The 120,462-nt window shown below is 34.4% G+C and overlaps 8 protein-coding genes and 2 pseudogenes across 13 annotated transcripts; 3 read left to right on the top strand and 7 right to left on the bottom strand.

Moving 5' to 3' along the window:
- Positions 1–12,731: 12,731 nt before the first annotated feature.
- Positions 12,732–16,633, bottom strand: LOC132168075 (receptor-like serine/threonine-protein kinase SD1-6). Its single transcript, XM_059579149.2, has 7 exons — positions 14,975–16,633; positions 14,750–14,845; positions 14,171–14,385; positions 13,859–14,069; positions 13,518–13,755; positions 13,271–13,418; positions 12,732–13,162 (listed from the first exon to the last, which is right to left on the bottom strand). Exons 1-7 carry the CDS (start codon positions 16,284–16,286, stop codon positions 12,854–12,856), a joined length of 2,529 nt encoding a protein of 842 aa, XP_059435132.2. The 5' UTR covers positions 16,287–16,633; the 3' UTR covers positions 12,732–12,853.
- A 1,415-nt stretch (positions 16,634–18,048) lies between these two features.
- Positions 18,049–21,053, bottom strand: LOC132170509 (G-type lectin S-receptor-like serine/threonine-protein kinase B120; annotated as a pseudogene). The gene is made up of 5 exons (XR_015911313.1): positions 20,733–21,053; positions 20,409–20,623; positions 20,082–20,319; positions 19,835–19,982; positions 18,049–19,734 (listed from the first exon to the last, which is right to left on the bottom strand). The product of XR_015911313.1 is annotated as a G-type lectin S-receptor-like serine/threonine-protein kinase B120 (transcript).
- An 11,464-nt stretch (positions 21,054–32,517) lies between these two features.
- LOC132191554 (G-type lectin S-receptor-like serine/threonine-protein kinase B120) lies at positions 32,518–36,028 on the bottom strand. 3 transcript variants are annotated; one of them, XM_088513194.1, is made up of 7 exons: positions 34,556–36,028; positions 34,354–34,461; positions 33,698–33,918; positions 33,375–33,585; positions 33,039–33,276; positions 32,736–32,883; positions 32,518–32,627 (listed from the first exon to the last, which is right to left on the bottom strand). In XM_088513194.1, exons 1-7 carry the CDS (start codon positions 35,877–35,879, stop codon positions 32,601–32,603), a joined length of 2,277 nt encoding a protein of 758 aa, XP_088369320.1. In that variant the 5' UTR covers positions 35,880–36,028; the 3' UTR covers positions 32,518–32,600. The 3 variants fall into 3 exon arrangements, with proteins under 3 accessions (XP_088369320.1, XP_088369321.1, XP_088369322.1); XM_088513195.1 differs by lacking the exon at positions 32,736–32,883 and having other exon boundaries at positions 32,536–32,627; XM_088513196.1 differs by lacking the exons at positions 32,518–32,627; positions 32,736–32,883 and having other exon boundaries at positions 33,038–33,276.
- A 13,482-nt stretch (positions 36,029–49,510) lies between these two features.
- Positions 49,511–53,136, bottom strand: LOC148587426 (receptor-like serine/threonine-protein kinase SD1-6). The gene is made up of 7 exons (XM_088513044.1): positions 51,725–53,136; positions 51,504–51,605; positions 51,138–51,346; positions 50,821–51,031; positions 50,202–50,439; positions 49,958–50,105; positions 49,511–49,819 (listed from the first exon to the last, which is right to left on the bottom strand). Exons 1-7 carry the CDS (start codon positions 53,043–53,045, stop codon positions 49,511–49,513), a joined length of 2,538 nt encoding a protein of 845 aa, XP_088369170.1. The 5' UTR covers positions 53,046–53,136.
- Positions 53,137–62,419: 9,283 nt separating this feature from the next.
- LOC132177990 (protein DETOXIFICATION 46, chloroplastic) lies at positions 62,420–69,320 on the top strand. Of its 3 annotated transcripts, none has more exons than XR_009439805.2 (14): positions 62,420–63,024; positions 63,224–63,318; positions 63,549–63,657; positions 63,734–63,789; positions 64,259–64,314; positions 64,991–65,129; positions 65,273–65,410; positions 65,496–65,564; positions 65,643–65,753; positions 65,979–66,107; positions 66,621–66,698; positions 67,773–68,108; positions 68,598–68,669; positions 68,765–68,782. XR_009439805.2 is itself a non-coding variant. In XM_059590462.2 (14 exons), the coding sequence occupies exons 1-14, from the start codon at positions 62,589–62,591 to the stop codon at positions 69,006–69,008; spliced, it is 1,653 nt and encodes a 550-aa protein (XP_059446445.2). In that variant the 5' UTR covers positions 62,420–62,588; the 3' UTR covers positions 69,009–69,320. The 3 variants fall into 3 exon arrangements, 2 of the variants coding, with proteins under 2 accessions (XP_059446445.2, XP_059446451.2); XM_059590462.2 differs by lacking the exon at positions 67,773–68,108 and adding an exon at positions 68,907–69,320 and having other exon boundaries at positions 68,765–68,827; XM_059590468.2 differs by lacking the exons at positions 66,621–66,698; positions 67,773–68,108 and adding an exon at positions 68,907–69,320 and having other exon boundaries at positions 68,765–68,827.
- Positions 69,321–69,802: 482 nt separating this feature from the next.
- On the top strand, positions 69,803–75,823 carry LOC132184698 (protein DETOXIFICATION 46, chloroplastic-like). Its single transcript, XM_059598426.2, has 14 exons — positions 69,803–70,620; positions 70,811–70,905; positions 71,073–71,181; positions 71,367–71,422; positions 71,928–71,983; positions 72,350–72,488; positions 72,632–72,769; positions 72,855–72,923; positions 73,028–73,138; positions 73,359–73,487; positions 73,992–74,069; positions 75,080–75,151; positions 75,250–75,312; positions 75,397–75,823. The coding sequence occupies exons 1-14, from the start codon at positions 70,185–70,187 to the stop codon at positions 75,496–75,498; spliced, it is 1,653 nt and encodes a 550-aa protein (XP_059454409.1). The 5' UTR covers positions 69,803–70,184; the 3' UTR covers positions 75,499–75,823.
- Positions 75,824–93,859: 18,036 nt separating this feature from the next.
- Positions 93,860–95,858, bottom strand: LOC148587425 (uncharacterized; annotated as a pseudogene).
- LOC132189038 (uncharacterized) lies at positions 95,534–98,441 on the bottom strand. Its single transcript, XM_059603516.2, has 3 exons — positions 97,751–98,441; positions 96,099–96,296; positions 95,534–96,002 (listed from the first exon to the last, which is right to left on the bottom strand). Exons 1-3 carry the CDS (start codon positions 98,357–98,359, stop codon positions 95,925–95,927), a joined length of 885 nt encoding a protein of 294 aa, XP_059459499.1. The 5' UTR covers positions 98,360–98,441; the 3' UTR covers positions 95,534–95,924.
- A 7,830-nt stretch (positions 98,442–106,271) lies between these two features.
- Positions 106,272–110,031, top strand: LOC132170571 (receptor-like serine/threonine-protein kinase SD1-8). Its single transcript, XM_088513057.1, has 8 exons — positions 106,272–106,496; positions 106,624–107,661; positions 107,773–107,875; positions 108,220–108,463; positions 108,570–108,780; positions 108,876–109,113; positions 109,449–109,596; positions 109,705–110,031. The coding sequence occupies exons 1-8, from the start codon at positions 106,319–106,321 to the stop codon at positions 110,011–110,013; spliced, it is 2,469 nt and encodes an 822-aa protein (XP_088369183.1). The 5' UTR covers positions 106,272–106,318; the 3' UTR covers positions 110,014–110,031.
- Positions 110,032–110,740: 709 nt separating this feature from the next.
- LOC148587424 (uncharacterized) lies at positions 110,741–118,560 on the bottom strand. The gene is given in 4 exon segments (XM_088512603.1): positions 110,741–110,839; positions 111,876–111,933; positions 118,104–118,506; positions 118,509–118,560. Coding segments are annotated over 4 exon segments (612 nt in total).
- Positions 118,561–120,462: the final 1,902 nt, after the last annotated feature.

Raw genomic sequence — 120,462 nt, 5'->3', positions numbered from 1 at the left:
AGTCTGCCAGAACCTTATAACCTTTGCTCTGATACCAAAATTATAACATCCCCAGTCCGTTAAGACTGAGTTTGCCACTTTTCTTCTTTTTCAACAAAAATTCTTGCAAAGATCTATAAGGTCTATCAGAGTACTTGATTTTAAAAGATACAATAAATACGTAAATCATTTTCTTCAAGAGATTTTATTACAAGCGGAATTAGAAAACATTAGATTTTAGTTGCGGAATATCATATCATTACAATAACTTATATGAAAAGACTTTGAAAATTAATAATTATTCCCACCCCATTCCGGCCTCCTATTCCAGCATCCTTTCTACCTGAAAACAAGAAATAAAACTGAATGAGCCCAAAGGGGGCCCAGCAAGTAAAATCCACAACCATAAATAGTTTTACTCCTTGTTCTCAGTTTTGAAAATCGTTTTCACAAATAAATATAATTCTAGCCATAATAATATCTGTATGTACGGTTGCATCTCCCGTAACATATACATACTATTACATCTAGTAATAGATCATCGTTGTAAATCATCTTTATAAATCATCATCATAATGCATCATTATAAATAATCTTTTGTAAATCATCATAGCATATCATCGTTGAAAATATAGTATCATTTTCTCATAATAGGGCCCATGTACACTATTACCCCTGTGCACGAGGGTTGCGGGTCCTTGTGACCATGGCACTGAACTGTGGCCACAGCCATGCCCGACCGTCAATTAACTCTTTCTTGGTGCACTCAACGGTCTAGTTGATGGAATACCACCTTCTGGCATAGCCTCCTTCAGTGGTTTCGCCTCCATCCGAGTATCGGTACCGAACTCTCATCTTATCTTATCTTGGGGCCAAAAATACTCTCCTCCATACATGTGCCCTCATTTCATAAACATTTATCTCATCTCTTGTACTTTTCTTTGTACTTCTTTTGATGCATCTTAGGGCAACATGTAGGAGGGTTTATCATCATTTTTCTTTCTTATAATCATCATCATTTCTCAACTTTCTTTTCTTAAAATAGAAACTTTTCCAAATATAAACTTGTTGTGCTTAAAAAGCATTTAAAGAAATATAAACTTTCTAAATAATTCTTTTAGAAATCCTTCATGCATGCAACATATCTCCATGACAGGTAAATAAAATAATCATTTACAATTTGATACAAGAATATATAAATAGCATGACATGAAGTAATTTTAGAAGGGGTAGTGAATTTACTTACCTCTAGACTGAAGCTAAAAGTGGTATGAAGGAATCTAGTTGCTCCAATATGACTAACACCACTAGTATATCTTTTGAAACTAATTTCTAAAGTCCGCTATCTCTTGTGTTCTTTCTTTCTTGTAGCGCTTAGTCTCGCCCTTTCTCTCTCTGTTCTGAGTAAACACTCTTAGAAAGAAGAAAGACCGAGTAAAAAGAGGAAGAAGGAAGAATATATGCAAGAGATGGGAGAGGAGATGAGTGGTGAAAATTGTGAAGGAGAAGAGCTCTATTTATAGGAGAAAATCAAATACTATTCTACCTTCAATTTACAATTATACCCTCATTTTACTATTTCACCAACCCTATACTATTTCACCAACCCTATACTATTCTACCTTCAATTTACAATTATACCCTCATTCTATCTTCAATTTACAATTATACCCTCATTTTACTATTTCACCAACCCTATACTATTTCACCAATCCTATACTATTTCACCAACCCTATACTATTCTACCTTCAATTTACAATTATACCCTCATTCTATCTTCAATTTACAATTATACCCTCATTTTACTATTTCACCAACCCTATACTATTTCACCAACCCTATACTATTCTACCTTCAATTTACAATTATACCCTCATTCTATCTTCAATTTACAATTATACCTTCATTTTACTATTTCACCAACCCTATACTATTTCACCAATTACCATTCTCTAATTACCACTCTCATAAATTTCCCAAGAATTAAAATCCTTAGCTACAATGGATATTAAAATAACATCATTATCAAAATAATCTATTTAAATAGCTTTGAAAATTCTGGGACACTACAACAAGGTTACTTGCTTATTGCTCATAGCTTCTCTATAAATAAAGGCCTCTGTAATACTCTTTATTTAATTAGTCTCAATATAATGTAGTCCATTACATACTTCCGCTCTCTCTCTCTCTCTTCTCTCTCTCCTTCCGCTCAATAATATATATATATATATATATATATATATATATATATATATATATATATATATATATATATATATATATATTTTCATGGTATCAGAGCAACCAGCTTACGCCAATGTTTGATCCAAAGGGTCCTATAGAGTTTCTTTTATTTCTCCCTTTCACAAAAAAAAAAAAAAAAAGTCATCGCATTCTCCGGTGACCTTCCTTCCCATTATCGGCACAGCGTCGGTGTCTATTCCTCTGAGCCTGTAACAACCTCATATAGCGGAAAAACTGTAATTATCAATACAAAAAAATACTATTAAAATACTTTTCTTTATACAAAAATACCCAAAGCTATGTCGTACAAGGCATTTATACAAATCTATCCGACAGTCTAAACTCTAGACAAAACTTAACCAACTTGGAATCTCTGTACATCTCAATATGAATCTCTAATCACAACTGCATAATTACCTTGATTTTCCATTCCTGCAAGCACTACAAAAAACTGTGAAGTAGTGAGTCAATTGATTTCCGACAATATAAATCATTGTTGAATCATATATAGCAAAATGCTAGACAAGTTATAAAACCACAAAAATCCGTATTATTGGATATCAATATCATACTCAGTAAGTAAGAATACTTACAGTGGATTACATGAATGGATCATCAAAGGTAATTACTTGAAATCCGTTCTGCTGCAGTTGGTCCATACCCATAACAATCCCTTCACTGACTTTCTCTCTCTCTCTCTCTCTCTCTCTCTCTCGCTTAAACTCTCTTTCTTCCTCTTCAGCTCTCTGTCTTAAATTTCCCATCTCACTCTCGGTTTCTCTTGTGTTCTTTCTTTCTTGTAGCGCTTGGTCTCGCCCTTTCTCTCTCTGTTCTGAGTAAACACTCTTAGAAAGAAGAAAGACCGAGTAAAAAGCGGAAGAAGGAAGAATATATGCAAGAGATGGGAGAGGAGATGAGTGGTGAAAATTGTGAAGGAGAAGAGCTCTATTTATAGGAGAAAATCAAATACTATTCTACCTTCAATTTACAATTATACCCTCATTTTACTATTTCACCAACCCTATACTATTCCACCAACCCTATACTATTCTACCAACCCTATACTATTTCACCAACCCTATACTATTCTACCTTCTTATTCTACCATCCTTATACCTACCATTTACTATCCTATTATATCACCAATTATTACAATCATACTCCAAATTATACCAATCAATCATCAATTATCATATCTCTTAAATCTCCCAATAAAATAATCAATATAAAATCATCATCATGATATAATAACCTCAAATCAATATTCATTCCAATAATATTCATAAGATCTAATAAGTTCCTCAAGAATAAATATTATTACCTAATATCATCAATAAATATCTCAACCTCAAAGTAAATGCCATTACCTAATATGAATATTGATATAATCATAGCATCAATTTAATATCTCTAAAATAAGACTTTAAAAATCTGGGGTGCTACAGAGCCCACCGTCCGAACAGCCACGCCACCCTTCTGGGCTTCTCCGGCGCCATTCCACTGTCCGACAACACCACGACAGCCAACACAGCTTCTATCTCAGGCCAGATCTGGCCACCGTAGCCAGCAACTCCAAAGCAGCCCCGACCACTTTAGTCGTGCCATTCCATAGCCAGCAGAGAGAGACCCTACTCCTCTTCATTGTGCAGCAAAGCTATTCTGCCTCCCGTGACACCATAGATCCCCACACCAAGCCGCGCCGATCTCCCGCTCACAGCCCAGCGGCGCCAATCTCCCGCTCATAGCCCAGCCGCCACGGCCTAGCCCAGCAGCCACTATCCTCTCCTACTCATCCCTGTCAACCCCGAGTAGGTTTGTCGCATCTCCATCGGACGTTCCCAAACTACCTTGTGCCGGCGTCCTTTCCTCCATCGGAAATTCCCGGACTACCTTGTGCCGGAGTCCTTTCCTCCATCAAACGTTCTCGGAGTTCCTTGTGCTAGCGTTCTTTCCCGGTATCGAAGACCTTCCCTCCACCGGAAGTTCCTGGACTACCTTGTGCCGGCGTTCTTTCCCCGTATCGGGGACCTTCCCTCCACCGGACATTCCCGGACTACCGTGTGCCGGCGTCCTTCCTTCAAGCCATCTCCGTTGTAGCACAATATGCAGAGAGAAACTAGTGGAGAGAGAATTTATTGCAAATTAAGCAAAGATAATGAAATAAATAAAAAATAAAAAGGCCAAGTTGCCCATCAAAAGAGGTCATAGTTGCACATCTCATTTCTCTCTTAGCCCATAGTTGGCTTTCATTGTAAGGCCCATAGTTGGCCCATTCCAGCCAAAACATTGCCGATGTTGAAGAGCCGCCAATGCTTCCAATTCCTGCGCCATCAATCACCTCCTGTAGTGCTGTGATCAAGAAGCAAACTCAAGATTTCACAAATTCTCATCTTGAGTTTGAGGGGGATATTAAGAATATAATAGATATTATTCTAAGGTTATTTACTTTCTTATGAATTCTAGGGTTTCCGTAGCTTACTAGGTTTACCTTTCCTTAGTCTACTACGTTACTTGCCTAATGAGCCTCTCTATAAATAGAGGCCTCTGTAATACTCTTTATTTAATTAGTCTCAATACAATGTAGTCCATTACATACTTCCACTCCCTCTCTCTCTTCCCTCTCTCCTTCTTCTGCTCAATATTATACATATATTTCAAGCTCAAACTCAAGTTTGTTGGGAATGTTATTCGAGTCGAGCCGGGCTCAACTCGAGCTCGAGTTAGGCTATTAAATTCTTTAATGTATAATCCAAGCAGAGTTCAAGTCCGAATTTTAAAACAACCTCTAAACATTTATCTATAGTATAAATATAAATATTAAGTAATTTATATTACATATATTACTTAATTACTAATATACATGCTTAAATTTATATAACTAATTTTTAGTAATATATATATATATATATATATATATATATATATATATATATATATATATATATATATATATATATATATATGAGCGAGCTAATGAGTCGGGCAATTGAACCAGTCGAGCTTCGAATAAGCTGCGCTCGCGAGCCCCTATTGAGTTTTCTCGAGTGAGTCAGGTTTGTATCATTTACTGATCGAGCAGGTTTATACAGTATAGAGCTCGAGTTCGAGTCAAGTTAAACCGAGTGGGTTGTCGAACATACTAGTTTATTTACAGCCCTATCTATCCTTATACTAAGGCTCTGTTTGTTTCGCCGTAAAATGATTTACGGAAAATGTTTTACGTATTTACGGGTGTTTGGCACGACGTAAAATAATAGTTAACGGAAAATATTTTCCTTTGACCAAAAACTCTTATTTAATTTTAGGAAAATGGTTATGGTTTTCAAAACCGTAAACCATTTTCCGACTTTGAACATCTCATTCTAGAATCGATGGACCAAGCCAAAACTCGCACAGGACCCGCACGGGACCTGCCCAGGACTTGACTGGGACCCGCCAGGGACTTGACTGGGACCCACTCGGAACTTGATTGGGACCTGCCCAGGACCTGACCGAGACCTCCTCGGGACCTGACTAGGACCCTCCCGGGACCCGCCCGAGCCCTTCTTGGGAATCGTTCAGGACCTGCCTGGGACTCGCCCGGGACCTGATCGGGACCTCCCCGAGACCTGCTCGAGACCTTGCCAGGACATGACCAGGACTCGCCCGATACCCGCCCGGGACTTGCCCGGGACCTGACCAGGACCCGCCAAGGACTTGCTTGGGACCAGACCGGGATCTGCCCGGGACCTAACCTAGACCTAACCGGGACCTGACCGGGACCCGCCCGAAACTTGCCCTTGACCCGCCCTAGACCTGACCGGGACCTACCCGGTACTTGACTAGAACCCGACTAGACCTGCCAAGAACCCTCCCGGGACCCCGCCGGGACCTGCTCAAGACCCGCCCGGGACTTGCCCGGGACTTGATTGGGACCCCCTGGAACTTGCTCTGGACCTGCTTAGGCGGGACCCCGTCAGGTCCGGGTCAGTTCTTGGCGGGGTCCTGGGTAGGTCCAAGGCGGGTCCCAATCAAGTCCCGGGCAAGTCCTAGTCAAGTACAGGCCGGGTCCTGGTCAAGTCCCGAGTGGGTATTTTTATATTTTATTTTTTAAATTATGTATATTAGTATTTTTATGTTGTGAATATAAAAAATATTTGTGATTTTCCGTGCGCGTACCAAACGCCAAAAAATGTTTTCATCGTAAAATATTTTCTTGTAAAATGACTTCCCTGAAAATATTTTACAAAAGAAAATATTTTACACCGAATCAAACGGAGCCTAAATATAAAAAGGATAGAAAAATTTTCTCCAACTTATTTCAATAAGTGACATCAGTCACATTTGTCATTTCACATCTTTGGGTTTTTCAAAAATTAATGTTTAGGTCCATAGGTTAGTAGAATGACAAGAAATGACTCTTGAAAATATTAAAAAATTATGTGAGAGATGACACTTGTCACCTGTTGAAGTAGCCAAGTAGGTTGAATGAAATTTACTCCAAACTGGTTTGGAGGAAATTCTGTCATATAAAATTGTTATTTTGCATTTTCTCACCATTTTTTCAGCTTGGTCGGCTAATGTAGCATGCTCAATTAATTTTTATTTTATTTTATTTTATTTTTTTTTAATTCAGATTAATCTAAAGACGAATTGAAAAGTTTGCACTTTTTCCAAAATTTATTCTTCTTTTTTTATAAGGATACAGAAGTTACGAGAATTCAAGAGTTACAAGATAGTTTGTATAAATTAATTTTATTGTTGTTAATGTAAAAATAGAAGAGACATATAATGTTCAAACTCTTTTTTTATAAATAGAGTTTTGTATACGATCAAATAAGCTTAGTTATCCCATCGCACCAATTTAGTTTCTATCAACAAAGCTAGAATTCATATGGTATTGTTTGGTGTAAGGCTCCATTTAGCGTGTGGCATTCCAAACTTGGACATCCATCTTCGTCAGTTATGGTTTAAAGTTAGTATTCTTAAAAACTTTCAATTTTCAATTAGAGAAGAAAGAAAAAAAAGTAAAAAATTAACATAAAAAATAGGACAATGCTAAGTACTCTCCTAAATATGATCACTAGTGGCTGGGTCCTACCACACGACAAAGAAATGTCCCACATCGTTTGGGATGGCTGAGTGGTGAATATGGTAGCAAAAAAATTAGAGTTTAATTAGATGTCTTTTTGTCCTCATGATTGTCCCACATCTTTCTAAAAATGAGAGGAAATTTGCACTTCTAAATTAAGATTTTTCCCCCCCTTTAGAATAGGAGTTAGTCATTGTACACCTCTGCTTTAACCCTCCCAACATGTAAATTTAAGAAGTCAAGATTGCCATTCATATAGCTATTTGTCTTTATGAGTACAATCATTTCGCAAGGGCACCATCAAGGGTAGTGGTTCAATAGCTCAAGAAAATTTTCAAGTGGTCAGGGCATATACTAGGGCATGGGTTCGAATCTCTGCAATGTTGAATCAACACATACTAATAATTAGTATTAACCGCCTTGAATTCTCATTGATGCCCTAGTGGGACTGAGTCAATCCCCACATACTAATAATTAGTTTTAGCCGTGGGGCTGAGTCAGGCTATGACTCAGTCAGACTTGAGGGAGCGCATGCGGTTCCCACAGTCTAGGCCCTTCCTATGCGGCTCCCAGCGGATAGGTGCTACTATGGTCACGCCCAGGTAGGATAGCCACAATTGGTCTCCCCAGCCTACTCTTTTGCTCAAAAAAAAAAAAAAAAAAAAAAAATCATTTCACAAGGGCAAGATTAACCTTTGACAACTCATTAACCACAATCCAGGCAATCTGGAACAAAAGTCTCTTGAAAGGCCAATTATCATGCCTTATAAAGTGAGCCGCTTCTAACGTTGTGTTTGAAAGCATTTTCAATATAGATTCATTTATTAGATTTGTAAAACTCATACAAATTCAATAGTGGATTCATCCATTCATTATAGAAATGATTAAAAGATGATTGAAAAAAAAAAATGAATTGTATCATTTCTCTTCCAATATTTCTCCAATTCTCTCTTCCATTAGGAGTAATAGCAAACAAGATCCCATTTGTAACTTTTTCCATGTTTCCTTGTATATTTGCTCATAAAAAAATAAAATAAAATAAAAAAAGAAATCTTTACAAAGGACCCCTAAACTACTGCGCGTTTTGAGAAGACCCTCCGAATTTTAAAAACTCTCAATTTCACCCATCAAACTTTTCAATTTGATGCAATTTACCCTCCTCCATCAATTGTTTTCGTTAATCTCTAACATAAACCCCCAAAAAAGACCCAATTACCCTTCGATTTTCCTTTTTTTAAAAAAAAAAAAAAATGAAAACAAAAGGGTCACAAGATGACCCAGCATGGCTCACTTTTTTTTAATAACTTTATTTTAAAAAAAAAAAAATTGAAATTAAGGGTAAATTTAGAATTAAAAAAATTAGGGGTATAAATGTCATTATATCACTTTTAACCTTTGAAAGATTGACGGAGGGGATACATTGTATCAAATTGAAAGTTCATGAGATGAAATTGAGAGATTTTAAAATTTAGGGATTTTCTCACAACGCGTGATAGTTTAGGGGGTTTTAAGTGAAGTTTCCCCAAAAAAACAATAACTAGCATGTAGCACATCAATATGCATAAAGTGTAGATAAAAACTATGGTTCTACTTCTACAATAGTTCTTTTTTTATTTTTTTAATATAAATAATTTAACTATTTTTTGAACAATTTCCTGCATTATCAACTATTGAATTTGTGTCCATATTTCTGCATATGAAAAATGTTGGTTGCTTAGGTTGGTAGAGGTGCATGTTCATTGCTAATCATTGAGATTACATCAAGCATGCTAGGTCGATCAGTCGGACTTTTTTAGACACAAATAAGGCCAATATTAATGAACCTCAACAAAATAAAAGTGAAAGAAGCATATCCTATTGTTGGCTCCATCAAGCCCAAACTTCGATCATCTCTCCACGACTCCTAAGCCTCGTTTCATTTCAAATTAGACTAAATTTAATTAAAAACTAATAGCATTTTAATTTATAAGATTAACATAAAACACACAGAATTTGGGAGAGCATAAAAGCAACGTACGTAACTATGAAGATTGAGTGACTCGGTGTTAAAGAAGCTAGTGTTCTTCCTGCCAGTCACAATCCCTAGCACCAATACTCCAAAGCAAAACACATCAGACTTTATCGAGTATTGGCCCTTGATAGCATATTCGGGAAACATGTACCCACTGAATTCCAAAATTTGGTACATCACTCTTTTAGTAGCTTGCTAACAGAATTTAATTGGAAATTGCAAATATCATATGTAAAACGAGTTGCATAGTACTTACTAAGTTCCAACAATTCGTTTTGTGTTTGCTTGTGCTTCATCGCCTCCTAGTCCAATTATTCGAGTCATGCCAAAATCTGATATTTTTGGATTCATTTCACTATCCAAGAGAATGTTACTCGGTTTTAGATCTCTGTGTAATGATTCGTAACCTTGAATATTGATGAAGATAAAAAAAGTTCTTGAACGATCCCTTCAATAATGCGTACGCATGTATCCCTCTTTTATTTATTTTATTTTGGAAAAATTTCAGTTTGACCCCTTGAACTTCCAGGCAATTTGACAAAGCACCCCTCAACTTTCAAATCTCTCACTTTGGACCCTTGAATTTTATTTGCTCTCACTTTGGACCCCTCTGTTAATTTTCGACGTTAAACTCAAACGGTTTGACTTTTTATGCCCATTATACCCCCATCCAGTCCACTTGAAATTTCGAAAATGACCAAAACTATAGCACCCACCCCCAGCCCAAAACGACACCGTTTTGGGAATTAAAATTGTTTTTTTTTTTTTCTTAAAAAAAAACAAAGGGGGCAAAATATTACCAAAAAAAAAAAAAAAAAAAGAAGAAGAAGAAGAAGAAAAATAAGAAAAATCGGGGTGGCTGGCCAAAATGGGGTGGCCTACCCGGTATGGGGGTGGTCGGACCACCCTGGCCACCCTCAAAAGGCCATAAGGTCAAAAAAAAAAAAAAAAAAAATCAAAGGTTTTGTGGGTGGCCGGACCAGCCCCAAGGGCCTGAGAGTGGTTTCAGCCACCCTCTACGGCCGGTATGGGGGTGGCCAAAACCACCCCCAGGCCCTTGGGGGTGGTCCGGCTATCCCCAAAAGCCCAACAAAAAAAAAAAAAAAAAACCCTCATTCACGGTTTTGGGCTTTTGGAGGTGGCTGGACCACCCCCCAAGGGCCTGGGGGTGGTTTCGGCAACCCCCATACCAGCCGTAGGGGGTGACCGAAACCACCCCTAGGCCCTTGGGGGTGGTCCGCCCACCCCCAAAGGCCCAAAATTGTGAATGGGTTTTTTTTTTTTTTTCCTTTCTTTTTTTTTTTTGGGCTTTTGGGGGTGGCCGGACCACCCCCTTGGCCAAAGTGATAGAAATTGAAAGTTTAGGGGTTCAAAGTGAGAGATTTGAAAGTTCAGGGGGATTTGTAAAATCGGCTGAAAATTTAAGGAGCCAAAGTGAAGTTTCCCCTTTTATTTTTATTATTATTATTATTATTATTATTTTAAAAAGAAGGTTTTTCTAAGACCCGTTGCCAAACGAGTCGTGAGTCATTATCTTTCTATTTTTCTTCTTTTCTATTTTGCCTAATTGCGGAATTATCTTTATATATATTTTTCTTATTATCGTTATATTTCCAGAGATTGTGGACCATATGCCAAAATATTTGTTTTATTATGAGAAAGACGCGTTATACAATTATCACCACAATATGGTCTAATCTTCGTCGATCACCTTGATTCAATGTTCACTCGAGAATTAGCTAGAGAAGCAATTTCATGGGTGATTGGAGATCTTTTTTGTTTTTGTTTTATTCATCATCAAAAAATATTGAATGTTGAGAGGTTTTGAAAAGTCAAGTCATCAAGTGTTCCTAATGCAGCTGGTCAATGGTGAAAATGGGTAGGAAAATCCCTCACCTCATCAGTAGATTCTTTGACTGTGGAATTTCCCAAAGGAGTGGCTTGGGGCAAAATGGGGTTCAAAATCTTATGTTCACAAGTATAGTTTTTATGTGTAGTTGAATTAGTCATAATTTGGGTTTAAAATATTAAGTAGATGTATGCTTGAATTAGTTGTTAACATTCTGTCTCTTACAAGAATAAACATGAAAAGAAATAAGCCAAGATTTCAGATTTCAACCCTTTTAGGTAGCCACTGAGGGAGGGGAAGAAAATCAATAACCGATGATCTTTTAAAGATACATGAAGTTGTTGGTATTAGAACATAAATACTAAAGGATAAGAAGACTAGACAAAAGTTCAAAGTCTATTACACTTCCGTTAATTTTAAATGTTATGACCAAAGTCCATTCCACTTCATGTTCTAATAGTTACGTACGGAAAATGAATAACCTTAATTAATGTGGTTTTATTTAATTGTTATTTAATACACATGTAAGAATGTCTCTATTTAAATGAATGGAGAAGTCTCCAATGTAATGAAGTGTGAGAGACAATGATAATCAGAGTTTGTTTAAGTTCTATTATGGTACCAAAGCTATAGGGTAGCGCCATTCGATCTTATAGTTTTTCTCTTTAGTGATAGCACCGCCCATGTTGGAGTGCTTGGTGAAGTTCTCCAACAACACTACTGTGTTTTTTTTTTTTTTTTACTCACTTTTGTGGTGTTGTGCTCAAACCCGTCGACCCCACATATTAGCCATTAGTTTATCTTCATTACATATTACTAAATCCAGTCTTAATGGATGTCTCTTTCTCTTTTCTCCATAACTCTTACTTTATGAGTGACTGACTCACTAAAGTTGGTGCTACCGTCGGATCAAACACGTGTTTCACCATCGAAGCAACCCTCATCATCACATTTTAGGCCAAAGTATCCGATGTCCACGTTATGGCCATAGTAGCCGCTGCCAGCCAAAGTAGCTGATCAATGTCCAAGTTACTGCCATCGTAGTTGTTGCTGGCCAAAATCATTGATGTCCATGTTCCAGCCATAATAGCCGATGCCAGCTAGATTCAATGAAGTCAAAGTTTTGGTGATAGAAGATGAGGTTTCAATTTAGGCCATAGAAGCCATTTTTCAGCCCTTTGATGTTCAAGATCAAACCACAACGAACGTGATTTATCGTTGGGTTTGTGGGGGCGTATTAGAACATAAATACTAAAGGATAAGAAGACTACACAAAAGTCCAAAGTCTATTACACTTCCGTCCATTTTAAATGTTACCGAAGTCCATTCCACTTCATGTTCTAATAGTTATGGAAAATGAATAGCCTTAATTAATGTGCTTGTATTTAATTGTTATTTAATAGACATGTAAGAATGTCACTATTTAAATGAATGGAGAAGTCTCCAATGTAATGACGTGTGAGAGACTATGATAATCAGAGTTTGTTTAAGTTCTATTAGTTGGCAACATTTATATCTATAGCCCTTCAAAAAAAAAAAAAAAAAAAAAAATTATATCTATAGTATCATTGGCAGCAAAACTAAAATGAGTGAACTAAGACAACATTTAGTGACAATTATGTAGCATATCAACATGCATACAAATTAGGATGAAAAGATTGCTTCTCCAACATTTCTTTTCTCTCACATAGGAATCAATCATCGGGCTTCCATTGCTGAAATAGTTACACTATTTTTGGAGCAATTTCCTGTACTGTCAACTATTGAATTTGTGTCCATTATATTTCTTCCTGTGAAAATCGCTGGTCGCTTAGGTGTAGGTAGAGGTGCATGTTCATTGCTAATCATTGAGATTACATCAGACATGGTAGGTCGATCAGTTGGGCTTTCTTGGACACAAAGAAGGCCAATGTTAATGAACCTCAACATAATAGAAGTGAAAGAAGCATATCCTATTGTTGGTTCCATCAAGTCCAAACTTCGATCATCTCTCCACAACTCCCAAGCCTAGTTTCATTTCAAATAAGAAAAAATTTAAGTAAAAATTAATAGCATTTTAATTGAAAAGATTATTGTAAAACATGCGGAATTTGGGAGAGTATAGAGGATGCATACATATCTAAGAAGATTGAGTAACTCGTTGTTATAGAAGCTAGTGTTCTTCCTGCCGCTCACAATCTCTAACACCAATACTCCAAAGCTAAACACATCAGACTTTATTGAGTACAAACCATCCATTGCATATTCGGGAGACATATAGCCACTACATACCAAAATTTAATAAATGAACCTATCAATAGCTTGCTCAATGAATTTAGCTCGGAATTGAAAATATCAAATGTAAAACAAGTTGCATACTTACTAAGTTCCAACAACTCGGTTTGTGTTTGCCTGTGTTTCATTGCCTCCAACTATTCGAGCCAAGCCAAAATCTGATATTTTTGGATTCATTTCACCATCCAGGAGAATGTTACTTGGTTTTAGATCTCTATGTATGATTCGTAACCTTGAATATTGATGAAGATAAAGAAGCCCTTGAGCGATCCCTTCAATAATGCGTATGCGTGCCTCCCAACCTAACATTTCTTTCTTGGTTGGATCTATTTAAATAGTACAACCAAGGAAATTAGTGCTTAAGAACCTAGAAACACATGAGAAAAAATACACACACAAACAAATATATATACATAAACGTTTACTCACTAAAAAGGTAGTAGTCCAAACTTTTATTGGGCATGTACTCATATATTAATATCTTTTCATCTCGCTCGATACAACAACCCAAGATTCTAACAAGATTTTTATGCTGGAGTTTTGCAATTAGTATTGTCTCATTTCTGAACTCCTCAATTCCCTGTCCAGATCTTTTTGAAAGCATCTTCACTGCAATTTCTTGTCCTCTAAGTAATTTTCCCTAAGAAGGAGAACCATAAACTCTTTAAACTGAAGGTGTACCATTAATGTAGGTTTTATTAATATTGTTCAAAGCACATTCATCGGGAAAATGTAACGTACCTTGTAGACAGGTCCAAAACCTCCTTCTCCAAGTTTATTCATAGCTGAGAAATTATTTGTTGCAGCTAATACACTCTTATAACTGAATAGTGGTAACTCAGCAACCTTCTTCTCTCGTTTCTTCATATGATTTTTGGTGTTCATTCCATCATTGATTGCATGGAGTTCAGTATCAAAATCAAATAATAGTAGATTATTACTTGAAGGGCTCTGTCCTGTTTGATAAGAATTGGTCACTATACATGGAAATGTAGTGTTTGGTAAGAGAAAATCAATTAATGAGCAATGCCAGTATCTAAAGGTAAGTAAGTTTATTTATTCATTTCCGCAAGTAAGTACCAATTTGTAATTCATTCCCATTTTAGTGAAATGACCAAATAACTGCAAAGCTCCTTCCGGAAGACATGGTGAAGCTTGTGGGGATCCATCACCAACTAATGGCACTAATTAGAACAAGGACTTTCCTAAGAACAAGGACTTGGGACAATTTTCTTATCTTAATCTGATTAAGGTAGACTTCCTTGTAATTTTTTTTTAAAGTGATTTCTATGTACGGTTAGAACATTTACATGCACTTACCTTTGTGTTTGCATGAAAAGAAAATTGAGAGGCATAAGATAAGCCCTGCTGCAGGGATCAGCACAGCTACCCACACTCTCCATTTTTGGCCTGATTCTGATGACAATAATCACTATTAGCTCAACCATAATATATAGATAATTAAGTACTACTTCAAAACAAAAGATAACACATATATATAATTAAGTATTAGCTCAACCATACTTCTCATTTCACTCATCCTACCTTTGGTATGTTGATCTGGATACTCATGAGCAGAAACTCTGAGATAGATATCTTGTCCAATCTTGCCACCATTTGGGAGTTGCAGTAAGTTTAAAAGAGGTCCTTCCCAAATCATACACCCACTCCTATTATAAGCATAAGCTGCGCAAGAACAATTTTTCATGCAACCCAATTCACATCTGCTAGCATTCTCGGCCAAATATGCTTTCGAATAAACAGGCAATCGCATGATTGATATTTTCATGAACCAATCTTTTTTGCCATTAGCATACGTATTATTCTCACATTGCAAAGGAGATTTCCTCACACAGCCGCCTGACCAATCATTTAGTCTGGTCTCTTCCATCGAAAATGGTTTGAAACCTTTTAGACACTCACAAGGGTTTGAGAAATTGTCAGGGTATTGTACCACGCCAAATGCACCACACACAGCATAGACATCAGATAGGTTCGTCGGTGCAGACCCAAATATACTCCAAATGGAAACGCCAGACAGCCACACCAGTGACCTAGCCTGTCCTGTTTGGTAAATTCGATATCTAGCAAAGGTAGAAGAAGGATTACGAAGAGAGTAAGAAAAATATCTCTCACTTTCATTTTTACTTGACACAAAAGTGTAGTTGAATAGAGGGCTCATTTCAGAAAATTTGCTGGGAGACATTCCATCCCAAATTTCCGAACTCCAATAGATTTGGGATCTGTTCCACTCTAAGAAAAACTGACTGCTTCCATTTGGGTTTAACCCCAAGGAGAACACACCAGGTGCTGGATCTTCTGAATTTTTCCAAGAAATGACCTTCTTGATCCCAAGCTTCGCACCTGGCAGCAATGTATCGGTTGGATGGTCGAAACTCTCCCAAAATATAGAAGACGTGTTCGATCTACCTCTCAAAACAAAATTTCCATCATCACCAAGTACTGCTTCAGTTATATTTGACTGGGGAAATGTGAAATTTGTTGACCAAACTGGGATCTCGGAGGAACCTTCAAAAAGAAGTAGATTGCCATTTTCTGAAAGGTAAAGTCTTGAGGAAGATGGGTCAGACAAAGAGTTTTCTCTGTTTGCTACCCAAACAATTTCCTCATGAAACCTTTTATACCATATGCCCAGGTAGATTTTTGATGAAGTGCCTGGTTTGAAGAAACCCAGCTCAAATTTGCTACCTTTAGATACTATTGTCTCTCTCTTTGAATGAGAAAGAGAGTGACCTGGTGAAAGTGTATCACCAACTATGGAGAAGCATGCTCTGTAATAAGACATGATTAGAAGCAGAGCAAATAAGAGCCATGGCTTCCTCGACATGCTACTCATATATCCCTCTGTATAACTTGCTGTAACGCAGTTAATAATTACAGAAAAATGCTAGAAGAAAACTTGGTCCCTTTTTTTTCTAAGCAATACAGAAAGAAGGGGAAGGAGCAACAAACAAGAATTTAAGAAAAGAATACAAATGAGAGCTACAGAAAGCATATTCATAAGAATTGTGAGCCACATCCCATTTTGGAGCTAGATGAGCTCTCTGATTGGCTTGCCTTTGGACTTTTGAGGCTTCCCAAGGAACGCAGACAAAAAAGTCTTGGGACTTTTGTTGCGACAAAGATCACATCCAAAAGATGCTGGGCATTCCTTACTATTAGCTCATTTTTCCTTTGGATTGGTTTTTTTTTTTTTATTATTATTTTAATTTTTATTTTTATTTTTTATTTTTTTTAATAAAGTACATCAACTAAGAAATTACAACAAAAAACAACAAATTGCTAGGCAACCCAACAAAAAGCTCCAAAACAACCACATCACTACAGGTAAACAAAAATTAAAAAGAAGAGAAATACTAGGGATATTAACTCTTTTACTAATAGAGGCTTGCTAAATTGATGTGTAACTTATTCATTAATATTCGTTACATTTATCTTAATTAATTTGTTTATTTTTCTCTAATGAATAAACTACACATCAGTTTAGTAAGCATCTGTTAGTAAAAGAGTTAGTACTCCTAGCATCAAATGAATTACGCAACTTCATAAATTTTTGGCACGAACACCAAAAAACTTGGTCACTGCACCAGTTATATACCTTTATATTTTTCTTCTTTTCTATTTTGCTTGATTACGGACTTAACTTTATATATATTCTTATTATCTTTATATTTCCAAAGATTGTGGACCATATGCCACGATATTTGTTTTATTATGAGAATTATACAATTATCACCACAATATGGTCTAATCTTCTTTGATCACCTTTATTCAATGTTCACTCCAGAATTAGCTAGAGACGCAATTTCATGGGTGGTTGGACATCTTTTTCGTTTTGGTTTTATTCATCATCAAAATAAACCATAAATGTACTCTCCACTTGCTCTAATCTCAGCCTGCATTACAAGTCTTCCATATCCAATTTCCAAGTCAACTACTATATATACCGAGTTAAACTCATCAGAAACTATAAATGTTATGTAGTGAAGAAAGAAGGAAACAAGTTATTCAAACACGAACGGCTTTGTTTGGGAAAGCCTTTTTCTTAGACTAGTTGATGTAGATTGATGTAAATTTGGAGGAAATTTCCTCCAAAATCTCGGAAACGGATCATCTCAATTTCATTTGAAATTGTGTATCCATTTAGTACATTTAGGAGGGTAAACTTGTCCAAAAAATTTGCCCTTAAAAAGATAATGACAATATTGCCCTCCTAAATCAAGTAAATGAATACTCTCTATTTCATTTGAAATTGAAAATATCATTTTCTACCTCAATAAGTGACATCACTTACATGTGAGAGATGACACTTGTATTTATTAAAGTATCCAAGTAGGTTGAAAGAAATTTCCTCCAAACTGGTTTGGAGGAAATTTCTGTCCATATAAAAATGTTATTTTGCATTTTCTCATCATTTTTTCAGTATGGTTTAGCTAATGTGACATGCTTAATTAATTTTGATTTTTTTTTTAATTAAGATTAATCTAAAGATAAATTGAAAAGTTTGCACCATTTCCAAAATTTATTCTTCTTTTTTTTATAAGGACACAGAAGTTACAAGAATTCAAGAGTTACAATATAGTTTGTATATATTAATTTTATTGTTAATGTAAAAATATAAGAGACATATAATATTCAAACTCTTTTTCAATAAATAGAGTTCTGTATACGATGAAATAAGCTTGGTTGCCCCATCGCATCAATATAGTTTCTATCAACAAAGCTAGAATTCATACGGCATTGTTTGGTGTAAGCCTCCATTTAGCGTGTTGCATTCCAAACTTGGGCATCCATCTTCGTCAGTTGTGCTTTAAAGTTAGTATTCTTAAAAATTTTCAAAGCTTTTCAATTAGGAAAAAAATAAAAAATAATTAACTTCAAAAATAATACTAGAAAAATTCTTCGGTGGAGTTAATTGCTAGAGAAAAAATCGTGTTTTTAAGTCTTTAAACATGATCACTAGTGGCTGGGTCCTACCACACCGCGAAGAAATGTCCCACATCGTTTGGGATGGCAGAGTGGTGAATATGGTAGCAAAAAAATTAGAGCTTAATTAGATGTCTTTTTGGCCGCATCTTTCTAAAAAATGAGAGGAAATTAACACTTCTAAATTAAGATTTTTTTTTTTTTTTCCTTATAATAGGAGTTAGTCATTCACACCTCTGCTTTAGCACTCCCATCATGCAAATTTAAGAAGTCAAAGATTGCCCTTCATATAGCTATGAGTACAATCATTTCGCAAGGGCAAGATTAACCTTTCACCACTCATTAACCACAATCCAGGCAATCCGCAGCAAAAGTCTCTTGTAGGGCCAATTTTGTGATTTGCGAAGTAAACCCCTTTTAACATTGTGTTTGAAAGCATTCTTAATATAGATTCATCAATTAGATTTGTAAACTCATGTGGACCACATACAAATTTAATAGTGGATTCATCCATTCACTATGGAAATGATTAAAAGGTGATTGAAAAAAAAAAAAAAATGAATTGTATCATTTCTCTTCCCAATATTTCTTCAATTCTCTCTTCCATTAGGATTAACAGCGAACAAGACCCCATTTGTAACTTTTTCCAAGTTTCCCTTGTATATTTGCTCATAAAATTAAAAAAATAAATAAATAAATAAATAAAATAAAAAAAAAAAGAAAAACTTCACAAAGGACCCCTGAACTATTGCACATTTTGAGAAAACCCCCCAAATTTCAAAAACTCTCAATTTCACCTCTCAAACTTTTCAATTTGATGTAATTTACCCTCCTCCATCAATTCCTTTTGTTAAACCCTAACAAAAACACCAAAAAAGAAAAATTACCTTTGATTTTCCTTAAAAAAAAAAAAAATTGAAACAAAATGGTCACAAGGTGACCCATGGTAAATTGAGAGTTTTAAAATTTGAAATTAAGGGTAAATTTGAAATTTTAAAATTTGAAATTAAGGATAAATTTGAAATTTTAAAATTTGAACTTAAGGGTAAATTTGAATTTTAAAGCTATCGGGCTTCCACTATTGAAACAATCATATTGTTTCTAGAGCAATTCTCTACATTGGCAACTATTGTATTTCGGTCTATGCTAAAAGCTAGAGGCTTTGGTATAGGTAGAGGTGCATATTCATTGCTAATAAATGAGACTACATCAACCATGGTAGGTCGATCAATGGAGCTTTCTTGTACACAAAGAAGCCCGATGTTAATGAATCTTGATAGAATAGAAGTAGAGGAAGGATTTCCTGTTGTTCAATCCGTCAACTCCAAACTTTGACCATTCCTCCACAACTCCCAAACCTGTTTTTGTTAGAAAATATTTGCTTAAATAAGATGCATTTCAATTTGTAAGACTAAGGTAAAACATAAAGAAATTGAAAGGGTATAAAAAGCTACTCACATAACTAAGAAAATTGAGTGAATCACTGTTAGAGAAGTCAGTATTCTTCCAGCCACTCACAATCTCTAGTAGCAATACTCCAAAGCTAAACACATCAGATTTTATTAAGTATAGACCCTTGAAAGTATATTTAGGAGACATGTACCCACTGGATTCCAAAATTTAGTACATCACTCTTTTAGTAGCTTGCTAGAAGAATTTAATTGGCAATTGCAAATATCATATTTAAAACAGGTTGCTTACTTACTAAGGTCCAACAATTCGTTTTGTGTTTGCTTGTGTTTCATCGCCGCCAACTATTCGAGCCATGCCAAAATCTAATATTTTTGGATTCATTTCACTATCCTGGAGAATGTTACTTGGTTTTAAATCTTTATGTATCATTCATAACCTTGAATATTGATGAAGATATAGAAGCACTTGAGCGATCCCTTCAATAATGCATATGCGTGTCTCCCAACCTAACATCTTTTTCTTGGTTGGATCTATTTAAAGAGTACAATCAAGGAAATTAGTGCTTAAGAACCTAGAAACGTATTGAGAGAAAAATATATACGCATAAACATGCACTCACTAAAAAGGTAGAAGTCCAAACTTTTATTGGACATGTGCTCATATATATATTAATATCTTTTCATCTTGCTCGATATAACAATCTAAGAGTCTAACAAGATTTCTATGCTGGAGTTTTGCAATTAGTATTGTCTCATTTCTAAACTCTTCAATTCCCTGTCCAGATCTTTTTGAAAGCATCTTCACTTCAATTTCCTGCCCTCTAAGTAATTTTCCCTATGAAAAAGAACCATAAGCTCTTTAAACTTTCATGAAGGTTTACCATGCATTAAGGCAATTTTCTTAATAGTTTTCAAAGCACATACATTAGGAAAAGGTAACGTACTTTATAAAAAAGTCCAAACCCTCCTTCTCCAAGCTTATTCACAGCTTAAAAATTATTAGTTGCAGCTAAGACACTCTCGTAACTGAATAATGGTAACTCAGAGTCCTTCTCTCTTTTCTTCAAATTACTGTCAGTATTACTTCCATCATTGATCACATAAAGTTCAATATTGAAATTAAATAATAGTAAATTGTCAAGGTATTGTACCACCCCAAATGCACCACACAAAGCATACACTACAGAATAATTCGTCGGTGCAGAACGAAGTGTAGTCCAAATGGAGACGCCAGACTGCCACACATGTGCCTTGATTTGTCCCATTTGGTCAACCCTATATTTAGCAAGATTAGAAGGATTATAAAGAGAGTAAGTAAAATATCTCTCACTTTCATATTCACTTGACACAAAAGTGTAGTTGAAGATAAAGCTCTTGTCATGAACTACGCTGAAAGATGTTTCATTCCAAACATCAGAACTCCAATAAATTTGGGATTTGTTCCACTCTAAGAAAAATTGATTGCTTCCATTTGGGTTTAACCCCAAGGAGAACACACCAGGTGCTAGATCTAGAGAATTATAGGGGTAATTTTGTCATTTTTCTAGCATTGAGGCACATTGTCATTGTTTTAGTAGTTTGAGGGGTAAATTGTATAATTAATAGTTAAGGGGGAGATTGACATTGGATTGGTAGTTTGAGAGGGTTAAGAGGACTTTACCCTTTAAAATTCTATTCCCCCCAAGAACTAACAATTATTCTTATGACGAAACTGAGAAAAGGACACTATGTCCCTCCTACTATCATGCCTCATATACTGAGAGAGGAAAACTAAAATAGAAAATTTCTTAATTTTTTAAAAAGTGGCAAGTATCCCTTGTGTGGATTGACATCTCCATCAATTCTAAATGAAAATTGATGATGGGCTTTGAAAAAAAAAAAAAACAACTAAAAGGAGCACTTAAGGTCAAATGGGTGGTCGAACCACCCTTTAACTTGTTTTAGGTGGTCAGTCACTCCTATATTAATAGGCTAGATGTAAATTGGAAATTATAATTTATACCTTAAGTTACAAATAATCACAATTAATCCGATTATCATAGATAAAATCACCATAATCACAATAAGCAAAAAATTAAATGAACACATGAATTTAATGATGAAGTGGAAACATTTTTGAAGAACTCTTTTAAAAGTAAAACCACTCAAGGAGTTAGCTAACACCAAAGACATTCACATTTGAAAAATTATGTTACATATTGTTCTACTTACAAAATGGCGTAACCTCGGTAAATGATACGTTCACCTCCCACTACAGTGACTTCAGAAGTTTAATTTGGCTTTCTTCTATATAAGTTACCTTCACGAACGAACCTTATCCACTTCAAATCAAAAATATGATTGGTCTTTTACTTTTTTCATGTAGAGTTGCCCACCCAAATTTTTTTAAAGAAATCGAGGCACTCAAACTTTCACAATAATTTATTTTCTCAATTTAATCTTAAGTAATCAAATTATACTTCTAAACTTTAATATTTGAATTGTACGTTCTTTTAAGTTAATGTGTTGATGAATATATATAGACATTCTTTACATATTTTAACTTTACAAAATATATACTTCTAGTTAATGTGTTGATGATTATTTTTATTTATTTATTTACATTATTTATTATTTTTGACGATAATTATGTTTCAGTTATTTCTTTTAATTTTTTTTTTTTTTTTTTATAAGTATTTCTTTTGGCTCAGTCACTGTATATACTAAGGGAAAATTTCAAATAGGGGGAACATAGCCCTTAGCCTAGGTAGATTTTTGATGAAGTCCCTGGTTTGAAGAAACCGAGCTCAAATTTGCTACCTTTAGATACTATGGTGTCGCTCTCTGAAAGAGAGTGACCTGGTGAAAGGGTATCACCAGCTGTGGAGAAGCATGCTCTGTAATAAGACATGATTAGAAGCAGAGCAAATAAGAGCCATGGCTTCCTCGTCATGCTACTCATATATCCCTCTGTATAACTTGTTGTAACGCAGTTAATAATTACAGAAAAATGCTAGAAGAAAACTTGGTCCCTTTTTTTTCTAAGCAATACAGAAAGAAGGGGAAGGAGCAACAAACAAGAATTTAAGAAAAGAATACAAATGACAGCTACAGAAAGCATATTCATAAGAATTGTGAGCCACATCCCATTTTGGAGATAGATGAGCTCTCTGATGGGCTTGCCTTGGACTTTTGAGGCTTCCCAAGGAACGCAGACAAAAAAGACTTGGGACTTTTTTTGTGACAAAGATCACCTCCAAAAGATGCTGGCCATTCCTTACAGATAACAATTGGAAAACGCTGAGCTCTTTTTGTTGTAATTGTGTATTTCCAACACTTAAGTGTCAATATCAACTTGAGTCAAACTTTTATTTCTGTGTGATCGTAATTTCTGGCAGAATAGAAGTAGCCTCCCAGTGGCCTTGATTTTCCATAGATCGAAAGAATTTTGAGAAGGAAAGTTTGAAATATATTTGAAAAATCTAATTGTCTCCGATCTACATCTAGATGGAGGTTGAATAGGTATTTACCAACAATAAACAGAATTAAAAATCTTAAGCATGCAACAACACCAAATATATATAATAAAAAAATGTTGTAAATCAAGAGACACATATATTTGGTTATGAAGAGAATTCTTTAAAAGTAAAACCTTTCTGAGGCAGCCAAACTTAAAAAATCACAAGTATGAGAAGTCTTAAAAAGTAAAATCACTCAAGGATTTAGCCAACTCTAATGCTTCGTTTGGTTTGCGGAATGTCTAGTCCATTGGAAAATGATTAGCTACTACTTGGAATAGAAGAGTGTGGAATAAATTAGGTATTCATATTCCTTTGTTTGGTTGTAAAGCTGGAATAGACCAGCTAATCATATTCCTTCGTTTGGTATAATGTAATATGTTGGTGAATGGAATCATATTGTGATCAAATTTCGCTAAAATACCCTAATAATACAAATACAATTTATATTATTAAGGACTTTCATTCTTTTCTTTTCTTTTTTTTTAAACATAAACAACTTTACTATAATTTCTTTTTCTTTCTTGTTTTTAATTATGTCAGGTATGTGGCCTTTTTTTTTTCTTTTTTTCTTTTTTTTTTTTTGCAATTATGCTACAAAATTATTTATATAAAAAAAATATAGTTGGAGAAAACATAATCAAACTCAATCTTGAAATAAAAAAAATATAGTTGGAGAATGTACAGAGAATCAAAAGAAATCAAAAAACAGATTAAAATATATTTGTATTTTATAAAACCTTGCAGATTTTGTTTCTCCGTCAAACAAAAAAAAAATGAGAAAAAAGAGATATGGAGAAACAGAATTAAAATAAAAGGTACATAAATAAAAAAAATAAATAAAAAAATAAAGAGAAATTGAGAGAAGAAAATCAAAGAGAAACGGTACTAAGAATCAAAAGAAATAAAAAGGCAGAATTTAAAAAAAAAAAAAAAAAAAAAAAAAAAAAAAAAAAACTGAGAAACGGTAGAGAGAAGAAGGGAGTCGGCATAGAGAAAAAAAAATTTCGTTTGCACTTGCAGAAAAACTGTACTAGAAGAATCAGAGAGAAAATAGAAAGAGAAATAGAAAAAGAGATAACGAAATATAGAGACTGAGAAAAAAGAAACGGAAATATATATATATATTTGTCGTCGTTGCTAAAGGTCTTTACACCGTCGATAGTGCTAAGTATGCACTTAATGACATCCCCACCATCGAAGTTGAAGTTAATCATATAGTCATTGGTATATGAATTTTTTTTTTTTTTTTTGGTAACAAGCCTTCCTTCATTCAAACAAAGAGATTAAAGATATAACAGAAAAGAAAAAATCAAATACAAGCTTACTAAAAATCCCAACCGGATAGATCTCAAAAAACGCGAATGAGATCATTAAGGAAAGGAGTGATGTGAATACTGCCCGAGAAAACTCTTCCCGCGGCGCATACTGGTAATGTATATAACAATCGGGATTATGAATACTCTTATGAAACATCTAAACAAGCTTCCTAGAAAGCCATGGAGATTTAGATGAAAGGTAACTTCAACGATAAATTATATAAAATAATCATAATAATTTTTAGGGAAAACTTCACTTTGGCCACCTGAACTTCCATCCAATTTTACAAACCCCCCTAAACTTTCAAATCTCTTATTTTTTACTCCTAAACTTTCAATTATTCCCAATTAGAACCATTCCGTTAATTTTAACAGTTAAAAATACAAAAAAAATGACCAAAATGTCATTGATTTTCATTTAAAAAAAAAAAAAACGTTTTGGAAGTTGGAATTTTATACAAAATTCAGAGGTATAAACGTCATGTAACGTTTAAAATCTGACGGAGGGGTCCACATGGAGAGTAATTGAAAGTTCAGGGGTCCAAAATGAGAGATTTGAAAGTTCAGGGGTTTGTAAAATCGAGTGGAAGTTTAAGGGGCCAAAGTGAAGTTTCTCCTAATTTTTATACTTATTTTTCATCACAAATGAAAAAGAAAGAGGAAAAAAGAAAAAGAAAAGTTGGGCCTCAAGGGAAGAGTAAGAGACGCGTATCAATTAAGCTTGACAATGAAAACAAAGAAAATGAAATGGGCAAGAAATTGACGTCTTATTTCTTTCTTCCCCTTCTTAATTATCATAGAAACGTGGTCATGCATTCACACAGCACAGGTCCTTCAATCAACAAGTTGTAATTAGGAGAATGACATATACATGGCTATAAAGAAAGAGGAAAAAACTTTTCAAAAAAAAAAAAAAGAAAGAGGAAAAAAGAAAAAGAAAAGTCAGGCCTCTTGGGGACACTAAGAGACGCTTATCAATTAAGCTTGACAATGAAAACAAAGAAAATGAAAAGGGCAAGAAATTGACGTCTTATTTCTTTCTTCCCCTTCTTAATTATCATAGAAACGTGGTCATGCATTCACACAGCACAAGTCCTTCAACAAGTTGTCATTAGGAGAATGACATATACATGGCTATATATATATGAAGCAAAAATTGTATATTAAAATTAGAGAAAAGTTTTTCTTAGTCTCGTTTGGTTCGCGGAATGTCTAGTCCATTGAAAAATGATTAGCTAAGGAATAGAAGAGTGTAGAATAGATTAGCTATTCATATTCCTTTGTTTGGTTGTAAAGCTGGAATAGATCAGCTAATCATATTCCTTCGTTTGGTATAATGTAATATGTTGGTGAATGGAATCATATTGTGATCAAATTTCGCTAAAATACCCTAATAATACAAATACAATTTATATTATTAAGGACTTTCATTCTTTTCTTTTCTTTTTTTTTTAAACATAAACAACTTTACTATAATTTCTTTTTCTTTCTTGTTTTTAATTATGTCAGGTATGTGGCCTTTTTTTTTTTCTTTTTTTCTTTTTTTTTTTTTGCAATTATGCTACAAAATTATTTATATAAAAAAAATATAGTTGGAGAAAACATAATCAAACTCAATCTTGAAATAAAAAAAATATAGTTGGAGAATGTACAGAGAATCAAAAGAAATCAAAAAACAGATTAAAATATATTTGTATTTTATAAAACCTTGCAGATTTTGTTTCTCCGTAAAACAAAAAAAAAATGAGAAAAAAGAGATATGGAGAAACAGAATTAAAATAAAAGGTACATAAATAAAAAAAATAAATAAAAAAATAAAGAGAAATTGAGAGAAGAAAATCAAAGAGAAACGGTACTAAGAATCAAAAGAAATAAAAAGGCAAAATTTAAAAAAAAAAAAAAAAAAAAAAAAACTGAGAAACGGTAGAGAGAAGAAGGGAGACGGCATAGAGAAAAAAAAATTTCGTTTGCACTTGCAGAAAAACTGTACTAGAAGAATCAGAGAGAAAATAGAAAGAGAAATAGAAAAAGAGATAACGAAATATAGAGACTGAGAAAAAAGAAACGGAAATATATATATATATTTGTCGTCGTTGCTAAAGGTCTTTACACCGTCGATAGTGCTAAGTATGCACTTAATGACATCCCCACCATCGAAGTTGAAGTTAATCATATAGTCATTGGTATATGAATTTTTTTTTTTTTTTTTTGGTAACAAGCCTTCCTTCATTCAAACAAAGAGATTAAAGATATAACAGAAAAGAAAAAATCAAATACAAGCTTACTAAAAATCCCAACCGGATAGATCTCAAAAAACGCGAATGAGATCATTAAGGAAAGGAGTGATGTGAATACTGCCCGAGAAAACTCTTCCCGCGGCGCATACTGGTAATGTATATAACAATCGGGATTATGAATACTCTTATGAAACATCTAAACAAGCTTCCTAGAAAGCCATGGAGATTTAGATGAAAGGTAACTTCAACGATAAATTATATAAAATAATCATAATAATTTTTAGGGAAAACTTCACTTTGGCCACCTGAACTTCCATACAATTTTACAAACCCCCCTAAACTTTCAAATCTCTTATTTTTTACTCCTAAACTTTCAATTATTCCCAATTAGAACCATTCCGTTAATTTTAACAGTTAAAAATACAAAAAAAATGACCAAAATGTCATTGATTTTCATTTAAAAAAAAAAAAAAAAAAAAAACGTTTTGGAAGTTGGAATTTTATACAAAATTCAGAGGTATAAACGTCATGTAACGTTTAAAATCTGACGGAGGGGTCCACATGGAGAGTAATTGAAAGTTCAGGGGTCCAAAATGAGAGATTTGAAAGTTCAGGGGTTTGTAAAATCGAGTGGAGGTTTAAGGGGCCAAAGTGAAGTTTCTCCTAATTTTTATACTTATTTTTCATCACAAATGAAAAAGAAAGAGGAAAAAAGAAAAAGAAAAGTTGGGCCTCAAGGGAAGAGTAAGAGACGCGTATCAATTAAGCTTGACAATGAAAACAAAGAAAATGAAATGGGCAAGAAATTGACGTCTTATTTCTTTCTTCCCCTTCTTAATTATCATAGAAACGTGGTCATGCATTCACACAGCACAGGTCCTTCAATCAACAAGTTGTAATTAGGAGAATGACATATACATGGCTATAAAGAAAGAGGAAAAAACTTTTCAAAAAAAAAAAAAAGAAAGAGGAAAAAAGAAAAAGAAAAGTCAGGCCTCTTGGGGACACTAAGAGACGCTTATCAATTAAGCTTGACAATGAAAACAAAGAAAATGAAAAGGGCAAGAAATTGACGTCTTATTTCTTTCTTTCCCTTCTTAATTATCATAGAAACGTGGTCATGCATTCACACAGCACAAGTCCTTCAACAAGTTGTCATTAGGAGAATGACATATACATGGCTATATATATATGAAGCAAAAATTGTATATTAAAATTAGAGAAAAGTTTTTCTTAGTCTCGTTTGGTTCGCGGAATGTCTAGTCCATTGAAAAATGATTAGCTAGGGAATAGAAGAGTGTAGAATAGATTAGCTATTCATATTCCTTTGTTTGGTTGTAAAGCTGGAATAGATCAGCTAATCATATTCCTTCGTTTGGTATAATGTAATATGTTGGTGAATGGAATCATATTGTGATCAAATTTCGCTAAAATACCCTAATAATACAAATACAATTTATATTATTAAGGACTTTCATTCTTTTCTTTTCTTTTTTTTTTAAACATAAACAACTTTACTATAATTTCTTTTTCTTTCTTGTTTTTAATTATGTCAGGTATGTGGCCATTTTTTTTTTTTTTTTGCAATTATTCTACAAAATTATTTATATAAAAAAATATAGTTGGAGAAAACAGAATCAAACTCAATCTTGAAATCAAATAAATATAGTTGGAGAATTTACAGAGAATCAAAAGAAATCAAAAAACAGATTAAAATATATTTGTATTTTATAAAAACCTTGCAGATTCTGTGTCTCCGTCAAAGGAAAAAAAAAAAAAAAAACTGAGAAAAAAGAGATACGGAAAAACAGAATAAAAAAAAAAAAAAAAAAAGGTACATAAATAAAAAAACAGAGAAACAGAAAGAAGAAAATCATAGAGAAACGGTACAGAGAAGGGAGACGACATAGAGAAAAAAAAAATATTTCGTTTGCACTTGCAGAAAAACTATACAAGAAGAATCAGAGAGGAAATAGAAAGAGAGATAAAAAATAAATAAATAAATAAAAAAAAAAAAAAAAAGAGAACGAAATATACAGACGGAGAAAAGAGAAACATATATATATATATATAGTGAGAGAGAGAGAGAGAGAGAGAGAGAGAAATATAGAATAGAAGAATCAGATAGAGAGAACGAAATTTAATCTCACAAGTGGGGTTTTTTGTTGTAATTTATACAATTAATTCAATCTCACATGAAAGGATTAGCTAAGCCACTAATTTTTGAGTGGCTTAGCTAACCCTATGTGTATAGGATTAGTAGTCCCATGAGAATAGACTATTCTCAGGAATAGAGTGTTACCAAACAAAGGACTAGTTATACCTAGTGTTAGCTAGTCCAATCTAAGGGTCTATTCCGCAAACCAAACGGGGCCTAAATGTATCCACTAGACTAATTTACAAATTGTTTCACTTGAAGACCAAATCTTATAGCCCTAATACAAATCTTATTTATTTATATTATTTAATATTTTTGACAATAATTATGTTTCAGTTATTTCTTTTAATTTTTTTTTTTTAATAAGTATTTCTTTTGGGTCGGTCACCACTCACTAGTGTATATATTAAGGGAAATTTTAAAATTGGGGGAACATAGCTCTTAGCCCCATGGTTCCGACCGTGGGCTAATCATCAGACCATCTTGCATCTTTTCTATTGGGGCGGCCCAATTCAGTGCTGCATCTTCAAATGGACCGATCTAGAGGAGATTGTAAGCCCTTGATGAGTCTCATCTCCATTGCTGGGATCGGTTGAGGAAGCTCAACCGAGCTTGCTGTTCTGGGTACGTTTCTCAATTCGAAGTTTCGATAAGTTGTTCAATTAATTCTTTGTTTGGTTGCTGGAGAAAATGTAGGAAAACAAACGAATTGATGTTTAATTATATCTTGAATTTCCATTGCTTGGGTTTTCAGTGCAACCATATAATTGACTTAGTTCATATAAGATTTATATAGGTTAATTTTGGATGCGGGTTAGCCTCCTTAAAAGGAGCTTGAAGAAGAAATCATAGAATGACAGACGCTTTTGGAGCTTGGAAAAAATGGTGGACCTCTAGAAAAGTATCTATCTATATCTACAATTGATTGCTCAGAAACTTTTGGACGCTTTTTGCCTCTATGGTGCAAAGTACTTTGGAGAATTGCAAAAACTCTGAGTTCTGTTTGGTTAATAGGAAATTAAGTACCGAAAATTGCAATGTAAGTAGAAAATTTTCTGACAAAAACGAGGTCGCGGTGCGATAGGTAGGATTAGTTTGTGTTCTTCATCTGACGATTTTCCCCATCCTGCATTCAAAATAGAACAGTTAGAGATAGTTAGAATAGTAGGATTTTAATTGGGTGTTCACTTAGAGATTTGATTAATAGTTGTGAAAAAAAAAACTAATCGTCAATAATAGTAAAAATTTACAGATACAAAATGGCTGTGATTATACTTTATGATATGAGTCACATTGTTGCAGTTGTGTGTTTAGGGATAATGTTAGGTTCACAAGTATAGTTTGATGTGTAGTTCGAATTAGTCACAATCTGGGTATAAAATTTACAGCAAATTAGTTTACTAAGGGAGAGGAGGAAATTGGTTACCAATAATCTTTTAAAAACATTTGGATAAGATAATAATGAAAAATAACTTGTGAGTATTATACGCTAGTGTTAATGATGCAGGACAAAAGGAAAACAACAAAAAATAAAGAAGAACAAAATAAAAGATGGATAAATTTCTTGTTGATTAGAGTGACGCCTCAAAAAGGGAAATCTTATACTATGTTAAATTACCAATTATCCTAAAAGCTTAAACTGATAAGAAGAGGTAAATTTAATTACTTAATCATTATAATAAACTCAGAAACTAAATGTTATATAGTGGAGAAAGGAAGATTCAAGTTATTCAAACACGTTATTCTCATTGCTTGAGTTTTTTAGAGTGACATTGGCATTTGACAATGAGGTAGTTTAAGGTGGTTTATGTGTTTTTTTTCCAAAATGTTTTAGAAAGTTTTTTCTTTTTCTTTTTTCTTTTTTTTTTCCCTTTTTTTTTATAGTTGTGATATGATGTAAAAATAAAAATAGTTTTGAATATTTTGTATTTTAAGTTATTTTTTAATACTTCTATTTTTTTTTTTTTTTTGCGGGGGGGTGGGGGAAGGGGGGGAGGGGTTAAAAAAACACAGTTATCCTAAAAATTAGGGGTATCAAAAAATACTGGGGAACTAGGTACCCCGGTTCCAATTTTTGGCATCCGATTATAACCGGGTAACCAAGTACCAATATATATATATATATATATTTGGCTTTTGTTTTACTTTAGGTTTATATTTGCTTTTGAGTTTTGATTTAGGGTGTTTATATTTGTTTGTTTGTTTCAGAACCCCTTGTTAGTCGTTACAACCCTCTGCCTCTTTGTCTTCTCTCGATTTCTCCTTCTCTCTCTCTAACTTGTTCAATCTCTCTCTTAATCTCTCAGCTTCTGCGTTAAAGTAAATGAAAGAAGAAATAAATAAGCATAAGAAAGAATAAATGAGATGATATGATATAAAAATAAAACTATTTTTAAATGTTTTATATTTTAATTTATTTGTTAATGCTTTTATTTAGTTTTTAGTTTTTTTTAAAATAAAAAAAAAAAAAAAAAAAAAAAAAAAAAGTTATTCTAAAAACCGTTGCCAAACTCGTGAGTCATTATCTTTATATTTTTCTTCTTTTCTATTTTGCCTGATTACGGAATTATCTTTATATATATTTTTCTTATTATCTTTATATTTCCAAAGATTGTGGACCATATGCCAAAATATTTGTTTTATTATGAGAAAGACGCGTTATACAATTATCACCACAATATGGTCTAATCTTCGTCGATCACCTTGATTCAATGTTCACTCGAGAATTAGCTAGAGAGGCAATTTCATGGGTGATTGGAGATCTTTTTCCTTTTTGTTTTATTCATCATCAAAAAAATTTTAATGTTGACAGGTTTTGAAGAGCCAAGTTCTCAAGTCTTCCTAATGCAGCTTGTTAATGGAGAAGATGGGTAGGAAAATCCCTCGCCTCATTAGTAGATATTTCTTATGTTCACAAGTATAGTGTTTTTGTGTAGTTGAGTTAGTCATAATTTGGGTTTAAAATATTAAGTGGATGTATGCTTGAATTAGTTGTTAACATTCGGTCTCTTACATGAATAAACATGAAAAGAAATAAGCCAAGATTTCAGATTTCAACCCTTTTAGGTAACTACTGCGGGAGGGGAAGGAAATCAATAACCGATAATCTTTTAAAGACACTTGAAGTTGTTGGCAACATTTATATCTATAGCCCTTCAAAAAAAAAAAACATTTTTATCTATAGTATCATTGGCAACAAAACTAAAATGAGTGAACTAAGACAACATTTAGTGACAATTATGTAGCATATCAACATGCATCCAAATTAGGCTGAAAAGATTGCTTCTCCAACATTTCTTTTCTTTCACATAGGAATCACTCATCGGGCTTCCATTGCTGAAATAGTTACACTATTTTTTGAGCAATTTCCTGCACTGTCAATTGTTGAATTTGTGTCCATCATATTTCGGCATGTGGAAAACGCTGGTTGCTTAGGTGTAGGTAGAGGTGCATGTTCATTGCTAATCATTGAGATTACATCAGACATGGTAGGTCGATCAGTCGAGCTTTCTTGGACACAAAGAAGACCAATGTTAATGAACCTCAACAAAATAGAAGTGAAAGTAGCATATCCTATTGTTGGCTCCATCAAGTCCAAACTTCAATCGTCTCTCCACAACTCCCAAGCCTAGTTTCATTTCAAATAAGACAAAATTTAAGTAAAAAGTAATAGCATTTTAATTTAAAAGATTATTGTAGAACATGAGGAATTTGGAAGAGTATAAAAGCTACATACATATCTAAGATGACTGAGTGACTCGTTGTTATAGAAGCTTGTGTTCTTCCTACCGCTCACAATCTCTAACACCAATACTCCAAAGCTAAACACATCAGACTTTATTGAGTACAAACCATCCATAGCATATTCGGGAGACATATAGCAACTACATTCCAAAATTTAGTAAATGAACCTATCAATAGCTTGCTCAATGAATTTAGCTAGGAATTGAAAGTACCAAGAGAATGTTACTTACTAAGTAAATGTAAAACAAGAGAAATTTAGCTTGCTCAACTAATGTAAAACAAGTTGCATACTTACTAAGTTCCAACAATTCGGTTTGTGTTTGCCTGTGTTTCATTGCCTCCAACTATTCGAGCCATGCCAAAATCTGATATTTTTGGATTCATTTCACTATCCAAGAGAATGTTACTAGGTTTTAAATCTCTATGTATGATTCGTAACCTTGAATATTGATGGAGATAAAGAAGCCCTTGAGGAATCCCTTCAATAATGCGTATGCGTGTCTCCCAGCCTAGCATCTTTTTCTTGGTTGGATCTATTTGAATAGTACAACCAAGGAAATTAGTGCTTAAGAACCTAGAAACATATGAGAAAAAAATATATACACATATATATACATAAACGTGCACTTACCAAAAAGATAGAAGTCCAAACTTGTATTGGGCATGTACTCATATATTAATATCTTTTCATCTTGCTCGATACAACAACCTAACAGTCTGACAAGATTTCTATGCTGGAGTTTTGCAATTAGTATTGTCTCATTTCTGAACTCCTCAATACCCTGTCCAGATCTTTTTGAAAGAATCTTCACTGCAATTTCTTGCCCTCTGAGTAATTTTGCCTATGAAGAAGAACCCAAAGCTCTTTAAACTTTCATGAAGGTTTACCATTAATGTTGGTTTTCTTAATAGTGTTGAAAGTGCATTCACCAGGAAGAGGAAAATGTAACGTACCTTGTAAACAGGTCCAAAACCTCCTTCTCCAAGTTTATTCACGGTTGAGAAATTATTTGTTGCAGCTAATACACTCTCATAACTAAATAGTGGCAACTCAGCATCCTTCTCTCTCTTCTTCATATTATTGTTGGTATTCATTTCATCATTGATTGCATGGATTTCAGCATCAAAATCAAATAATAGTAGATTATAACTTGAAGGGATCTCTCCTGTTTGATCTAGAATGATAAGAATTGGTCACTATACATGGAAATGTAGTGTTTGGTCATAGAAAAATTGAGGTGACATCATTAGGTTCACTAAAGTTCAACCACTATGAGCAATGCCAGTATCTAAAGGTAAGTTTATATTGTCATTTTCGCAAATAAGAACTAATAATTTAGGAATTCATTCCCATTTTAGTAAAATGACCAAATAACTGCAAAGCTCCTTCCCGAAGACATGGTGAAGTTTGTAGGAGGATCCCATCAAACTTAACCAATTACTAATGATACTATTTGCTTTTCATTGTTAGGCCATTAGAAAAGTTTGTTAAGTGACTTCCCTAAGAACAAGAACTTTTGACAATTTTCTTGTCTTAGATTAAGGTAGACTTCCTTGTAATTTTTTTTAAGTGATTTTTATAAACGGTTAGAATATTCACATGCACTTACCTTTCCGTTTGAGCCTTCCTTTGCATGAAAAGCAAATTGAGAGGCATAAGATAAGCCCTGTTGCAGGGACCAGCACAGCTACCCATACTTTCCATTTTTTGCCTGATTCTGCTGAGAGTAATCACTATTAGCTAAACCATAAAAGAGAAATTAAGTATTAGTTCAAAAGGAAAGATAACATAAATTTGTGTATATTTTTCACCTTGGGTACTTGGATACTCAGCAGCAGCAAGTCTGAGGTAGATATCTTGTCCAATCTCGCCACCATATGGAAGTTGTTGTAAGTTCAAAAGAGCTCCTTCCCATATCATACACCCACTCCTATTATAAGCATAAGCTGTGCAAGAACAATTTTCCATGCATGCCAATTCACATCTGCTAGCATTCAAGGCCAAATTATATTCTTTCGAATAAACAGGCAATCGCATGTTTGATATTTTCATGAACCAATCTTTTTTGACATTAGCACGCGTATTATTCTCACATTGCAAAGGAGATTTCCTCACACAACCGCCTGACCAATCATTTAGTCTGTTGTCTTCCATGGAAAATGGTTTGAAACCTTCTAGACACTCACAAGGATTTGAGGAATTGTCAGGGTATTGTACAACGCCAAATGCACCACACAAAGCGTAGACATCAGATATGTTCGTCGGTGTAGACCAAAATGTATTCCAAACGGAGGCGACAGGCAGCCACAGCAGTATCCTAATCTGTCCTGTTTGGTCAATTCGATATCTAGCAAGGGTAGAAGGATTACGAAGAGAGTAATTAAAATATCTCTCACTTTCATTTTTACTTGACACAAAACTTACGTCAAAGATAAGGGTACTTTCAGAAACTGAGCGGAGAGATGTTCCATTATAAACTTCCGAACTCCAATAGATTTGGGATTTGTTCCACTCTAAGAGAAACTGCTGGCTTCCATTTGGGTTTAACCTCTCGGAGAACACACCTGGTGCTGGATCTTTTGAATTTTTCCATGAAATGAGCTGCTGTGGTTTTCCAGTAACCTTATTGATCACCCGAAACTTCGCACCTGGCAGCAATGTATCGGTTGGATGGTCGAAACTCTCCCAAAATATAGTAGAGGTGTTCGATCTACCTCTCAAAACAAAATTTCCATCATCACCAAGTACTGCTTCAGTTATATTTAACTGGGGAAATGTCAAATTTGTCGACCAAACTGGGATCTCGGAGGAACCTTCAAACAGGAGTAGATTGCCATTTTCTGAGAGCTCAAGTCTTGAGGAAGATGGGTGAGACAAAGGGTTTTCTCTATTTGCTACCCAAACAATTTCCTCATGAAACCCTTTATACCATATGCCCAGGTAGATTTTTGATGAAGTGCCTGGTTTGAAGAAACCCAGCTCAAATTTGCTACCTTGAGATAATATGGTGTCGCTCTCTAAAAGAGAGTGACCTGGTGAAAGGGTATCACCAACTATGGAGAAGCATGCTCTGTAAAAAGACATGATTAGAAGCAGAGCAAATAAGAGCCATGGCTTCTTCGTCATGCTACTCATATATCCCTTTGTATAACTTGTTGTAACGCAGTTAATAATTACAGAAAAATGCTAGCTAGAAGAAAACTTGGTCCCTTTTTTCTCTAAGCAATACAGAAAGAAGGGGAAGGAGCAACAAACAAGAAGAAAGAAAAGAATACAAATGAGAGCTACAGAAAGCATATTCATAAGAATTGTGAGCCACATCCCATTTTGGAGCCAGATGAGGTCTCTGATTGGCTTGCCTTTGGACTTTTGAGGCTTCCCAAGAAACGCAGACAAAAAAGACTTGGGACTTTTTTTGTGACAAAGATCACCTCCAAAAGATGCTAGCCATTCCTTACAGATAACAATCGGAAAACGCTGAGCTCTTTTTGTTGTAATTGTGTATTTCCAACACTTTTGTGTCAATACTGTTGTGATGTTACGAACAATCTTTTATTATTCAATTATGATTTATTATTACTTAAATATTTTTTTAGTACCATTGGGTCTTAAACCAATTTTTTACATACTCCGGGAGGCACGAACCAACCTTTAAGGATAACTCTCTTGCGTGATTTTATAGTATTGTAATATCTTTCCATACTCTACTTTTCATCTCTTGTATTTTATTTATTTTATTGTTACTTTTCATATTGTAATTATTTTATATCAATGAGAATTTGTGCACCATCCAAAATTATTTCCAACAATCTTAAAGGTTGAGTATGATGATTGCACAAATATTTTAATTAGTATCATAACGATAGTATTTGATCTTATGAGAAGTCAAATACTATAAGAGTTTGCGGTATGCAATTCGCATATGAGAAAGATGAAATCAAATATTGAGTGGAAAGATTTTATATTCATTTATCAGAAAAAGAATTTAATTTCATGTGTAGTTATTGAAAATGAAAATATTTTGATTGAAAGAGTTTTCAATTATTTGAACTCAATTTATTGATTGTCAAATAATCTTTTATTGTTGGGTTACTATTCTTACAATAAAAAGGGTTAAGCCTTTGTAGAACTTAGCATTTTCTTTGTTATGTTGTGCTAAGCTTGACTGGAAAACATCCATGTAGATTAATAATAATAACAATGAGTAGTTACTCATGGTGTGATGGAGAAAAATACATAGACATTGCTAAATGTGTGCAGAGAATACAACTTTGCTAAAAAATTTTGCAGGTAAGCACATTGTAAGAGGAAAAAATGTGGTGCGCGTATTGAGTCGATCGGTTCTCACAATACCTAGTTGGTGTGTGGTGACAACAATCTATTTTGGAAGATCTTGGAGTAATGATGTTGGCTCCATTGTGAGTTTTAAACTCTGATTCATAGGTCTTATTTTTTAAGACATAATATACATTTCATTTATTAAAATGAAAAAAATCAAGTTATGAAGGTGCTCCTTAATTTAATTAAAGCTGGTGCAAAATTTAATAATTACATGAATTTTGTATATGATAAGCAGTAGCTTCTATTGATTCATCTATTTCAAAGAAGAAATAGTATCTAGCATTTATGTTAGCTTTGAGATGCTAGATTAGCATAAACATTTTAAGTTATTTGATAATTCCTCATATATATTATTCAGCTTTCAAATTTCTCTGATATGATGGTTCAGAATAAAATATATGTGATTATTGAGGTTCATTTGATACATGATAAATTTATCATATCAATAGAATGATATCTGTAACATCCCCAACCCGTTAAGGCTGAGTTTGTCACTTTTCTTCTTACTCAACAAAAGTCTTTGCAAAGATCTATAAGGTCTATCAGAGTACTTAATTTTAAAAGATACTATCAATGTATAAAACATTCTTCAAGAGATTTTATTACAAGCGAAATTAGGAAACATTAAACTTTAGTTGCGGAATATCATATTATTACAATAACTGATATGAAAAGACTTAAAAGTTAATAATTATTCCCGCCCCCATTCCGGCCTCCTATTCCAGCGTCCTTTCTATCTAAAAACAAGAAATAAAACTGAATGAGCCCAAAGGGGCCCAGCAAGTAAAATCCACAACCATAAATAGTTTTACTCCTTATTCTCAGTTTTAAAAATCGTTTTCACAAATAAATTTACATTTAGCCATAATAATACATGTATGTACGGTTCCATCTCCCGTAGCATATACATACTATTACCTCTAGTAATAAATCATCGTCATGAATTATCTTTATAAATCATCATTGTAAATCATCATTGTAAATCATCGTAGTATATCATTGTTGTAAATCATCGTAGTATATCATTGTAAATCATCATCTCCCGTAGCATATACATACTATTACCTCTAGTAATAAATCATCGTCATAAATTATCTTTATAAATCATCATTGTAAATCATCGTAGTATATCATTGTTGAAATTATATTATCATTTTCTCATATTAGGGCTCATGTACACTGTTACCCCTGTGTACGAGGGTTGCGGGTCCTATGACCATGGCACTGAACTGAGGCCTCAGCCATGCCCGACCGTCAATTAACTCTTTCTCTTGGTGCACTCAACGGTCTGTTGATGAAATACCACCTTCTGGCATAGCCTCCTTCAGTGGTTTCGCCTCCATCCGAGTATCGGTACCGAACTCATCTCATCTTATCTTGGGGCCAAAAATACTCTCCTCCATACATGTGCCCTCATTTCATAAACATTTAACTCATTTCTTGTACTTTTTTTTGTACTTCTTTTGATGCATCTTAGGGCAACATGTAAAAGGGTTTATCATTATTCTTCTTTCTTATAATCATCATCATTTTTCAACTTTCTTTTCTCAAAAATGAAAACTTTTCCAAATATAAACTTGTTGTACTTAGAAAGCATTTAAAGGAATAGAAACATTATAAATAATTCTTTTAGAAATCCTTCATGCATGCAACATGTCTCCATGACAGGTAAATAAAATAATCATTTACAGTTTGATACAAGAATGAATAAATAGCATGACATGAAGTAACTTTAGCAGGGGTAGTGAATTTACTTACTTCTAGACTGAAGTTAAAAGTGGTCTGAAGGATCTAGTTGCTCCAAACTGACTAACACCACTAGTATATCTTTTGAAACTAATTTCTCGAGTCTGTTCTCTCTCGTGTTCTTTCTTTCTTGCAATGCTTTGTCTCGCCCTCTCTCTCTCTGTTTCGTGTAAACACTTAGAGAAAGAAGAAAGACCGAGTAGAAAACAGAAGAATGAAGAATATGTGGAAGAGAAGGGAGAGGAGTGGTGAAATTTGTGAAGGAAAAGAACTCTATTTATAGGAAAAACCAAGTACTATTCTACCTTCCATTCTACTATTCCATCTACCAACACTATTATACCTACATTTATCCATCTACAATTCTAGACTCATTTTACCATTCCATCTACCAAGACTATTATACCTACATTTATCAATCTACAATTCTAGCCTCATTTTACCATTCCATCTACCAACACTATTATACCTACATTTATCCATCTACAATTCTAGCCCCATTTTACCATTCCATCTACCAACACTATTATACATTCCTTTATCCATCTACAATTCTACCCTCCTTCTACTAATACTATTATACCTACCATTGACTATTCTACCTTCCATTATACTATCCTATTATTTCACCAATTACCATTCTATAATTACCACTCTCTGTAATATCATAAATTTCCAAAGAATTAAAATCATAGGCTAAAATGAATATCAAAATAACATCATTATCAAAATAATCTATTTAAATATTTTGAAAATTTCGGGGCGCTACAATATCATTGGCATATTTATTAAAATGAGCCAATAATAGTTGGTTATTATTTGGTTGAGCTTGATACTTTGCATATTTATTGGGGCTTTAGTTAAAAAGATTTTATTTTTAAAATCTTGATAGAACTTGAAATATGCAATCTCTCTCTCTCTCTCTCTCTCTCTTTCTCTCTCTCTCTCTCTCTCTCTCTCTATATATATATATATATATAAGGATCATGTTGAAAAATCACAAGTGATGATTAATATTTTTTTAAACAGCTTTAGAACTGTCAATTGACCAAAAAAACAAAAAGAGAGAGAAAATGACATATCATACTTGGAGAAAGATGAGCTCATAGAAGTCATTTCTTAAAGCATTTGTGTGCTATTAATGAAAATTTATTTTCTTGTGACTATTTGGTTTATTCCATTAATATTTGGTATGATATATTTGTATATGTAAATCTCGGCTATATCAAGAAAATGAAAAGAAATTGGAATCTAAAGGAGTAACTGAAATTAGAACATTAGAATAAATGATGAATGCAATGATTGTCAATTTTGGGCTATCCACCAAAGTGTGGGGGGAAGCCATTATTTTGTTTGTTACATTCATAAGCATTGTTTGGAATACCTCGAAGTGTGAGGGTATTTGGCAAATGTTATGTTACTCGAACCTAATAGGAGGAAACTTGGTTTAAAACTTATGATTGCATTTTATTGGTTTTGCATGTAGTAGTTCATGCTATAAATTCCTTATTATCAAGAGTGATGTTTTATATTACAACACTATTATTGAATCTAAAAATGTTATTTTCTTGAAGCATGTGTTTCCTTTGAAAAATAAGGAAAAATTATTTCATGAATTTTCTGTTGCTTCTAATAAATTGTTGATGGTGTGTAAGAATTGAGAAGAAGCAATCGAACTAAAACGGAAGGAATCTCGATAATAATTTTATTGCTTATATTGTTGATGATGATCCAATATGTTATGGTGAAGCAATTAAATCTATTTGATGCATTTTATTTATTTATTTTAATTGGTTAGAAGCTATAAATAATTGAAATCAATTATGTCTAACCATGCTTGGGAACTTGTTGAGTTACCTCCTAAGACCAAATCAATTGGTTATAAATAGATGGTTAAGAAGAAGCTTAAACCGGATGATACAATAGATAAGTACATGGTAGACTTGGAAGCTAAAAGCTAAAGTAAATGCATATGTTGATTATTTGATACTTATTTTCCGGTTACTAAAATTGCATCTATTGGAATGTTATTTGCCATTGCTTATATTTATAAACTTGTTGTACATCAAATGAATGTCAAAGTTATTTTTCTAAATGATGAAGAGATTTATATGGAGCAGCCCGAGGGACTAGTAATCCCCGGTCAAGAACATAAAGTGTGCAAACTAGTGAAATCCTTGTATGGATTAAAGCAAGCTCCTAAACAATGGCATGAAAAGTTTGACAATGTGATGTTGTCTAATGCATATTTAATTAATGGTGTAAGTAAATGCATAACAAATTTTACAATAATGAATGTGTCATTATTTATTTTTGATATATTGATGACTTGCTTATTTTGAACTAACATTGATGTTGTGCATAAAGTTAGATTATTTCTTGCATCTAATTTTGATATGTAAGACATATGTAAAGCTAATGTCATGTTGGACATTAAAGTTATTAGAGATAATGATTGCATTGTTTTATCTCGGATATATTATGTCGAAAAGATGCTTAAAAGATTTGAGCACTTTTATTATCCATCTATGTCTACACCATATGATTCAAAAATACACTTGGTTAAGAATCTTAGTGATGATGTTTTTGCAAGAAAAACATGCACAAATCATTGGTAGCTCGATGTTTTGACAAACTGTATATGCCTTGGTATTACATATATTGTTAGTAAATTGAGTAGATATACTCATAATCATGGCATTGAGCCATTGTGATGCTATCTCTAAATTGTTGAGATTCTCAAATGGCACAATTAATTTTGGTTTGTCTTATTGTGATTATCCTGCTATATTGAAAGGAATGCAACTGTATTATTGATTCAGGTGAGCAAAGCCTATTAATGGCTATTATGTGTTTACTCTGGCTGAAGAAGCTATCTCTTGAAAGTCCTCAAAAAGACTTGCATAACAAGGTTTACTATGGAGTCAAAGTTAATTGCTTTGGAGAAGGTACGAACTGAAGATGAATGGCTAAAGAACCTATTGGTTAATTTATTTACTTTGCCTTTATATGCTAACATAGCTGGATCTATGTGTTTATTGTGATTGTCAGGTTGCCAAAGCTCGAGCAAAGAATTTATAATGAGAAAGTGCACAATATTGTGAGACAGCTTATTGAGACCGTTATATGTCCATAGACTTTATGAGGTCATAAAAGAATTCTGCAGATTCTTTGACCAAGCCACTAGCAAGAAGGCTATGTCCATGGACTTTATGAGGTCATAAAAAAATTCTGCAAATTCTTTGACCAAGCCACTAGCAAGAAGGCTAGTGAGAGAAGCATCGAGGGGGATAGGACTGATACCCAAATCATGACACAGTAATTGATACCCAACCTCGGTGATTAGAGATCCCATGAATGAGATTTAATGGGAAACGAAGTCACAAGTAAAATGAAGTATGATACTGTCAATTTATGTTTATTAACTATCATGTTGAGAAGATTAGTGATGAGTCCATCCCTATGGTGTCAGACAGTACAAGATGCTGAGTGATTAAGGATGAGCTTAAAGCTCTTAATGGATCTATAGTCCCTACCTGTTGGGATGGGGTGTTCCCTACACACACTCCTGATGGATACTACCTATATGAGTGTGGAGGTGCTATCTCCTATGAGACTTGGGTAGATCTCTAGAGCGCTAATGAAAGCCATTTTATAGTATAACAACAAAAGATGCAGAGTAAGGATGAGTTAAAACTCTTAATGGGTCCATAATCCCTACTTGTTGGGATGGGATGTTCTCTGCACACATTCTTGATGGACACCACCTATGTGAGTGTGGAGGTGGTGCCGCCTCCAATGAGACTTTGGCAAGTTTCTAGAGCACTCATGAAACCCAGAGGCGCATGGCCTGTATAAGGCACCAACCTGCTATAGAACAACCCAATTTTCTTTATTTGATTTGATTTTTTTTTTTTTTTTTGGAGAAAGTTATGTGGAAGATAAGTTTGATTAACTTGTGGATTTGGTTAAAAGAGTTTAACTCTACCATAATTCATTAAGTTCTTACTTATTTATCCTAGGTGCGGTTAAAACCTTCAGGTACCACATCGATGTATGCTTTCAATCTTTTATGATTTATTATTACATGTGGGGGGCTGTTGTGATGTTACAAACAATCTTTTATTATTCAATTATGATTTATTATTACATAAATATTTTTTTATTACCATTGGGTCTTAAACCAATTTTTACTGTTGAGTGTCAAACCAGTTTTTATGGAAAAAAAAAAAAAAAAAAAATGAAACATCTTTAATTTAGTTTTCTACCTTTTTGATTGTTGCTTGGAAAAACCGGTATTGACCAAGGTCTAAAGGGATTTGTCCACTAACAAGATTTTATGGCATTTAATTATTTGACCGTTTGGTCTATATAGCTTCAAGATTATATATGTATGACTGTTGGTATTAAACTTTTCATGACAGTTACATATATTCATGCAATTTAATAGCATGAATCAATAGCCTACTAATTCTTTTTATAAAGCCACCAAAGAGAACTATATAATATACTCTTGATATAGATTTTCATGAGATTTTTTTACTTAGTTATATATACATTATAGAAGCAAATAATTAGGGGCAATGTCCACCTATTGTCCTTTATTTCTTGTATTTTCACTGTGTGATTTTGTTTATCAAGAAGATTAAAGGGTTGTTCTATTAGTTTTCATTATTTGAAGTGCGTCCTTAATGAAGGTAGACGCTATAGTCTAATCCTAGGAGGTTGCGTTTCAAGAGATCCGATCGTACCGAATTACATACTCCGGGAGGCACGAATCAACCTTTAAGGACAACACTCTTTCGTGATTCTATAGCATTGTGAGATCTTTCCATACTCTATTTTTCATCTCTTGTATTTTATTGATTTTATTGTTAATTTTCATATTGTAATTATTTTATATTAATGGGAATTTGTGCACCATCCAAAATTATTTCTAACAAATATCAACTTGAGTCCAACTTTATTTCTGCGTGATCGTAATTTCTGGCAAAATAGTAGTAGCCTCCCGGTGGCCTTGATTTTCCATAGATCGAAAGAATTTTGAGAAGTAAAGTTTGAAATATATTTGAAAAATCTAATAGTCTCCGATCTACATCTAGAAGGAGGTTGAACGGGTATTTACCAACAATAAACAGAATTAAAAATCTTAAGCATGCAACAACACCAAATATATATATATATATATATATATATATATATATATATATATATATAAAGTTGTAAATCAAGAGACACATATATTTGGTTATGAAGGGAATTTTTTAAAAGTAAAACCTTTCTGGGACAACCAAACCCAAAAAATCACAAGTATGAGAAGTCTTAAAAACTAAAATCACTCAAGGAGTTAGCCAGCTCTAAATGCATCCACTAAGACTAATGTTACAAATTGTATCACTTGAAGACCAAATCTTATTACCCTAGTAAACGAGACGTTCACCTCCCACTATAGTAACTTCAAAAGTTTAATTTGGCTTTCTTCTATATGAAACACCTTCACCAACGAACATTATCCACTTCAGATCAAAAATATGATTGGTTTTTTCCTTTTTTCATGCAGAGGCGCCGACCCATATTTTTTTAAATAAATTGAGGCACTCAAACTTTCACAATAATTTATTTTCTCAATTTAATCTTAAGTAATCAGATTATATTTTTAAAATTTAATATTTGAATTGTTCTTTTAAGTTAATGTGTTGATGAATATATAGACATTCTTTATATATTTTAACTTTACTACATATATACTTGTAGAATTAATGTGTTGATGATTATTATTTATTTATTTATTTATATTATTTAATATTTTTGAGAATAATTATGTTTCAGTTATTTCTTTTAATTTTTTTTTTAGTAAGTATTTCTTTTGGGTCGGTCACCACTCACTAGTGTATATATTAAGGGAAAATTTTAAATTGGGGGAACATAGCATAGCTCTTAGCCCCATGGTTCCGACCGTGGGTTAATCATCACCAGACCATCTTGCATCTTTCTATTGGGCTGGCCCAATTCAGTGCTGCATCTTCGAATGGACCGATCTAGAGGAGATTGTAAGCCCTTGATGAGTCTCATCTCCATGGCTGGGATCGGTTGAGGAAGCTCAACCGAGCTTGCTTATCTGGGTACGTTTCTCAATTCGAAGTTTCGATAAGTTGTTCAATTAATTCTTTGTTTGGTTGCTGGGAAAAATGTAGGAAAACAAACGAATTGATGTTTAATTATATCTTGAATTTCCATTGCTTGAGTTTTCAGTGCAACCATATAATTGGCTTAGTTCATATAAGATTTATATGGGTTAATTTTGGATGCGGGTTAGTCTCCTTAAAGCAGCTTGAAGAAGAAATCATAGAATGACAGACGCTTTTGGAGCTTGGAAAAAATGGTGGACCTCTAGAAAAGTATTTATCTATATCTACAATTGATTGCTCAGAAACTTTTGGACGCTTTTTGCCTCTATGGTGCAAAGTACTTTGGAGAATTGCAAAAACTCTGAGTTCTGTTTGGTTAATAGGAAATTAAGTACCGAAAATTGCAATGTAAGTAGAAAATTTTCTGACAAAAACGAGGTCGCGGTGCGATAGGTAGGATTAGTTTGTGTTCTTCATCTGACGATTTTCCCCATCCTGCATTCAAAATAGAATAGTTAGAGATAGTTAGAATAGTTGGGTTTTAATTGGGTGTTCACTTAGAATAGTTGTGAAAAAAAAAACTAATCGTCAATAATAGTAAAAATTTACAGATACAAAATGGCTGTGATTATACTTTATGATATGAGTCACATTGTTGCAGTTGTGTGTTTAGGGGTAATGTTAGGTTCACAAGTATAGTTTGATGTGTAGTTCGAATTTAGTCATAATCTGGGTATAAAATTTACAGCAAATTAGTTTAGCAAGGGAGAGGAGGAAATTGGTTACCAATAATCTTTTAAAAACATTTGGATAAGATAATAATCAAAAATAACTTGTGTGCGTATTATACGCTAGTGTTAATGATGCAGGACAAAAGGAAAACAACAAAAAATAAAGAAGAACAAAATAAAAGATGGATAAATTTCTTGTTGATTAGAGTGACGCCTCAAAAAGAGAAATCTTATACCATGTTAAATTACCAATTATCCTAAAAGCTTAAACTGATAATAAGAGTTAAATTTAATTACTTAATCATTATAATAAACTAAAAAACTAAATGTTATATAGTGAAGAAAGAAGGATTCAAGTTATTCAAACACGTTATTTCCATTGCTTGAGTTTTTAGAGTGACATTGGATTTGACAATGAGGTGGTAGTTTAAGGGTGGTTTATGTGCTTTTTTTCCAAAATGTTTTAGATAGTTTTTTCTTTCCTTTTTTTTTTCTTTTTTTTTTTTTAGTTGTGATATGATGTAAAAATACAAATAGTTTTGAATATTTTATATTTTAAGTTATTTTTTAATACTTCTATTTTTTATATTTTTTTTGGTTAAAAAAACACAGTTATCCTAAAAATTAGGGGTATCAAAAAATACTGGAGAACCAAGTACCCCGGTTTCCCTTTTTGGCATCCAATTATAACCGAGTAACCGGGTACCAATATATATATAGCTTTTGTTTTTACTTTAGGTTTATATTTGCCTTTGAGTTTTGATTTAGGATGTTTATATTTGTTTGTTTGTTTTAGAACCCCTCGTTAGTCGTTACAGTCATCTGCCTCTTTTTCTCCTCTCGATTTCTCCATCTCTCTCTCTAACTTGTTCAATCTCTCTCTTAATCTCTCAACTTTTGTGTTAAAGTGAATGAAAGCAGAAATAAATAAGCATAAGAAAGAATGAATGAGATGGTGAAGATGCGTTAAGCAACGGGAAAAAAAAATGGAGAATATGAAAACCATGGGCGTGAAACAGGGGTAGACAGAAAAGAAAAAGAAGAAGAAAAGAGGAGGAAGTGGGGAGCAAAAATAAGCCCAAAATACAAAAAAATTAAAAAACCTGTTACCCGATCTGGATAACCGGGTACAAATCGGAACTGGCTGTTATCGTATAACCGGTTAACCGGGAACCGGTTACCCAGTTCTGGTTTTCCAAAATCAATAATTGAAGTACCCCAGTTCCGATTCCCGGTTTTGGCCAATAACCGGGAACCGGGACCGGGTTGCCCCTACTAAAAATTGTTGTCAAATGAGTCTAGAGTTATTGTGTTGGGGAAAATATAACTCTTCGAATTATCACCCATTTTGCAATTACGCCTTTAAACTTTAAAAGTGATATCAAAGCTCTACATACTATCATTGCATGTCAAATTGACACTTTTGAATTTTCTTCCAAAAATACACTCTTAAAGTTGACACCCGGTAGTAGTATGAGAGGTCTCGATGTCACTTTTTAAAGTTTAGAGGTGTAAGTGCAAAAAAGGTATTAATTCATAGGGCTAAATATATTTTTCCCTACTATCTTTATGTTTTTTTCATCTTCTTTTCTTTATGTTTCCAAAGATTGTGGACCATATGCCAAATTATTTATTTTATTATGAGAAAGACGCGTTATACAATTATCACTACTATATGGTCTAATCTTCTTTACCTTTGTTCAATGTTCACACGAGAATTAGAGAGGCAAGACATGGGTGATTACTCATTAGAGATCTTTTTTGTTTTGGTTTTATTCATCATCAAAAAATTTTAATGTTCAGAGGTTTTGAAGAGTCAATGATTCAGGTCTTTCTAATGGGGTCAATGGGGAAAATGGGTAGGAAAATCCCTCACCTGATCAGTAGATTCTTCGATTGTGGTATAAAGGAATTTGAATTCAAACCACAGACCAATTATCACATGGGTACCCTTCGACTTGCTCTAATCCAGCCTGTATTACAAAGTATTCCATATCCAATTTGCAAGTCAACTACTATACCGACTTCAATTGAGAAACTATATGTTTTTTTTTTTTTTGACATGCCCACACAAGAAGGGGAGGGGGGATTCGAACTAGTGACATTCGCTTCATAAGGCGTGGTCTCCAGCCAATTGAGCTATTCCTTGGGAAAGAAGAAAATAAATTATTATATAGCTATCCCAGGGGGAATTCAGAAACTATATGTTATATAGTGAAGAAAGAAGGAAATAAATTATTCAAACACGTTATTTCCTTCTTCTTCTTCTTCTCTTTTTTTTTTTTTTTTTTTTTTTCTTTGCCTGATTCTGAATTCTGACGACAAGATCAATCACTATTAGCTCAGCCCTAGCAGAGAATTAAGTATTAAGTATAGTTTTGACGTGTAGTTCGAATTAGTCATAGTCTAGGCCGTCTAAAATATTGGGTTGAAGTGTGCTTGAACTGATTCTTATAACTTTGTATATCTCTTACATGAATAAACATGAAGAGGAACGAGACAAAGATAAGGTGTAGGATTTCTCCTCTTTTTCGTAGCCAATTACTTTTAAGGGAAATGTTTGGTGTTTTTCTATTATTTTTTTAGTGTTCTCCCAACTGTGATGTAACTTTTAAAATCACAAATAGATTGAAAGTCAATAATGATAATCTCAAATTCAATGCTAATTTTAAAAGTCACATCACAGTTGGGAGAACACTAGAAAAACATCTAGCATTTTCCTTAATTTAATGAGTGGGGAGAATAAAATGTTAAATCACCACTTAACCTAAAAGCTTAAGGGCTTATTTGGTTCACAGAACGCGTATTCCATTAAGAAAAGGCCCCAAGGCCAGTAATTATTACTGGGAATAAAATGAGAGTGAAATGAAATAGTAATTCCGATTCTTTAGTTTGATAACAACACATGCAAAAACTGAAATTTAATCAAAATTACTAAAAGCCCCAATGCCCAAATGCCCTCAAGGGTGGTCGTAGTCACGCCCAAATGCAACGGGGTGGCCGCACCACCCCTAAACGCTTCGGGGGTGGTCCCCCAACCTCTTCTGTTATTTTTCATGTTATTTTTTTTTAAAGTTTAAAATAAAATAAAAAATATTATGGGTGTTTTTGAAAAATGTATTTCATTTTTTAAGGAATAACTATTTCTTTCACTTTTTTAAAAGAATAACTATTTCTCTGTGTCCGATTAATTATTCTCACGTGAATAACTATTCTTAGGAGTAAACCTATTCCAAACAAAATAATTACTATTCCATTCCAAGGATCTATTCCGCAAACCAAACATGGCCTAAGTTTAAATGAAGAGATAAATTTAATTATTTAATAAATATTTAACATTTCCCCTCATATGTGAACTCAAACTCCATTTTAATAGATAAGGCTTAACACTTGAAAATTTTAATTGAAATTGTTGTAGATCATAGAGTCAATGTTTGAATTCAGAACATTTGGCTCTTATACCATGTTAAATCACTACTAATTCCAAAAACTGAAGCTTAAAGGAGAAGGTAAATTTAATCTATAATAGAAAATTGATTACTTATAATCTTTTAAAAACACTTGGCGTAGATTATAATGAAAAAAACATGTGCATAAGATAGACTAGTGTTAACTAAAGTGGTAGTACATGGAAGAAAAATTGTGTTTAGATCCCATAAAAACTAATAAATTCTATATGGATGGCATTATTGGTAACAAAACTAAAATATGAGTGATATGAGACAAAATTTAGTGAAAAGTATATAACATATCAACGTGAATACAAAATAGACAGAAATATTGGTTATACAATATCTATTTTCTTTGATATAGGAATCAATTAACGAGCTTTCACTGTTGAAATAGTCACACTATTTTTTGAGCAATTTCCTGCACTTTCAACTGTAAAATTTGTGTCCATCATATTCCTGCTTGTGGAAAACGCTGGTTGCTTAGGTGTAGGTAGAGGAGCATGTTCATTGCTAATCATTGAGACTACATCGAACATGGTAGGTCGATCAGTTGGGCTTTCTTGGACACAAAGAAGGCCAATGTTAATGAACCTCAACATAGTAAAAGTGGAAGAAGGATATCCTATTGTTGGCTCCATCAAATCCAAACTTCGATCATCTCTCCACAACTCCCAAGCCTAGTTTCATTTCAAATTAAACTAAATTTAAGTAAAAGCTAATATTATTTTAATTTATAAGATTAATCTAAAACATAAGCACGTTGGTATAGTATAAAAGCAAAGTAATGAATTTAGAAGAGTATAAAAGATACATACATATCTAAGAAGATTGAGTGACTCGTTGTTATAGAAGCTAGTGTTCTTCCTGCCACTCAAAATCTCTAGTAGCAGGACTCCAAAACTAAAAACATCAGACTTTATTGAGTACAAACCATCCATAGCATATTCAGGAGACATATAGCCACTACAATATTCCAAAATTTTGTAAAAAACTTGGTTAGTAACTTGCTCAAATTTAGTTGGGAATTGCAAATATCAATGTAACAAGGTGCATACTTACTAAGTTCCAACAATTCGGATTGTGTTTGCTTGTGTTTCATTGCCTCCAACTATTCGAGCCGTGCCAAAATCGGATATTTTTGGATTCATTTCACTATCCAAGAGAATGTTACTAGGTTTTAGATCTCTATGTATAATTCGTAACCTTGAATATTGATGAAGATAAAGAAGCCCTTGAGCGATCCCTTCAATAATGCATATGCGTGTCTCCCAACCTAACATACTTTTCTTGGTTGGATCTGTTTAAATAGTACAACCAAGGAAATTTAGTACTTAGGAACCTAGGCCTTGTTTGGTAAACAACAAGCCCTTTACAATGCACTGTTCATGATTTGTGAGGAAAAAAATGAATGTAATAATTAGTATAGAAAAGTGAAAAAGTTGTATTGAAAAGTGGAAAAGTTTTGTTTTGTAGTGATTTTTTTTATTTAAATAATAATAAAAAATAAATTATGTGATATAAAAAGTGAATTATATGATATAAAAAGTGAGAATGTTTTGATGTTGATTTTTTTGAAAAATGAGATGAATAGTGTGACGGTGTTTGGTGTTATTTGCCAAACATGCACCACCCTAGAAACATATGAGAGGAAAATATATATGCATATACATACACTCACCAAAAATGTAGAAGTCCAAACTTTTATTGGGCATGTACTCATATATTAATATCTTTTCATCTCGCTCAATAGAGCAACCTAAGAGTCTGACAAGATTTCTATGCTGGAGTTTTGCAATTAGTATTGTCTCATTTTTGAACTCATCAATTCCTTGTCCAGATCTTTTTGAAAGCATCTTCACTGCAATTTCCTGCCCTCTGAGTAATTTCCCCTATGAAGAATAACCATAAGCTCTTTAAACTTTCATTGAGGTTTAGCATTGATGTTGGTTTTCTTAATAATGTTCAAAGCATATTCATAAGGAAAATGTAACGTACCTTGTAAACAGGTCCAAAACCTCCTTCTCCAAGCTTATTCACAATTGAGAAATTATTGGTTGTAGCTGATACGCTCTCATAACTAAATAGTGGTAACTCGTAATCCTTCTCTCTTTTATTCAGATTACTATAGGTGTTCATTCCATCATTGATTGCATGTAGTTCAGTATCGAAATCAAATAATAGTAGATTATTGGTTGAAGCCTTCTCTACAAATACATGGAAAACCAGTGAGTTGACATCATTAGGTTCACCAAAATTCAACCACTAATCATGCCAGTATCCAAAGGTAAGTAAGTTTATTTAGTAATTTCCACAAAATAAGTACAAATAATTTCTATGTACGGTTAGAACATTTACACTTACCTTTGCGTTTGAGCATTCCTTTGCTTGAAAAAATAAGGAAGAGGCATAAGATAAGCCCTGTTGCAGGGACTAGCACAGCTACCCATACTTTCCATTTTTTGCCTAATTTTGAAGACAATAATCACTATTAGCTCAACCATGAAAACAAAAAAAAAGATCAAGTATTAGTTCAGAACGAAAGATAACAAAAATTTGTGTAAATTTCATTTTATTCATCCTACTTTTGGTACTTTGATACTCATCAGCTGCAAGTCTGAGATAGATATCGTGTCCACTCTTGCCACCATTTGAGAGTTGCTGGAAGTTTAAAAGAGCTCCTTCCCATATCATACAGTACCCGCTGCTATTATAAGCATAAGCTGTGCAAGAGCAATTATTCATGCAGGCCACTTCACAATTCATAGCACTCACTGCCAAATATGCTTTTGAAACAACAGGTAATCTCAGGTTTGGTATTTTCATGAACCAATCTTTTTTGCCATTAGCATACGTATTATTCTCACATTGCAAAGGGAATTTCCTCACACACCCACTTGACCAATCATTTAGACTGACGGCTTCCATCGAAAAAGGTTCAAAACCTTTTAGACATTCACAGGGACTTGAGAAATTCTCACGGTACACGCCAAATGCACCACACAAAGCATAGACATCAGATAGGGTCCTCGGTTGAGCCCAAAATAAATTCCATACCCAAGGTCCGGACTGCCACGTCAGTTGCTGGATATTCCCTGTAGACTTCATCACATATTTACACCGGAAAGAATCATAAAGAGAATAAGTAAAATATCTTCCATTTTCATTTGATACAAAACTGAAGTTGAAGACATAATTCGCTTTCATCTCAGGAACAAAGGCGAAGGTGAAAGATGTCGCATCCCAAAGTCCAGAACTCCAATAGATTTTGGATCTGTTCCACTCTAAGAAAAATTGATTGCTTCCATTTGGGTCTAATCCCAACGAGAACACACCAGGTGCTGGATCTTCTGAATTTTTCCATGAAATGAGCTGCTGTGGTTTTCCAGTAACCTTATCGATCCCAAGCTTTGCACCTGGCAGCCATGTATCCGTTGGATGGTCGAAACTCTCCCAAAATATAGAAGACGGGTTCGACTTATCTCTCAAAACAAAATTCCCATCATCACCAAGTACTGCTTCTGTTAAATTTGACCCGGAAAATGTCAAATTTGTCGACCAAAATGGGATCTTGGAGGAACCTTCAAACAGGAGTAGATTGCCATTTTCTGAGAGGTCAAGTCTTGAGGAAGATGGATCAGACAAAGGGTTTTCTCTATTTGCTACCCAAACAATGTCCTTCTCATCAAACATTTTGTACCATATGCCCAGGTAGATTTTTGATGAAGTGCCTCGTTCGAAGAAACCGAGCTCAAAATTGCTACCTTGAGATAATATGTTGTCGCTCACTGAAAGAGACTGACCTGCTGAAAGGGTATCACCAGCTATGGAGAAAGATGCTCTGTAATAAGACAGGATTATAAGTAGAACAAATAAAAGCCATGGCTTCCTCGTCATGATACGCATCCCACTCTAATCGCAGTACCGAAGTTAGTAGTTACATAAAAAAGCTAGAAGAAAAGTTGGGACATTTTTTTCTGAGCAATACAGGAAGAAGGGGAAGGAGCAGCAAACAAGAAAAAAAAAAAAAAAGAATACAAAGGAGAGTTCAACAAGATCACACCCGGCTCAATATTTTAATTTATCACTTTTATTATTTTATTTAAATAATCTTTCTCTATCATTTAAATATTATTTCTCTATTTTTTTTTTTTATTCTTTCTTTCTTTATTCATTTTTTCCTTCACAGCATCCAACCGTAGAATAGCATCCAAGGCTCGTAGCACATGCATAGAAAGAAGAGAAAATTATTTTTAATATAGGAGAGAAGTTGTATCACATGGGCTAATTGTTTAACATATATCATTCAGCTTTGTTGACCCACAGGAGTCAGCATTTGCCGACTACTGTAGCACCTCAAGTTCTCAACAAGAAGGAACGTAGGAAATAAAAGTTGGACTTTTCTTTTGACAAAGTTCAAGATTGCTGATGACCTCTTCTTTGTCATGTACCTATTTTGAACATTACTTCTCAGCACAGTGGCGGAGACTAAGCACAAAATAATCATATATATATATATATATATATATATATATATATATATAAAAGCCGAGTTTTGACGTAGAGAGTGCTTAGAATTACGACACGTGTCCTGAACCCATGTTTTAGAGAGTGCATATAATTGCGACACGTGGCGTTATAAAGAATGAACAAGTTTTGGGCATTTAAAACCAAGAGGTTTTATTCGTAATGCATTTAATTATTTTAATGAAGAAAACAAAAGGTTCCGAAATTCTCTCTCTCTCTCTTTATTTGTAATATATTTAATTGTCTTAATGAAAAAAACAAAAGGTTCCCAAATTTTCTCTTTCTCTCTCTATTTTTCTTTTTATCTTCTCTTACTTTTCTTTTCGTTTGTGTCCCATATATTTTTTTCAAATTTATATATTATTTTTATTCAAATATATATAAAAACTGAGTTTTAACGTAGAAAGTGCTTAGAATTATGACACGTGTCGTGAACCCATGTTTTAGAGAATGCCTATAATTGCGACACGTGGCGTTTTAAAGAATGAACAAGTTTTGGGCACTTAAAACCCAGGAGTTTTATTTGTAATGCATTTAATTATTTTAATGAAGAAAACAAAAGGTTCCGAAATTCTCTTTCTCTCTTTATATATCAATATTGTGAGACAATTAAAATGTAGGAATTTTATTTGTAATATATTTAATTGTCTTAATGAAGAAATATTATTTGTATTGAAATAAGATAGATGATTTATTTGATTACATTAAATCTTGATTGAAAGACCAATTTTTTTAAAGAGTAAACCGATTTTTTAACTCATTATTTTAAAAATTGAATGGTTCATATTTTTCCTCTCTCTCTATCTCTCTTTTTTTCCTCTCTCTCTCTTTTCTCTCTACAAGTCATTCACTCTCATTCCACATCTCTCTCACCGGTTCATATCTCTCTCTCTCTCTCTCTCCTTTTTTTTCCTCTCTCTCCACGTCTCTCTCTCTCTTAATTTCAAAGAAAAAGACATCTCTCTCCCTCCACTCTCCAACATTAATATCTCTCCTCTTTTTTCTCTCCATCTCTATCTTTCTCTTTCTCCACTCTCCAACATTAACAAAAACATAATCTATTGCCCTAAAAATTCAAATTGGAGGTAATTATTCTTCTTAACCTTTTTTTTTTTTTCCAAACCAACAAAGTTTTAACATATTCTAATTTATATAAATTAAACTAAAATTAAGGGTCTTATCTTTTAATTCATTTGAATGTTTATGGATTTTTTTTTTGTGTCTAATTTACTCGGATTTTCAAGCATTTTTTCTCTACTTTTGAAAGCAATATTATTTTGCTTTTTTTTTTCTTTTTTAATATTTGGAATTATATAGGTTTTATTTGTATTGAAATAAGATAGATGATTTATTTGATTGCATTAAATCTTGATTGAAAGACCAACTTTTTTAAAGAGTAAACTGATTTTTTAACTTATTATTTTAAAAAGTGAACGGTTCTTTTTTTTTTCTCTCTCTATCTCTCTTTTTTTCCTCTCTCTCTCTCTCTCTCTCTCTCTCTCTCTCACTCTTTTATTTTATTATTTTTTTTTCTCTCCAAGCACTCTCATTCCACATCTCTCTCTTGAACCGGTTCATATCTCTCTCTCTCTCCCTCTCTCTCCTTTTTTTCCTCTCTCTCCATGTCTCTTTCTCTTTTTTCTCTCCAAGTCTTTCACTCTCATTCAACATCTCTCTCTCTCTCTTAATTTCAAAAAAAAAAGACATCTTTCTACCTCCACTCTCCAACATTAATATCTCTCCTCTTTTTTCTCTCCATCTCTATCTTTCTCTTTCTCCACTCTCCAACATTAACAAAAACATAATCTATTGGCCTAAAAATTCAAATTGGAGGTAATTATTATTATTATTATTATTTTCAGACCAATAATGTTTTAACATATTCTAATTTATATAAATTAAACTAAAATTAAAGGTCTTATGTTTTAATTCATTTGAATGTTTATAGATTTGTTTGTTTTTTTTTTTTTTGTGTAATTTACTCGGATTTTCAAGCATATTTTTAGGGTTTTTTTTTTTCTCTACTTTTGAAGGCAATATTATTTTGCCTTTTATTTTTAATATTCATAATTATATAGGTTTTATTTGTATTGAAATAAGATAGATGATTTATTACAAAAGGTTCCCAAATTTTCTCTTTCTCTCTCTATTTTTCTTTTTATCTTCTCTTACTTTTTGTTTTCGTTTGTGTCCCTTATATTTTTTTCAAATTTATATATTATTTTTATTCAAATATATATAAAAACTGAGTTTTAACGTAAAGAGTGCTTAGAATTATGACACGTGTCGTGAACCCATATTTTAGAGAATGCCTATAATTGCGACATGTGGCGTTTTAAAGAATGAACAAGTTTTGGGCACTTAAAACCCAGGAGTTTTATTTGTACTGCATTTAATTATTTTAATGAAGAAAACAAAAGGTTCCGAAATTCTCTCTCTCTTTATATATCAATATTGTGAGACAATTAAAATGTAGGAATTTTATTTGTAATATATTTAATTGTCTTAATGAAGAAATATTATTTGTATTGAAATAAGATAGATGATTTATTTGATTATATTAAATCTTGATTGAAAGACCAATTTTTTTAAAGAGTAAACCGATTTTTTAACTCATTATTTTAAAAATTGAACGGTTCATATTTTTCCTCTCTCTATCTCTCTCTCTCTTTTCTCTCTACAAGTCATTCACTCTCATTCCACATCTCTCTCACCGGTTCATATCTCTCTCTCTCTCTCTTAATTTCAAAGAAAAAGACATCTCTCTCCCTCCACTCTCCAACATTAATATCTCTCCTCTTTTTTCTCTCCATCTCTATCTTTCTCTTTCTCCACTCTCCAACATTAACAAAAACATAATCTATTGGCCTAAAAATTCAAATTGGAGGTAATTATTATTATTATTATTATTTTCAGACCAATAATGTTTTAACATATTCTAATTTATATAAATTAAACTAAAATTAAAGGTCTTATGTTTTAATTCATTTGAATGTTTATAGATTTGTTTGTTTTTTTTTTTTTGTGTAATTTACTCGGATTTTCAAGCATATTTTTAGGGTTTTTTTTTTTTCTCTACTTTTGAAGGCAATATTATTTTGCCTTTTATTTTTAATATTCATAATTATATAGGTTTTATTTGTATTGAAATAAGATAGATGATTTATTACAAAAGGTTCCCAAATTTTCTCTTTCTCTCTCTATTTTTCTTTTTATCTTCTCTTACTTTTTGTTTTCGTTTGTGTCCCTTATATTTTTTTCAAATTTATATATTATTTTTATTCAAATATATATAAAAACTGAGTTTTAACGTAAAGAGTGCTTAGAATTATGACACGTGTCGTGAACCCATATTTTAGAGAATGCCTATAATTGCGACATGTGGCGTTTTAAAGAATGAACAAGTTTTGGGCACTTAAAACCCAGGAGTTTTATTTGTACTGCATTTAATTATTTTAATGAAGAAAACAAAAGGTTCCGAAATTCTCTCTCTCTTTATATATCAATATTGTGAGACAATTAAAATGTAGGAATTTTATTTGTAATATATTTAATTGTCTTAATGAAGAAATATTATTTGTATTGAAATAAGATAGATGATTTATTTGATTACATTAAATCTTGATTGAAAGACCAATTTTTTTAAAGAGTAAACCGATTTTTTAACTCATTATTTTAAAAATTGAACGGTTCATATTTTTCCTCTCTCTATCTCTCTCTCTCTTTTCTCTCTACAAGTCATTCACTCTCATTCCACATCTCTCTCACCGGTTCATATCTCTCTCTCTCTCTCTTAATTTCAAAGAAAAAGACATCTCTCTCCCTCCACTCTCCAACATTAATATCTCTCCTCTTTTTTCTCTCCATCTCTATCTTTCTCTTTCTCCACTCTCCAACATTAACAAAAACATAATCTATTGCCCTAAAAATTCAAATTGGAGGTAATTATTCTTCTTAACCTTTTTTTTTTTTTTTTCCAAACCAACAAAGTTTTAACATATTCTAATTTATATAAATTAAACTAAAATTAAAGGTCTTATATTTTAATTCATTTGAATGTTTATGGATTTTTTTTTTTTGTCTAATTTACTCGGATTTTCAAGCATTTTTTCTCTACTTTTGAAAGCAATATTATTTTGCTTTTTTATTTTTTTTTATTTTTAATATTTGGAATTATATAGGTTTTATTTGTATTGAAATAAGATAGATGATTTATTTGATTGCATTAAATCTTGATTGAAAGACCAACTTTTTTAAAGAGTAAACTGATTTTTTAACTTATTATTTTAAAAAGTGAACGGTTCATTTTTTTTCTCTCTCTATCTCTCTTTTTTTCCTCTCTCTCTCTCTCTCTCTCTCTCTCTCTCTCACTCTTTTATTTTATTATTATTATTTTTTTTTTCTCTCCAAGCACTCTCATTCCACATCTCTCTCTTGAACCGGTTCATATCTCTCTCTCTCCCTCTCTCTCCTTTTTTTCCTCTCTCTCCATGTCTCTTTCTCTTTTTTTTCTCTCCAAGTCTTTCACTCTCATTCAATATCTCTCTATCTCTCTTAATTTCAAAAAAAAAAGACATCTTTCTACCTCCACTCTCCAACATTAATATCTCTCCTCTTTTTTCTCTCCATCTCTATCTTTCTCTTTCTCCACTCTCCAACATTAACAAAAACTTAATCTATTGGCCTAAAAATTCAAATTGGAGGTAATTATTATTATTATTATTATTTTCAGACCAATAATGTTTTAACATATTCTAATTTATATAAATTAAACTAAAATTAAAGGTCTTATGTTTTAATTCATTTGAATGTTTATAGATTTGTTTGTTTTTTTTTTTTTTGTGTAATTTACTCGGATTTTCAAGCATATTTTTAAGGTTTTTTTTTTTTTTTTCTTCTCTACTTTTGAAAGCAATATTATTTTGCCTTTTATTTTTAATATTCATAATTATATAGGTTTTATTTGTATTGAAATAAGATAGATGATTTATTACAAAAGGTTCCCAAATTTTCTCTTTCTCTCTCTATTTTTCTTTTTATCTTCTCTTACTTTTTGTTTTCGTTTGTGTCCCTTATATTTTTTTCAAATTTATATATTATTTTTATTCAAATATATATAAAAACTGAGTTTTAACGTAGAGAGTGCTTAGAATTATGACACGTGTCGTGAACCCATATTTTAGAGAATGCCTATAATTGCGACATGTGGCGTTTTAAAGAATGAACAAGTTTTGGGCACTTAAAACCCAGGAGTTTTATTTGTACTGCATTTAATTATTTTAATGAAGAAAACAAAAGGTTCCGAAATTCTCTCTCTCTTTATATATCAATATTGTGAGACAATTAAAATGTAGGAATTTTATTTGTAATATATTTAATTGTCTTAATGAAGAAATATTATTTGTATTGAAATAAGATAGATGATTTATTTGATTACATTAAATCTTGATTGAAAGACCAATTTTTTTAAAGAGTAAACCGATTTTTTAACTCATTATTTTAAAAATTGAACGGTTCATATTTTTCCTCTCTCTATCTCTCTCTCTCTTTTCTCTCTACAAGTCATTCACTCTCATTCCACATCTCTCTCACCGGTTCATATCTCTCTCTCTCTCTCCTTTTTTTTCCTCTCTCTCCACGTCTCTCTCTCTCTTAATTTCAAAGAAAAAGACATCTCTCTCCCTCCACTCTCCAACATTAATATCTCTCCTCTTTTTTCTCTCCATCTCTATCTTTCTCTTTCTCCACTCTCCAACATTAACAAAAACATAATCTATTGCCCTAAAAATTCAAATTGGTGGTAATTATTCTTCTTAACCTTTTTTTTTTTTTTTTTCCAAACCAACAAAGTTTTAACATATTCTAATTTATATAAATTAAACTAAAATTAAGGGTCTTATCTTTTAATTCATTTGAATGTTTATGGATTTTTTTTTTTTGTCTAATTTACTTGGATTTTCAAGCATTTTTTCTCTACTTTTGAAAGCAATATTATTTTGCTTTTTTTTTTTTTTTTTTTAATATTTGGAATTATATCGGTTTTATTTGTATTGAAATAAGATAGATGATTTATTTGATTGCATTAAATCTTGATTGAAAGACCAACTTTTTTAAAGAGTAAACTGATTTTTTAACTTATTATTTTAAAAAGTGAACTGTTCATTTTTTTTTCTCTCTCTATCTCTCTTTTTTTCCTCTCTCTCTCTCTCTCTCTCTCTCTCACTCTTTTATTTTACTTTTTTATTTTTTTTTTCTCTCCATGCACTCTCATTCCACATCTCTCTCTTAAACCGGTTCATATCTCTCTCTCTTTCTCTCTCTCCTTTTTTTCCTCTCTCTCCACGTCTCTGTCTTTTTTTTCTCTCCAAGTCTTTCACTCTCATTCAACATCTCTCTCTCTCTTAAATTAGAAAAAAAAGACATCTTTCTACCTCCACTCTCCAACATTAATATCTCTCCCCTTTTTTCTCTCCATCTCTATCTTTCTCTTTCTGCACTCTCCAACCTTAACAAAAACAGAATCTATTGGCATAAAAATTCAAATTGGAGGTAATTATTCTTCTTAACCTTTTTTTTTTTTTTTTTCACACCAATAATGTTTTAACATATTCTAATTTATATAAATTAAACTAAAATTAAAGGTCTTATGTTTTAATTCATTTGAATGTTTATAGATTTGTTTGTTTTTTTTTTTTTTTGTGTAATTTACTTGGATTTTCAAGCATATTTTTAAGGTTTTTTTTTTTTTTTTTTTTTTTCTACTTTTGAAAGCAATATTATTTTGCCTTTTATTTTTAATATTCATAATTATATAGGTTTTATTTGTATTGAAATAAGATAGATGATTTATTTGATTGCATTAAATCTTGATTGAAAGATTTTATTTTATTTTGTATTCATAAATTTTTTTTCTCTCAAATATTGAGAATTATGTGAATTTTATTTGTATTTAAATATAACCTTTAGCATGTCTTTTTATTGAAAGAGTGATAATTGATTTTTTAACATGATTATTTTAGCCTGTAATTAATAAAAAAAAAAAAATGAAGATGCGTTTAAATTTTAAAATCAAAGATAATAAAGAACCCTGTGCATAACGCGAGTTATATGCTAGGGTATATATGTATAAATAGATACATAGATACTTCTTCTTCACTTTTGTAGAGGTAACCAAAAAGAATTTTCCTTCCAAAATGCTTCTTCTTCATTTTTGTAGAACACATATCATATCATTTTTGGATTTATCTTTGTGTATCTATGTATAAATTCTTCACGAGTGTAAATTAATTATTTTTATGTTTGTTTCTCTAGAAAGTTTCATTGTATTGAAATATAATAGGTATCACACCAATAAGATTTTATGTTTTAATTCATTTGAATATTTTATTAGATTTTTTTTTCTTCGTTTTGTGATTTACTCAAATTTTCTAGATTTTTTTGGAAGTATTGAAAGAAATTTATTTGATTGCATTAAATATTGAGTGAAATGTGTGTTTTATTTTGTATTAAAAAGAAGAGAGAAAATTTTGTTTATTTTACTCTGTATTTTTTCTGAAATCATTAGAACTTTATGGATTTTATTTGTATTACAATATAATAAATATCACATCAACAATATCAGAGTTTCCTATTAACTTTCTATTAATATTTTGATCATCAGAATTCAAGTGTCCTTTTTGCTATTTTTATTTTTTATTTTATACTTTTCATTAAGTAAATGTCTGGTATATTTCAAAAAAAAAAAAAATACATGTTTAGTACAATAATTTACTGGTGTATAACCTTTAGTATGTATTTTTACAATATGTTTTAACTTATAATAAAAAATAAGATGAGATGCGTTTAAGTTTTGAAATTAAATTATAATGAAAAATCCCGTGCATAGCGCGGGTTACATGCTAGTTTTTATAATAAAAAAGTTAAGCTCAAATTCAAATAAGTTTCTTCCAAACTCTATATAAAACTCTTACATGCCACGTACTATATATCACTCATGCCCCGGCCTAAATCAAGCTTGAGAGTAACGGAATTCGAGCTCAACAATCAAACTACTGCAACAAGGAAACTTTGAGCCATACTTTTAGCTCCACTCTTTTTCTCTTATTCACTTCTATAGCAATGAACCTAGCATGCATGCATGAATGCCAGGAAATAAAGCAGCTTACAAATTAATATGGATTAATGCCCTAATTTCGATCAAAGTGCCAAAAATTTTAAAAAAAAATACTGGGTTTGGAATCCATCTGATCTCATGATCAGGTTGACCCCTTAGTTAAATATAGGAGATCAAACTCATTATTGCAACCACAATGTGCTCCATTCTTTGGGTTTTCTCCAAAATCAAGACAATTTCAAGTCTTTAATATGCACATGTACAATCATGTACGTTATTTTTTTTTTTGTCTATTTTAATGCTAATTTCTAATTAATTGACTAAATCGCAACAAAATGATAGTTTTGAGAGGTAAAGAACCTCAAAATACTCGTTTGAAGTTTTTTTTTTTTTTTTTTTTTGGCTTACATATGACACGTGCAACAAATTTTGTTAATTTTAATGCCCTAACGTATATTTTTCGTCTATATATGGGATGTGTTCATGGGATAAATGTAATTCCCCCCACTAATTTTTTTTTTTTCTTTATAATTACCTCAATTTCCTGCAATGGGGTTAAAATTAACCATGGTTGGGTAAAGCAAAAAGGAAATTAAAACACGCAACGCACAATCAGTCAATCACAAAGAGCCGCCACTGACCCGCTTGACTCCAGCTCCATTTTGAAATTCAGTTAAACCCACCCACTCTCTGGCCGGGCAGCTCCTCACCTGTGACCTGTCATTCTCTCTTCGTCGTCTCATTTCTCACTCTTCCCCGCTTTTTTATCTTTTCTGAGGCCTCCATTTTCAACGGAAAAGGCAAAAAAAATGCAATTGAAAACCCTAATAGCTCGCCCTTCTCACACCCCTCTCTTCCAAAACCCCACTCAAAGACCACTCTCTCTTTTCCCTCGCTTTCACCCCCCTCTTTTCCCTTCAAATTTGTCGCTCTCTTCCACGCTGAAAAGTCGTCGAAATCGGATTACAACCGCTTGCATTAGCCCTACCGAAGAACTCATCGATAACGACCCCGAAATCTCTGGCGAAAGCGATGGCGGTATCGTTTCGGTTTCGGAAAAGCTGTTGGGGGTTGTGGAGGGAGGGGAATCGGGGAGTGAAGAGGGACAGAGTATATGGAACCAGATGGTGGAGATTGTGAAGTTCAGTGGACCCGCCACGGGGCTTTGGATTTGCGGTCCCTTGATGAGTCTGATTGACACCGTGGTGATCGGTCAGGGTAGCTCCATTGAGCTCGCTGCTTTAGGTACTGTGTTATCCTGGGAATTTGGTGTTGTTTAGAATTATTTCTCCGCTTGGTTGCTGAGAAAATGCAGGAAAAGTTTCTAATTTTACAATTCTCGCTGGAGAAAAAAGAGGAACTTGGGCTCAAACTTACTAGCTTTAGTTGCTTTAATTGCTGAGTTGAGTTATGGTTTAATTTGAATGTGAATTTGGACTGACAGGCCCGGCAACGGTTTTATGCGATAATTTGAGTTATGTGTTCATGTTCCTTTCGATTGCTACTTCGAATATGGTTGCTACTTCCCTTGCCAGAAAGGTTGGTTTCTTTAACAAATGAAGGCCTTTGTTGCATTTAGGGTGTGTTACTTCACTTTTGATTATTTAAGTGTTAATTAAATGATTAAATTTACCTCTTTCTACTAGCTCAAACTTTTAGAACAGCTGGTAATTTAAAATTGATCATTTGTTTTAATCAATCTCTTTGCTCCTCGATGTTTTAAACTGCAATTTTTTTTTTTTTTTTTTGACGGTATGGCATTGATACAGGATAAAAATGAAGTGCAGCATCACATATCTAACTTGCTGTTTATTGGGTTGACTTGTGGCTGCTTGATGCTTTTGTTTACGAAGATCTTTGGTTCATGGGCACTGACTGGTAATAAGGCTTAGAGCTTCTTTGGTCTATTTCTCAAATTACGATTGATAAACCGAGTGTTTGATTGCTTTTTCAGCTTTTACTGGACCAAAGAATGCACATGTTGTACCTGCAGCAAACACATATGTTCAGGTACATTTTCTCTTTAAATCCTCGGTGTGTTTTGATATATACTTCGAATATTTCCAGTTATTCCTTTTGTGCAGATTTATTCCCAATTATTAAATTATAAAACCAAGTTATAGAAGAGAAAGGAGAAGAATAAAAGTTCAAAAAAGTAAAATAAAATAACATAAAATGTTCCCCTTGCATTTCTGTGGGGGAAAAAAAAACCATTCGCTTTGACGGTCAGATATACTTGATAATGTAACATTTTTTTGATGTCATTCATTTATAATATGAATGATCAACATCTATGCACTGGCTTGCAGTACTTTAGTCTTCGCTGACTACCTTCGACAGTTAATATAATCTGATACGGAGTTTTGCTTGTGAACATTTGTTCATGAGAACAAATATCTCATGGAATCTGGTTTCAAGTATGTAGCATTTAATATTTTGCTCCACTTGATGTATTTAATTGAATCTTTTGTGATTGTAGATTCGAGGATTAGCATGGCCTGCAATTCTCATCGGATGGGTTGCTCAAAGTGCAAGGTACTGCTGATGAACCTTTTCTCTTCCCATACATTATCTACTGAATAAGCTCACATTGCCTTACTATGGTTGTTCATACTTGTTCCTGACCTGCTGAAAGAGCACTAGCAACAGCTATCTATAAATTTTCCTTAAATTTAGGGAACTAAACTACTTTTTGCGTCCCTATTTAAATAAAATCCACAATAGCTTCCCTTGTCATTTTCCTATACCATTTAAATATTCTTTAAATTAAATGATAGAGGAAAAAGAGAGGAAAGAGAAAGCTATTTATATATTGTTTCAAATAATGCTAGAGGAAAGAGAAAGTTAGGGGGGTAGCACTTTTGGTTTCTTTGGTGTTCCCTTGCTTTAGGGAACACCAAGTGAGTCTGTTGCATGTAATTTTTTAGGAGTTTTCCTACATTTAGAGAAGGGAATAGGATTTAGGGAAGCTGTTGCAAATGATGTTGCATATACTCATTAGTTAGGAGCTGCACTGGCATCCTTTTCCATACAATTTTTTTCTGACTGCAATCAGATATATTTCCTTTGTGTTTGTAAGAAATTGGGCTTGGTGTTTGACTATGATACAATTTGATTTGCCTATATCAAATGAGATGTTGGCATGTTTAATGAAATTGGAACATTTGTTACTTCATTAAGTTTCTATCTGATATTTTCATCCATTTCCCAGTCTTGGCATGAAAGATTCCTGGGGACCTTTAAAGGCTTTGGCGGTTGCTAGTGTTGTAAATGGCATTGGTGATATAGTCCTGTGCAGCTTCTTAGGCTATGGTATTGCTGGTGCAGCATGGGCTACAATGGCTTCTCAGGTGTGCTGACTGAAAACTTCAATATTGATTTCTTTCAGGCTGAATATAATTTATAATATGCTCTTAGTGATGCATTCTCAATTAAGCCAAGCAGATATACACTTATTTCTTTTTCCATTGCCACTCACCAGCATTTGTTCTAGGTTATTGCAGGTTATATGATGCTTGAAACTCTGAACAAGAAAGGATACAACGCTTTTGCTATCTCTGTTCCATCACCTCATGAACTTCTAACAGTATTTGGGCTTGCTGCTCCAGTGTTTGTAACAATGATGTCAAAGGTTAGATTATAGTATTACTTAATGATGTAGCTGTATTTGGTCTCATGTGATATCTCTATTTTTCTGAGATTTTTTGATGCTCCAGGTGGCTTTCTTTTCCCTCCTTACATATTTTGCCACATCTGTGGGCACACACACCATGGCCGCTCATCAGGTTAGTTACACTTGTAATTTTTGTTACTATCGTCCCTGCTTTACTTCATTTGCATTGACAACTTACTTTTTACTCTAGGTCATGGTTCAAACGTTCTTGACGTGTACAGTATGGGGTGAACCTCTATCTCAGACTGCACAATCATTTATGCCAGAGTTAATATATGGAGCCCGTCGAAATTTAGAAAAGGTTAGTGATGGTAATTTTTCTGATGCTGCAACCTTCTAAAGTTGTATCAGTTGCTGTTACAATCATGTTCTATCTCAAATCTTATTGATGCATGATTTAGGTAAAGTCACTCTCTACCGATCTCTTTCTCTCTCTCTCTTTTGACAGCATTGATGTCATGTTATTTGTCTCTATATTGATTTTTCTTGGTTGAAAGTTTTCTGAGTACTTAGTGAATTCCAACAGGCTCAAATGCTGCTAAAGTCACTTGTCATCATTGGAGCAATACTTGGGTTGCTATTAGGGATTGTTGGAACATGTGTTCCTTGGTTGTTTCCCAAAATCTATACACATGATCAGAATGTCATACAGGAGGTTAGTTCTTACATGTTGAGTTTGTCTGTTGTAAGTAGTATCAGTTCTTTATAGCCTTTGGAGTTATGCCTCTTTGTGCCTTACCAGATTGCATTAAGAGGATTATGACAATTGCTTTTATACTAATTTTTCATCTTTTTAGTGATATTAATTGTTGAGCTCCCAGTTACCCAATCTGTGGATTTAGAGTATACATAAGGTGTTTCTTTCTCATTTCAAAGAGTATCATAACTTAAAAATAAATCTGAGAAATTTAAATTAAATTAACATTGTTTTATTTGTAGCTATTACAGTTTGACGGATCAACATATTTGTGCTGTTTCATTGGTATCTCATGTCATATATCTCAAGTCTGACTTACACTATAGATCTTATTTGAATTCTGAGTTAAATTCGAGGAAATTAATTTAAGGTGCAGCTATTCCATTGGAAACATATGCATTTTCATAATCTTGTGCAAATAGAAAAGTAAGCCTCATCTGATTCTTCTTCATATCTCTGGTTTCCACGCAGATGCACAAGGTTCTCATTCCATTCTTTCTTGCATTAGCTATCACACCCCCAACTCTCTGCCTTGAGGGAACATTGCTGGTACACTTGGCTCTACTTTAATATGAAGTTTCCGTCATGTTTTTCTTGCGAGTCTTATTCTTGCAAGTCATTTGGATATTTTTTGAACATAGCCTGCTGAAACTTGATATAAGAGTCATGTCTAATTCGGGCTGCGGTCGAAGTATTGACTTACGATAGATTTATTGATTCTGTCTACGTGTGATTGTGGTGGGCTTAGGGTTAGAAGAATTTGTGAATCTAGGGTTTAGAATTTTAGAGGAAAGGGCTTGGTTCGAAGATTGACTAGACGGGAAAGAAACCAGAGTACTGTTTCTTGAAGCAAACAGGTTTCTGAAAGGGTTATTTGGCGAATATTAGGGTTTGGGCGAGTAAGGAGAAGGGCTTAGTTTGAGGTTACAAAATAGAGAAGACTGTTCTGGGGTTGTTCGACTGTAATGTGAAGTATGCCAAAGAAGAAGGGAGATAAAACATATTACGCCCAACATGCCTCAATACTCAAAACACCCAATATTCCATTGATCAAAATTTGAGTTCTTTGAATATAATGAAGCGTATTTATAGACTTGTTGACTCTTAGTTATTCTACTAGGACTAGGACTCGGACTCTTAATTTGACTGATAAACAGCAGACTTCATAAAACTCAATAAAAGGCTACTAATTCAATTGGAAATTCTAGAATGCTCTAGACCAAACATAATTCAGAAAATAATCCTAAAAATAAAATTATATATGCAGGAAGTTTATGCAATTCCATATCTGCCATTGCACATAAAAAAGCCCATAACTTATAAACTGATGACCAAAATTAAAAATTATTTTAATGCTAAGACATTTACAATATAAGCTTCAAAAGCGTACAGGTCTTGCTTCAACCTGATGTCTCATAATGGCCCCACATATGAGAAGCTCTTAAGCTGCTAAAACTGAAAATCACTTTTAACCCAGCAACTTGACCTTTCTTCCATGGCCACATCAAGTATGCGTATGTTTATTTAGTATGTGGCTTTGCCGAGTATTATGGAGTTTATTCAAATATGGGCGGGAAATGGAACTCTCTTTTAATAGACTTAGATATTTTTCTTCTTTCCTAGTTTCAGTAGCCACTTGAATTATGAGCTCATAAAAGGGTCTGGTTCATGCTCCCTGGGTTTAGTGACTTTAGTCATGTCATCTTTAAGAGATATATCCTGGGTTCAATGAAGTGACGTCCCCCTCCTTGTGCTTTGGAAAGAAATGAATTTGGGATTGACTATACCCGCTAGCCACTGGAGCAAATAACCAGGTGATGTTCGGTGTCATCTACTTCTTGTATTATTTCTCCTCTTTGCCGATAACTATGAAAGAGTTGCACATGCAGGACAAGGTGGCCTTTTTAATATCAAAATTCTCAACCAAGAAAAAAAAAGTTGGGGAGAGAGAGATTATAGGTGTGATTCCACCTCTGTGCTTATGGTTTTTTATCCTACGACAGACATTTATGCTCCTCCCCCCTATCTTGTACTCACAAGGTGTTTCTATCTCAAATAAATAAGTTCTACGCAACAAACAAGACCTCATGTCCTCAACTTTATATCATGCTCTCTTTTCGTGTTGGGAATTTCTGTGGCACTGGAATTTTTCTGGTGACTATTAGTTTGGTTGCATTTTCTGCTCAACAAAATACATAATATAGCTTAATTTCAGGAATCTTATTGTAATTCCTCACAGTCAAAACAAAGCACAATGTCACATTCTCGTGGCTATATGATGCCACGCCTGAAATATGAGCCCAAACCCTGCTAATGAAAACGGGGTCTGCTGGGCGCTGAGGGTCCTCCCAGCTCATGTTCAAGTTTATTTACCATATTGCAGTTACTTGCATAAGAATAGTCACAAATTTGTATTATAGTATTGAAGTGTCTGTTTTGTTTCTGCAGGCTGGACGAGATCTTAAATTTATTAGCTTATCAATGAGCGGATGCTTTTCTTTTTGTGCACTACTCCTACTGGTATAGATCTGTTTCATGATCTTCTCGTATCCTTTGCACATGTTCTTTCGTTCACCATGCATTAACAAGGCCCTTCCCATCTTTCTTTTCAACAGCTTGTAAACAGTAGAGGATATGGTTTGCCTGGCTGCTGGTTCGGACTTGTAGCATTTCAATGGGTAAGAAGAGTAACCTTACCTGCTTGCATCTATTTATCTTTTTGAACTTCTCTGACTGCACAAAGTTTTTCTTTTTCAGGCTCGATTTTTCCTATCTCTTCGGCGCCTTCTTTCTCCGAATGGCATTCTTGACTCTGATGATTCGAGTCAGTATAATTTGGAAAAGCTGAAAGCTACCTAGTTTAGGAATCCACATGAACACATATGAAAATCAATTTAGCAAGAATACAATTCATTATTCTAGCCAACAGAACGTATGAATAACCCACACGCACAAAAAAAAAATCAATGAATAGCACATTATTGCCCTTGTGGACAAAGAGTAAAAAACGATGCTAAAACCAAAAGCAATGTATGCCTCAAGCTGTGATATGTATTTCACTACAGCCAGCAGTTGCTTGCTCATGTTAGTTGTATTATTCTGTATCTTACAATAAGGAATTTTGTGGCACTTGAGAATTAATTGAAGTTCCTAGTTATTTTCATGGAATCACTTCACCATCTTCATTATTTCTGTAAAGGCCATACCATAACACTTCCAAATTATCTAATTGGTAATTAATTCAAAGTATTATTACTAAACCATAATTGAGATTAAAGCATCAAACCTTTTTTTTTTTTTTTTACACAACCAAAGTATTCTATTAAGTATCCTTCACATTAGTCCCTATTGTGCTGTTAACATCGCAAGACTGGATTTATGTTTTTTCAATTTTGTTTATTATTTGCTTTAATTGTAGTGCACTTTTTAGTGCATAGTGTGTAGTTAGATGAGCTGCTTCTAACCTTGTGATTTGAAGCATTCTTGACTGGTGTCCCATTCTCTTTTCCTTTCGAAGTGTAACATTTTTCTCATTTGTTTAGAAAAAAAATAATAATAATATTCTTCACATTAATTGTTATTATTACATAATGTGTGTCACCACAACAAAATAGAACTAAGTTATATTTTTTAGCTGACATGGCAATTCAACGTGCTTGCCACATCAGTATGTAAGCTTGTGTGTAAATTTCTTTGTACTCCTAGTCCTAGCATTTTTCAAACAAAAATGCAAATTAAAGTAAGAATGCTACACATACACATGTACTCTCTCAAATGCACATTTCTACATATCAAGAAGTGAAGTTCATTAATTCGAATATCCTCTCCGGCGGCATGTAAAAAAAAAAAAAAAATTGAAATTCAGTTAAAATCATTATAAACCAATGTCGGTCTCCGGTCAACTCCTCACCTGTGCTGTTATTCTCTCTTCCCACTTCTCATTTCTGAGTCTTCCATTTCTAACGGAAAAAGTTTCTTTTTTCTTTTCTTTCTTATTTTCTTAGGCCTCCATTTCCAACAGAAAAAAGCAAAAAAATGCAATTCAAAACCCTAATAGTTCGCCCTTCTTACACCCCTCTCTTCCAAAACCCCACTCAAAGACCACTTTCTCCTTTCCCTCCCTTTCACGCCCCTCTTTTCCCTTCAAATTTGTCGCTCACTTCGCGGCTGAAGAGTCGTCGAAATCGGATAATAACCGCTTGCATTAGCCCCACCGACGAACTCATCGACAATGACCCCGAAATCTCGGGCGAAAACGATGGAGGTATCGTTTCGGTTTCGGAAAAGCTGTTGGGGGTTGCGGAGGGAGGGGAATCGGGGAGTGAAGAGAGACAGAGTATATGGAACCAGATGATGGAGATTGTGAAGTTCAGTGGACCCGCCACGGGGCTCTGGATTTGCGGGCCCTTGATGAGTCTGATTGACACCGTGGTGATCGGTCAGGGTAGCTCCATTGAGCTCGCTGCTTTAGGTACTGTATTCTCCTGAAAATTTGGTGTTGTTTAGAATTAGTTCTCTGCTTGGTTGCTGAGAAAATGCAGGAAAAGTTTATAATTTTACAATTCTCGCTGGAGAAAAAAAAGGAACTTCGGCTCAAACTTGCTTTCTTTAATTGCTGGGTTGAGTTATGGTTTAATTTGATTGTGAATTTGGACTGACAGGCCCGGCAACGGTTATATGCGATTATATGAGTTATACGTTCATGTTCCTTTCGATTGCTACTTCGAATATGGTCGCTACTTCCCTTGCCAGAAAGGTTGGTTTCTTTAACAATAGAAGGCCTTTGTTGCATTTAGGGTAGGAGGAAGCTTAAGTGCGTTACTTCACTTTTGATCATTTGTGTTAATCAATGTCACTTTGCTCCTCGATGTTTTATGCTGCAATATTTTTCATTTTTGTTTTGATGGTATGACATTGGTACAGGACAAAGATGAAGTGCAGCATCACATATCTAACTTGCTCTTTATTGGGTTCACTTGTGGCTGCTTGATGCTTTTGTTTACGAAGTTCTTTGGTTCATGGGCGCTGACTGGTAATAAAGCTTGTAGCTGCTTTGGACTATTTCTCAAATTACGATTGATAAACGAGTGTTTGATTGTTTTTGGGTAGTCAGTTTTATGTTTTTCACCACTTAATGAATAACAGCAAGTGTCTTTTACTAAATGAATTCCAGACACAATCTAATGACTGATGAATATACTACTTTCGCTTTTTCAGCTTTTACTGGTCCAAAGAACGCACATGTTGTACCTGCAGCAAACACATATGTTCAGGTACATTTTCTCTTTAAATCCTCTTTGTGTTTTGATATATGCTTCAAATATTTCCAGTTATTCATTTTGTGCAGATGTATTTCCCATTATTAAATTATAAAACCACGTTATGGAAGAAAAAGGAGAAGAATAAAAGTTCAAAAAAGAAAAATAAAATAACATAAAAATTCCACTTGCATTTGGGGGGGAGGGGGGGGGGGGGGGGGAGGAGGAGCAGTCGCTTTGGAAGTCAGTAATACTTTAATGTAATTTTTTTTTTGCTGTCATTCATTTATTATATGAATGATCAAAGGAAATGGTATTTGGCACAAGAAATCTATGCACTGGCTTGCAGTATCTTTTGTTTTTGCTGACTGCCTTTGACAGTTAATATAATCTGACACAAAGTTTTGCTTCTGAACATTTGTTCATGAAAACAAATATCTAATGGATTCTGGTTACATGTCTGTATCATTTAATATTCTCCTCCACTTGATGTATTTAATTGAATCTTTTGTGATTGTAGATTCGAGGCTTAGCATGGCCTGCACTTCTCATTGGATGGGTTGCTCAAAGTGCAAGGTGCTGCTGATGAACCATATCTCTCTGCATACATTATCTACTGAATAAGCTCACATTGCCTTAGCATGGTTGTTTGTACTTGTTCTTGACCTGCTAATGCATATACTCGTTAGCTATGAGCTATACTGGACAAATTTTGTTAAATCTGCAATGCCGTATTTGGTGCTGCTTGCATCCTTTTCCATACAATTTTTTTCTGCCTACAATAAGATATATTTCCTTTTGTGTTTATAAGATATTGGGCTTGGTGTTTAACTATGATACAATTTGATTTGCCCATCTCAAATGAGATCTTGGCATGTTTAATGAATTGAAACATTTTTTACTTCATTAAGTTTGTATCTGATATTTTCTTCCATTTCCCAGTCTCGGCATGAAAGATTCATGGGGACCTTTAAAGGCTTTGGCGGTTGCGAGTGTTGTAAATGGCATTGGTGCTATAGTCCTGTGCAGCTTCTTGGGCTATGGTATTGCTGGTGCAGCGTGGGCTACAATGGCTTCTCAGGTGTGCGGACTGAAAGATTCAGTATTGATTTCTTTCAGGCTGAATACAATTTATAATATGCTCTTATTGATGCATTCTCACTGAAGCCAACCAGATATACATTTATTTCTCTTTCCATTGCCACTTACCAGCATTTGTTCTAGGTTATTGCAGGTTACATGATGATTGACTCTCTGAACAAGAAAGGATACAACGCTTTTTCTATTTCTGTTCCATCACCTCATGAACTTTTAACAGTACTTGGGCTTGCTGCTCCGGTGTTTTTAACACTGATGTCAAAGGTTAGATTATAGTATTACTCCATGCTGTAGCTGTATTTGGTCTCATGTCACATCTCTATTTTTCTTAGACATTTTGATGCTTCAGGTGGCTTTCTATTCCCTCCTTATATATTTTTCCACATCTACGGGCACACACACCATGGCCGCTCATCAGGTTTGTTACACTTGTAATTTCTGTTTCTATCTTCCCCGCTTTAGCTTCCCATCTTTCTCACAAAAACAATTGCCATTTGCATTGACAACTTCTTTTTAATCTAGGTCATGGTTCAAACGTTCTGTATGTGTACAGTATGGGGTGAACCTCTATCTCAGACCGCGCAATCATTTATGCCGGAGTTAATATATGGAGTCGGTCGAAATTTGGAAAAGGTTAGTGATAGTCACTTTTGTGATGCTGCAGCCTTCTAAAGTTGTATTAGTTGCTGTTACAACCATGTTTTGTCTTAAATCTTATTGATGTATGATTTATGTAAAGTCAGTCTACCGATTCTCTCTCTCTCTTTCTTGACAGTATTGATGCCATGTTATCTGTCTCTATATTGATTTTTCTTTCTTGAAAGTTTTCTGAGTGCTTAGTGAAATACAACAGGCTCGAATGCTGTTAAAGTCACTTGTCATCATTGGAGCAATACTTGGGTTGCTATTAGGAATTGTTGGAACATGTGTTCCTTGGTTGTTCCCCAAAATCTTTACACATGATCAGAATGTCATACAGGAGGTTAGTTCTTACTTTTTGAGTTTGTCTGTTGTGAGTAGTATCAGTTCTTTTATAGCCTTTGGAGTTACGCCACTTTGTGCCTTACCAGATTGCATTAATTGGATTATGACAATTGCTTTTATACTAAATTTAATCTTTTTGGTGATATTAATAGTTGAGCTCCCAGTGGCCCAATCTGTTGATTTAGAGTATACCTAAGGTGTTTCTTTCTCATTTCAAAGAGTATTATAACTTAAAAATAAATCTGAGAAATTTAAAATTAACATTGTTTTATTTGTAGCTATTACACTTTGACAGATTATCATCTTTGTGCTATTTCATTAGTAAGTCAAAATTCATACATCTCAAGTCTGACATACAGTAGAGATCTTATTTAAGTTCATAGTTAAAAGTAGAGGAAATTAATCAGATATTCTATTGGAAACATGTGCATTTTCATAATCTTGTGCAAATGGCAGATGAAGCCTTATCTGATTCTTCTTTATATATCTTGTTTCCACGCAGATGCACAAGGTTCTCATTCCATATTTTCTTGCATTAGTTGTCACACCCCCAACTCACAGCCTCGAGGGAACATTGCTGGTACACTCATTTTTACTTTAATATGAAGTTTCCGTCATGCTTTTCTAATGAGTCTTATTCTCGCAAGTCATTTGGATATTTTTAAAACATAACCTGCTTAAATGAGCGGGGAATGGAACTGCATTGTGGAGTTTGTTTGAATATGAGCGGGGAATGGAACTCTCTTTTGGTAGACTTAGATATTTCTGTTTTCTCCTAATTTCAATAGCCACTTGAATTATGAGCTCATAAAAGGGTCTAGTTCATTCTCCCTGGGTTTAGTCGTGTCATCTTCAAGAGGTATATCCTGGGTTCAAGGAAGAGACGTCCCCCTTCTTGTGCTTTTGAAAGGAATGAATTTAGGATAGACGTGCCCTTTGGCCCCTGGAGCAATTAGCCAGGTGGTCTTCTATGACTGCTACTTCTTGTATTATTTCTCCTCTTTAATGAAAGGGTTGCACATGGAGGAGAAGGTGGCCCTTTTAATATCAAAATTGTCAACCAAAAAAAAAGGTGGGGAGAGAGAGAGAGAGATTATAGGTGTGATTCCACCTCTGTGCTTATGGTCTTTTCTCCTCATATAGGCTCTTATAGTCCCTGCTATCTTGTACTCCCAAGGTGTTTCTAGCGCAAATAAATAAGTTATACACAACATACAAGACCTTATATCATGCTCTCCTTTCGTGTTGGGAATTTCTGTGGCACTAGAACTTTTCTTGTGACTATTAGTTTGGTTGCACTTTCTGCTTAACGAAATACATAATATAGCTTAATTTAGAGAATCTTACTGTAATTTCACACATCAAAACAAAGCACAAGATCACATCCTCATGGCTATACGATGGTATAATTTGCCCAACCCCATGCCACGCCTGAAATATGAGCCCAAACCCTGCTAATGAAAATGGGGTCTGCTGGGCTGGGGTCCCACCCTGTTCATGATCTAGTTTATTTACTATATTGCAGTTACTTCCATAAGAATAGTAAAAAAATTGTATTCTAATATTAAAATGTCTGTTTTGTTTCTTCAGGCTGGACGGGATCTTAAATTTATTAGCTTATCAATGACCGGATGCTTTTCTATGGGTGCACTATTCCTACTGGTATAGATCTGTTTCATGCTCTTCTGGTGCCCTTAGTTTGTACATGTTCGTTTCTTCACCATGCATTTACAAGTCCTTCCCATCTTTCTTTTCACCAGCTTGTAAGTAGTAGGGGATATGGTTTGCCTGGCTGCTGGTTTGGACTTGTAGCATTTCAATGGGTAAGTAGAGTAACGTTACCTGCTTCCATGTGCCAATGTTATCTACTTGAACTTCTCTGACTGCTACAAGTTTTTCTTTTTCAGGCTCGATTTTTCCTCTCTCTTCGGCGCATTCTTTCTCCAAATGGCATACTTTACTCTGACGATTTGAGTCAGTATAATTTGGAAAAGCTGAGAGCTACCTAGTTTAGGAATCCACATGAACATATACGAAAATCAATTTAGCTAGAACCCAATTCATTATTCTAGCCAAAAGCGGGTATGAATTACCCACAAAAAAAAAAAAAAAAAAAAAATTCACATTATTGCCCTTGTGGCCAAAGATTAAATTATCATTCTGTCTCAATTAATGATGCTAAAAGCAAAAGCAATGTATGCCTCAAGCTGCGATATGTATTTCACCACGGCCAGCAGTTGCTTGCTTGTCAGTTGTATTATTCTGTATCTGACAAGAAAGAATGCTGTGGCACTTGAGAATTAATTGAAGTTCCAAGTTATATGCATTGAATCACTGCTCCATCTTCATTATTTCTGTAACAAATGTCTTCTGTACCCAAAAATACTTCCCGGAAGCTGGCCTGTGTGTAGGGATGAGAAATTCGGTGCCGGAGTTATTACAGCTATTGCAGCCGTAAATTGGTCGAAAATCCAATTGTCTTTGAGGGATCCGGCTTAGGTGCTGTAACACCTTCTTTCTTCTCTGCACCTTCTTCTCTCTGATTGAAAGGCAGCACAAGAACAAACAAAAAAACAATTTGAAGCAGTAGTAGAGAACAAGCTAGCTAGGCCCCATGTGAGTTGATAGGGTGAATTCAACATCATAATTAGATATTTTCACTTAAATTATTATTTGGATTCAATTGAAATCATGCATGCGTATAGTGATCTCTATCTCCATTCACTCACTACTTCTATTCTAAAATCCCAAATAGGAAGCTTCAACCACTAATCAGAAATACCCAATTTTCTAAAACATCAGGTCACCATTGATATATTATGAAAAACTCAACAATGACAGACTTGAACCATGTTCATATCGTCAGACATTTCCTTCTTCTATCGCCGTTCAGCAAAACTACGTACAATCACAAATATCATATAAGAAACGCAAATTATAGTGAAAAAAATAAAATTATTTGTTACAATTAAGCAGACTATAGTCCTACATTCCTAGTAAACCTAGTTCAATAGATCAATAAGTTTCCCCTATTTGGCTCATATTCTCCTATCAATAAATCAATCATTAGATTTGTAGGATTCACTATTGACTTATGTAGGGTTCACACAAATCCACAAATCTAATGATTGATTTGTAAGATGAAATGAGCTAAATATGATAAACTTATTGACTCTTAGCATTTCTCATCTTACAAATCAACTATTAGATCTATGTACTTATGTGAACCTCATATAAATCAATGGTGGACCACACAAATCTAATGGTTGATTTGTAAGATGAGATGGGCCAAATATGATGAAAATATTGACTCCTAGCATTGGTTGATAGGACAATGTATTGAAATCTACTTTAATTTTCTAAGAAATGCTATAATGCAATAAAATGATCATTTCATGCTCATAAAAGTGTTAGGTGGCAAGAGATCATAGGCCTCATCTATAGTTGTTGTAGCCCCACCCACTAGTAAGCCTATGACCTCTTGCCACCTAGGAGGCCAAAAATGGTATTTTTATTGTGCTATAGCATATCTCTAATTTTCTTTACTTCAAATGTGTTCTGCATCAAGCCAAATTAATAACATAAATTTCTTGACGCAACATGTTTCCATACATCTATAAATTTACTAATTCTACTCCAACATTGCAATAAAACCAACATTATACATCCATAATTGTGCAATTCTAGCTTCTACAATATTCTTGAACTCCACAAATCCATATCCCTTTCAAAAATTGAGCTGCAAAGATAGAATAGACTTAAAATGACTTCCCCAGGAAAAAAAATGACCTTCAAACAGGAAACAAGCTTCAAAACATGATGTAATATTCATAACAAACTTACATTGTCATACATTAGTAGCTTCACATCAACAATTTCGCCATGGACACCTAAGGAGTACAAAAACACGCGTAAGAACATAAAAAACTACCAATTGAAATATTAACGTATGAAACATTCACTACTAAAATCCATTATGGTCAATAAATAATAAGAGGTTCCTTCAATAAATTTCCGACTCACGCACAATTGAATAAAGCTCATTAATTTACAAATACGATAACTCTACAGTAACTTCATAATGACAGGACATATTAACAAGTAAAACGAATAGAAAATGAAAACTGCAAATTATTTATGCCTTCATTGTCATGTGAAAGCTAGCATAACAACAATCAACTCCAATGCTTTTGGTTGTCGTGTTAAAGTTATTACAATTATAGATGACAGTGACAACTACTAGCGCTTGGTGAACTCCTAAAATAGAGTAATTCTAAGGACCTTCTTTTTATATCCTGCAAAAGTTTATGTAACTTTTAAAATTACCATTGGATCAAAATCCATCCTAAATCCAATGGTTATTTTAAAGGCCACATTAACTTTGAAAGGATGTAATGTTGGTCCCTAGCATTACTCCCTAAAATAAGAAAATAGAGTATTGTGAAAAAACAAAAAAGACAAAAAAAGGTTAATGGTCGCAGACATGATTATACTTTTGTAACTACCTAAGAAAAAAACGCTAGCCACATCTGCGCTATTTCCCCGAAAGGACTAGTTAATTTGGAGTTTCCCTAGAATTTATTATAAAGCACAGTTTCACCTAGTAACTCGAAAATGTAGGACTTAACACCCACAACTATCTTTATAACCTCTCACTCTATGTGGGTTTCTTCTCATCTTCTCAATATGGGACGGAGGTGTTACAAACTCCCTCTCTTACATTTCTAACGTCCTCGTCAGGGCCACGTCCTGCAGTACTCTAGTACCATATGACATGGCGTTACTAGGTGGCTTTAATACCTACTTGTAATGACCCAGGAAAAAACGCTAGCCACATCTGCGCTATTACCCCAAAAGGATTAATCAATGTGGAGCTTCTCTAGATTATAAAGCATAGTTTCACCTAGTAACTAAGCAATGTGGGACTTAGCACCCATGACAATCTTTGTAAACCATCTACTCTATGTAGGCTTCTTCTCATCTTCCTACTTTGGGATCGGGATGTTACACTTTTCATTCCAAACTCTACAATAACCGTTTTATAGCTGGCTCAATAGTTGAATAAAGAGGGTATAAAAAGAATGTTAGACATTAAAAAATTTAAAATAAGTGATTAACTTACATAATACTTTTCTTATACGAGAGCTTCAGTCACATCACCACGGAGGTTGTCAATGCGAAGAACAGACGACTCTTGAAAAGAAGAGGCCTTCCTGAAATCAATGTTTTATATATATATATAATCAAAATATCATTAAAAGTGAAAAGAGCAAGTGTTTTTAACATATGCAAGAAACACAAGGACCTTTTTTGGGGTATAAATGCTACCAACAAGGGTGCAACTAGAATGTTTAGTTTTTGGGGTGCAAAAGTTAATTTTTAAAGGTATTTTATATATATATATATATATATATATATATATATATATATATATATATATATATATATATATATATATATTGGAGACCACCCTTGGCTTCGGGGAGTTGCAGTCCCCCCAAGGGAGACCACCCTTGGCTTTGGGGAGTTGGAGTCCCCCCAAGCCCAGGGGTAGTTTGGCCCTTGGCTACCAACTAGACCATCAAGGGCATGAATTAATAGTTAGAATTATGATTAGAGGATCTTGATATGCTATTGAACTTCATACGAACGAACAAAAAAGATACAAAAATAGAAAATGGAAGTTTTAAAAGTAAATTTATCAACCAAAATTTAAATTCTAACAAATGCACTCTACACTATTAATGTAAGGCATTAAAGTAACAAGTGCCCAGCTCTCAAAAATAATTTCACCTTAGGGGTACAAAAATCTCTTTCAATTGTGGCTGTGAAGGGGGACCACTTCAAGCTACCTTGCAGGACTATGACGATCATACCCTGTTTGGATATAGAGAAAACATAAAAATAAATGGATTAAAAGTACTATAATTAAACTAATTCCAAAAGTTGTACAGCGGACAGACCTCTACCATAAAGGAGGATTGCTTGGGCTGGGGCTGTGAAGACTTGAGCTCGGCAACCAAGAGGAAGACGATGACGAGATTTCCAGGCGAGAGCTGGAGCGAGAGATTGGGCTAGTGTTGGACCGGGGGCAGTAGGGCAAGCCAAACCCAAACCCCAACCGCGGCGACTAATGGTCTCGGCCGGGTTTCGTCATGGATACATCGCAGAGATCTAGAAGGATATGACTTAGGTATTTTTTTATTATTAAAATGAGATTTTTTAGAAAAAATTATTATATGACCGTTCATGTGTGAAGAACAGAAGGTAAAACTTTTGACTCAAGTAAAACACGTTTAGGACTTCAATTTGATTTGAAAAGTTTAAGGCCCACAAATTTCGAACGAATTAAAATTGAGTCAAACAAACTCAAAATGAGTGAAACGAAATCTAAAACATTCTTCACGGAATACTCTATATATATACCCATAAAATTTCAATTCAATTAGAGTATGTTAAGGAGACGAAACTGACCCTGTAAAATGCCAAATATGATAGTCTATCAATATCTACTACTATTTCATCTACCAATTTCATTTATTATTCCATCTACCAGTTTTTAAAAACGCTCTTCATGGAATATTCTATCAACCCATAAAATTTCAATTCCATTAGAGTAAGTTAAGGAAACGAAACTGACCCGATAACATGCTGAATATAATAGTCTACTAATCTCCACTACTATTCCATCTACCAATTTCCTCTATTATTCCATCTACCAGTCTTTAAAAACGTTATTCACAGAATACTCTATCTACCCATAAAATTTCAATTCAATTAGAGCAAGTTAAGGAAACGAAACTAACCCGATAAAATGTCGAATATGATAGTTTATGGCCTAGAAATTTCAGACGAATTAAAATTGAGTAACAAACTCAAAATAAGTTAAACGAAAATTCAAAACGTTCTTCACGGAATACTCTATCTACTCATAAAATTTCAATTCAATTAGAGCATGCTAAGGAGACAAAACTGACCCCGTAAAATGCCAAATACGATAGTCTACCAATATTCACAACTATTCTATCTACCAATTTCCTCTATTATTTTATCTACCAGTCTTTAAAAACGTTATTCATGGAATACTCTATCTACCCATAAAATTTCAATTCAATTAGAACAAGTTAAGGAAACGAAACTGACCCGATAAAATAAAATGGTATTTTTATTGCACTATAGCATATCTCTAATTTTCTTTCCTTCAAATGTGTGTTCTGCATCAAGCCAAATTAATAACATAAATTTTTTGACGCAACATTTTTTCATACATCTATAAATTTACTAATTCTACACCAACATTGCAATAAAACCAACATTATACATCCATAATTATACAATTCTAGCTTCTACAATATTCTTGAATTCCACAAATCCATATCCCTTTGAAAAATTGAACTGCAAAGATAAAACAAACTTAAAATGAATTCCCCAAGAAAAAAATGACATTCAAACAGGAAATAAGCTTCAAACCATAGTGTCACATTCATAACAAACATACATTGCCATGCATTAGTAGCTTCACATCAACAATTTCGCCATGGACACCTAAGGAGTACAAAAACACGGGTAAAAACATAAAAAACTACCAATTGAAATATCAACGTATGAAACATTTGCTACTAAAATCCATTATGGTCAATAAATAATAAAAGGTTCCTTCAATAAATTCCGATTCACGCACAATTGTATAAAGCTCATTAATTTACAAATTCGATAACTCTACGGTAACTTCATAATGACAGGACATATTAACAAGTAAAACGAATAGAAAATGAAAACTGAAAATTCTTTATGCCTTCATTGTCATGTGAAAGCTAGCATACCATTAATCGACTCCAATGCTTTTTGTTCACGTGTTAAAGCTATTACAAGTACAGATGACAGTGACAACTAGTAGCGCTTGTTGAACTCCTAAAATAGAACAATCTTATGAATCTTCTTTTTTTGTTGCAAAAGTTTATGTGACTTTTAAAAGTACCATTGAATCAAAATCAATCCAAAATCCAAATTGTTATTTTAAAAGTCATATTAACTTTGAAGGGATGTAATGTTGGTCCCTAACATTACTCTCTAAAATAAGAAAAGATAGTATTGTGGAAAAACAAAAAAGACAAAAAAAAAAAAAAGATTAATGGTCGCATACATGATTATACTCTTTATAACTACCAAGGAAAAAAGGGTTACCCACGACTATCTTTATAAACCACTCACTCTATGTAGGCTTCTTCTCATCTTTCTAGTATGGGATCGGGGTGTTACACTTTTCATGCCAAACTCTACAATAACCGTTTTATAGCTGGCTCAATAGTTGAATAAAGAGTGTATGAGAAGAATGTTAGACATTAAAAAATTTAAAATATGTGATTAACTTACATAATATTTTTCTTATACGAGCTTCAGTTACATCACCACGGAGGTTGTCAATGCGAAGAACACACTACTTTTGAAAAGAAGAGGCTTTCCTAAAATCAATGTTTTATATATATATATATCATTAAAAGTGAAGAGAATGTGTTTTTAACATATGCAAGAAACACAAGGTGCTTTTTTGGGACGTAAATGCTACCAACAAGGATGCAACTAGAATGTTTAGTTTGGAGGGGCAAAATATTTGAAAAAATTTGTAGGGGGCAAAAGTTAATTTTTAAATGTATATATATATGTTGGAGACCACCCTTAGCTTGGGGGAGCTGGGGTCCCCTCAAGCGCAGGGGTAGTTTCGCCCATGGCTACCAATTAGACCATCAAGGGCATGAATTAAAAGTTAGATTTATGATTAGAGGATCTTGATTCGCTATTGAACTTCATACGAACGAACAAAAGAGAAAAAAAAATATATAAAATTTAAGTTTTAACAGTAAATTTATCAACCCAAATTTCAATTCTAACAAATGCATTCTACATTGTTAATGTAAGGCATTAAAGTAACAAGTGACCAGCTCTCAAAAATAATTTTACCTTAGGGGTGCAGAAATCTCTTTCAATTGTGGCTATGAATGGTGACCACTTCTAGCTACCTCGGCAGAACTATGACGATCATACCCTGTTTGGCTATAGACAAAACATAAAAATAAATGGATTAAAAGTACTATAATTAAGCTAATTCCAAAATTTCAAAAGTTGTACAGCGAATAGACCTCTACCTCAAAGGAGGATTGCTTGGGCTGGGGCTATGAAGACTTGAGCTCGGCAACCGAGAGGAAGACGATGACAAGATCTCCAGGCGAGAGCAAGACCGAGAGCCTAGGCTAGTGTAGGACCGGGGGCTGAAGGGCAAGCCAAACTCGAGCCCCAACCGCGGTGACTAATGGTCTCGGCCTGATTTCGCCATGGCTACGTCGCAGAGATCTAGAAGGGTATGACTTAGGTATTTTTTATTATTTTTAAAATGAGATTTTTTAGAAAAAAATTATTATATGACTGTTCATGTGTGAAGAACAGAAGGTAAAAATTTTCAGTCAAGTGAAGCACGTTTAGGACTTCAATTTGATTTGAAACGTTTATGGCCCAGAAATTTCGGACGAATTAAAATTGAGTCAAACAAACTCAAAATGAGTGAAATGAAAATCCAAAACGTTCTTCACGGAATACTCTATCTACCCATAAAATTTCAATTTAATTAGAGTATGTTAAGGAGATGAAACTGACCCCGTAACCGTAAAATGCCAAATATTATAGTCTACTAATTTCCACTACTATTTTATTTACCAATTTTCTCTATTATTCCATCTACCAGTCTTTAAAAACGTTATTCATAGAATACTCTATCTACCCAAAAAATTTCAATTCAATTAGAGCAAGTTAAGGAAACGAAACTGACCCGATAAAATAAAATAGTATTTTTATTGCACTATAGCATATTACTAATTTTCTTTCGTTCAAATGTGTGTTCTGCATCAAGCCAAATTAATAACATAAATTTCTTGACGCAACATGTTTCCATACATCTATAAATTTACTAATTCTACTCCAAAATTGCAATAAAACCAACATTATACATCCATAATTGTGCAATTCTAACTTCTACAATATTCTTGAATTCCACAAATCCATATCCCTTTAAAAAATTGAGCTGCAAAGATAGAACGGACTTAAAATAAATTCCCCAAGAATAAAAATGACCTTCAAACAAGAAACAAACTTTAAACCATAATATCACATTCATAACAAAAATACATTGCCATACATTAGTAGCTTCACATCAACAATTTTGCCATGGACACCTAAGGAGTACAAAAACACAGGTAAGAACATAAAAAACCACCAATTGAAATATCAACGTATGAAACATTCGCTACTAAAATCCATTATGGTCAATAAATAATAGGGGAAACTTCACTATGGACCCCCAAACTTCCACCCGTTTTGAAATACCCCCCCTGAACTTCAAAATCTCTCAATTTAGTTCCCTGAACTTTCAATTGCTCTCAATTTGGACCCTTCCGTTAATTTTAGTCGTTAAAAATTCAAAAAAAGACCAAAATATCCCTGATTTTTGTTTTTTAAAAAATACAAAAACGTTTTAGAAGTTGAAATTTTATACAAAAGTCAGGGGTATAAACGTCATGTGACATATAAAATCTAACGGAGGGGTCCAAATTGAAAGCAATTAAAAGTTTAGGGGACTAAATTGAGAGATTTTCAAGTTCATGAGAGGTATTTCAAAACGAGTGGAAGTTTGGGGGTCCTTAGTGAAGTTTCCCCTAAATAATAAAAGGTTCCTTCAATAAATTTCTGATTCACGCACAATTGTATAAAGCTCATTAATTTACAAATTCGATAACTCTGCAGTAACTTCATAATGACAGCACATATTAACAAGTAAAACGAATAAAAAATGAAAATTGAAAATTCTTTATGCCTTCATTGTCATGTGTAGCATACCAATAATCGACTCCAATGCTTTTAGTTGACGTTTTAAAGCTATTACAAGTACATATGACAGTGACAACTAGTAGCGCTTGTTGAACTCCTAAAATAGAACAATCTTAGGGACCTTCTTTTTATGCTGCAGCAGTTTATGTAACTTTTAAAATTACCATTAAATCAAAATCCATCCAAAATCCAAATTGTTATTTTAAAAGTCATATTAACTTTGAAAGGATGTAATGTTGATCCCTAGCTTTACTCCCTAAAATAAGAAAAGATAGTATTGTGAAAAAACAAAAACGACAAAAAAAAAAAAAAAAAAAAAGGTTAATGGTCTTATAAATGATTATACTCTTTATAACTACCCTGGAAAAAAGGGTTAGCCACAACTGTGCTAATACCCCAAAAGAACTAGTCAATTTGGAGCTTTTCTAGAATTCATTATAAAGCACAGTTTCACCTAGTAACTAGGCAATGTGGGACTTAGCATCCACAACTATCTTTGTAAACCACCTACTCTATGTAGACTTCTTCTCATCTTCCTAGTATGAGATCGGGATGTTACACTTTTCATTCCAAACTCTACAATAACCGTTTTATAGCTGGCTCAATAGTTGAATAAAGAGTGTATAAAAAGAATGTTAGACATTAAAAAATTTAAAATAAGTGATGAACTTACATAATACTTTTCTTATACGAGAGCTTCAGTCACATCACCACAGAGGTTGTCAATGCGAAGAACACACAACTCTTGAAAAGAAGAGGCTTTCCTAAAATCAATGTCATATATATATATAATCAAAATATCATTAAAAGTGAAGAGAATGTGCTTTTAACATATGCAAGAAACACAAGGTGCTTTTTTGGGGTGTAAATGCTACCAACAAGGGTGCAACTAGAATGTTTAGTTTGGAATGGCAAAATATTTTAAAAAATATGTTGGGTGGCAGAAGTTAATTTTTAAAGGTATATATATATTTATTTTGGAGACCACCCTTGGTTTGGGGGAGCTGGGGTCCCCCCAAGCGCAAGGGTAGCTTCGCCCATGGCTACCAATTACACCATCAAGGGCATGAATTAATAGTTAGATTTATGATTAGAGGATCTTGATTTGCTATTGAACTTCATACGAACGAACAAAAAAGATACAAAAATATAAAATGGAAGTCTTAACTGTAAATTTATCAACCCAAATTTAAATTCTAACAAATCCATTCTACACTGTTAATGTAAGGCATTAAAGTAATAAGTGACCAGCTCTCAAAAATAATTTCACCTTAGGGGTGCAAAAATCTCTTTCAATTATGGCTGTGAAGGGGGACCACTTCTAGCTACCTCGGCAGGACTATGACGATCATACCCTGTTTGGATATAAAGAAAACATAAAAATAAATGGATTAAAAGTACTATAATTAAGCTAATTCCAAAAGTTGTACAGCGGACAGACCTCTACCATAAAGGAGGATTACTTGGGCTGGGGCTGTGAAGACTTGAGCTCGGCCACCAAGAGGAAGACGATGATGAGATTTTCAAGCGAGAGCTGGAGCGAGAGACTGGGCTAGTGTTGGACCGGGGGCAGTAGGGCAAGCCAAACCCAAACCTCAACCGCGGCGACTAATGGTCTCGGCCTAGTTTTGTCATGGATACGTCGCAGAGATCTAGAAGGATATGACTTAGGTATTTCTTTATTATTAAAATGAGATTTTTTAGAAAAAATTATTATATGACCGTTCATGTGTGAAGAAGAGAAGGTAAAATTTTTGAGTCAAGTGAAACACGTTTATAACTTCAATTTGATTTGAAAAGTTTATAGCCCACAAATTTCGGACGAATTAAAATTGAGTCAAACAAACTTAAAATCAGTGAAACGAAAATCTAAAACATTCTTTAAGGAATACTCTATCTATCAATAAAATTTCAATTCTATTAGAATATGTTAAGGAGACGAAACTGACCCTGTGAAATGCCAAATATGATAGTTTACCAATCTCCACTACTATTCCATCTACCAATTTCCTCTATTATTTCATCTAACAGTCTTTAAAAACGCTCTTCAGGGAATACTCTATCTACCCATAAAATTTCAATTTAATTAGAGCAAGTTAAGGAAACGAAACTGACCCGATAGAATGCCAAATATGATAGTCTACCCATCTCCACTACTAGTCTATCTACCAATTTTCTCTATTATTCCATTTACCAATCTTTAAAAACATTATTCACGAAATACTCTATCTACCCATAAAATTTCAATTCAATTAGAGCAAATTAAGGAAACGAAACTAAGCCGATAAAATGCCAAATATGAAAGTTTATGGCCTAGAAATTTCAGACGAATTAAAATTGAGTCAAACAAACTCAAAATGAATCAAACGAAAATCTAAAACGTTCTTCACGGAATACTCTATCTACTCATAAAATTTCAATTCAATTAGAGCATGTTAAGGAGACAAAATTGACCCCGTAAAATGCCAAATATGATACTCTACCAATTTTCACTGCTACTCTATCTATCAATTTTCTCTATTATTCCATCTACCAGTTTTTAAAAACGTTATTCATGGAAAACTCTATCTACCCATAAAATTTCAATTCAATTAGAGCAAGTTAAGGAAACGAAACTGACCCGATAAAATAAAATGGTATTTTGTTACTTTCCTTTAAATGTGCGTTCTGCATCAAGCCAATTTAATAACATAAATTTCTTGACGCAACATGTTTCTATACATCTATAAATTTACTAATTCTACTCCAACATTGCAATAAAACCAACATTATACATCCATAATTGTGCAATTCTAGCTTCTACAATATTCTTGAATTCCACAAATCCATATACCTTTGAAAAATTGAGCTGCAAAGATAGAACAGACTTCAAATGAATTCCCCAAGAAAAAAATGACTTTCAAACAGGAAACAAGCTTCAAACCATAATGTCACATTTATAACGAATGTACATTGTCATACATTAGTAGTTTCACCTCAACAATTTTGCCATGGACACCTAAGGAGTACAAAAACACGGGTAAGAACATAAAAAACCACAACATGAAATATCAACGTATGAAATATTCGCTACTAAAATCTATTATGGTCAATAAATAATAAAAGGTTCCTTCAATAAATTTCTAATTCACGCACAATTATATAAAGATCATTAATTTACAAATTCGATAACAATACAGTAACTTCATAATGACTGGACATATTAACAAGTAAAACGAATAGAAAATGAAAACTGAAAATTCTTTATGCCTTCATTGTCATGTGAAAGCTAGCATACCAATAATCGACTCCAATGCTTTTTGTTGTCGTGTTAAAGCTATTACAAGTACAAATGACTGTGACAACTAGTAGCGCTTGTTGAACTCCTAAAATAGAACAATCATAGGGACCTTCTTTTTTTGCTGCAAAAGTTTATGTGACTTTTAAAATTACCATTGAATCAAAATCCATCCAAAATCCAAATTGTTATTTTAAAAGTCATATTAACTTTGAAATGATGTAATGTTGGTCCCTAACATTACTCCCTAAAATAAGAAAAGATAGTATTGTGAAAAAACAAAAAAGACAAAAAAAAAAAAAAAAAGGTTAATGGTCGCATACATGATTATACTCTTTATAACTACCCAAAAAAAAAAAAGGTTAACCACAACTGCGCTAATACCCCAAAAGGACTAGTCAATTTGGAGCTTCTCTAGAATTCATTATAAAGCACAGTTTCACCTAGTAATTAGGCAATGTGGGATTTAGTGCACACTACTATCTTTATAAACCACCCACTCTATGTAGGCTTCTTCTCATCTTTCTAGTATGGGATCGGGGTGTTACACTTTTCATGCCAAACTCTACAATAGCTGTTTTATAGCTGGCTCAATAATTGAATAAGAGTGTATGAGAAGAATGTTAGACATTAAAAAATTTAAAATAAGTGATTAACTTACCTAATACTTTTTTTATACGAGCTTCAGTCACATCACCACGGAGGTTGTCAATGCGATGAGCACACGACTCTTGAAAATAAGAGACTTTCCTGAAATCAATGCTTTATATATATATATACAAAATCAAAATATCATTAAAAATGAAGAGAATGTGTCTTTAACATATGCAAGAAACACAAGGTGCTTTTTTGGGGTGTAAACGCTACCAACAAGGGTGCAACTAGAATGTTTAGTTTGAGGAGGCAAAATATTTTAAAAAATTTGTTGGGGTGCAAAAGTTTATATATATATTGGGTAGGGGTAGTTTCGCCCATAGCTACCAATTAGACCATCAATGGCATGAATTAATAGTTAAATTTATAATTAGAAGATCCTGATTTGCTATTGAACTTCATATGAACGAACAAAGAAGATATAAAAATATAAAATGGAAGTTTAAATTGTAAATTTATCAACCCAAATTTAAATTCTAACAAATGCATTTTACACTATCAATGTATGGCATTAAAGTAACAAGTGACCAGCTCTCAAAAATAATTTCACTTTAGGGGTGCAGAAATCTCTTTCAATAGTGGTTGTGAAGGGGGACCACTTCTAGCTACCTCGGCAAGACTATGACGATCATACCATGTTTGGCTATAGAAAAAACATAAAAATAAATGGAATAAAAGTACTATATAATTAAGCTAATTCCAAAATTTCAAAAATTGTACAGCGAACAGACCTCTACCTCAAATGAGAATTGCTTGGGCTGGGGATGTGAAGACTTGTGCTGGGCAACCGAGAGGAAGACGCTGACAAGATCTCCAAGCGAGAGCTGGACCGAGAGACTGGGCCAGTGTAGGACTGGGGGCAGTAGGGCAAGCCAAACCCAAACCCCAACCGCGGCGACTAATGGTCTCAACCTGGTTTCGCTATGAATACGTCGCAGAGATCTAGAAAAGTGTGACTTAGGTATTTTTTTATTATTAAAATGATATTTTTTAGAAAAAAAAATTATTATATGACCGTTCATGTGTGAAGAACAGAAGGTAAAAATTTTGAGTCAAGTGAAACACGTTTAGGACGTTAATTTGATTCGAAAAATTTATGGGCCATAAATTTCGGATGAATTAAAATTGAGTCAAACAAACTCAAAATGAGTGAAATGAAAATCTAAAATGTTCTTCACGGAATACTCTATCTACCCATAAAATTTCAATTAAATTAGAGTGTGTTAAGGAGACGAAACTGACCCCGTAAAATGTCAAATATGATAGTCTACCAATCTCCACTACTATTCTATCTACCAATTTTCTCTATTATTCCATCTATCAGTCTTTAAAAACACTCTTTACAGAATACTCTATATACCCATAAAATTTCAATTCAATTAGAGCAAGTTAGGAAAACGAAACTGACCCGATAAAATGCCGAATATGATCGTTTACCAATCTCCACTTCTATTTCATCTACCAATTTTCTTTATTATTCCATCTACCAGTCTTTAAAAACATTATTCACGGAATACTCTATCTACCCGTAAAATTTCAATTCAATTTGAGCAAGTTAAGGAAACGAAACTAACCCGATAAAATGCCGAATATGATAGTTTATGGCATAGAAATTTCAGACAAATTAAAATTGAGTTAAACAAACTCAAAATGAGTCAAACTGAAATCCAAAATGTTCTTCACGGAATACTCTATCTTCTCATAAAATTTCAATTCAATTAGAGCATGTTAAGGAGACAAAACTGACCTCGTAAAATGCCAAATATGATTGTCTACCAATCTCCACTACTATTCTATCTACCAATTTCCTATATTATTCCATCTACCAGTCTTTAAAAACATTATTCATGGAATACTCTATCTATCCATAAAATTTCAATTCAATTAGGGCAAGTTGTCGAAACGAAACTGACCCAATAAAATAAAATGGTATTTTTATTGCACTATAACATATCTCTAATTTTCTTTCCTTCAAATGTGTATTCTGTATCAAGCCAAATTAATAACATAAATTTCTAGACGCAACATTTTTCTATACATCTATAAATTTACTAATTCTATTCCAAAATTGCAATAAAACCAACATTATGCATCCATAATTGTGCAATTCTAGCTTCTACAATATTCTTGAATTCCACAAATCCATATCCCTTTGAAAAATTGAGCTGCCAAGATAGAACAAACTTAAAATGAATTCCCCAAGAAAAAAATGACCTTCAAACAGGAAACAAGCTTCAAACCATAATGTCACATTCATAACAAACTTACATTGCCATACATTAGTAGCTTCACATCAACAATTTTGCCATGGACACCTAAGGAGTACAAAAACTCGGGTAAAAACATAAAAAATCACCAATTGAAATATCATTGTATGAAACATTCGCTACTAAAATCTATTATGGTCAACAAATAATAAAAGGTCCCTTCAATAAATTTATGATTCACGCACAATTGTATAAAGCTCATTAATTTACAAATTCGATAACTCTATAGTAACTTTATAATGACAGGACATATTAACAAGTAAAACGAATAGAAAATGAAAACTGAAAATTCTTTATGCCTTCATTGTCATGTGAAAGCTAGCATACCAATAATCGACTCCAATGCTTTTGGTTGTCGTGTTAAAACTATTACAAGTACAGATGACAGTGACAACTAATAACACTTGTTGAACTCCTAAAATTAGAATAATCTTAGGGACTTTCTTTTTTTGCTGCAAAAGTTTATGTGACTTTTAAAATTGTCATTAGATCAAAATCCATCCAAAATCCAAATTGTTATTTTAAAAGTCACATTAACTTTGAAATGATGTATTGTTCGGCCCTAACATTACTCCCTAAAATAAGAAAAGATAGTATTGTGACAAAAACAAAAAAGACAAAAAAAAAAGAAAAAAAAAAAAAAAAGGTTAATGGTCCCATACATGATTATACTCTTTGTAACTATCCAAGAAAAAAGCACTAGCCACAACTGCGCTAATAACCCAAAAGGACTAGTCAATTTGGAGCTTCTCTAGAATTCATTATAAAGCACAGTTTCACCTAGTAACTAAGCAATGTGGAACTTAGCACCCACGACTATCTTTATAAACCACCCACTCTATGTGGGCTTCTTCTCATCTTCTTAGTATGGGATCGGGGTGTTACACTTTTCATGCCAAACTCTACAATAACCGTTTGATAATCGGCTCAATAGTTGAATAAAGAGTGTATGAGAAGAATGTTAAACATTAAAAATTTTAAAATAAGTGATTAACTTACATAATACTTTTCTTATACGAGCTTCAGTTACATCACCACGGAGGTTGTCAATGCGAAGAACACACGACTCTTGAAAAGAATAGTCTTTCCTGAAATCAATGTGTTATATATATAATCAAAGTATCATTAAAAGTGAAGAGAATGTGTTTTTAACATATACAAGAAATACAAGGTTCTTTTTTAGGGGTGTAAATGCTACCAACAAGGGTGCAACTAGAATGTTTGGTTTGGGGGGGGCAAAATATTTTTAAAAATTTGTTAGGGGGCAAAAGTTAATTTTTAAAGGTATATATATATTGTGGAGACCACCCTTGGCTTGAGGGAGCTGGGGTCCCCCAAGCCCAGGGGTAGTTTCACCCATGGCTATCAATTAGATCATCAATGACATGAATTAATAGTTAGATTTATGATTAGAGGATCTTGATTTGTTATTGAACTTTATACAAACGAACAAAAAAGATACAAAAATAGAAAATGGAAGTTTTAACAGTAAATTTATCAACTCAAATTTAAATTCTAACAAATGCATTCTGCACTGTTAATGTAAGGCATTAAAGTAACAAGTGACCAGCTCTCAAAAATAATTTCACTTTAGGGGTGCAGAAATCTCTTTCAATTGTCGTTGTGAAGGGGGACCACTTCTAGCTACCTCGACAGGACTATGACAATCATACCCTGTTTGGCTATAGAGAAAATATAAAAATAAATGGATTAAAAGTACTATAATTCAGCTAATTCCAGAATTCCTAAAGTTGTACAGCAGACCGACCTCTACCTCAAAGGACGATTGCTTACGATAGGGCTGTGAAGACTTGAGCTCGGCAACCGAGAGGAAGACGATGAGGAGATCTCCATACGAGAGCTGGAGAGAGAGACTGGGCTAGTGTAGGATCGGGGGCAGTAGGGCAAGCCAAACTCGAACCCCAACCGCACGACTAATCGTCTCGGCCTGGCTTCATCATGGCTACGTCGCAGAGATTTAGAAGGGTATGGCTCAGGTATTTTTTTATTATTAAAATAATATTTTCTAGAAAAAAATTATTATATGACCGTTCATGTGTGAAGAACAGAAGGTAAAATTTTTGAGTCAAGTCAAACACGTTTAGGTCTTCATTTGATTTGAAAAGTTTATGGCCCAGAAATTTCGGACGAATTAAAATTGAGTCAAACATGCTCAAAATGATTCAAACGAAAATTCAAAACGTTCTTCACGGAATACTCTATCTACCCATAAAATTTCAATTCAATTAGAGCATGTTAAGGAGACGAAACTGACTCCGTAAAATGCCAAATATAATAGTCTACCAATCTCCACTACTATTCCATTTACCAATTTCCTCTATTATTTCATCTTCCAGTCTTTAAAAATGCTCTTCACAAAATACTTTATCTACCCTGAAAATTTCAATTCAATTCGAGCAAGTTAAGGAAACGAAACTGACCCAATAAAATGCCGAATATGCCGATAAAAATAAAAACCCCAATTTTTTTCAAAATGTACCGTATAAGCAATTATCTATGAGGATGTCTAAGATAAAATAATGAGATGTCTATTGGTTCCAACTTAAAGCGGTATGCACTCTCACCAGCCAAATCAGGAAAAACGTTGAAGATGCAAATGAGATGGGTAAAAAATGAGGATTTTTTGTTGTAGTCTTTCAGGCTTTTTTTAACTGCATCAATGATTTCTAGTTTTTCATGCGTCTTTTAAGTTTTCCTTGCTCAGTGGATATTTTTTCCTAGGTTCTTGTTTGTGTGTGTTGATTTTCAAGAGTTTTCATATATCTTTCACATTATGTTTTTATTTGATTCTTCATAACTTATTATTCTCATATAAAAACTAGGGTAAAGTCTAAATGACCCCTTCAAACTATCATCCAATTGACAATGTTTCCTTCAAACATTCAACTGGTCATAGTGTGTACAAGTGTGTTTATTAAGTGATCTAAAACTTAGAGCATATTGTTTTAGATTTGTCCCAAGTCCCTTAGAGAATTCTCAATGAACTTAGCTAAAAACTCTTCTTTTTTTTTTACCAGCTGAGGGGAATCTTCGTATTATGCAGAGGTAGGATACGATGCGGGCAGTTATTATTATGGAGAGCATTCAATCACCATTCGTTGGCATCTAAATCGCAGTCAAATTATAAGTTTAAATATTGGTTGGCTGAAATGGACGGTGTAGATCATTGAATGTGGCATATTACAATGCTAGGAAGATCACACAAGCCAAGTTTGATGCCTTGGAACCATGCGTTGCTGAACAACATCACTTAACAGGCTTGAAAATGAAGCATGCTTAGGCCTTGTTTGGCAAACAACGATAGTGGGTCAACGTTTCTAGCCACACATCCAAATCTAAGTCGTAGGCAATCAACATGATTTCCTCATGTCGGCGTTCTATCCAGTATAATGTTATTACCTACACTTAAAGATCTTTGCAGCCACTCCCTACGGCGTTCTATCCAATATAACTCAAGCTCTTTCCAAGATCTATGGTGCACGTCATACTCATAGAAGATGGCATAATAGTTGTCTTTTGGTACACGGAAAGCCACAATAATCCTGTCTGAATTCTCAAGAGTTGCACAAATGACTAAACAATCATCAGTATAAGTTGGAGGATTAGGCAAAGCTTCCCATTTTCCATTGACGGGATCAAAAACTTCACTCCAATGAGCACCGGTATGATAAGAAGCGTCATGACTACGGATATATACCTTACCGCTCGGAACCAAAGCGGACGGGTGACATCTCCGAGATATCATCTTGGGAAAAACAGAGACCCATTCCTTATCGACGCAAGGGGCAATCCGTAATTTGGACACGTCTCGAATTCGCTCATGAGAATAGGTCGTCCCACCAAAACAATAGATGTGGGAGCCTAGGGCTACAAAGGCAGCAAAAAACGGAGTTTGTCCTTTCCAGAAAGGACTCAGCCTTTTTGGGTAGACCTTGCCGGGACTGTCCGCGTGAATATTAATTGAATACCATTCCAACGACGACCACGAATATACAAGATCGACCGCACGGTTCGCATCCAAGAAAGGCACACAAAAAACGATGTCATAAGAACAAGGAGAAAAAATCCTCGACTCCCACTCCCCCGAGAGGCAATAGCCGCAAGTGTTGTTCTATAGAGTAGCTTTTTTTGTCTTTTGTTTGAGATGCCTTCTTCTTCCGAGGAGGAGTATTTCCTTTTTCCTTTTTCTCTACGACTAGTAAAACCCATTGATCGCTCGCCCAGTGATCGATCAGAGAGAGAGAGAGAGAATCAACAATGGATGATGTAGGCCGTATTTATATATATAGAAGCACCCACTTCTTGTCTCCTAGACCTGTTCGGAGAAGAAATAACTGGCAAGCAATGATCCTTCTCAATAATGCTTGACAGACAGCTATATAAAACGCTGCAGTTTAAGAAGACAAAGGGAGTAAGAGAAAAAGGCTTGCGTGGAGGGCCTGCAAGATTTGGGAAGAATTTTGTGGGAAGGAATAAGAAGGTGAATGGGTGAAAATAGGATTTTGTGGCGTGGATTATTGAGTTGAGAGGAGTTTGCTTGTTTGGGATTTAAATAAAGTTGCAAAAAAAGACAAATACTCATACCACTCGGAACACTAATACTTTCCGTACTAGGAGAATAATTCACTTTACTTCCCAAACTATACTAGGAGAATCTAGAAACATCTCCTCGTTTGGGAAGTATAGATTTAACTCAAATGAAACAGCTTCTAAAGGACAGGGTGGGAAAGGAAAAGCTTAACAAAGACATGGGGAAGATGAGTCCTACGATTACCTCGAGTAGATGACTTTTACTGATACGAGGGATGGGGAAGGACTCCGAAGGTATTAAACAACAAAATAAGATGTGAATTTTAAATGCAGTAATTAGTTTATTATTTTGTTACAAGTAAACAAGCATTTAATTAACGAAGAGAGGAGTCCCCAAGTATTCAACAAGTATACAAAGAATGGGTGGAAGAGAGACAATAAGATTCATTTGCGCATTGAGCTTGGTAACTAGTCTCATTCTCAAAATTCAGAAGCAAGTGAAAATGTATAAATAGGAAATAGCATAATTCATGTCATCATGCCCCTTATGCCCTAGGCAACACACGTACTACAATGACCCAGACATAGGTTGCAATCCCACAAGGGTGACCTAACCCCAAAAACCCGTCCTCAGGTTCGGATTGTAGGCCGCGTTCCAAGTATCATGAAGCATACAAACTACAAAGGTCTCTCTTTGGCTGCATGCACCTCCTAATGACCAAAAGTCTGGAGATACCCTGTTCATTTTAATTGGAGCTCCAAATTGGCACCAAAAATCAACGTGGAGAATCAATACAACACAAGCATTGCCTCAAAGGTCAGTTTCGAACCTAAACCTGCTGCTTCCTCGATGACCACGTGCAGATGGTGTTGGTACATGTCTTCTATTCTGCATTTTTGGGAGAGAAAAATAGGGAGGTCAGCAGTCAGGAAAACCTAGTTTTGTGCATAACAAAAGAAACTTTATTGCTTTTCTTTGTTTTACCGGCAATGTGGGTTTCAGCTTTCTCACGAAAGCCTTCCGAGCCTGCATCTTTTTCTGCTCTGCCTTCAACTTGGTGAGACTGGGCCTGTAAATGATCACTGTTCGACCAATTTGACCAACGACCACTGAACCAGTTGCTTGCTCTAATTGCTTGACCACATCATCTAGCTCCCCTGGACAGGTCCTGTGTACTTTAATCTGTTTACAATTTTTGGATTGGCAATATGTTTTAGTTCTCTAGCTCAAACGCAGCTAGGTTCTTTAAAGATGAAGTACAAGAAAGGAAACAGAACATAGTTTAAAGCACAGCAAATAGCACAAAATAAGCTACAACATTGAATTTTAAACTAGATGGCTGGTAGGGAGTTTCATATATTAGTATGTAAATGTAAGCTGGCATGCCATTCTGTCCAAGTTTCCTGGGCCATATGTAAATTCTGGTTAGGAAAATGGACTAGTGACCAGCATCTCAGCAGCTTAACAAAGGCTCATAACCTGAGAGCATAATCTGTAGACATTCACAAATTTTGCAGACCTAAACAAAGATGATTCAGATCAAGTGAAACCAAAGGCATTGTTTGACATTTGAGATCCTAAGGATCGAAGACTTTTGGGATATGGGGTGGCTTGTCGTACTACGTCCAAGGAAGCGTTGGTGAATACGGCTGCCATGTATCTTGATGGTTCAGCCAAGTTCTGGTGGCAGACAAAAAGATGTAAAGAATGCAGAGCTTTTTTTTCTATTCAAATCAGGGAAGGGGAAAGGGATAAAAGAATGCAGAGCTTGAAGTGAAACTGGATCCATTTTGAGGACGAGTTTCTGGCAGGACGGAGGGTTCCTGCCTGGTTGTCCCTTGACAAACAATAGGAACAGGTTTGATTTGCATCATCGCAATCAGAGTAACTAAGATTCCAAGGTAACATTTCCAGTTTTAAAAGCAAGCTGAGGTTAACAGTTTAGAACTACACATTAAATAAACTAAAAGTTAGTGATGCACCAACATTGGCTGACCCTCCCAATCTGTATACCCATTTTATGACGAAGGCTTCGAGGACTGTAATTTGTGATTCACAATTTATATTTCCAAATTGCAAGTACACCTATCCTACAATGACCGTTTCAAATGTTCATGACCCCTTTAGCGAACTAATGCATCCTACAAGTAGATACTCTAAACAGGGGAATAGTTGCTACTGCTGCTAAAGCTAAGACAGTGCTTCAAGAAATCAACCATGAACTCTCATCAATCAACAGCACATCAGTTTCAGACTGCACTTGAATGCTAATCATGGATTCACGTACAAAATCATCATTCATACTCAGAAAAGATCAACTCTTTTTAATTTTTATTGTTATGAAACGTGCAATTTTCTCCACATTTTGGAGATTAAAAAATTTGGCCCTAAAAATCAAAGCAAAACAAATCTTTTTTTTTTTTTTTTTTTTTTTTTGCTTTTTCAGTACCAAAAGGAAAGGTAAATTTACACATACTGACAATCGCAAGCCTACTTATCCGCTTAACTACGAGGCAAAAACTTTCCAGAGCATAAACCCTAAACCTCAATTGTAATGACCCAAATCACCAAACTACCAGCCAATCCACTAGAATACAAGTAAAACAAACAAAATTATTTATTGCAAAAGTTGGTACCTTTAGAAGTTCGTTGGATTCGAGGGTTTCAATGAAGGAAGAAACCACATTAGCTGTAACACCAGACTTGCCCACCAACTGGGACTTGAGCTTCTTCCCCAAGCTGTGCGCGTACGACGCCAGCTCCTTCTTCTCCTTCACACTCAGACTCGGCAATGAAGACGACGAAGAACCCACACCCATCACACGGGAGCCCTCCTCCTCTCTCCCTCCCGCTTCCAACTCTTCGCTTCCACTCTCAACTTCCCCATCAAATTCTTCAATCTCTTCTTCTTCATCATCATCTTCATCTTCTTCTTCTTCTGGGTGTTGTAAGGATGGAGATGGGTCATTGGGAAGAGGAGGGGAGGTTGCGAGACTTGAGAGAGAGTGGCAGAAGAGGGGACGGAGAGATTTGGCGAAGTGGGTCGTTTTGCGAAGTGGGGTTTGGAGAAGGGGTTTGGAAAGAGTGGCTGTTGTTGTGGTGGCGGTGGTTGTGGTGGAGATGAGGAGGGGTTTGAGTCCGAGAAACCAAGAAAAGAAAGAAGAGGGAGGTGGTAGTAGTGGCGGTGGTGTCTGAGGCGGTGGTGGACGGAGGAGGTGGTAGAGCATGTGAGATGATGCCGACATATTTCTCTCTTCGGTCGCTCCTAGCCACAGCAGCAACTGCTCTTAATGATAAATGCTATTTGCCACTCTTCAGTTCCTCAATCCCTATGGCATGTTGGATTGGGGATAGAGAGGGAATAGGAGGGGAACAAATAACATTACCCTTTTTTTTCTTTTTTCAGTAAAATCTATTTTTAAAATAAAGTTTCTTTTATAAAACTAATTTAAGGATGAATTAACAATCCCATGTCAATATAAGCAATATCGGCCTAGCATTGAAAATGTGACAAATCAATTTTAGAATTTCAAAAGTGAAGCAATGATATGTATTGCACTCTCATTTTACCCCATTCTTTTAAGTTGATGAGATAGTATTCGTCTGTCATTGGATCAACTTTTATTTAAAAAAAAAAAAAAAAAAGACCGATAGATATTGAGATGAAATATAGTATATAACCTCCATTAGTCTTCAAAAGTGACAAATAGCTCCCATAATAAAAGAAGAGTAATACTAAAAACTACACTAATATCCCACAATTATCTCAATCTATTAATGTGGGAGAGTCTACTAGTCCTTGAATCAATCTTTGTTTAAATTAAAAAAATAAAATCAAGGGTTGATCCTAGAAAAACCATGAACCATTAGGATAATTATAAAATATATAAATATATAAAAACTATAAATAAAAATATATAATTATAGTTTTCTATATTTATATTTTTTTATTATGTGTGACACGTGTCATGATATCATTGGTGCTGATATAACATTTAACAATTTATGTCAAAAAATTAGGCGAAGTTTAGTGTAGGGATCTATTTGTTATTTTTGCATACCGCATAGAGCTCTCAGAACATTTTTATACTTGTTGCAAATCGGTGTAAACACTTAAATAGATTTCACATTTTTTCCATACTTTTTTTTTTTATATCTTTTGGTTTTTTCTTTTAAAAATATATATATAAACAAACAACATAGATTGTTAAAACTACATTTACCTTTATGTCATATTGTCATATTTAAATAAAAAATAAAAAATAAATAAAAACATTTAAAAAGTGAACCTATAATCTATTATTCTAACTCCAATGTCAACTCAACTCAACTTAAAGTATTGGTTTTTTTATCTTCTTTTTCTATTCAATACGAGGAAGGAGAAAAGGGAAGTTACATGAGAATAAAATACAAAGAAAATAGAGTCATTCTTAAAAACGTAGAGTATTGGTTAAATAAATCACTCTGCCCATCAAATTAACCAGTACAACCAAAGGAGGTTAAAATAGGCAAAGTCTGTAAACGGAACAAATTACAAACCAGTAGATACAGGTAGGAACATGACTATCTTGAAACCCTTCAATCTTATTAAGATCCACAATGCATAGAACACAGATAAGGGCATGGCCTTCGAAATACTCTTCAACTTTTCTCGAACCCGATATGGATAAACAACACGATCATCAACAGTCGGTTTCTTTTGGTTCTTACTGAAAAACTCTATGCCGACTCCAAAAACTTGTTTATCACAATTTATGCGGAATTAATATTATGAAGCAATAAACAATTCAATCACCCAAAATATATAAAGCAATAAAAAGGCAGACACAGATATTTTGGTTACGAAGAGGAAACCTTTTAGAAAACGTTCTAAAAGTAAAACCTCTCCAGGGCAGCCAAACCCAGGAAATCACTATCAAAAGATTATCTAGAGATTACAGACACTAGGAACACTTACAACCCTTTGCAAGACCTTGACTCTGTAAGATCGACAAGCCTACAACTCGTCTCCGCGCTCACAATCTTCTTCAACGTGATTCTCCTTTACCGGACCCTTCCGATAGACTTCTCAACCGTAGATTTATCAAAGGAATAATTAAAACTCTAAGAGATTCACTTTAACGCTCACCACATATGATCTCTCTTAGCACAGCCTCCGACGAACTCTCTGGGGGTGAAAATTCGTACTTCTATCTTCTATAATGATGTATATATACCCCCGACAAAACCCTAGACTTAAACCACTTAAAATCACGTTTTTGGGCCTCAAACTTACGGGGTGTCCGGACATGTTAATGGGCTGTCCGGACACGGCTTTGCGGAGCAAAATTTGAGTTTCTGGAAATGAGGTCCGGACCCGAGGAAGGCATGTCCGGACATGGGTGAAACAGCATTCTGGAAATGCTGTCCAGTCTTGATCAACAGCCCCGATCGATGGGCGTTTGTGGTCCGATTGAGCTGAAATTTTGCAGGGACGTTCATAACACATGAATCTACATTATGAACGGTGGAGATTGGATTCTGAGTATTCTATATCAGTGTTTGAGCTCGTGAACAGTAGCCTCTGCATTTTGGAACTGAATTAAGCCAACACAAGAACTAACAAACTCCCCCTTTGGCAATTCAGTGACAAAACCAAAATGCCGAGCCAATCCCATCATCTCCCCATATTTACTCCCCCTTTTTGTCACAGAATGACAAAAGGTCTTCATATTTCCTGAAACACTTCACAAAATATATTAAGGCATATGTGGAACAAGAATACAGAAATAAAACTCATGATCACAAAAAAATGACGTAGAATGCAAGATCATGAACACACATCACCAAAAACTCCCCCTCAACATATGACTCAATAATCAACAAGAAGCTAAAAAATGCGAAACATGTTTCTCCCCCTCAAAAGTCAAATGAACACAAATGATAACACATTAATGACTCATGTATTGCACAATGAATATCCCAAACATGCTCCAAATATGCAAAACATACATGATACTAGAAATGGCTAGAAACTCATATTGCTTAACCTAAGCCAAGAAAATGTTTCATTCAACCCATGCTTGTGTGGTGTGTGGGTAAGCCATCCAAAGAGAAAAATTTTCAACTTACAAAATGAGGAGAAAGTTTCATCACCATGAGGTTTTGACAAGTATATCAAATCAAAAGTCAAACCTTATCATACTAGGACCTAGCCACTCTCATCCTATACAATTCTCTTTGTAAAATATTTTGCACAAGTTTGACACAGTGAAATAAATTCCTTTTGGAATATGATCTTTTGATTTTATTTGTTTCACTATTTTGTTTATTTTTCTCTTTGAGAAAGTGTCCTTAAACTTTTGGTGCTTACCACAAAAGAGAAAGCAGGAATTTTTAAGCCCTAGGTTCAACTAGCATATGATCAATTTGAAAAATATTACTAGTCAAAAACCTCATATGGTTACCTAACAGACCTCACAAATAAAGTGAAACAAAACCTCAATTTAAGCTTAAATGTGCACAAAAGATAAAGCATAGGCAAAATGTACCACATAAGCTCAGGCTTTAGGTAACCACAAAAACAAGTCCATTGACACAAATTTTCATCTCATGCATATTAAGAACATTCCAAGACGTGAGGAATTACATCCATAAAACGCAACATGAGAAATTAATGGACTATCTAGGTGCATAAGACAAAAGAAAGAAAAGGAAACAATCAAAGTAACATATTTTTGCCTTTTTGAAATTTTTCACAAAAGAAATGCACACAAAAGAAAAACAAATGCAAAACAAAGAAAAATGCAATGCAAAACAAAACAACATGCTTGAATTGAGATTACAACAGGCAAGACATGAATGTCCTTTAGCATTAAACTTTCATCACATCTTATAGGTCCCACTACAAAATAATGATTTGGTTTAATAACTACTTCTAGGTCTTCACAAGACATTACACATTCCTGAACATTTGATTAGCAAGTAGACAAAAATCTTGGTGGTCCGCACACAACATCTCATCTATAAGCTTTTCAAAGATCATGATATATGAATTTCTTGAAAAATCCTTTATGAATATGCCTCAAAACATGAATCTCAAAACAATCATGTATATACTCTTCATACAGAAAGTGTAACAACAAAAACAATGCAGTGCATAAACAATAAAGCAAAAACAAAAAAAATGCAAAGCAAAGAAAAATAACACGCTCTAGGATATTCAAAAATAAGCAAAACAATCAATCCTAGGCATGTTATTGACTCACCTAACTTTAGGTGAGATCACTACCACTCCCCCTCAATGGGTGAATGGTATAATCCTTCCTAACCCAAACCTTCTTCAATAAAGGTGTAGAGACGTGAACATTTTCAAACTTGTCTACTCTAGACACACCTCCCATCATCATTACCAAACCCTCATAATCTTTCCTAGAAATAGAATTTTTATTTTTATACACATGAGGTTTCAATTTAAAACAGTTGGGTCGAATGTGACCAACTTTTCCACAATGATGACAAGTAGGGATAAACCTTTTAGGAGGTAGATTCCTAGGAGGATGGACGACTCTATATTTGGGGTAAGATACATAAGGTTCAATATGAATTTTCTTAACTTTCTTACCTTGTGAGGTCGAGGCAGCTGCTGTTTTTCTTTTAACCACAGAGTCTTCTACTTTTTCTGATTTAACAAATATTATCTCGGAAGTATAATCATTGTTAGAAGACAAAGCAACATGACAATCAAAACTTAACTCAGATTTATCACAATCAGAATTCTGAGTATGTAACATATTCTCAAGGGAATTGCTAGAGAATTTTTCCAATTGAGTTTCTGACTCTTTTAATTTATTCTCTAACAAATCAACTTTAGAACCTAAAACAGAATTTTCAGATTTTAAAGAATCAATTAAAGCATGTGATTCAGACAATTTAGTAACAATAGATTCATTCACATGTTTAAGATCTTGAAACTCCCCCAAACAATTTGTGTATTGATGTCTCAAAAGAGTGAATTTTTCCAACAAATTGTTGAAGGAGTTTATAAGATCATATTCCCCTTGAGAAGTATTCATAGCAAACAGGAGTCAACAGATCTCACTCAAGAATTTAATCCAAACAGAGTGAACCCGCTCTGATACCAATTGAAATATTCTAAACAGATAAATATCAAAACAAACATTCACCAAAATATGAACAATCACACACAAAGATTTTGGTGACGAAGAGGAAACCTTTTAGAAAACGTTCTAAAAGTAAAACCTCTCCAGGGCAGCCAAACCCAGGAAATCACTATCAAAAGATTATCTAGAGATTACAGACACTAGGAACACTTACAACCCTTTGCAAGACCTTGACTCTGTAAGATCGACAAGCCTACAACTCGTCTCCGCGCTCACAATCTTCTTCAACGTGATTCTCCTTTACCGGACCCTTCCGATAGACTTCTCAACCGTAGATTTATCAAAGGAATAATTAAAACTCTAAGAGATTCACTTTAACGCTCACCACATATGATCTCTCTTAGCACAGCCTCCGACGAACTCTCTGGGGGTGAAAATTCGTACTTCTATCTTCTATAATGATGTATATATACCCCCGACAAAACCCTAGACTTAAACCACTTAAAATCACGTTTTTGGGCCTCAAACTTACGGGGTGTCCGGACATGTTAATGGGCTGTCCGGACACGGCTTTGCGGAGCAAAATTTGAGTTTCTGGAAATGAGGTCCGGACCCGAGGAAGGCATGTCCGGACATGGGTGAAACAGCATTCTGGAAATGCTGTCCAGTCTTGATCAATAGCCCCGATCGATGGGCGTTTGTGGTCCGATTGAGCTGAAATTTTGCAGGGACGTTCATAACACATGAATCTACATTATGAACGGTGGAGATTGGATTCTGAGCATTCTATATCAGTGTTTGAGCTCGTGAACAGTAGCCTCTGCATTTTGGAACTGAATTAAGCCAACACAAGAACTAACACTTACTTCAACTTGAAGCAGGGGTAGCCACTATTGACCATGCCATCAATATTGTTGAGATAAAATAATTCTAGATTCACAAATGAAGCAGAATAAAAAATAATAATCAGTAACACAAGACACCAAAATTAAGTGGTTCGACTTAACAAGCCTACATTCATTGATGGAGACGATCTAGGAGAAATTTACTAATAAAAAGATGGAGTACAAAGAGTAATACAAACAAAACCACTCAAATCTAAAAATCTCAATACACTCAAGCTCACAAACACACAAAAAAAATTAAATACAAAAGAGAAATTTTTTATAAATTCTCTAAGTGAGGGGCTGTAATTTTTCTTCTACCCTCACCTCACACGGAGCTGCTGCCTCTCTCTTCTTGGTTTTTCTCACACGCAAAGCTGCAGCACACTACCACAGATTTCACTCAAAATGGAGCTACTGCCCTCTATCTCATTTTCCCTCTTACGAAGCTGCTGACAAGCTCACTTGGTCAAATGTGAGGCTAAAAGAGGTAAAAGTGGCTCAAGGATAAAAAAAAACCACAAAGCTGCAACCAAAGAATAAAAGGGCCCACCATGACTTGTGAAATACAAGTCATTATCCAACAAATATATTAAATTTATGGGTAGTTAATTATTGGCATATGAGGTGCTCTCTTTCTGTGAAAGGTGTGAAGGTAAATGCCACTTATTCTCGAAAACAGGAAACGCAAAAAAAAAATAAAAAAATAAAAAAGGAAAAAAGGTGAGGACCACTTCTTTATACTCTTATTATGATATTTTCTCAATGTTATTATGCCTGGATTTATGATCACGTGGAACTAATAGTTTGACTCAATGGAAGCTGGATCCGACTGGTAGAGAGGACGATTCAAACTTTCTGTTGGAGATACTGATATTGAAGAATATTCTGGCACTTTTTTTTTTTTTCTCTTGTAGGTATATTCTGGCACTTTTTTTTTTTTTTTTTTTTTTTGTGTAAATATGTTCAGGCACTTTGTTTTTCTTTTTTTTTTTTTTTTAATAAGTATGTTCTGGCACTTTGAATTCGTCATAATTTTGACTGTAAATGTCAGTCAATAGAGGAGCTTATGTGAAACACGATGGAGAGAATATCTTTTCAGTTCAAATGAATCGGAATTTGTCATAATTTTGACTGTAAATGTCAGTCAATAGAGGAGTTTCTGTGAAACACGATGGAGAGAATATCTTTTTCAGTTCAAATGAATCGGAGTATATTTAGTTAGCTGCAGTGAAAGAGTATTTTTAACTTTTTACTTTTTAAAATGATAAAAATTCTCATCCACTATAACTAACGAAATATTCTCCAGTTTAAATGAAATAAAAATGATCTTAATTCAAAGAGAAAAGGAGTGTTCAACCTTGATTAACATGGTGCTTATTACATTTTTTTTTCTTTTTTTTTTTTGAAAAATGTTTAAATAAAAGTGAATGATGCAAATAAAGCGTGAATTTATAACTTTTACATCATTATATTAATTTGTCAGTTATATTAAAAGTGTAAGTCAATGTAAGGAAATAAATTTAATTAATATTTTAACAAATATCATCATTAATTTGTTAAGGAAAAATCTCAGTAGCATCTGCGTATTTTCTTAGTTGTCCAAAAGGGGTGATCATGTCCAAGATGACATGTTTGTCTTCGAGTGCAGATGGTAGATAAGTTTGGTCTCTTATAATATTCCTCATTCGCTCTCTTTGCCGATGGCTAAAGAAAAGTCCTTGTACTATTCTTATCAAAATCAATTACAATATTTTTATTTTTTATATCACATTAATTATTTTTTATTATTATTTAAATAAAAAAATTATTATAAAACAATTTTTTTTTTTTTTTTACTTTTTTATTAAAAACATTGTTTTTCTTTTTCTTTTTTTTCGCCTATTCAATACAAGTCTTCGATCCTTGGCGTCATTCGTCCTAATGAGTCAATGACAATGATGTCACATTTGTGGAAACTAAGAAATAAGCTTTCTACCTTGACAGAAGGTGTTCGACTTTATACCTGAGTAATTTTCCAAAATGGATTATAGACCATTCGTCAAGGCAACTTGCTGGGAGAAGACTTTCTCATAAGAGAAGTCAAACTATTCTTGCTCACATTCATATCTATTAGCATCATTTTATTTTTATTTTTGGGTGAATGAGTAGCATCATTATTTATTCCGGTGGCATTTTTTCTGTAATTCCTATCTGCGGTGCCACCAGTTAGAGAGGGATGGTTACCTATACAAGGAAGCCATGGCTCTTCTTTGTTCTGCTTCTTGTCCTGTCTTACTACAGAGCATGCTTCTCCGTTGCAGGAGGAGATACCCTTTCAGCGGGTCAGTCTCTTTCAGCGAGTGCAACCATAATATCTGAAGGTAGCAATTTTGAGCTCGGTTTCTTCAGACCAGGTACTTCTTCAAAAATACCTAGGCATATGGTATAATAATAATCTTGATGTCAAAGAATATGTTTGGGTAGCAAACAGAGAGAACCCTTTGTCTGATGCACCTTCATCAAGACTTGTACTCTACGAAGATGGAAATCTAGTCCTGCTTAATGGTTCCTCCAACATACCAGTTTGGTCGACAAATTTGACACAACCCCTGTCAAACTCAACTGAAGCAGTTCTTGGTGATGATGGAAATTTTGTTTTAAGAGATAGTTCCAACCAGTATACTATATTTTGGCAGAGTTTCGACCATCCAACCGATACATGGCTCCCAGGTGCGAAGCTTGGGATCGATAAGATTACTGGAAAATCAAAGCAGCTTATTTCATGGAAAAATTCAGAAGATCCTGCACCAGGTATGTTCTCCTTCAGGTTAGCCCCAGATGGAAGCAGTCAATATATCTTGGAGTGGAACGGATCCCAAATGTATTGGAGTACTGGAGTTTGGAATAATAGTGAAAAATATTTCAGCTTAGCTCGTAACATGTTGATGAATTATATATCCAACCCCACTTTTGTGTCAAATAAAAATGAAAGCTATTTTACTTATTCTGTTAAAAACAGTTCTTCCAGTTCCAGAGTTAGGTTTGTCATTAAGTCTTCAGGGGTGCTCCGGCAACTCTCATGGTCGAACACATCTTGGGTTTGGACTTTATTTTGGTCTGAACCGGTAAAAGTATCTGATGTCTATGGTCTGTGTGGTGCATTTGGCGTGAAATATGGGAATAATTATGGGAATATCTCAAAGCCCTGTGTATGTCTAAATGGTTTTAAACCATTTTCAATTGAAGAAACTAACCAAAGCGATTGGTCAGGTGGTTGTGTGAGGAAATCCCCATTGCTCTGTGAGAATATTACTTATGCTAATGGCAAAAAAGATTGGTTCATGAAAATACCAAACGTGACATTGCTTAATAATTCAAAATCATATTTGGCAGCAAGCGCTACGAATTGTGAAGTGGCTTGCATGAATAATTGCTCTTGCACAGCCTATGCTTACAATAGCAGCAGGTGTATGATATGGGAAGGAGCTCTTTTGAACTTACAGAACCTCTCAAATGGTGGCGGGACTGGACAAGATATCTATCTCAGACTTGCTGCTAATGAGTATCAAAGTACCAAAGGCAGGATGAGTGAAATGAAATCTACACAAATTTATGTTATCTCTATTTCTGAATGAATACTTAATTCTCTATTATGGTTGAGCTAATAGTGATTCTTGTCATCATAATCAGGCAACAAACAGAAAGCGTGGGTGATTTTAGCCGTGCTGGTCCCTGCAACCGGGCTTATCTTATGCCTCTCAATTTGCTTTTCATGCAAGAGAAAGGTCAAACGCAAAAGTCAGCGTAAGTTCTTACCATACGTGGAAATCACTCTCAAAAAATTACATGCTAGCTATAGTCATTTGCCAAACGTAGCCTAAATCTAAGACTAGAAACCTGTGACATGTCCTTGCACTTAGAGTGTTAATTCACCTGGCCTCACAATGAAAAGCTTTTTAGTCTCATGATGATCAGTTGGTGAAGATAGTGCTCAGGCTCTTGAAACGATCCCTGGGGAGATCCTACAAACTACACCCTGGGGAAGGGCTGCCCTTTGCGGTTATTTAGCCATTTCTCTGAAAACTTATTTACCGTTGTGTACTGTCATGGCTCATAGTGTTATTTGATTTTCCACTAAATTCTTGTAATTCTATTTGAAACAGCAGAGGAGACTTCAAGATATGATCTGTTGTCATTTGATTTCAGTACTGAACTTCATAGAATCAATGATGGAACAGACACTAAAAGTAATGTGAATATAAGAGGGAAGAAAAAGGATGCTGACTTACCGGTGTTTAGTTATGAGAGTGTATCAGCTGCAACTAATAATTTCTCAACTACGAATAAGCTTGGACAAGGAGGTTTTGGACCAGTTTACAAGGTATATATGATTCATTCTCCTGATGAATTTGCTTCAAAACTATTAAGACAACCCATAATGGTAAACTTTCATGGAAGTTTAAAAGGCTTATGGTTCTCTTTTGTAGGGGAAATCACAAAGGGGGCAAGAAATTGCAGTAAAAATGCTTTCAAAAAGATCTGGACAGGGGCTTGAGGAGTTTAGAAATGAAACAATACTAATTGCCAAACTGCAGCACAGAAATCTTGTCAGACTCTTGGGTTGTTGTATGGAGCGAGATGAAAAAATGTTAATATATGAGTACATGCCTAATAAAAGTTTGGATTTCTACCTTTTTGGTGCGTGCATGTTTCATTATCATGCTTTTTATGATCCTTTTTTATTTTCAATTTTTCTTTTAGCATTAATTTTCTTAGTTGTACTGTTTAAACAGATCAAACCAAGAAAAGGATGTTAGATTGGAGAACACGCATACACATTATTGAAGGGATTGCCCAAGGGCTTCTTTATCTGCATCAATATTCAAGGTTTCGAATCATACATAGAGATCTAAAACCCAGTAACATTCTATTGGATAGTGAAATGAATCCGAAAATATCAGATTTTGGGATGGCTCGAATAGTTGGAGACAATGAAACACAAACAAATACACATCGAATTGTCGGAACTTAGTAAGTATGCAATCTATTTCATATCTAGTATCTGCAAAGAAAATGATTGGGGTACTAAAACTTTTACTACAATATTTTTATAAACTGATGTGACAGTTCATAATTGATAAAATAATTAAGAATATTGTATGATTGACAAATTAGTCACTAACTAATTTAATTAACAAGTCAAATTGTTTGCTTAATCATTTAAGAAATTATAGGCCGTTATGTTAAGTTTAGAAGGGGCTTATAGTAAAAGCTGTAGTATCTGTAGCAGCACTATATTTGCAATTCTTATATAAATTCACTAAGCGAGCTACTAATCAAGTTGTTTACAAAATTTTGAAATGCAGTGGCTATATGTCTCCCGAATATGCTATGGATGGTTTGTACTCGATAAAGTCTGATGTGTTTAGCTTTGGAGTATTGCTCCTAGAGATTTTAAGTGGCAAGAAGAATACTGGCTTCTATAACAGTAGTTCACTAAATCTTCTGAGATATGTGAGTTGTTTTTCTACTCTCCCAAATTCCTTATATTTTACATTAATTTTATAAATTAAAATTGTTCTAGTTTGTAATAAAATTTAGTCTGATTTTGAATCAAACTAGGCTTGGGAGTTGTGGAGAGATGATCGGAGTTTGGACTTGATGGAGCCAACAATAGGATATCCTTCCCCCACTTCTATTTTGCTGAGATTCATTAACATTGGGCTTCTTTGTGTCCAAGAAAGCCCGACTGATCGACCTACCATGCTTGACGTAGTCTCAATGATTATCAGTGAACATGCACCTCTACCTACACCCAAGGAACCTGCTTTTACCCGAGGTCGGAATGTGATGGACACAAATTCAACTATCAACAGTGCAGGAAATTGCTCAATATCCAACCTAACTATTTCAATAATGGAAGCTCGATAAATACTATTTCATACATCAAAGAAAAACAAAATTTTAGAACCAACATTTCCATCTTACATTTATGCATATTGAGATGCCACATGCAGCTAGAATATTGGGTTTCTATTTAGGTTTGATAATTTTGTTATCTACATATTTTCCATAGTTGAATGGAATCAAATCAATATAATTTTATTACTATTGTATTTACCTACCATCTTTCTCTTATAAATAGGGATTACTTGTATTATAAAGATCAATCAAGCAATAAGAGCAAAATGTAGCCCTTATGCCAAACTACCTGAAATCCATTTTCTTCAAAAAAAAATTTCCTCCACTTTTCTCCTTAGTTTTCAATTTCATTATGAAATCTTCACATACTAATGGGTGAATGTTTTCCCAAGTAATTCACTCATATTTTTCTTTTCTTTTTATTTTATTTTATTTACATGTCCACACAAGAGGGGGAAGAAAAAATCGAACTAATGACCTCCGCTTTATAAGGCGTGATCCCTAACTAATTGAGCTAACTCTTAGAGACTTTCTTTTCATTTTGTAAGAGTATTGGGTATGTTTATTAATGTGTTAGGCCATATAAAATCTATGCCCTATTGTATTGTAGAGACCAATTTGTAACCTAAAGTTCTTTCGCGCCAGATTTAACGGTCTTTGCTTGGAAACCTGAAGCCCAATCTTTTATCTGATATCTGAAGCCCAATGGGCTGGGTTGCACGTGTGTTTGATCCAATTAAGCCAACAAAGGCGTTTCCGGTTTCTCCTTTTCATTTGGATCTGCCCATCTCAACATGCAGCACCGAATTACTGGCCCAAGAGAAAAGTTGCAACCCTGAAACCAATAATTATAATAATAATAATAAGGGAAAAGTCCACATACCCCCCTCAAACTACCACCCAATTGACAATATCCCCCCCAAACTTTCAATTGTGACAATGTCCCCTCCAAACTACCAAAACATTGTCAATGTCCCCTCCCAAGACTAGCAATAAGACAAAAATGTCCCTATAGATTTCTCAATAAGACAAAAATACCCCTATAAATTCAAAAAAAAAAAAATTGATTTTTAAAAAAAATGAAAAATTTTAATTTAAAGATTATATTTTTTTAAAAAAAAAAAACAAATTTTTTTAAACAAAAATTTTAATTTTTTTTAAACGGAAATTTTTATTAAAAAAAAAATATTTTTTTTATTTAGTTTTAAAAAACAAAAAATTTCATTTTATTAAACGAAAATTTTATTTTTTAAAACGTAAATTTTTATTTAAATAAAATTATAAAACAAAAATTAAAAAAAACAAAAAACAAAAATTTTCAGTTTTTATAAAAATAAAAAAAAATTAAAAAAAAATAAAAAAAAAAATCTAATTTTTTTTTTAATTTTTTTATTATAAAATTGATTTAAAAATAAAAAATAAAAAATAAGCCATCGTTTGGATTTTTTTTTTTTTTTTGTTAGTTTTAGGTTTTTTCTAGAAGTTTTAGTTTTTATTTTTATTTTTATTTTTTTATTTTACTAAGGGTAATTTAGTCATTGGGGGGAACATTGACAATTTTTTGTAGTTTGGGAGGGACATTGTCAATTGAGTGGTAGTTTGAGGGGATTATATGGACTTTTCCCTAATAATAATAAACAATTTTTGTTAATCTAAAAAGAATGATGGATGACAATCAACATCGGATATCCAATTTTGCAGAGTGCTTTTAAGGGAGAAAAGAAAAGGAAATTGTTAACTGATCAAGAGTTGCAAACAATAATTATAATATTTATCAAAAAAAATTGTAATGACCCAAATCACCAAACTACTAGCCAATCCACTAGAATACAAGTAAAACAAACAAAATTATTTATTGCAAAAATTGGTACCTTTAGAAGCTCGTTGGATTCGAGGGTTTCAATGAAGGAAGAAACCACATTAGCGGTACAGCTAATTAATAGATGGATGGAGTAGTAGAAGAACAGAAGATCCAAAGAGAATTCCAGCTTCGAAGAACCTAATGGGGGCAACGATTGGTGCAGCCTTTGAGGTGGCGCTTATTGTTTTGTCTGTAATCTATTAGGGAGAAGGTGGAAGAGGGTTTGGGATGTTTTTGTTGGCTTACGATTTTTCACGAAGAAACATTCAGTTTTCTCTCTAGGATATAAAAAACTGGAGAAGAACAGTTTCCCATGTTTTGAGATTGTGGGAGTAACGTGAATTTGCTCTGTAACGACCTGGTGATTTCAGTTTTCTCTCTAGGCTAATACACTAGAGGAGAAGGATAGTTTCCCATGTTTTTGAGATTGTGGAAGTAACGTGAATTTGGTGTTGTATCGATCTGGTGTTATTTAAAGTTTTTCTATGGCTGAAGATTTGGCGAATATGTGGGCAAAATTCTCTTTGTCTGAAGAAGAGGATGTGGATATAGATATTCAGGCGACAGATTTTCATGAGGTGACCATCAGAGGTCAGGCATGCATTGTTGGAAGACTGGTGGCGGATAGATATGTGAGTATGGAGACAATCAAAAATACTCTTTTACAATGGTGGAGGCCGGTGGGAAATCTAACGTTCAAAGTTCTAGGGGATAATCTATTCCTAATTGAATTTGAACATGGGACGGACAAAAAGCGAGTATTGGAGGGCCGACCTTGGGTTTTTTAGGGCAACCTATTTATGGTTGAGGATTATGATTGGCGCATTTCACCGACGCAACTCAAATTCGATAAGGCCTCCTTCTGGGTGCGGATGTTTAATTTGCCTTTGGGGTGTATGAGGAGAGAGGTTGGGCGTAAGATTGGCTCTTCGGTGGGGGTTGTGGAGGAGATTGATAGTGATAAAGATGGGGTTGGATGGGGTGAGTTCTTGCGTGTGAAAATACTCATAGATTTGTATAAACCACTTGCAAGGGGAAGAAAGATGAAACTCGATGGGAACTCAATTTTGATTGCTTTCAAATACGAAAGCCTTCCGAAATTTTGTTTTCATTGCAGGGTGATTAGGCATGGTCATGAGGGATGTATGAAGCGGAGTGACCTGCGTAACCAGGGAGGCATGAACGATTTTGACCCATGGCTATGAGCTGCTTCACCAACCCGTAGAGCAGAACGGAACCATGGGGGATACGCCCCCAAGTCAGGGAGAACCTTACCAGAAACTCACGCTCAAGATGGACGACCATGTCGTTGGACTGGTGGAGCTCGGCGGGGAGAAGATCTGAGAAGAACTGGAGAAGATTCCGACGGCTGTGGAGATTCAGATGGAATATTTCAGGAAAGTAATTTTTTCTCTCTCAAAAAGGGGAAAGGCAATGATTCTGGCGGAAAACAAGGAGATGGAGTGGGATATTCCCATGTAGAGGAACAAGCTGAAAAGGAAAGCCAATTTATTGGCAATAATGGGGCAACGGCTACTCGATATGGGGGATCGCATAATGGGAAAAAAATCTCAGCTAATTCTAGAAATATGTGGGAGAAAACCCTCCTCCAGACCAACGACAGATGTCACAAAAGGGTCTATGGTCCAAGGTGCAGGGAAACATAAGAGAGAGCCCACATGAAAAGTTGGGGCTTGATGGAGACACACGGTCCAGCCCAGGAGGTTCTTACATGGGGCCAAAACTTGTAGACATTGAGAAAACAATTAAAGAAGCCCAAACTAGTAGTAACGGACAAAGGGGTCCTGAAGGAGAAAACGTAGAAAGGGCAATGGCGACATGGAAAAGGAAGGAGAGGGAATGGGCAGCTGGGAGTGAGGGTATTTTATCTGAAACACAAGGGAGTAGAAAAAAGGAGACAAATGAAGATGGCCAACGTGTGGGCCAAACAAAGAAGGGAAGGAAAGAAACTACAGTGGGTGTGTTAAATATTGGTTTGGGATTGGCGGAGGCTGAAATCCAGCCCCGCCGACCCCAATGATTATCCTCAGTTGGAACTACCAGGGGCTTGAGAACCTCCTGACAGTTCATGATCTTTGTCGAATGGTGAATGATAAGAAACCCAATTTGGTTTTCCTTATGGAAACCAAAATGCGAAGGAAAAAAATGGAAAATGTACGAATTAAGCTAGGCTTCTCTAGCATGTTTGTAGTGAATTGTGTTGGGAGAAGTGGAGGTTTTGGGGCTTTTTTGGGGGGAGGATGAAAGGGTGGATATACAAAATTTTAGTCACAGGCATATTAATGCTGTAATATGCGGCCCTAATATAAATTTGCAATGGAAGTTCATGGGATTTTACGGACATCCGGAGGCTCCCAAAAGACATTAGGTGTGGCCTCTATTGAAGCACTTGGCTCGACTTGACCCTTTGCCATGGGTGTGTATTGGAGACTTCAACGAGGTGATCAATGGTACTGAAAAATTGGGGGGGGGGGGGGGGGGGAATATGAGGCAAAGCAGTCTTATGCAAGATTTCCAACAAACCTTGGAGGAGTGTGATCTGGCTGATCTTGGATATTGTGGGCCCAAATACACATGGAGCAATTGCCAAGAAGGTCTGAATTTTGTCAAAGAAAGACTTGACAGAGGAGTAGCAAACCAAGAGTGGCGGGATTATTTTCCAGAGGCAGTGGTAAATGTGGAAGCCGCAGTATCTTCAGATCATTCACCCTTATTTTTAAGTCTGATTAAAAGTGCTCAAAGAGAAAAGGTGCTGAAGCAATTCAGATTTGAAGCACGATGGGCATTGGAGGAGGGGTTAAAGGAAACAATTTCCAAGGCATGGAATCAGCCCATTTATCAGAATTCAGGCTGGGATTTGATGGAATAGAAACTAAGTGCATGTATCCAGGGAGTAAGCTAATGGAAGAAGCATACGCAAGGTCCAAAGCCAGCCAATGTTAAACACATGCGTGAACGCCTGGCGGACATGCAAGGGAGTACTGAAGGTGGGCTGGACAGTGCTGAAATAAATCATCTTAGGCGTGATATCCAAAAACAAATGGAGATGGAAGATATGTGGTGGCGCCAGAGGACAAAAGTGGACTGGCTTAAGCATGGAGATAGAAATACAAAATATTTTCATGCTTGTGCTAGTTCAAGGAGGAAAAAAAAAATCAAATTGAAAAAATAAAAGATGAGATGGGACAGTGGTGGGAGACTCCGGATGGAATGGGCGGGGCCTTCGTGAATTATTTCACTCATTTGTTTTCGGCTGGACAAGAAGGAGCACTGGAACCATGTTTGCAGCACTTAAGTGTTAAAGTTTCGGATAGCATGAATAATGAGCTGATGGAGGCTTTCACTATAGAGGAGGTTAGCACTGCTTTGCACCAAATGGGACCTCTAAAAGCCCCTGGACCTGATGGACTGAATGCTTGCTTTTTCCAGAAAAATTGGGAAATCATGGGGGAGGAGGTATGTAATGGAATTCTAAATATTCTCAACTCTAGGAGTATGCCCCCTAATTTAAATTTAACACACATTGCTCTTATTCCAAAAATCAAAAATCCGGAGTGTGTATCTGAATTTCGTCCCATAAGCCTCTGTAATGTTTTATATAAGCTTATCTCTAAGGTTCTAGCTAATAAACTTAAAAAAAATCCTTCCACTTATCATATCCCCCTCACAAAGCGCCTTTATCCCGAGTAGATTGATTTCAGATAATATATTGGCGGCTTATGAAACACTCCATACGATGCACACAGGTATGAGGGGAAAGAAGGGTTTTATGGCCGTTAAGCTAGATATGAGTAAAGCGTATGATAGGGTTGAATGGAGATTTTTAGAGGCAGTTATGAGGAAAATGGGTTTTAATGAACAATGGATACAACTAGTGATGATGTGTGTCTCTTCAGTACATTATGCAATAATGGTTAACGGAGAACCATGGGGACATATATTTCCAACTAGAGGTATTAGGCAGGGTGACCCAATTTCACCTTACCTTTTTCCTTTTGTGTGCGAAGGCTCTAAGTGCTATAGTGACAAATGCGAATAGGGAGGGGCTTTTGTCGAGGGTTCCCACTTCTAAGGAGGGCCCAAAAATAAGCCACCTCTTTTTTACAGATGATAGTTTATTGTTTTGCAGGGCAAATCTTGAGCAATTGAGCAATTTGACGGCAATTTTGCAAACTTATGAGGAGGCATCGGGGCAAAAAATGAACAATAACAAGACTTGTATTTTTTTCAGTAAAAATACATTGAAGGTTGAGAAGGATTCTATTTTGGAGTTTGCTGGTATCCCTGTTTCCCATAGTTATGACAAATACTTGGGCCTACTTGCCCTTGTAGGTCGTTCACGTGTAAATGCTTTCAAGAGTATCATGGAGAGGGTACGGAAACGACTTCAGGATTGGAAGCTTCGTTTTCTTTCTCAAGTTGGAAAGGAAATATTATTGAAGGCGGTTATCCAAGCCATTTCATCATATTGCATGAGTGTCGTCCTCCTTCCAAAGACTTTGTGTGTGGAGATCAATACTCTTATGAGTCGCTTTTGGTGGGGGCACAAAGAGAGGGATAAAAAAATTGCGTGGATGAGTTGGAGTAAAATGGGGCTCCCTAAAGAAAGGGGAGGGATGGGCTTTCGTGATCTCACTTGTTTTAACAAAGCACTTTTGGCAAAACAAGTTTGAAGGATGTGGACGGAGCCGGATAGCTTAATTGCACATATCATGAAAAGCAAGTACTTCCCAGAGTGTTCAATTCTTGAGGCCTCATTAAGGAAAAAATCGTCATTTGCGTGGCGTAGTATTCAAAGTTCATGTGCTCTACTCAAGGAAGGCTTGGTATGGCGATTTGGAAATGGTCAAAAAGCTCGAATTTGGGAAGACAGGTGGCTTCCGGTCCCTTCTACTTTTCGGGTGCAATCCCCTCCACAGCTGCTTGATCCGAAGGCCACAGTCAATCAACTTTTTGATGCAGCTGGATGTGGGTGGCAGCAACCCCTGGTAGAACAACTATTCTCCAAAGAGGAGAGCACGGTGATCCATTCACTGCCCATTAGCCATACTAATCAAGAGGACAGGCTCATATGGATGGGAACAACCAAGGGGACCTTCTCAGTCAGGAGTGCATACCATATCCAAAAAGATTGGGAAACACCAAAGGAGGCAGCGTGCTCATCTCAAAAGGAGGTAAGTCCGATCTGGAAGGCGATTTGGAAACTTAATATACCCAATGTGGAAAAGGTTTTTTTCTGGAAGGCATGCCATAATATCTTGCCTACACGTGATAACCTTGTTCGAAGAAAAATTATTTCTGACCCAAGCTGCCCGGTGTGTGGAATTGAAGCAGAAACAACAGCTCATATTCTGTGGTATTGCCCTTCGGCGCAAGATGTATGGAGTGGGGCGTGTAGAAAATTTCAAAAAAGTGTCTTCAATGATACTGACTTCCTCCAAGTGGCCAATGGCATGTTAAAGAAATGTGATTCTGATGAGTTTCAGATGTTTGTGGGCATTGCTAGGAGAATTTGGTTACAAAGGAATACACTTATCCATGAAGGGTCCTTTTCTCCTCCAAATGAGATCGTCAATAGTGCAGCAAATGCAATGGGAGCATTTCACCAAGTGCAGGAGCAGCAATACACAGTTGCGACGCAGGGGGTTTCTCCTTGCTTGAGTACGTGGTTGGCTCCCCCTCACAACTGGGTTAAAGCGAATTGGGATGTGGCTATTGGAAAGCAATCTGGCTGGGTTGGACTGGGAGCAGTTATACTGGATCAACAAGGTAATATGGTTGCAGCAAAAAGTGTAACTCGAAAAGGCCTCATCGAGCCAGTTGCTGCAGAAGCTTTGGCAGCTCTCATGGCTGTTCAGCTGTCCCGTGAAATGGGTTTTTCACGTTTATGGCTGGAGGGTGACGCGAAGACAGTTGTTGATGCAGTGAACTCGACCGAGCCAGATTGGAGCAGAATCGGACACTTAGTGGATGATCTTCGGATGGAAATTCAGACCTTCAATAGCTGGAAAGTGGCTTACGTTAGATGGGAGGCCAACCATGTAGCGCATATGTTGGCCAGGATGGCCACAACACAGATTATGGATAGGTTGTGGACTTTTGTACCACCTGATTGTATTGCTGAAAATATTGTTTCAGAGCAAACTGCTCTGTCCCATTGATGAGTATAAATGAAAGCACCACTGTTTTATCAAAAAAAAAAACCACATTAGCGGTAACTCCAGACTTGCCCACCAATTGGGACTTGAGCTTCTTCCCCAAGCTGTGCGCGTACGACGCGAGCTCCTTCTTCTCCTTCACACTCAGACTCGGCAATGAAGACGACGAAGAACCCACTCCCATCACGCGGGATCCCTCCTCCTCTCTCCCTCCCGCTTCCAACTCTTCGCTTCCACTCTCTACTTCCCCATCAAATTCTTCAATCTCTTCTTCTTCTTCATCATTATCTTCATCTTCTTCTTCTTCTAGGTGTTGTAAGGATGGAGATGGGTCATTGGGAAGAGGAGGGGAGGTTGCGAGAGTTGAGAAAGAGTGGCAGAAGAGGGGAGGGAGAGATTTGGTGAAGTGGGTCATTTTGCGAAGTGGGGTTTGGAGGAGGGGTTAGGAAAGAGTGGCAGTTGTTGTGGTGGCGGTGGACGGAGGAGGTGGTAGAGCATGTGAGATGATGCCGCCATATTTCTCTCTTCGGTCGCTCCCAACCACAGCCGCAACTGCTCTTAATGATAATGCTATTTGTCATTGTTCTGTTCCTCTATATTCCACGCGGCGTGGTGGATTGGGAATAAGGAGGGTGACAAATAAGAGAAATGCTACTGCGCCATTATTTTGTTCAACTTTGGCCTACTTTTGTCTTATTTTTTAATTTAAAAAATAAAAAATAAAAGATTTTTTTGAAGCAATAATTTTTATTTTGGTTTTTTTTATGGTTTTTTTTTTAAATAAAAACTGTATTTTACTTCAAAAATTTTTTTCTTATTTTTTAATTTAAAAAGGTTTCAGAAGCAATAATTTTTATTTTGGTCCTTCTTTTATTTGGTATTTTTTAAAAAAATAAAAGTTGTATTTTTCTTCATAATAATGACCATTTTTTAAAAAAAAAAAATTGTCATTATTATGAATAAAAGTACAATCTTTATTTTTTAAAAAAAAATACTAAATAAAAGAAGCACCAAAATAAAAATTATTGCTTCAGAAACTTTTTTAATTTTTAATTTTCTTATTTTTTAAATTAAAAAATATGAAAAAAGCTGGCCCAAAGTTGACCTCAAGTTGCAGCTGTATCATTCCTCGACAAATAATATTACTCACACCAACTACTATTCACTATAATGACCGATCTAATAGTTTTCAATTCACCTCTAATTTTAAAAAAAAAATAAAAAATATAGCAAATCAATAGTAATAAAATATTTGTGTAATATATATCATTACTCTATTTTAGTAATCGGTCTACTTGCATAACATTGAAGTTGTGACAAATAAATTTTTAGAATTTCAACCGTAAAAGCACTCTCACTTCATGGCGTCCTTAAGTTAATGTGACATTATCCCTTAGTTATTTGATTAGTCATTGTTTTAAAAACAAAAAACAAAAAAACAAAAAAAAAACAACAATAGGCATTATAACTTGAGGCCCATGAAATGGAATTAGGATCCTCGTCATTTTATTTGAACGGGAAAATATACAGTTAGTTATATTGAAGGCGTATTTTTGTCTCTTCAAAAAGTGAAAAGACAAAAATACTTCTTCAATATAATTAACTGGATATTATCCAGTTCAAATGAACTGGAGATAATTTTGTTCCAATTAAATGAGGTATAATATATAGTATCCATATTACTCTTCAAGGGTGACAAATAGCTCCCATAATATAATTAGAAGAGTAATGAGAAACTACAATAATATCCTATAAGTTCATAACTATCTCACTTGCTTATGTGAGATTAAAAATAAAAAATCAACAAATGATCCTAGAAAAACCATGAACTACAGGATAATTATAAATATATAAAAATATATAATTATAGTTTTATATATTTTTTTATTGTAGGTGTCATGTGTCATAATATAATTAGTGTTGACGACTTGACTTATCATTTGATGGTTTCAGTCCAAAAAATTAGGGCCGGCAATTTTGACACGACCCGCAAATCCGACACGAACACGACACGAAAAAACAGGTATTGGGTTTGGGCTAATCGGGTTCGGGTCGTAATCGGGTCTACCCGATTAAGACCCGGAAATTTCGTGTCTGGCGGGTCGACCCGCCAGACACGATTACTGTGCGGGTCTGCCGGGTCGACCCGCCAGACCCGCATAGTATCCGGGTCTGGCGGGTCGACCCATCAGACCCGGTTTTTTTTTCCTTTTTCCTGGACACGTGACCCGCCAACCCGGCAACCCGGTTTTATTTTTCTTGGTTTTTTTCTGGACCCGGGTCAGCAGCTCACGCACCCGGTTTTTTCTGATTTTTCCGTGCCAGCAGCTCACGCACGGGTCTCTCATTATTTTTGGTAGGGAGGAGGAGAAGTGGGAGAATGGATAAGGGTGGACATTGGAAGGAGGAAATGGGAAG

The sequence above is a fragment of the Corylus avellana genome, chromosome 2 (genome assembly GCF_965113065.1).
Source record: "Corylus avellana chromosome 2, dhCorAvel1.hap1.2, whole genome shotgun sequence".
Classification (NCBI taxonomy): domain Eukaryota; kingdom Viridiplantae; phylum Streptophyta; class Magnoliopsida; order Fagales; family Betulaceae; genus Corylus; species Corylus avellana.
This window is presented reverse-complemented; position numbering and strand designations above follow the sequence as displayed.

Bases quoted from the DNA above. Each gene is read 5' to 3' on its own strand.
- LOC132168075 (XM_059579149.2), bottom strand. From the start codon at position 16,286: ATGAGTAGCATGTCGAGGAAGCCATGGCTCTTATTTGCTCTGCTTCTA. The intron at 14,386-14,749 runs GTAAGTGCATGT...CTTATCAAACAG, and splicing joins CTTTTCATGCAAACACAAAG to GACAGAGCCCTTCAAGTAAT. The intron at 13,756-13,858 runs GTGAGTAAACGT...CTATTTAAATAG, and splicing joins TTTGGACTACTACCTTTTTA to ATCCAACCAAGAAAGAAATG.
- LOC132184698 (XM_059598426.2), top strand. From the start codon at position 70,185: ATGCAATTCAAAACCCTAATAGTTCGCCCTTCTTACACCCCTCTCTTC. The intron at 71,423-71,927 runs GTACATTTTCTC...TTGTGATTGTAG, and splicing joins CAGCAAACACATATGTTCAG to ATTCGAGGCTTAGCATGGCC. The intron at 75,152-75,249 runs GTATAGATCTGT...TCTTTTCACCAG, and splicing joins TGGGTGCACTATTCCTACTG to CTTGTAAGTAGTAGGGGATA.
- LOC132189038 (XM_059603516.2), bottom strand. From the start codon at position 98,359: ATGTCGGCATCATCTCACATGCTCTACCACCTCCTCCGTCCACCACCG. The intron at 96,297-97,750 runs GTACCAACTTTT...AATTGTAAACAG, and splicing joins AATCCAACGAACTTCTAAAG to ATTAAAGTACACAGGACCTG. The intron at 96,003-96,098 runs GTAAAACAAAGA...CCAAAAATGCAG, and splicing joins AGCTGAAACCCACATTGCCG to AATAGAAGACATGTACCAAC.
- LOC148587426 (XM_088513044.1), bottom strand. From the start codon at position 53,045: ATGCGTATCATGACGAGGAAGCCATGGCTTTTATTTGTTCTACTTATA. The intron at 51,032-51,137 runs GTACGTTACATT...TATTCTTCATAG, and splicing joins GTTTTGGACCTGTTTACAAG to GGGAAATTACTCAGAGGGCA. The intron at 49,820-49,957 runs GTATGTATCTTT...AAATGAAACTAG, and splicing joins CACTCAATCTTCTTAGATAT to GCTTGGGAGTTGTGGAGAGA.
- LOC132191554 (XM_088513194.1), bottom strand. From the start codon at position 35,879: ATGAGTAGCATGACGAAGAAGCCATGGCTCTTATTTGCTCTGCTTCTA. The intron at 34,462-34,555 runs GTGAAAAATATA...TACTCTCAGCAG, and splicing joins TGAGTATCCAAGTACCCAAG to AATCAGGCAAAAAATGGAAA. The intron at 33,277-33,374 runs GTAAGTGCACGT...CTATTCAAATAG, and splicing joins TTTGGACTTCTATCTTTTTG to ATCCAACCAAGAAAAAGATG.
- LOC132170571 (XM_088513057.1), top strand. From the start codon at position 106,319: ATGGTTACCTATACAAGGAAGCCATGGCTCTTCTTTGTTCTGCTTCTT. The intron at 106,497-106,623 runs GTACTTCTTCAA...TACTCTACGAAG, and splicing joins GCTCGGTTTCTTCAGACCAG to ATGGAAATCTAGTCCTGCTT. The intron at 107,662-107,772 runs GCAGGATGAGTG...CATCATAATCAG, and splicing joins TGAGTATCAAAGTACCAAAG to GCAACAAACAGAAAGCGTGG.
- LOC132177990 (XM_059590462.2), top strand. From the start codon at position 62,589: ATGCAATTGAAAACCCTAATAGCTCGCCCTTCTCACACCCCTCTCTTC. The intron at 63,790-64,258 runs GTACATTTTCTC...TTGTGATTGTAG, and splicing joins CAGCAAACACATATGTTCAG to ATTCGAGGATTAGCATGGCC. The intron at 64,315-64,990 runs GTACTGCTGATG...TCCATTTCCCAG, and splicing joins TGGGTTGCTCAAAGTGCAAG to TCTTGGCATGAAAGATTCCT.